This window comes from Curcuma longa, chromosome 14, assembly GCF_044706935.1.
Source record: "Curcuma longa cultivar G26 ecotype Majalengka, Jawa Barat chromosome 14, ITB_CL_G26_1.1, whole genome shotgun sequence".
NCBI lineage: Eukaryota > Viridiplantae > Streptophyta > Magnoliopsida > Zingiberales > Zingiberaceae > Curcuma > Curcuma longa.
This window is the reverse complement of record NC_133874.1, coordinates 8,179,983-8,301,878: the sequence shown is the minus strand read 5'-3', so window position 1 is coordinate 8,301,878 and position 121,896 is coordinate 8,179,983. Positions and strand designations below refer to the sequence as shown.

Sequence of the window (121,896 nt, the reverse complement as noted above, 5' to 3'; positions counted from 1 at the left end):
TGGTGGCTAATGGAAAACTTTCGTAAAAATGAATTAGTCACCTTTAGAATTAGTTGGATCAAAATTATACCTATTCACAGTTTGAATCTCAACTACAACACACTGTAGGATATTTCCCTCTAATAGGATGAAAAATCTAAAACATTGACTATTGGATACGGCATCGCATGTGCTTCTGAGTTTCTCTCGGTGGCTGATGAAAATTTTTCATAAGAATGAATCAGTCACCTTCAAAATTAGTTGGATAAGAATTATATCTTCTGCAATGTTCAAATCTCAACTATAACATACTGTAGCATATTTTCCTCTAATAGAATGAAAAATTTAGAACATTGATTGTTAGACACGGAATTGCATGTGCTTTTAGATTTATCTTAGTGGCTGATGAAAAACTTTCATAAAAATGAATCAGTGACCTTTAAAATTAATCAGATCAAAATTATACCTATTGAAAGAAAACTCTAAAAATAAAAAATTAAATGATATGAACATATACTTAGATATCTAATATATATCTCAATTAGACAATATGAGACCGTGACAAACATAAATATTAATCGAGGAAAAAATCAAAAAATATTATTTAACAATAATAAAACTATAATAATAAATTAAAGGATACCACAGAACAAATTGTTGGATCCAGTATAATATCCACAAATCTTTCTCTTACAATCAGAGGTTCATGACAACAGTCTCTTATTGTATTTTCTGAAACAAAAAAAAAACTTAAATAAACATACTATTGCCATCCAATGAAGGGAATACATGAATGGACGATGAATTTTATTTCAACAAGATGATGATAAAACTGAATAGTTCCTCCAAAATCAGAGCTTGAAGACGGCCGACCGTCGCAATAGTCGCGGCTCAATCGCGGAACTCCTCCATGAATGATTCATGAAATGCCCTCAGCCTGGAGATGATGTCTGGGATCTTATCTTCTTGTGGCAGGATTGTGCACCTTATATGCCATGTTCCAGGGACCTTTTCGAGATGGATAAAAGAAAATTCTACGTCTCAGGCTACCAACACTCCAAAGTGAAACATTCGCAAACAGAGTTAGAAGTAGACTCACCTGCCCGAATCCAGATCCAGGTACGACGACAATGCCAGTAGCATCAAGAAGGCGGCGAGCATAGAAAGCATCTGGTACTGCATTGACTGCTTTGGCAGCTTCAATTGCCTTGCTTGGTAGATGCAGACGAGGGAATAGATACATTGCACCCTCGGCCTTGTTGCATGTAACACCTTCTAAGCTGTTAAATGCATCCTCCAAGGCCTGCATGAAAAGAAAAAACTGAGAATTTTAATCGACAAGCACTGTATTACCACGCCGTAACTTTTCTGTGGATTGTTCTTGCTGAAGATACAATTTCTGTTTCTCTTAGATGCAAGTAAACTCAGCAAAAGGTTATGACTGAAGATCAGATAGGCAAAGATATATTAATACCTTTGCGCGTTGGGCTAATGATGAAAGAATCCCACTTTTTTCTGCATCGAAGGATTCATATGATTCATCTCCAACCTGCACACTCATCCAAGATTGGTTCTTGCTACGATAAATTGAACAATAGCAAGTCTTGGAAATGTAAAATTGAACAGAATGGTTCACCTTCGGAGGGTTCATGACAAGACTAGCGAGAATCTGGCCAGAGATATTAGAGCAGAGATTTACAGATGCCACCTTGTAAATTTGTTCTCTCACGTCGGCATTGAAACCAGTTACCTCCATGTATCCTCCTCGCTTTCCACATTCTCCATAGTAACCTGATGGAAGAAACAGCAAATCGTAAAGAATGTTCGCTTGGAAGTTGAATAGAGATTTTTGATACGGAATGCCACGCACCTTTAGAAACTGACTGAAATGACACTAAAGGAAGGTGTGCATCATCGTACCCCATGGATCTAGCAATTTTCTTGAAAGAGTTGAATTTCTTGTCATCGACATATATGTTTTCTTGATACACCTGCAGCATTTTGGCACTCTGGATTAGTATTCAGGATCGATAAACCAGAGGATTTAGTATCAATAAGCCTCCTGCCTCCTTTTCAGACATTTGTTCAACCTTTTTAAGCCAAAAAAACTAGTCATAATACATGAGTAATTCAAAAGATATTAGGTACTCGCCACACCTCATCTGCTAGAAGAACTAATCCTTCGTTCTTGCAAAAGTCAACTATGTCCTTTTGATTTTCCTCTGCAAGAACCTGAAAAGTACCATAGATCCAGAAAATAACATAACATGCAAGAAAAATCTTCTCATGGTAGCTTAAAAGATGAGAGTATTAAGTCCTTTTAGGTTTGTATAAATAACTCAGGGGAAAAGAAGACAAAGCATCTTAGTCAAGAATGTCATGACCACAAGTCATGTATTCCTTTTATGGCGCGCACATATGACTAGGGGAAAACAAAACAAAACATCTTAGACACGAATGTCAGGACAAGTCCAATCTGGTACGGCACAATCCAACTCAATGGGAGCAATGACTCCTTAACTTGCTAGACCTTAAACTACATGAGCAAATATTGGATTCTAGGTTAATGACAATAGACTCCTGTGACTCGAGTCACTCATCTAGGTCATATATACCAACACAAATAATACCCATTTCTATTAAGTTGGTGAGTCATGATATCCCTCAAGGCTCCAATGCCAATGCATAACCCAAATAAAAAACCAATGAGATCAAGTTCAATAGGCAGCTCTATCAATCCTTGGTAAGAGTTTCACTCCATAACTCGAGAGGCAAAATGTAGCAAAAATGAAAATACTTAAGTAGAAATGTCCAGGTCCAAAGCACTAACATAACTAGTCCATGAAATATAGTGTTATTCACATGGAACTTTGAGAAGGAAAGAAAAGCAAGAAGAATCATCTCAAACCAAGCACATGTAATAGGGAAAAAGAATTAAATTTTAAAGAAGATTCAGATCGAACAGGTATGAGGTAAGGAGAAATAATATAAGCAAAATAAAGATAATAAAGTAATGAAGAAACAGACCTGCCCAGTGGGATTGCCTGGATTTATCACTACTAGTGCCCTAACTGTGATGCCCTTGGATCGGGCATCTTCCAGTTGTTTCTTAAGCTCTGAAATCTCCAAGCCCCATCCTGTCGATTCATCAAGGTAATATGGAACCTAACCAAAACAGTTATCTTTTAGCAAGACAAATGAAACAAAGTAGCCATGTTTGCTTTGTAATACTTATAAACAATTTACATGTAGATGAGTAATAGTCATTTATACACCTCATTAACAATTAATTTCAAATATAAAGTAGAGTGCTTATTTATCTTATCTTGTCATATACAAGCAACATACAAGAGAGCCACCGTGAAGAGCAATAGAGGCAGAGTATAAAGGGTATTGAGGAATGGGGCAGAAAATGCCATCTTTCTCAGATCTGATTAACAACTGCATCATCATATGCACCTAAAATGAAAAGAAAAATTCAGCAATTATGATGACAAGGGCAGAATGAAAAAAAGTTGCAACTAAATACCGCAGGACTTGCTCCATCTGTTAGAAAGATATCATCTGGATTGGCAGGAAAACCATCACGTTCAGCAATTCCAGCAGCAATTGCATCTCTTAAGCCTTTGATACCCTGTAAAGCAGAGGAAAAAAAGACAAAGTCCTCTAAGTCTCCTTGGAGAATAGAGGCATAGAGTAGAGATTATTTTTGCAAGAAATTAGAACATGTTCCTACCTGACTATGGCTATATGCTCCTGTAGCCCTACCAGGGATTGCATCTAGGATTTTCCATGCTCTTTCTACTGCATCAGCACTGGAAATATAATACAAAGTATGCTACTAATAATTCAGCAAACATAATGTGCTTATTCAGAAATTATCTGTATAGTGATCATAATTGTAAGAAGTGTAAATAAGTAACAAGTAACATATACTAAACGAAAGTGTCTAAGAATCTAAATGTGCCTGACATAATGGGCATTCACTAACCTAGTAACCTTAACTGAGTTTCTTGTTCAATCCTACATATTAAATGAGAAAAATGTTTTAAAAAAATCCTAGAGTTGGATTTCAGAAATTGTGCTTTTCATGTTCCATATATTGGAACACTTTTTTTAACCTAGTGCAGATAGACATGCATTTCCCAATTATTAAAACTGGAGTTTTCCTTTTTAATACAAACACTGAGTGATGCTAAAAGAATAGCAATGTTATTGCAGTGAATTATTTCTAGGATATGATATTGCATTTAGAGAATGGAAAAAATGAAGGATGGATATCTAAGCATGGTTATCAAAATCATTGTAAATAGCAGTATAGGGTTAAATAGTAAAAGATATTGATTGTATTCAATCATCTGGATTAATAACAATAAAAATAATTTAATATATGACACTGCAATTGATGTTCAATCATAATAACAAGGATGTATATTATGTTCTTTTAGAGTTTAGATATAGCATTTGTCATACACATGATATATTATCATAATACCAGTTGTTATTTGATAAAATTACATCATAGAAATATTTAACAATACTAGATTATTGTTATGAATGCCTATATAATAGATTATTAATAAATAATAAATCATATAAACAATACAAAAACAATAAATAATGTGAAATATATCATAATATAAAGTTACTAAATAATCCTAGATTATCAATATTATTTAATAAAATAATACTATTATTTAATATGTCATATTATAAGATTTAATTGGGATCTCAGCCACAAGGGTATCTGAGACTATTTTAATCGAGAGATGTACTAATTCTCTCTCGATCAAGACTGAGAGATGGATAAGGTGATTTGCCAAAATGAGGTGGATCATGAGTGTTAATGTTCTGGTGGGATTAGAATGAGTGGGGAATGCATTGAACAAAATAGTTGTGCATAACAATGGCTATATCTACCTGAATAAGGCATGAGTTTCACTTTGGTCCAGAAGAGATGGATGGTCACATAGGGCAAGAACCTAAAAGAACACAATGATTAAAAACCTGGAAGACACCAAAGCTCACTGGATATTTGAAACAATTTGTATGAGAAGCCACCTCACGGAAAAATGTAACCGGCTGCTGGCCAAGAGACTGAGGATTTCCAATATTGCAGTACAGTATCTGCTCAGAACATTGGATGTCCACATCAATAGAGAGAAAAAATAAATTAACCTCACACGAACTAATTAGAAATAATTCAAACTAAATGGAAATAGAAACCATGTTTAGGGATAAAAAGAAAATAAAATGGCATACAAATAGTTTTGGCACACACCTCTTCAAATGGATGAGACCCTGGTTTACTTTGAAGCTCCTGCTGTAGCCGCTGGTATTGGGCAGAAATATTATGCGATTAATTCTTTTATATAAATTCTAAGATTAAGGAAAAGAATGTGCCTAATTGCCAATCAACTATTGGATCCTTGGAATGACGTAGTGATAGATAAAGCAATATCTTTTAAGTTGTCAATTTAGGTATGTCAATCATTTAGTAAAAGAGAAAGAAGCACCTGGGCATGACTAACAATCTCACCACGAACAGCATACTCACATTTTAGAACCTGAAGAAAAAGGATAACAAAGTATTAATGTATGCTACAGATTGTCATGCTGCCCTGTTAATTTTCTGCAAAATAAAATCATCTAGAAGGCAAAAGGTACAAGATAGTTTCTAGACTATTGGAATATATAAAAAACATGGCATGCATATATATACTACAATTAGAAAGACAACAATTTGTTAGACTGGTTCATCTTTTATAAAACGCAGGGTATTCAACAGAAAGGAGATAAGCAAATATTATTTTAAGAAGTTGCGAAAAATAACACAAGAGGTATGGAGATCTTTGTTTCATAATTACAGATCAAAACATAACAAATTTTCACACTGTTGAATAAAACAGAAGAATTCAAACAACATACTTAAGAAACAAGAATCAAAGTAGGCCGCCTTGCAAACAAAACCAAAAACAAAGGAGACAAAAATAAAAAGACCATTGATTGAACACAGAACAATAAAATAGCGAAGAGGGACCAAAAATACAAAACTTTAGCTGCCACATAACGAAAATTGATTCAAAAAGGCACCTTCATAAACCAAATCGACGAAAGGCCTAACCTTAGGGTTGATAGTATCGACAGTCACAGATCTTGCAGCGGAATCTATGGCGGCGGCGGCGGCAGCAGGTGACGAACTAAAAGGCGCGGATGGTGTCGCAGTCGACGAGAACAAGGACCCAAAGAGCAGCCTTTTCGCTCTATCCGCAGCGAATCGACGCATCGCACCTTCCTATCCTCGTACCGAAAAAGAAGCGCAATGGTTTCGGCAGATCCTTTTCAGATCAAGCAACGAGACAGCGAGAGATCTTAGCAGAGAACCACGACAAGTACAAACCTAATTTCTTTCCTTTTTTTAGAATATCTATATAATTATACTTTTCATAAAATATCCTTATAATTTCATTATTATCATTTTATTTTTTAAATCTTTTATAATAGTAAAATTATTAGATAGTAGGAGAAATAGTCGCCCTAAAACTACTAGGAAATTTTATCAAAAAAAAAATAAATGTAGAATAAAATTTTATTTAATATTTTCTCAAAAAAAATTTCATAAAAATACTTATATTCTTAAAATATTTTTTAAAAAAATAGTTCATATATAGATAAAATAAAAGAGGTTAGACCCTTCAAATGTACAATTAAAATACTAGCATCGTAGCTCAGACAGCACTAGTCTTTGAGCACACATATATGATCCATCACATAAGAAACTACATCAAACTTATAACACCACCAACATCTAGATAACATAGCCCCCACATGTCCACACATCACAACACTTACATGGTCATCTACGGGCCATATAAAGCACCACAATCAACAAAACCAATTTCATCTCAGGAACAGAGCCACCGGCTACTTGGATGCTATCGTGGCTTGAAATCTACAAATCGATATACATGGACATCGAAAATTCCAATCAAAATTTGGGATAATGTCTTGATAACGCTTTCGATTTTGTGTCTCCCATATATAGTATGTCAAGCTAAAGATACTGAGGTAGCACACCTTGATTTTCTGTCGCCCATTCTTGTAATATCGCCTAAGAACCTGTTGCATCTCCTCAAAAGAAGTAAAATTTTATCCAATACCGAATCAATGTTTGACCTTGCCCCATACCTCACAAACCTTGGGACATTCAAAAAATAAGTGGTGGTTGATTTCTTTATGAAGTTGGCATAACTCATACAACTTGTTAACAAATGTCCATTTGCTAACATCCACAAGATAAACCGATGTTTAGACATAACTTCTGGCCTCCACACCATCAGACTCCAAGCTACCTCCAAACCCCGTGGCATGAAAAAATGATAAACATTAGAAATCTCTTTTTCCAACCAACAAATCAATCTATCATAGCCATATTAACCCTCCTCGCACCATTCTTAAAATATTTTTTTTCTATAAATAAGTGTTCAACTTAATTATATATACATTTTTTATAAACTTATTCAAAAATTTTTAATTTATTAAAAATTATTTAAATATCATTAAAAATATAAAATTATTTTAGTTCCTATAATATTGTAGTTTTTAAATATATTTAAGTGATTTTAATTAGTGAGAGGTTTTTGATATAAAATTATTTTATATATAATATTTTTAAATTCAATTCATTTAGTTTTACTATGAAATAAAGTCTTCTCCTTTATTATATTATATATTTTATATTTAAATTTATTTTATTTTATCAAAAAAATATTCTCTTCTCATACATATTTATTATAATTTCATATCTCAATACTTATTGATAATAGTCCTATAATATTAAATATTATTTTTTATCTACTGAATATTTACTTTAACATCTTGGTCTTTATTATTCTCAAAATCAAATTATAAAAATAATAAATAAAATGTATAATAAATAAAAAAAATTTAAATAAAGGAAACACAAATAACACGCTACCAATTATACGTTATTTTCTATCTTTTATTTAAGTAATAGTCATTCTCGGATATGATTAAGTTAGTTACTGTGAAATAGATTTGTTGAAAAGGATAATAATCGAATTTTGATGAAGTCAAGATAATATGTTCCTCCCGTAGTAATTAATTATAATTAGCGGCTAAGACGATAAATTCCATCTCCTACTTAATTTTAAGTAACAATCCAATAAATATATAAAAAATAAAATACTATTTTTGACTTTATTTATTTTAAAGGGCGCCTTTTTTATTATTATTTTCGCCACTGTTCTTCCCTACTCCACATCGATATCACAAAACAAAAATCAATCGAACAAACACAACGATCTTCTTCTGCTCGCCGATTCATGGCTGCAAAAGGTTGCGTTGACGGATCAAGAGTTCAATCCCAGGCGCAGTGGCGCGCCACTCGCCGGAATCCACGTCGAGCCCTCTATGAAGTTCTCCACCGTGAACTTGAGCGCCCTGCTCCTGTTGATGACGTGCAATCCCGGCCACTTCACCCGGCCGGCGACGTCGGCCCCCGGCCCGGTGTTGCGGAACTCCGCGTAGTAGAGCGTGCTTAGCGCGAAGCTGCCGTTCCAGGGCAGGTACCCCTCCTTGTGGATGAACCCGTCGATCTGCGATTCCATGATGATCGTCTTCGAGAATTCCTTCCACGGGCGGCCGAGGTAGCTGCGGATCGCCGGCTGCGACGCGTCCGCCAGGCGTCGGTCAGCCAGGATTCGGCAGCGCTGGATGACGAATCCGGTGACCTGGCGTCGGTCGGCGCGCCCCTGCGCCGTCACGATGTTCTGCTGGTTCGCCAGCGGCCGGCGCACCACCAGGAGGCAGTTCTGGAACACCGCCGAGGCGTCGCCGAAGATGAAGTCGATCGTGCCGGCGATGACGCAGCCCCGGTAGAACTGCCGGTGCGCGTGCGCGTACAGCGTGTCCTGGTACCCCTCCATCCGGCAGTTCAGGAACACCGACTGGTCCGACACCACCCGCAGCGCCACCGCCTGGTGCTTCGCCGCCCCCGCCGTGTTCCTGAACGTCAATCCCACCGCCATAAACCTGTTTCCCCCCGCATCTGCATGACAAAAACCTCCGCTCAAACCAACGAAAAGCAAGCTATAGCAATCGATCGACCGATTGATTACAGAATGTGGCGGTCAGGAACGTCCTCGTGCCGTCGACGAAGTTCTTGCTGCCGGTGATGATCGTCGTCTTTGCTCCGTCGCCGTACATTGTCACATCCACCATCTTCTTCGTAACATTCACTTGTTCCTCGTATTCTCCTTCTTTAACGTAGATCACGTACCTGTTCATTACTGTGTCAGCATGCATCATGATATATACGATGCTCTGTTTTGCTCTGTTTCGATTACCTCCCTTCGTATTTCTCAGGCATATCAGCGAGCGCCTCGTTAATGGTGGTGAAGTTGCCGGTGCCGTCCTTGGCGACGGTGACATTGGGCGTGAGCTTGCCCCTCAGGTTCCTGAGCATCCGGCGGTGGTCTTTGGTGAACCAGAAAGGGTAGAATTTCTGGTCGTCGAGGAGGCGGCGGCGGCGGGAGGAGAGGTCGATGAGGGAGAGGAGACTGGAGGCCTTGCTGATGATGGCGAGGGCGTTGCTGGTGAGCTCCTTGGCCCCCTTCATGGCGGCGTTCATCCTGTCCTTGAGCTCGCCGTCGGGGAAGCCGTCGATGCAGGTCTGCTGGTAGGTGACGACGGCGCTGAGCCAGGTGCGCATGTCGTGCGATCGGGCGGGCAGGTTCTCGATGTCGTGGTCGATGATGCTCCGCAGCGTGGCGTTGATCTCGCCCTTGGAGTCCTCGTACATCTCCTGGCAGTCCTGATTCCGGCGATCATTTTTCAGCGACACGTTTAACAGGGGCATAGATGATCGGCGCTCCTACCTGCACGGCGCCGCGCACGCGGCTGTCGTTGCTGGCCAGCAGCCGCGAGTGGGCGAAGCCCTTGCTGACCTCGTCGAGCGCCACCGAGACGACCGCCTTCAGCACCACCTTCGGGTCCTGCGTGTCCTCCGGCACGGCCTTCGCCAGGCTCGCCTCGCACGCCTGCACGTAGTCCGTCGAGGAGCAGAGCGCGGTGACGGACTTCCCCGACGAGTGCAGCGCCTGCGGGTCTCCGTCGTTGCGGCCGTCCTCGTCCTTCACGTAGCTGGCGCTGACCACCACCCCCACCACCAGCAGCAGGAGGCAGGCCGAGGCGGCGAGCAGCACTATCTTGATGCGGTCGCTCTTCCGCCCCTCCGACAGCTGCTTGCTGTAGGTCGCCATGGTTGATTAAGCACCTTCTTCTCGAGATGGTTCGATCGGAATCTCTTCCAGCTTCTTCTTATTGAGGGCAAAACTGCGATCGGGGACGACGACCATCGCGGCCTTCTTCGATGCCTCAAAAGACTTCCTGCGATTGCTTGTTATAGAAATCGATAGCTCTCTGGAAATGGATGGTCAAGACGGTCAACGGACGTTACTATCGTTGGTTTTCTCTACGAAATGACTCTATTGCCCTTCTTTTGATGAGAATAGTCCCACCGGCGTAGGCCTATTTTGGGAATTTCGTAGGAGCTATTGTAATTTAAGGTATCGTTGACCGTTCGCCCATTTTAACTAAAGAATAAATTTCATAAATTTTTAGGGGTAAATTAATCAAACAATTTGAATAAGGAAATTATATAAAAAATAAAATTGTGGTCAAAATATATAAATTTGATAAAATGGTAGTAATAAAATAACAGAGACATTAATTAAAAAAAGAGTACCTTATATATAATTATTTAATTAATTTTTATTATAATCAAATCTTGTTCAGACATCTATGTTTATTATCGGATGTGACTATCCAATTTTATATTTTAAAAAAATAACTTTTAAAACTCTTTCAGATAATTTTAATCTTTTTATTAATGTTAGTTTCATGTTGACCAATTATAAAATCATAATTATTATATAAACTATAACTATTGTAGTTATAGTATCTACGAATCAAAACTACTATAATTATTATCATTGTAGTAGTTATGAAATCGTAATTATTATAATTATTATAATATTTATAAAATCTTAACTTTTACAACTATAAATTATGACTATTGTAATTGTATTCTTGATTGGTTCTTGATTGGTTCAAGATATAAGATATAGACGAGATAATAATAAAAATAATATTAAAAGATAATTATGTTATTTTAGAAGGATGAGTCTTTGATAAAAAAAAAAAAATGGAGTGTCTCTACTATTCAAATTTCAAAGGTATTAGGGCCTTTGTGTAATTTTTAATTAAAAAGTGGTTTTAATTTGAATTTTTCCAAATTTACCACTGTTTAATTGTTATGATTATCATTTTTTGTTAAATAAAATTGTAGAGTTGGAGGTTCATGGATTATAATTGTAATTATTTGTTAATTAAGTTAAATATTTATAAAATTATATAAATTTTTTATATTAAATTTGTTTATTTCATGGATGTGATAATTTTCAAATTATAAAAATAAAATTTATTTTAAAACATTTTTCTATAAAATTTCGGAACTTTTTTTCCCCAAAAAAGAATTAATTTATTTACTGTCGGCGAATCAATTGCGTTTTTACGGCTTTGCCCTTTTCCGGAAGGGTTTCTCTCAGAATCGCGAGCGACGACGGCGGCGGCGGCTTGCCCGAGCGTGACGGCGGCCAAATCATTCACAGCAAATCGCGGTACACGCTACGTACTAAATCTTTCTGTGCGCGCCAGGGACGCATTGCCTCCTCTGGATCCGTAGTTCAAGCGAGCAGACGTTTCTGCTGCTCGAAGCTGCCGAGACCGACTTGCGAGCACGGGTGAAAAAAGACCTAAAAAGCATTTTCCATAGTGCTTCGCTGCTGAAAATTTGTTTTTTCCGTATATTACAAGGTACGAAGACTTCTCAGACATCCCTTCGGCTTCAGTTTTCGTCTTTATGATTAATTAACTTCGAAAATTTGTTACATTTCGTCTAAATCATGCGGCAATGCACATAACTACCTTATTTTGGTAGAGACAGCAAGAAACTATGCAGTAAAATTTGTTGAATTGAATTGTGGTTGCTATTCGTTTTTTAATGTACTGAAATGTTGATTGAGCATACCAAAATGCTGGATGTGTGTGTTTAATAAGGTTCTGCTGGAACATTGTTCTGTCAGAGCAACGTGGACGCATCCACTAGTTTACAGTAACCGTTGTTGACAAACTGCACTATACATGGTTGCAGATTGAATGTAGTAGTATGATAGATATGCTGAAAATTTGAACCATTCTATCCAGCTACTATTTGGGTCGTATTTGCAATTGCTTGTGACAATATGCACTTACTTTTTCTAGATTGGATTCAGTTGTTTCTTAGTTTTACTTTGCTTTCTGTTTGATGCTTTCTTTGATTTTGGTTTATTTCTCCTTTTGATACATCAATACAGGAAGTTGTTTGTTTGAGATGGGTGAAGAGAAGAGCTTGACCAAACATCTGAAAAGGAAAGCAAAAAAGAACAAAAATCATAGAAAAGGCCACCTTGACCATTCTAAGAAAAGCTCATCAAGTCACAGAAGCAGAAAAAAGAACAAGGATCCAAAACAAAGAAGAGGCTCTAACGATGCACCTAAAGGTAGCAATACCGAAGAAGTGCCATTTAATGTCAAATCGAGAACCCCCATACTCAGGTTTGAGACTCCTTTTTTGCTCTTCTTTTATTAATGCTCATCTTAAGACAAGGATCAGCCCTGCATGTATGTTGTGTCTATGAAAAGTAATCATTTATATCATTGCATGGTTGTTTAATCTTGAGGATAGCTAATATCTGTTATAAACAATGGAGCCATCTTGGTAACTGGTGTGCAGGAAACCAATTGATCCAGAAACCACAAAGTACTTTGCAGAAGTTGCAAATTTGTTCCACAGTAATGAGATTGACCTAGAGGATCTGCCTACAATTTGCAATAATGCCCTGGAAGAAACTAGAGGGAAAGAAGTTGAGCTAGCAACAGACATGACTATAAGTCACACAATTCAAAATCTTCTTGAAGGCTGTGATATGGATAGACTATGTGGATTTCTTCGTAACAGTGCTAAAGGATTTGCGTCAATTGTGACGGATAAATTTGGATCGCATGTAGCTGAGACAGCTCTCAGGTCTCTGGTGAAGCATATGGATGAAGAAGGTTCATATGCTTATGCTGACGAGATGCTCTCTAAGCTATGCCAGGTAAATCTCAGGCATCATTCCACGATACGGTGTGTCCTTATGTTAACTAAATCCATCTTCGTGCAGGTGGTGATTCCTGATGTTGTAAGTGTGATGTGCAGTCGTTATGGGTCTCATGTTCTTCGGAGTCTTCTATGTCTTTGCAAGGGTGTGCCGCTAAACGCTTTGGAAGAATTTCATGTTGCAAAGCTGCAAGATAGTTTGGCCAAGCGGTTAAATAATAGGCCCATTCAATCTGGTGGAAACAATAGCCAGAACTCTCAATATGCATTTCCATCTATTTTCAAGTTTCTTGTTAGTGAAATGTTAAACCATGCAAAGGATGGGATGAAGACCCTGAGAGTCAATGAGTATAGCAGTTTTGTGTTGCAGGCATGCCACACCACTCTAAATTAGTATGAGTTCATAGCTGTTTGCCGGCCTCTATTTTTATATGTTTGTACATTTTTTGTCAGACTGTATTGAAGTTGTCGGTTGGGGATGATCAAGCTCTGTCTCATGCGATATCAGCTGTGCTTGGCTATGGTATAAAAGATATTGCAGAGGGAAGGATTGTAAGTAATTCACAGAAGGAAGAAATCATGGATTTGCTTGAAGATACTGCTTCCAGTCATCTGTTGGAAGTAAGTTTATCTTATTTAGGCTAGCTATCTGAGTCTGTTTGCTTATCCCAATCGCTCCAAGAATAACTCTTTTAAATGTTTTTTGCTACACAATTACTTTAACATCATATGAAAAGATAAATAAATTAGTTTTGCTAATGTCTGATTTATAGTCAGACTGAACATCATCCCAATCAATGCTTCTTTTTCGATCTTTCCTCCATCTGTTTGATTCTTGCTTGATTCTTGATGCAGTGTATGATTTCTCTTCTGAGATATGTTTCTGATACTTTGTTTCTGAAAACATTGCTGATGAGGCTCCTTGATCTGCAGGTCATAATTGAAGTGGCACCAGAAGCTCTGTACAATATGTTTCTCACTAAAGTATTCAAGGATTCACTATTTGTCATGTCATCGCATAAGTATGGGAACTTTGTTGTGCAAACGTTAGTGTCTTCGGCAAGAACCAAGGATCAGGTATTAAAAGTTACTAAGATGATTTTCTGTTTTTCTAACAATTTATTACTTATTAAGTTTCTCAGATATGACATATCAAAAGGGTTAGCTGTTAAATCTTCCATCCTATCCATTGTCTAAATAGGCTATTTGCTGCAATCTTGGTATATGCAGACAGCCAAACAAACCCCTTAGTTACATTGACCTATTCATGGTACCTCCCATGCCAATTGTACATCTAATATTAGTTGATAAATCTTCCATCCTGGCAGATATGAATAGACTATTTGCTGCAAACACTATTAGTGTTTGTATCTGCAAGCTACCAAATAACCACTTAGATGCATTAACCTATACATGTTTTCTCTCCTGTATCAATTGGATATCTACCATCATCATTACTATCTTTCTTATGTCTGAAAATTTTACTATAACTTTCTATGGAATATAAAATCAAGTAATAGACATGTTACCTGAGAACTAGGCCTTATTTTATTTCTTCAGATGGAGTTAATCTGGAAGGAACTTGGTTCAAAATTTAATGAACTACTCGAGCTTGGAAAGCCAGGAGTAGTTGCTTTAATGCTAGCTGCATCTGAGCGACTTCAAACCCATTTGCAGGAGGTTTTTCCTCACTTTTTATCATTTTTAAATTTCAGAGTACATACTTATAATCTCCAATATAGCATTTTTTTATCAGCGTTATTGGTTTTTTGTAATTGCTATATACAGTGTTGTCAAGCTCTTCGTGCGGCAGTAATTTTAGATTCAGAATCTCCAAGCTGCATTGTTCCACGGTTGCTGTTTCTTGAGAACTATTTCAAAGATAAATCCAGTTGGGAATGGCCTGCTGATAACAAAATGCATGTATTGGGTTGCATAATGTTACAAATCATTTTTAGACATCCAAAGGTACTATAAAGCTTCCATTCGATCCATCACTTTGCTTATACTGAGCCCAAGTCATCTAATTTGCTGCATCTTTCTAGAATAAGTTCCTTATTTTGTGTAATTTTCTTTTACAATATATATGGCAACGCCAGCAACCAATCCAGCCTTATGTCACAAGTCTGGCATCAATGGAGCCTATCCATATCTTTCAAACTGCAAAAGATTCTGGAGGAGGCCGTGTTATTGAGGCGTTTCTCTGTTCAGATGTTTCTCCAAAACTGAAGCACAAAGTTGTTACCAAGTAAGTCAGAGAGCATAAATAGAAGAAAAAACTATCTTCTTTTTGTGCATGCTGTTCCCTCTAATTCTTTTGACGATGGCCATTTGAGAATCTTGCAACATTGATAGGCAAGCAGTTATTTGATCTTACCTGATACAATAAACCTTTGTATCTCAACATTAATCAGGTAAAACCTTCTTGGTGATATGACTAAAAGGGCAATTTATCATAGAAGAACCTTATAGTGAGCTGCATGTATATTCCAACGAACATGCGAGTTCAATGTTTGTCTTTACGTCCAAAACTCCAGATAGAAGATATGCAAATGATTTTTTGTATTTCCTTTGTCGCAGAATAATCTTTTGTAAATGATGTGGTAAAAGTGATTCATTAGGCAAATAGCTTTTTCTATCATTTCATAGTTTTTTATACATTAAATTCATAAAGGTAAGAAATAATAAGTGAACATTATACAAAAGTTATCCAATGGCCAGTTGGAGCTGCGTGAAGATCACTATCTGGGCATGCTTTTTCAGTTCGAACTGTGAAATTCTTTAACATTTGTTTAATCATCAAACACGATTGCTGGCATTACTACATGTTGAAATGCATTTTGAAATTAAGCAACTGATTGAAGCTCAACAAGATATGCATACTCTCTAATTTTTGCCATCTTAAGAAGTCTAGTACTGATGCTTTTTTTTCCTTCATGCTATTACTGCTTCTGAAGACTGCGAGATCATTACGGGGAACTAGCAATGAGTTCTTCTGGTTCATTCACAGTTGAGAAGTGCTTCAGCTCTGGTAACATGACCTTGAAAGAAACTATTGCAGCAGAAATTCTGGCTGTGCGAGCTGAACTTTCTAAGACAAAGCATGGCCCATATTTGTTGAAGAAGCTTGATATTGATGGGTAAGTTCAATCTTATTGTTAGTATATATATATATTTTTGGCCGCCTTTTAAATAGCCGAAAGCTGTTATTGAAGTCCATTTATCAGAATTTTACCTTCCAAACTATCACAGTTAAGTTATCATGTATCAGAAAGTTAGCATCTATTACTTCCTGAAAAATGTGTTCATGTCGAAGTTTTGGCAGTAGCGAGTTTCCTTGTAAATTCCAAGCTAAACAAGCAATTCGGAACCCAGTGCCAGAGTGCTCATAATCTCATTATTATCCTCAGGGAATGTCTCCATTTCTGAGTTTCTTTTGCATATTTTCTGATTGAATCTGCTTCTTTCATCTCAAGTTATGAATCAATCTGCTTCTCTTTCTTTCCGGTTCTACATGAACTTTTGAGGGCTTATCTCGTATCGAAGTGAAGATGTTTTTTTGTAGATTTTTCTTGATTTCCTTTCTTTCATTTCAGATTTGCTAGCAGGCCTGAGCAGTGGAAGAAGAGACAAGAATCAAAAGAAAATGCCTACAAAGAGTTCCATGCCCTATTTGGCTCCAAGAGTGAGCCTGATGAGCAAAATAACAAAGCAGCTGCATTTGCGAAATCCTCCAAGAAGCAGCAACTCGAAAGGCACGGGAAGGTAGGCAGTGATGCCGGCAACGATACAACGAACTCGGTATCCGAATTCCCGGGCAAAGGAACGAGCCGCAAGCGCAGTTCAGAGGAGGTGCCTAGAGTAGAAGAGTTTGGCAGCAAGGCAGTTATGAGAAACGGAATTGGTAAGCGAAAATCTGTTGCAACTGATCTTGCTGACCTTGCTGCGAAATCGAGTTTGAGTGCAGAAGAAATTCAGCAGCTGTTCAAGCCATCAATGACAAACGATATCGCGAAATCGACTCTTCTGAAGAAGCAAAAGAGGTGAGGATGCAACTCCTAGGAAAGCTTTGTTGTGATCACCAACAACCATTTAGAACAGGGTTTACTTATTGAAGTGGCTTGAAGTAGATAGGCCCAAAAACTTGCTAGGACATGTTGTAAAAGCATGTTTATGATCAAAAAGGCAATTTTCTCCTCCTACTTGAGTTCACTTTGCTTTTTAATCTGATTAAATAGTTAGATAATCATGTATGGAATTATGTATGGAGATTTTTAAATTTGGATATGAAGGTGGATTTAATAAAATTTTATCATATCCAATATAAATACTCAGATTAAATTATATATATATATATATATTTATTATATATATTTTTTTCTATTTTTTTCTTTCCATGACCAATTAAAGAAAAACAAAAAAAATCTCATCTTCTCATTCTTAACTTTTTCTCCTTTAGTCTATAAATGATTATTATATTTTTATTAAATTATACATATTTTTTTGGATATAATATTGATTTTAATATGTGTTTATTGAATGATGATAGTTGGATGGAATAAAGAAAATTATTAATGTAAAAGATATTAGAATTAATAAACCCTAATCCTTAAGTATTTTCATCAATAAATTTAGTGTTTGATTTGATAAAAGTCATTTATATTTGTTTAATAATAAAAAAAGTTTGATACTCCATCCAATAGAATTTTTTTTAATGTTTTTTGGATACTTGAAAATAAATTAAACCAATAAGCATGATTATACATAATCTTAAATAAAATGAATTAGTACAAATGAAATTATAATTACTCTAACATACTTAAAATTATTAAATAATTATAGTTAAAATATTTCAAATTGATTAAAATTAATTTAATTTAATTAAAAATAATCTAATTTAATTAGTCTAACTTAATTAAAATTGATTAAATATTATCGAAGTAGTTTTGATCAAATTATTTAAAATTAATTACAAAATTTTTAAAATGACTTTAGTCGGTAAAATTATAATGAATTAAATATTGATATTCGGCTTAATAAAATTTTATTTATATTTGTTTAACATATAAAAGATCAATTAATAAATAATTAAATTAAATAAAATAAATAAATTTATCACATAGAATTATTAATCGTTTAAAAATATAAAAATTTTAAGTAATCAAATAGCATCTAATTAAACACATAGCTTAGTTGTATTTTAGGTGTTTACTATTTTAGATATAAAGGTTAGGGGTGTAAACGAGTTAAGCCGTTCGTGAATTATTCGGATTTCGATTTCACAAGCTCGAAAATATTATCAAATCAAGATCAAGATTAACTTTATTTAATTCATAAATTTATGACTCATATATATATATATATATATATATATATATATATATACGAGATTGCTATGCTACTCGACAATTCCGTGCGCGACTCCTTGATCCACCGCCGCTATCGTCGCGCCGTCCAGTCACCGTCTCGGTCGCGATCGATGCGCCACTCGCTGGCGCTGTGACTGGCGTCGGATTCCGGCCAAATAGTGGTCGGAATCCGACGAATTTAGCCGGAAACAGCTGCCCCCCATTGCGCGGCCACTGTCGATGTTGATCGGGCCGGATTCCGGCCGAATTGCGGTCAGAGACCGACTGAGGAAGGATCGACCGGTCCTTCCTCGGCCAGTCTCCCATCGCGATTCGATCGGAATCTAGCCCGATCGTCGTCGACAGTGGCTGCGTCGTTACTGACGCGGGTCCTTCCTCGGTCGATCTCTGACCGCGATTCGGTCGGAATCTGGTTTGATCGTCGTCGACAGTGACCGCACCGTTTCCGATCAAATCGCGGTCGGATTCTGACCAAATCACGATCGGAGATCGACTGAGGAAGGATCTACGTACGACCGTTTGAACTATAAATATATATATTAATGAGCCAAGTTTGAATCATGCTCATTTAACTTTTAAATAAATCATGTTTAATCCAAGTCGACCTAAGCTCGTTTAATTTATAAATGAGTCATTTTTGAATTGAACTTGATTCGTTCGTGAACTATTTAATTTCATTACAAACCAAGTTCGAAAGAATTAAAATACGAATCGAATCAAGCCCGAGTTTAAGAAAAATGAATCAAACTCGAGCTCGAACCTTTTTACTGTTCGATTCAATTACACCCTTGCGAAGGGTTAACAAAATAGGGACTACGGTCTCCTCGGTTGTCCTCGTCATGATACGGAAATCCGGCGACAAGCGGCAACAGCCGGCGATATGGCGGCGATGCCGCACTCTCCGCTCCCTGAAGCGAATGCACGCCCTCATGGTCGTCCGAGGTTTCCTCTCAGACGCCTCCTCCCTCCGCGAGCTGCTCTTCTCGTCGTCTGTGTCCGTCGCGGGCGCCGTGACCTACGCCCTCCAGTTGTTCGACCAGATCCCCCACCCAGACCTCTTCATGTGGAACACCGTCATACGCGGCGCTTCCCACTGGACGCCGTCGGCCGCCATATCCCTCTTCTCCCGGATGGAGAGGGCCGGCGTGAGGCCCGACAAGATCACTTTCCCTTTCCTACTCCGCGCCTGCACCAAGCTCTCCGAGGGCCTCCTGGGCTCCCAATTTCATGCCAAGATCACAAGATCCGGTCTCGAGTCTGATTCCTTCGTCAGGAACGCCCTGATCAACATGCACGCCAGTTGCGGAGACTTGGCGGCAGCGTCTGCGCTCTTCAATGGCCCTGCGCGACAGGACGTCGTCGCATGGTCCGCGATGATCGCAGGACACGCGAGAAGAGGTGAGCTGAGCATCGCAAGGCAGTTGTTTGAGCAGACGCCGTCCAAGGATTTGATCTCCTGCAATATCATGATCACTGCGTATGCTAAACAGGGGGAGATGGCTATGGCCCGGCAGTTGTTCGATCAAGTTCCTGTGAAGGATGTTGTGTCGTGGAATGCGATGATTGCCGGCTATGTGCACTGCAGTGAGCACAGGCGAGCACTGGAGGTGTTTGAACAAATGCACCTTGCTGGAGAGCAGCCTGATGAGGTTACCATGCTGAGCTTGCTGTCTGCCTGTGCTGATGCTGGTGTTATGGATGTCTGTAGGAGGATACATGGTTCCCTAATGGAAATGTGTTCCAGAGGCGGGTTTTCGATACGCCTCAGCAATGCTCTGATAGACATGTATGCAAAGTGTGGGAGCATTGAAAGAGCCATAGAGATATTCGCCGGCATGAGGGAAAAGGATCTGTCGACTTGGAACTCGATCATCGGAGGGCTAGCCGTGCATGGACATTTTCGAGATTCAATCAATCTATTCGAGAACATGATTGGAATGAAATTGAGACCAGATGAGATCACTTTTGTGGGTGTCTTGGTTGCTTGTAGTCATGGTGGGATGGTTGAAGAGGGAAAAAGATACTTCTATCTTATGCAGAATAAGTATGGGATCGAGCCAAATATTAAGCATTACGGTTGCATGGTAGACCTACTTGGGCGCGCGGGGTTACTGGAAGAAGCATTTGAATTTATAGATCATATGAAAATTGAGCCAAACCGAATAATATGGAGGGCACTGCTTGGATCTTGCAGGATTCATGGCAATGTCAGGTTGGCTGAGAAAGCTAATGAAGAATTGCTGAAGATGAGGAATCATGCTAGTGGTGACTATGTGTTGCTATCTAATGTTTATGCTTCGAGAGGAGAGTGGCGTCGAGCAGAGCAGGTGAGAAAGTTAATGGATGATAGAGGTGTTATCAAGGAGATTGGTTCTACTCTGTTAGATACTGATGGCAAAGAGATTGTTAATTTCATGCCGGAGAGGAAGCCTGGTTTAAGGATCAATGTGGCTACTTAGTCGATATTCACTTTGAAAAGAATGCTCAAGTAGTGCATGGATGATCTATACTATCAGACTGATATGTTTCAGAATACTGGTTCTCTTAGTCTCAGATATGGATTAAAAATCTGTTGTTGAAGTTTTCTGAATTGGCAAATAGACTGGATGTTGTCTGGTGTACCGGGAGCATAAACAACTTATGGGAACATGTAATGTATCTGCTACTTGCAATATGGATGATCATGGGATCTACCACAATGGAATTGTTAAGAAAACAAGAGGTAAGCTCTCAATTTCTTTAAATTTTTTGCAACTAAGTGAATAAATAGGAAAGAGAACAGGTAGATGTTGTGCTTATTTCTCAGATTTGCAGCATTAGAAGTTTCAAGTTTCAATTGTTTTCATAAGTGTTCAAAGTAGACAATATTGTTATTTACTTTTCTAGCAAAAATATAACATTTGCAAGGATGAAGAGGAAAAACAAATCTAAATCAGCATTGTATTCATCTAATTATGCAAGTGGACAGGATTAGTGTGTTCTCCCCTTGTTTATCGACCAATCCCTTCAAACATCCTCAAATTTTACTTTGACACTAGCATGAAAACCAGGATACGGTTCGTATCCACATATATTTTTCAGAACCTGGATTTATGAACCTTTGTTAGTTGTTTCCATGTAACATAGTTGCAAAAAAAGAACAGAATTCCGGTTATTACCTCTAGTAAAACGAAGAATGGAGCTGTCAGTAAGGTCTCCATAAGGTTGTCAAGGAGAGCTGGAGCTCTTTTCTGCTAGACACAAAAAAATATATTGGTCAGCTGTTTCTGATCCACAATTGTCTTGCTGCAAAAAAATGAAGTTCGAGATGGAGATAAGCTATGAGGGAGTACCTCAAAGAGTAGGTGACCTAAAATTAGTGCCGTCCAGCAAAGTAGTTGAGCCGCCAGAACAACCTGTTTTGTATATCAAACAAAAATGATTCTGAAATTGTGAAGGTTTTGTGCAGTTCCCTTAAAATTTGCTGTGCAAGTTAGTTCGCTAAACAATGAGTTTCAAATCATTTTGCAGAAACAAAAGCTCTTGAATACTCTAGTCAAAACAATCTAGTTACTTACCTTTCATTAGAATTGATGTTACCTTTCATAGATCTTGTAAAAGTTCTATGGCACAGCACCTTGATGATGCAGATTATACGAGTGAAAGCATAACGGTATTGGCATTTTGGATCTTGTTTTCTTTGACCTTATGGTTTTTTGGTATTTCATATCGAGTTGGTTCTCGAATCTGACAGATTGCTATTGTTTTGATAATCAGCTGTTGCTGTTGTGAGTAACTTATAAATACCATGCCAGCATATGAATATGGCAACTTCCTAGAAACAATGCCAAAGATATTGAGAAGTAATATTTGAAGAAATCATACATTGACTACCTTCCAGGCAAGAGAAAAGCCAAGCTGGCTCGCGAGGCAGCCGCTACCGATCCAGCAGAGGACGCAAAGAAGAGCAGCAAGGGATCCAGCTTTCCGGTCCATCGACACATAGAAAAGTCCAATCATCACCACAAAGACAAACCCAAGGTCGAGGAAGAAGATTGGAGTGGTGAAATGGAAGAGGATAAGAGAGGTGTAGAAGATCGGCCAAGCGAAGAGGCTGTGGATTACCACATTTGCTGGGTTGCTGTGGAATGCTTCATAGAATGCAAAATGTTTCTCCAAATCCAACAGATCTTTGGGCACCAGTGAGAAACAAGGCAGCCTCTGCCTTTGGCATTTAGACATTGTGATGATCATTACCGAAGAAAGAAACACAGAAAATTTCTGGAGCAAAGATCTATTGAACTCTACAGCAGGCTGAAATTACAGGTTTTGATCCCTTTTGTAGCCTTAGATGATGAGAATGAAGATTAAAATGGAAAATTTTGAGATGTGGCCCTGCTTTCTGATGTCTGTGGGTATGTTGAATCTGTTGGCTTTATTGTTTTCTGCACACTGTTTTCACAGCTTTGGTTTTTTATTGTTTCACATTAACATGTATTTATATATGTGTGTATTGTAATTTTTTTAACAAAATTTATTTTAGAGGTGAATGTTATGATAAATATTTAATTTTTAATGTTTTTAAAAATATAAAAACACAAATGAGACAACCTACTTTTTTAATAAAATATATTTGATAATGATTTAAATTTATCAAAAAAATCATTAGAGTTTTTATTGGACCATCTGTTTATCCTCTAATCATTACAAAAGAACATTTATGAATTAATCTTGCAAATTCTTTTTAGTTTGTATTCAATATCCAACTCTGCTATTGCATTTTGATGGTAGTTAGAAAGAACTTTTATATTGTTTATGACAATTTTATATTTTTCAATCTTTTTAGATTTGTCTTTCTAGACAACCATAACTCAAGGCCTGAGAAACATTGAAGTTGTGGGTAGGATTGAGTATTCGAATTGATTTTTTTTTAATTAATCAAATCAATCAAATTTTTAAATAAAAATCAAATAAACTTAACCGTTAAAATATCAATTGATTCTATTGAAAATCAAATTAATCAAAATAATTAAAATTTTCAAATATTATAAAAAATTTATTGATTAATTAAAAATTTATATATTACTTACTTAAAAATTTATCAATTAATTTTTTATTTTAATTAATTTAATTAAATTAAATAAGAAATTTTAAAATCAGAAATCAAATTAATCAATATAACTGATTTTTTAAAAAAAAATTAAAATTCTAAAATAATCAAATCAAATTTTTAAATTCAATCGATTCGATTGATTTGTTCAATTTAATCAAATTTTTACTCACCCCTAATGGTAGAAATTCATTCTTTAGCAATAACATTAAAAAATCTTTTCGCTTAATGAAAAATAATAGTGAATGACAAATGAAAGCTGTACGAGGTGAAAGTTGTTTCTATACCATCGGTTCTACTCCCGCGCAAACCTCCCACTTCCATTGCTAACTTACTTGTCTTTGTCACCTTCATGGCATCGTGTCTTCGCCCTCATCTTCACTAGTCCTTCCCCCTGCCAATGCCTCCGCCTCAACAGACATGGATGCCCTCCTACATGTGTTCATCAAGCACAGAAGTTTGATATCATATGGCGAAGTTCTTTGACAGAATCTCATTTGAATGTGTAGGAATGTAACAATATCAAATATGAAATAAGACAATTCTCTAACATGTAATTTTACACTACCAAATCAAAGGAGAAATTAGATGGTGTGTGAAATAAGTAGAGGTGTAGGAGATCACCTTTTCTGATTCTACCACAGACAATGCACTCCATGGATGCTCTCTGTCGGAACCGGCATCAATCATTCACAAAATCTGATATTTTTTCGCCCTGGAGAAAGGTCACAAATGAAATGAGACATTCCAGATTCTTCAGTTCCTTGGATATAGATGGTGAGCAGTGTAGAAAGAAGGCAAACTCACTTCTGGTTGTCTTCTTTTAACCTACAGATGACAATGGTTGTGAATTCCAAAATAGAGTTTGCACTTTTGGTTCTTCGGGTGGAGCGAAAGGCGAGTCCAGTTTCATCTCTTCAACCCAACCTAATTCACTAGGAAAAAAAAAAACAGAAGTAATTCAGATTTCCAGCCAAGTAGCGATAACTGAAGGACAAGCAGAAACAAATAGTTTGTGTGTGCCAGCATGAGGGAACAAACAGAAGTGATATGTGCATAATTCCATGAGAAGTCTTTTTATGTTACCAACAGGAATATCAATGGTGAATGAAAAGGATAGTTGCTTGCATCGTATACTAAAAAAATAAAAATCAATACCTAAGGAAGATTATACGTTCTGTGCCGATAACTAGAACCACCAGACATCCACACATGAATGGAGTGGATTTTATGGAAGAAGATTCCTACACTTTCTTGTACAGCAACACCAACTATGTATCATGTTTCAAAGACAGGAAGTCCAGAAACCTTGCACCTTAGATGCACCAATATTCTAGAATTGAATGAAAGAGTCTAGAATATCAAGCACCTTTTCTCTTGGAATTCTTTACAGGAAGTCGATTCCCAGAAAGTATACCAGCTAAAATATTCTTAGCATTATCATCGTCACTTTCTATATCCAAATTTCTTATAATGGACCAATGAGTCTCAAAATTAGGAGAGTGTCCAGCCAATTGCATTTCATTCAGAAGCTCTGATGCTTTGTCTAGGTTATCACTGAGACGGAAACTATTAAGAACACAGTTATACATGTTGAAAGTTGGAGGAAGACTGAATTGAAGCATACTTCTTAATATATTCCGTGCATCATCAGTCCTCCCATTCTCACAAAGACCATTCACTAGAGCATAACGAGATTCTTCACTTGGCAGAATGTTCTTATGCAGCATTTCAACAAAGAAATCAAGTGCTTGGTCAAAAGTTTTACAATGGCAAAATCTGAGAATTATTGAGTTATAACTTGTGTCACTCGGAATGTTGCCCTTTTTAAGCATCAGATTCAGCAGTTCAACTGCTTTCTTTATTCTACCGTGCAGACAAAAATGCCGAACCAAAGAATTGTAATCAATTTTCATGGGAATCAGACCCTTTTTATCTAATCTGTCCAAGATAAGTTCAGCTTCAGAAAGACTACCACATCTAAGAAGGGACCCAGCAAGTGCATTCTGGACTACTGAACCATGCTTCCATTTATTATGTTCCATCACTTTGCTCAATTCTAATGCTTTTCCAAGTTTGCCATCCTTGCATAAATAACACACGACTATTCTCATGCTCCGATTGCTGGGTCTCCAGCCTTTGGAAATCATTGTATTAAGTGCTTCAACTGATAACTGACCTTCTCCACATTTATGAAAACCATGCACAAGAAAATCATAAGTGTTTTTATCAGGACAAATGTCTTTGTCATCCATCTCGCTTAATAGCTGTTTCAACAAAAGAACTCTTACCCGTTTGAAAGAGATAAAATATCAAAATGTTATACAAGCACAGTTGTAGAGATGTGTCTTTATGCAGGATCAGATCCTTGAGTCGCATAGCACAATACACCAGTCCATTCAAGAGCATCTGCTTTACGAGACTCCGGTATCCTAAAATAGATAGGTTACCATGTACTCTTACCATGATACCAAGTATACCACGTGCTTCCCGTAAATTATTTGCCAAGCAATACATTCGCAAAAGTGCATTGAAAGCAGTATCATATGGAAATATTCCACCCAGAAGCATCTCTTGCAATTGAGATGAAGCAACATTCAGTTTTTTTGTTCTGCATAACTCACTCAGAAGAATGCTATAAGTAATAATAGCACTGTCAGGCTTCTTGGTCAGCAAAGATTGCTTAAGAGCAAACGCTTCCTCAATTCTGTCAAACTTAAGTAATACTTGTACAAAGTTCTGGTAAACATTTATAGATAAGGCCATGTTCTTGCTATGTAATATGTCCAACATTCCTATTGACTCAGAAAGATGCTTCTCCTTCAAGAAGCCCATACCTAGATATTGATAGGCTGTGGCATCCATGAGTGTATTTCTCTGAAAAAGTTCTTCCATCAACATACAACCAACACTCGTATAGCCTGTCATGCATAATTCCTTCAGAAGCCTGATAGATAAAAATGAAACCATTTCAGGATGGTTCTCAATTACCCTATCAAAAAGCTGTAGAACTTCTTCAATCAATCCCCATTTGCACAAAGAGTTGAAAAGAGGCTCAATGCTCATTGATTCTGGTGACCACAAGCATTTTTGAATAAGGTTGCAGCACTCTTTGAGTCCACCAATGTCCCTGTCTTTGCATAATCCAACAATGAGCATCATAAATGATTGACTCTCCACCATCACATCTATGTTATACATCCTCCTTAAAATAAACATTGCAGTGTCTACCATTCCATTTTTGCTGAGCATTTGCAGGAGCAAATTAAGAGTTTCACCATCAAGCTGTTCAAATAAGTCTGGCATATCATGAAGCAGACCAACAGCTTGTTTTAGTTGGTCTTGGTTAGCAGCAAGACATCTTAATAAATTGGCATAGGTAGAATATGAAAGGTTCTGTCCCCATTGGATTAATTCATCTTTTACTCTTAGTGCAATCTGTAAATCAACATTGTCATTTTTCCTCATTAAACAATAATCAAAATCTGAAATTACAGAGTCATCAAGGATCCTTTCCAAGGAAGTTTCATAATCCTCTATATCAGTATCTAAATATAATCCATTGCCAAGACAGTCAAAGAATTCAGATCGAGAAATTCCAACATTATTATCTCGCTTTACTTTGACATTCAAGTGATCAAGTCCTAGAAACATTAAGGCCTTAGAGAGTGTATCATCTAGGGGATCCAACGAAATCAAGCAGCGATTCTTCATATCGGATAGGACCTCTTTAACTTTGTCAAATTTTCTAAATTTACAATAGCCAGCCAACAAATATCTGAATGTCATATGATTTGGCATTATACCTCTTTCTAGCATGTCCTCAAAGATATCTTTAGCATGTCTATGCAATCCCTTCTTAAAGATCCCACTAATAAGGGCATTATAAATGTAGGTATTTGGTGCTAAACCTCTGGACAAGCATTCTGAGAGATAAACAAATCCATCCTTCAGCTTTCCGTTCCTACAACTATGATAAGCAAGGATACTAAAGGTAGTGGAATCTGGCTTGAAGCCAAAGTGTTCCATTCGTTGCATGAAGGACCATGATTGTTGTGCTCCCAGACCTAAGCACAATGAAGAAATTATTTTGTTGCAAACACAAATTTCAGGAACATGCCTCCACTCATCTAGAAAGGTTATCATATCTTCAAAATCCTTCTTTTTGCAGAGTCCTAAAGCAACTGATGAAAGAGCGAAATTGCTCATTGTGATACCCAAACTCCTCAGCTTCCTGAGCAAGGTTATGGCCTCAAGAATTTTGTTGCTATTTATCAGTCCATCAACAATGATATTCAGGATGCAGTCTTCAGAATATGATGCTAAACCAACCTCAACCATATCCCAATACACTTTTGTAGCCAACTCAATTTTCTTATGTTTTGTAAAAAGGCTTAAAAGAGCTTGATAAGTGGATGGCGATGGTATTATACCCCTTTCTCTGGCTTTATCGAACAGAGCCAATGACTTCTCTGATTTTCCATGTTCAGCATAGCCTTGAATTATGCTACTAAACAGTGGGGCAGAATTAAACCAAATCCCGTTAGATTCAGCTTCCAGAAGTAAGGATTCTGCATCTTCATATTTGTGAGCTCCCGTAAGAACATAAACCATGGCTTCATAAGACCTTGGAAGGTGATTAAAATCTGGAGTCTGTCTCTCAGCCCATCTGAACAAGTTCGACAAAAAATCAACCTTTCTCAAACTCAAATCACCGTCTCCAAAACCCAGAAGAATTTCAAGGAAATCTGCAGGTCTCAGTTCCGAAGCTCTCCAGAAACGGCGGGTGCTCTCAGGGGCCAGATCTCCATATACCTTGAGGATGTCTTGCAAAGACGATTCCTCCACAAAGGCGTCAGCTTTTTTCGCCCACAGGAAAGAACACCTAGAGAGAACCGATTTCCCGATACCGATATGCGATATCGGTCCCAATTCAACCTCACCACTGCCGCTCCTGACACTGTTCGCCGCATTTGGCGATGGAATCGGTCTAGGCTTTGAATCATAACAAGTTGAGAAGGGGTAGGAGAGCCAAACCTGGTGACGCTTCCTCAGTGGGCGACAACCATGACATCCGAGACGATCATGGGAATGGAAGACCGCGGGAGATCGAGGAAGAGGCAGAAGAGACGATTGTTCGAGTAAACGGCGGAAGAGAGATCGCGAGGGCTTTCCTCGCATCTTCCATGATCCTTCGCGAAGATCTGCAGGTTTGATTTAACCACAAGGCGAAAATTCAAGATGGTCCCCTAATTTCTTCATTATTACAACTTTATCCCGACCATTAACGTAATTACCTTATTTAATCAGTAAATAAAATAAATATAAGGTGAAAAAGGTCAATAGGACAATTTACTTTAAAATGTTCATATGATAAAACATGAAATATAAAGAAAAATAACGCAAAAATTAACTTTATTTTAACACGTGTGTTTAAAAATATATATTATAATAATAAATACAAACTCTCATTTCAATGAAAATATTTTATTTCTATTATATTACAGTCTTGAAGATAAAAATAGATGAGAAGTTAATTACAAAGTCATTATCTCGACTTCATCGAAATTCAATCCTTGTCTACTTTAACAAGTCTACTCCATCGCAACCAACTCAACTATGCTCCGGGACTTCAATTGTTTACTCAAGTATTTATAGTTTGAATCTTAATTATGATGCACTGATCTAGGACGTTGGCTACGTTTACTTTAATGATCAGTAAAAAATTTTCATGAGACCGAATTAATCATTAGTCAATTGGATAGTAAAAATTGAAATTTTTGAATAATTAACATGTAATTTGTTAATTAAAAAAAGTAGGATGTATGCTTTAAATATTTGGAAAACTTTAGGTGCAACACGAACAATGTATTACTCCGCAGTTAGCATTTTAAAATTATCTTTCCACCGGAAGAAATTAATTTGTAGTGTATCGTAGTTATAAATTGACTCATAAATGTATCGTAATGCTCTGTTTGGATAGGATGAGGATAATATTCATTAATGGAAGGAGAAGAGAAAATAAGGAAGGGGATGTAAAGTATTGTATGTTCTTCCATTTTGGAAGAAAGGAAAAGGTTTATTAACGTAACATATATAGAATGAGAATGAAAGTTAAATATATAAAATTAAAAAAATATTTTATTTTTTAAATTAGATAATGATTTATATTTTTATAATATTAATATTTATTTTATAAATATAAATTAATTATTTTTTAAATAAAAAATTGATTCTTTTATAGAAGAGTTCATCGTATTATTCGTTATTCTATTAAATGAACTAATAGATTATATTCATAAATTTAATTTATATATTTTAAGTGAACTATGTTTAGTGTGTGAGCTTCAACACATTGCTTTGAGAATGTATTACTCTACTGATTTATTTTATTTTATAAGTTTTTTATGAAACATCACAAATGTTATTGTGATAGTGATTTGAAGCGACAGATATATTCGCAAGTGGAGAATGATTAATTACGGATTTACTAAATAAAAAAAAATTATAGTTACCTAACAACGAGCAAAGATTTTGATGAAGAAGAAAAAAAACGAAAAGATAATGCTCAACGAAAGAAATTTAAAAATTTTAAATTAAATAAATTATTTAAAAATTAATATTTTAAAATAGAGATAAAATTGGAATAAATAATATTTAGAATTATCTTTCCTTTTTCACATCCCAAATTAAAGTGTAAGAAAATTTTTAGAAAAGTTAAAACTTATCCTTCCCTCCTCTATCCTTACTCCTTTTACTCTTCCTTTTCCTTTCCTCACTTGATCTCTTCCCAAACAAAGCATAAAGGCAAGCATCCTTTTACGCTTCCTTTTCCTTTCCTCACCTTACCTCCTCCCAAACAAAGCGTAAAGGCAAGCATAAGAACTTGTATAGGTAAAGTTTTGTAACCAACTAATAATTCTATATTTTCAAATGGAAAATAAACTTAGACCTGTATTCTTCACAAAGACACTTTTTTTGAATTTTTCAATAAAACTCAGCTTTCACAATCTGAAAACTCCAGCACATTGAACACATTGTGCAGAATTCGAAAGCAACATTAACTAATTAAATTTCAAAATCAAATAAATTGAACCAATATAAAATAAATCCAATTAATTAATATTAAATATATATTAAATTTTTTAATAAAAAAACTTAACCGATTTAATAAAAATAAAAATAATATTTTTATTATTTAATTTTAAAAAAATCAACTTAATTAATTTTCAAAATTCAAAATCGAAATTAAAATTTTGAATTAGTTCAGTTCTATCATCCTTATTATTTTAGTTGAATCGAAGTTTTGAGTGAATTATATTTTCTTTTTCTTTCCTATCGTTTAGACTTTTGTATACTCGGTTCGAACGAGAAGCAGAAGCAAAAAACCAACCAAGAGCAGGGGTAAAAATGAGCAATTCAGTTTTAAATAGAACCGTCAATTTAAATTGAATATGTTGGATTCATCCGCTCTATCATACAATTTAGGTAGATTGAATTAAAATTTTATTAATTCATTTTAAAATGAAGTTAAGATAGGATCGATCCGTTTAGGTCCATGGCCCATATGGATTGACCCATATGGATTGACCTCCATTGTGGATTAAGAAAATTTATTTTTTTCTTTAAAATTTAAAATTAAAATAGAAAATTCAATAGATTAATAGCATTGATCCTTCTAAATTGCAATCCAAACTTAAAAATTATAATTTGACCCTTCCAAAATATATTAAATTTAAAAATTTTAATATTTTTTATATTTTTTGAGAGGCACACGGATTGACATGCCTAATCCGCAATCCGTCTTAGATTGAATTGGAGATTTTTTAACTTGTCAAGTTAATTGGTGAGCTTGTCCCGTCCAATCATTTGATGGATTTTTGATGATGAGACACAAACGACTCTAATTTTAAATGAATACTTAATTTGAATTTCTCTATAATTCAAATAAATGAAGTAAAATAGTATTATGAAAAAAAAACATGATGATACAGTAGGAGCACCACAAATAATATAATATTTAATTTAAAAATCAATTTAATTAATTTTCAAAATTCAAACTCGAAATTAAAATTTCGAATCAGTTCAGTTCTATCATCCTTATTATTTCAATTGAATCGAGAAATTTTTAGTAAATTTCCTTTTTCTTTACCTATCTTTTTACACTTTTAGATCCTCGAACCGAACGAGAAACAAGAGAAAAAGGAAAAAAAAAAAAAAAAAAAAAAACCGAACCGCTCAGCAAAAACCTCGCTCCATAAACTTAACAAACTCCGAAAACCCGATCTTCCCATCCTCGTTCTCATCGTAGACTCGGATCATCTCTCTGCACGCCTCCAACTCCGCCCCTTCCGCAAACCCTAGCCTCCTGAGCACGCTCTGCAGCTCCGCCGCGTCGATGAACCCGTCGCCGTTCTCATCGAACACCAGGAAGGCCTGCTTCACCTCCTCCAAGCTCGGCTCCTTCTCCTCGAACAACCCGCAGAGTTGGTCGGCGCTGCACTCCATCGCGCTCGGACCTCCCCGACCTCGTTCCTGCAATCCGATAGCCGCCATGACGATCGCCATCTCTTCCCGCCCTATTCGATCTAGGTCGCCGCCGCGCTTCGCTGCTGTCGGAGAAGCGCTCGAAGGCCTCTTCTGCGATGAAGAGGAGAAGGAGAGGTTGTTGGTGAGGGATTCTAGCAAATAGTAGAGCATCTCCATTGATGATGATGCGACGATGATGATGATGGTTTGGCGAGAGAAGAGGAGGAGAAAGGGGAAGGCATTTGTAGGGGGAGTTGGGGGATGGAGGAAGGTGCGGAGGAGACGGCGAAGAGGAAGGTTCGTTGATGGTGTGAATTGGAGAGGAGTTGGAAGAGTCGCCATTAGAGGTAAGACTTTGGTAGTTGGTTGGATCGTGAGTTTGTGGGGAGAAGCAGAAGCTTCGTTGAAGGCGACTGAGGCTGCCTTCACGTCCACGTTCTCATGAGTTATTGTTTTTTATTTTTTATTTTTTATTTTTATTATTTTAGTTTGTATTCATTAATTTAGTCAACAACTTTGTCCCCTAAAGTTTTCATAGGTGCATCTTATTGACTAATCGTCGACCAGAATAATAATAATTCTATAAGGTAAGGTAGTTTTAATAATTTTTTTTGATAATATTAGTTCAAACTAAAATAAAGATAATATTTTTAACGTTAACTAAATAAATAAATGTTTAAATAATTTAAAAATCATAATGATGTAAAAAATGAAAATAACTTAATAATAATAATTCTTTAAAGTGTATGAAAAAGTTTTAAATAATTTCTTTGGTTTCAAATTGGGCTGTTACATGTTGTATATATCTGTAAGATCTTTAATTTGATATATTATATTTTATATTTTATGATTCAATTTGAATTAGAAGTTATGATGTCTTAAAATTTAATAGTCCCAAAAATATCTCAAGAACTCTAAAGTTATAATTTGTCAAAATTGAAAGTTATAATCTATCAAAATTTATAAAAAATGTTTTTTTATTTAATTGGATAATATTAATTCAAAATAAAGAGAATATTCTAACATCAATTAAATAAAATATTTAAATAGTTTGAAAATTATAACGGTGTAAAATATGAAAATAATTTTAATAAAAAGATTAAAATTCTTTAAAGTTTTTGCAAAGCTTTAAACTATATTTTTTTAGTTTAAAATTGAGTTGTTATGGTTATATTCGTAATAAATATTAAAAAGTGATAAATCTCAATTAGTCTCATTGACTATTCCTGAGGGTGATTGGTCCGGCCCATGGAAGTTTCCCACCAGCTACCAGGGTAAATCGGTAAGTGCACGCAGTGACTAGTCCAGATGTCCAGCATCTTTTGATTGCACTCCCTATTTAGAGAAAATTCTTACAAATACATCGTAGTTAAGGATCGAACCGTGGGTGCTTGGGTAACAATATAATCTGGATGTCCTATCGTGGTACCATGCCTCGGAGACTATTCTTAATAAACATAGATCTCTAAATGAGCTTCGATTTGATATATTATAAATCTCGTGATTGAATTCGAATTAAAAATTATGACCTTTCAAAATTTATAATCAAAATAATTCCAAAATATCGCATGATCCCCACGTCGTTAACCCTCCTAATGTACACAATAAAATAAAATAAATTTGGCCCTGAGACTTTGATCTAGCAGTCAGACGTTCTTACGCCCATTCAAGAATCTATGGTTCGATTCTCAACTATGGACGATCCTCTAGTGGGATGACAAATCTAGAATGTTGAGGCTGGTCTTGATAAGATAACAATCATGCACTTCTTGATTACCTTGATGTCAAATCTAGGATGTTGAGGACATTCTTGGTAAGATAACAATCATGCACTTCTCAATTACTTTGATGTCTGATGAAAAATTTTATGTACCAGATCAATCATCTCAGATTTAATCCGTTTAGAATCAAACATTAAAAAAAAAAAGATACAATTAAAAAGTATTTTAATATATGTTTCATTTCGAAAATACTTTTATTATATTGATATTATAGACTTAGTTAAAATTGTTATATATGATGAACGCTATCCTATCAAAATATATTTTATTAATTTAGTTAAAATTATTAATTAGGATACAACTGTTCCAAATTAAACTGAAAATCAAATATTAAATTAATTTACTTTAATATAATTTACATGTTATTATTGTATTTACTAATTTATCCAATGAATAAATATAATTCACTTTTCTTTTCAATGAGTCATGAAAAATGTGTGTTTTTAGCTCAAAATTATGATGGCCACGTAGTTTCTTTTCCTATGAATTCAACAAAGTTCCATCAAGTTTGTTCGTTTTCTCAATTTTCATTCCAAAGAAAGAATTTTGTGGTTAAAGCAGGGAAAGGGACAAGCATTTTCAGCCCCTAAAGATTCTCGTAGAAAAATGTGAGAAAATTTGAAGAATTTTAGTGGAAAAATTTGCCAAACTTTTTTTAATAAAAAAATAATTTAAATAGATTATTTTTTTTTAATTTTAAATATTTTTTATTTTAGTTTATATTATTATTTTTTATATATGAAAGTTGAATCGTAAAGATATAATTAAGGCGTTAAGATCCAATGTGATTTGATTTTTCTTTCAGATGTCATATTAATATAAATTTATATATAATCTAATGTCAAAAATGAATCTGATCTGAAAAATTAAATTATGATTAAGGGTTTTAGGATTTGAATCAAATCAGAATGAGATTGAAATTGATTCAGATTTTTTTTTCGAATGGATTCAAATAAGAGTTTTAGAGTATTTTAGACAATTTTACTCAAATTAGAAGATTTTAGAGTTTAATTTATTATTATTATTATTATATATTTTCAATTTTTATTTAATTATTTTATTAAATTGACAATTAAATTTTTTAAATTAATTTTTAATTCTTAAATTTTAATATTTAAATTTTTAAAATAGCAATAATTATCATATAATTTAGATGAGATTTATTATTATATATTTAAATTAAAATATTATTATTATTATTATATATTTTCAATTTTTATTTAATTATTTTATTAGAATTGATCAAGTTATTCGGATTTATAAATTTTTAAATTAATATTTTTAAAATATATTTATTTAATATATATAATTTTAAGAATTCCAAATTAAGAATTTTTTATAACATCCTTATTTCAATTCGATTCAATAGATTTAAATTAGTTTCCGAGCCAATAAACCGAGTCGGTCCGGTCTGCCTGGTTCGGTTTACAGCCATTTGGGTCACATTCGGGAAACGTTCGCTTCCTCCTCCGAGATCCCGTGCTCCTCCGCCCACGGCGGCGATATCTTCTGCGGATCAACCTCCGGCCATGGAATCTCTCCGACAGAGTCTCAACCCCAACAAGCTGCTCAAAGAAGAGTAAGAGTTTCTTTCTTCACGCCGTTCCCTTTTGATCTGAATGTATTCTTACCGGGTTGGCGTTCTCGACAGGTTCGTGAGCAATCTTACGGGATCTTCTATGCTGGAGGTCGTCGCTCTCTCCACGATAATTCCTGTAATGGACTTCCTCTTTCTGTAGCTCTCAAAGCTTAGGCACGGTGGACCATGTTTTGTTTGACCTTTAAATGTTTACTTGTTTTAAGGGTTTGGTAGTCCTTCGCCAATGGAGCAGCTTTGCCCGAGTTAATGGTGAATGTTTTCTAAATTTCTTTAGACAAAATCCATTCTTTGGCTCTAAAACGATCTGTGGTTCTCCTTTCTTTTGTTGTTTATCAAATGACAGATTCAACGCTTTAACGATGTTAACAATGTCTTGTCAGTGAAGATCAATGTTGAGTCTGCCACGTCAAAGAAGGATGGTGGTGTAGCTCCTCGCCATAGTGATTTTAGAAGCTATGCAGTTTCACTCAGTGTTGATTACTTGTGCATTGTTCTTCCCGTTCTTCTGATTCTAACGGTCCGTTGTCACTCTAAGAATAGTAGATATCATTGGAATCTGGTCCATATGATCTGTAATTGTGTTCTTGTGTGCCCCTTAGTTTTACCTATAGTTTGTTGTGCTTTGTCCCAATCAGACAATAAAATTAACTATGCATTTGACCTATTCATTCCAGATTCTTGCTGAATGGGTTCATATGTTCACATTGCTGCTAATAGGTGTCCTACTTCTCTGCATATCAGCTAAAGGGTAACTCATTCAAAATGTTACAATTCTCTATTCCTTCCATAACTTTGATTATTTAATATAGTGATATTGTATTCATTCCTTTTGTTACATGACCTTACCAATGATTATTGACCAAATGTGCTATGGTGTCAGTTCTTCATATATTCATCTTAAAGGAGGAGGAGGACAATTATCTTCTTTGCGGGCAACTATTACATCATATCGAGTATTGGTGGTATAGTGATCACTATAATTTAGTTAATTTAACTCATTTCTCTGTGGATCAACAATCTGAATTGTTCTTTTCTACATAGGTCATCATGACATGCTTGAGTATATTAGCTGTGGACTTTAAAATCTTCCCCCGGCGCTATGCAAAGACTGAAACATATGGTACTAGTATGGTAAGCTCAGCATGTGATTCATTAATTATAAGTCTGGTTAAATGGTTATGAATTGTAATGCTTTTCAAGAAACTTGAGAAAGCTATGCTCGTGCCTAATAAAGATAAAATTGTTTTCTGCATAAGAAAATGTTTTTTTTTTCATATTAAGTTTTGTGAATGTTTGTTTATTCTTAGGGTTGTTCTGGTGGTTTCTACGTTGAGATTTCCATTTTTAACCCTGGTAAACAATTAGGGTAGTGAATGATAGAAGTTAGACTCCATTCATAATTTTATATAATCTCATTAAACGATATGTTCTAATTTGAAAACGTTTGTTTTTTTATTTTGTATTGGGTCAGTATATATAGCAATTGCATTTCCTTTTCTGGTGCAAAATTGTTGATGTTGTTAACCCCTACTAATTATGACTGCTTTTGATTTTCAATAGATGGATCTGGGAGTTGGATCATTTGTCATGGTTAATGCATTAGTTTCAAGAAAAGCACGGAATTCTATCTCAGTGTAAGTAACTCTTTATTTCTTCAGTAATATAATGGATTTTTAGGAAAACTTATTAAGGTCTTTATGTTAATTATAGTTTGCAAATCTATTTACAGATACAATTTTACTGTTTTCTTATACTAAAAGGAATCAGCTTAGAATAAGGCTGGGACAAATGGCAATAAAGAAGGAATCTTTGATGGAAATGTCAATTTACAGTTTCCTTGTTTAATACTGCATATATAACAATAGTGTAGTTATACAATTACAACAAAGTTAATCTTCTCAATTAACATGGTTACCTAATGAAGAAACCCTGTCTTTGAAGAAGGACCTGTTTTTCTGTGTCTCGAAGTTGTAGTCTGAATGATGCAACCAAAGAAAATTAAAAGTTTATTTAGTTATTTTTAAAAATAAAACTGGTTCAGTAAATTAAAGGTGTTCATGGTCTAATAAATTTGACCACATATATACTGAAAATAATTTCTTGAGATGGCATAGGCATTTATGGTTTACCTTACAATTATTTTTGAAAATCCTATCCTATTGTTCAATATTCTCTCCATAGGAATTGGATGGCAACACTCAAGTCTACAAGCCCACTAATATTGCTAGGATTTGGACGACTCATTTCTACAACAGGTGTAGATTATCAGGTAGGGTCCCTTTAGTCACTTCTATACTTTATCAAAATTACTTCCATTGACATCTAACTTGAAATGATAGCCAATGTAATTTACATGTACTAGTGCTTATACTGACCTTTAGCAAAAGTAGCTGACATCTGCATTGCTCAAGTCCATTCTGTAATGTCAATATATAGTTCCTTCTCCAGTTCATGCCTGGGTGACATTTTGTTAGGGCTTACAGGATTAGTCATTAAGTTATCCTTGATGAAATTGTTGATTTTGCACAGGCCAGCAAGCCTTTTATGGCCTTGGTAGTTACTTTTGTTTCTGGATGCTGAAACAACATTTTTGGCTGATTACTTTACCTAAGTTTATCTGCCAAGAAGGCCATGACTCATTTGATTTGCTTGTTCTAAGCATCCATGTAATATGATAGACGATTGGAAGATGGCAAAAATAAAATGCATCACACTTAGATGTATCTGTGCTTTGAGATGAGTGGATAAGTTAGCTAGTGGTAAATTGAAAGTTTAACACTCTAGGCTGTAGATAGAATGTCTACAACTATTACTTGATTTTTGGTATTAAGCAACTGACCCAGTTACTTATACAGTCTCAAAAAAAAAAAAAGTATCATTGAGTAAGATTACATTTACCAGGAGATACCTCATGATATATGCGTTACCTCATTGTCCATTACATCAAAACTGTTCAAAATTCCTTTTATCTTATTTTGTTCTAGGATTAGCATTTAAATTATTTTATTCAGTTTTTCAAGAATTCTTGTAGCACTAGCTGAAGTGAAATGATGGCTGAAGATATGTGCTTATTTGGTTACTAAATCTGACAGAAATTTAGATAGACCGTGTAAAGGCCTTCAGTGTAGTATTGTGCATCATAGTTTACTGTATTTTCCAAATAAGAATTTGTGGCTTTGTGCCCTTTCGAACTTGGATAATTATTGTATATTATCATGAATTGTTTCCGGTCTTTCTTCTAAAGGACAGATCCACATGCATATTTGTTGCTCAATGGTTTAGAAAATTATTTATTCCTCCAGACTCCATATTTGCTTTAACAATTCCAATTCTCAGTGTGATATTGCACCCATACAACATAGCAGTCATACTTTGATATACTAAGTTAGCATTGCTGAAGCTATACAGCAACGTTATATTTTGAATTACTATCCATGATTTTGCTGTGGTTTATTTTCTTTTAAGGGTTATTACAGTTCTCTAACATGATGACTCCTCATATTATGCATAGGCACATGTGGGAGAATATGGTGTCCATTGGAACTTCTTTTTCACCCTCGCTGCAGTGTCTTTACTTTCATCATTATTTGACATTGATCCCAAGTACTGTGGGATAGTTGGTTTGCTAATTCTTGTAGGTACTTCTCTTATTAACATTTGATGGTAGGTCAAATGAGAGCCAAAACATTATCGTTAAATTCATTACAACTTCTGAATCAGTTATATTCTCTTGCCAGGGTACCAGGCATGCTTGTTATATGGGTTAAATGTATACTTGCTCTCAAATGAAAGGATGGCTGATATAGTCAGCCAAAATAAGGAAGGTCTATTCAGTATATTTGGTAATGAGTAACCTCATATACATTCTTCTTACACGCTGTTCTTGTTTTAATTAAATTTGTCTGTTATAAAAATATTTGATTTTTACTTTTAATGAAAAGGAGCTTCACGAATTCTTGTTTATTTACTTTGGAGTTCAATTTCTAGTTTTCTTAGTCTTCTGGAGATCCAGCAAACAGTTCAAACACATCAAAGACATTCCGGGATAAGTCATTTGCAATCAGGATCAGATAACTAATATGTTTATTGTTCAAAGTTTATAATCAACCTGTTGATGAGGAATGACTCATTCCAACTGACTGTAGCTGATTTTCATTTGATTTTTGAGTGGGAGAACATGGGTGGCAGTGTTGGTACCAATAAGAAAAATTAGAAAAAAATGAAAAATAACAAAATAACAAATATTTACTGAATAATACAAAAAAAGATATATATAATTTTTTAAAAAAAGTTATGCATCTACATTTCATTAAATTAATTAATTTTATATTTAAATTAAATATATTATTTAAAATATTAATTAAATAAAAATAATTAATTATTAACGAACTATTAATAATTAAATTGCCTCTGCCTTCGCCTCTCCACCTCTCTAGTGACTTCTTTGCATCTGCATTACACCAAAGGCTCACTTGAATTGCTCTCTTTTCAAATATTTAAAATCATAAATAAGGCTCCTTAATCTAGATCCATTCTTTCTATCACCAACACAATGATACCACACATAGTTCGGATTGTCTCCTTTCCATCTCTTCTTCTTGGAAAAGATTCTGAGTGTAAATTGAAAAAATGGGCCCAAATGTGTGATTTCACTCAAATTCAGCTGATTTTTCCCTTATCTCAATTGATTACCAACTGCTAATCACGAGTTTATCATTAATTTCACCTTGATTAATCTAGATTTCATTAATCTCAGAGGGCTGGCTGAGATTTCTTGCTTGGAATTGGATCAGCATTGACCGATCTGTATCCAACTCAGCTGATCCGCTGATTCTGCAAACCATGGGAGAAAAGTTGTCCAATTGATAAAGACAAAAAACCTTAATAATTTTCTCCAGATTCCATCCATCTGCCTGGCTTCTACAAAAAGTAATGCTGGCAAGAGTAACTCCATTCTGCAGCAAGTTCCCCACTTTGATATGAAACTTTATTTGTGTGTTTTTAGAGCTTGCAATCAATGTATGTGCATAACAGTTATAAAGAAAATAAACTTGTATCAATTAATCTGCTTTTTTACGTTTTGTTTAAACAAATTATCTACTTGATGATTGTTGATAGAACTATTAGTGAACTTGTCTTTGTCTGTGGATGATAATTATCTTTTTTTTTCTTCTAGGGTACTGGGGTATGTATCTGATTGGTGTGCATCTAGGCCGCTATATTCTTTTTGGAAATCATTCATCTAAAAAGGCTAGAAACATTCAAGCTGCAAGAGCTACTGTTTGGATCGTTTCTGTTTTGTTTTGGTAAATATTAACCAAGTTATCTACTGTACTTCAGTCAGTTGCTCACATTTTAAGCTCTTTGGTTCTGCATGCCAATCTCATGCCTTGTTTATTAATTTGAATAGGTTTTTAACTATCATTCTGGACAAATATGTGGAAAGAGTATCTCGGAGGATGGTAAACATTGTTTCTTCATCTTACAAAAGGCTTGAGGACAAATATTATAATGATAATTGCATAGTGCTGCTTTCTACAGACATGAGTTGGATGTTAGTGTGTTTAAAACAGGCCAGCTGGTCTTTGTTTCCAGGTTGATCCACATCAAAATATGGCTGGATTAGAAATTTTTCACTAATTGAACTGGAGCAAACTAGCTCATGTTCTCCATTTAACCAGATGAACCAACCGGTCTGATTTGGAAAAAGTGATGTTTGTTCAATGTTTAGTTGTTCTAGACTGAAGTACAAATATTGAGTTTGCTTCCTCTACACCTTATGCCAATATGTATATAGCTAATAATGCATCTTAAGTTTTGCTGATGTATTCTTTCTGTATTTTTATCATTGTATGCCAAGTGATTTACAAAGCTTCTTTTATGCAGTGCAACCTAGCGTATGTTACGCAGGTCATAGCTCAGAATTTTCAGGTACTAGTTTCACTTTCCACTTTGTTAAGGACTTTCCAGCATCTGAGATGTTTGAAGTTATTTATTAGTTAATCATTCTGCAAACAGTTAGAATAGAGCACCAATTCTCTGGTACCATTTGATAGAAAACAAATCATTATGAGAAAATAAGAGTACTTTTAAGGAGACAGAAAACCACATCCTGAGTATGTGGTTGATATGCAGCAAATCTTGCAGCTTCCTATCAAGTTTAGTAGTAACTGAGGTCACAGTCTAAAATGTTCTTCTATGCCACAATTTCAATCTCCAAATGAAATGTTGTGTTTTTGGTACCATACTTTACTGATTTGCAGCGCTTCAAAGTGCACTGAGATCAAGTCAGCCATGACCACCTGATTTGTTTATCTCTAAATATAAATCTAATATCAAATAGAAATTCAATTGAGTTAAAATCAAATATAACAAGTATATTTTAACTAATGATTATACCTTACTATCCAAAATGAGTGTTGTGCTTCGAATAAGTGTGTTGTGCGTCGAATAAGTGTATTGGTTCTTATAGCATAATAGTGAAATGAACCTTATAATTATCTAAGGATCAAACTAAATAATTCTCCATGGACATTTGGTATTGAATTAGTTTTTCCATGTGTTCATAATTTCATAAATATTAATGGGTTAACCACTAATAATTGAATTGGAAATAGCATGATTGGAATTGGAATAGTTACAAGTATGTGACATGAATGTATCTCTATTTCTCCTACTTCAGTATCACTCCTCTTTATTGCTGCTGGTGTTCCGATTGACGTTTCTCCTCTTCTTCTCTCCTCTCTTTTTATAGACTTTATCTCCCTCTCGTGAGTGGGATTGAATCGAAGGATGAGCCACTAGATGAGAATCTTTCTATTTCAGTTGGCTCTGAAGGGTACCATCTGACACTGCTCTATCTCAGTCATAACCACTGACATTGTGAAAGCACTAGCAATATAATTACATTCACCCATGCTACACAATTTTGTATTACCTAAAACCACAAGGCTATAAATCAACTTGTTGTTAGCAGGGTTATTGTTACTCATGCACTTTTGTGATGGGTGCTATGTTATTAGCTGGGCCTTAAAAGATGAATCTTTTTTCTTTTTTCTCAGGTCCTATCAATTCTCACACTATCAGACTTCATTCCCTACAAAAAGCCTTTAGCCATTGAAGAAGCATTTAACCAAAATCTTCTGGGTTCATTTCTTATGGTTAGTCATTTGTTGTTCATTTTTTTCTAACCTCAGTTGACATAGTTTTCAAATGGCATTCATTCTCTTGGCAGGCAAATGTCCTCACTGGTCTAGTAAACTTGTCTATGGATACCCTATCAGCTTCCCCTGTAACATCATTTACTGTCTTATTGGGTTACTCTTTTCTTTTATCTTTTGTTATTTCAATTCTTTGGTTCTGTGGCATCAAAATTAAATTTTGGTAGATGTTTTGTGTAAATATGTTGAAGAATAATAATGTATTGACTTCTGGAAGTTGACTTCAATTAAATGACTTGGTGTATTGTTAAATTGTTCAATGCCATTTATCTTGATTTCGGATTAAGCATTACATGTTACTAGTACTCATACTTGATTTGAGTCAAAAAAAGATTATTCTTATGTCTAAATTGTTCAAATTTATGCTCCTATTTTGATTATTATCAAAGAGGTGGTTCATCACCTCTAATATGCCCATTAAACGTCTTCTAAATACTGGTTAGATTTATATTATTCTCTTTGAGGTTGGATAGTTAAAAATATAATCATATTTTGTCAAAATCTTGTATTGTGCATGCATACAGAGCTTGAGGCAGTGATCACATGATACGTGGTGAGAGCTTTTCTTTAGTTTGGAATAAACAATGCACCTTAACCATTTATGAATATTGGCCCATTTACATGCAGGTGGCTGAGATGATACAGGACGATTTATGGACCAATCCACTGAAGTACTTCAACAATGTGTGCTGTTTTCTATTTGTCTTATTTCACATTATATCATTTGCGTCTAGGATAGGTTTTAAATGCCAACACTTGTTGACTACTAAAGCACCAGTATACTGTGACTATAGATGGTTCATATTTTTCAGTGTTATTTGTTATATCAATAGTAAAAAAGTCAACGAACTGCTTCTGAATTATATGTTCTAATATCATTATATCAACATGGCTATAATTTTTTTACTTTCTTTTCTCGTCAGGACTACATAAAAATTGACGAGGAGGAGGTACATCTGTGAACAGATGATTAGCACCTTTGATTATTTCTGCATCATGAGAGTGGAGACCTGGCTCGGACAGGACCATAGTTTCTCAATTCCTGGGTTGTTTCAACTTTGTTGGTTTCTAAGGAAACGTCCAGAACGAGCCATTTCTATTATCAGATAAGTCCATTATATACTGGTGTGCAACTTGGACATATTAACTTCTAAAATGTCTTGTTCCAGTCATTTTGCTGGCAAAAACTCAAAAAACTTGAGATGATACATGCTGGTTATATTGCCAATAGAACATGGGCATTAGAAAGTTTGCATTTATAACAAGTTTTGTTTTTTTGGCATTCAGTTGTATTTGGCTCAAAACAATTCGATCTCTATCTTGCATCATTAACCAATAATCACTATTCAAATCCTGGAATTAGGAAAATGGGTTATTACACTATCCATATTTCTAAAGACTACATATATAAAGTGTGTAATTTGATATGTAATGGATCTTGAGTAGACAAGGTGTTACCTTCATCTATCTTATATAAGATTCTGCTTCGTTACTCTCACTTGACTTTGATTTATTTGCCAGAAAGGAGCTGAGCTTGTTGATGAAGACGAGTTAGGAGGAGATGAAGATGGCGAAGGCTATGTAGTGCAACTTTGCATGAAGGGCCTTATCAACTGTGGCTGAACAAGAACAACCCTTTTAGCTGGCCTTAGAGTAGTATTAGGTCACTGCAGGTGCATGGTCAGTCAAGCATTTTGTTGAGGCAAGAATTTCATCCGCGTACACCTTTAATCTTAATGTAAGTTTATGTCCTAAAACATTTCTTCCTGGTTCATATGTGCACCAAAAATTGAATAAATATTATCATTTTCTCTTTTTTTAATCTTAATTTGTTTGTGATTTACTTCAACCATTATCTCTTTACTTAAGTTACAGCAGTATAGTATATATATTATGAAGTTGAGTCTATATTATAGAGAATGTTTGTATGGAAGTTTAAAACTTGTTTACTTCTCGTTCGTTCACTGTTAACTCGCCGACAGATGGTAACACGACATGATACCGAGTAAACAAATTGTGGAGAAATAAAGTGGTCACTCTCAGTTTCACTGCATAGGACACTTACTGATAATACATTTGCCCTCCATTTAATCTGCACTGTCTGGAGCAGTAGTCTCTGTTGTCTTGAGTAATTGTATTTGGGACCATCTCTTTGCTTTCTTCTAACACATCTGTGTGCTTGTGCTTGTTCTAAAATATTATCACTTGAGTTTGAATCCTCATGTTTTTTAGCTGTTGATCATGTGTTTATTCAGAAACAAAAACAAAAACAAAATGTTTGCTTGTCAAGGCCTCAATTAGTTAAACTGCAATTGCCGATTAGCATAGAGAGGAATCATTGGATCCTCCTCAGGCCAAAGTGACTAAATAAACAGTCAGTCCTCATGGCTTCTCTGACCTTGCTGTCCTTTGCAAGGAGCTCATGTGCCTAAATATTTTTCATTATATTTCACTGCAGCAACTCCTTTGTGTCCGAGGACTATTATTATTTTTTCGCTTACATTTTCGTAAATTTCTCACAGGTAAGAGCGTTTCGACGCCTAAAAGATGTTGTGGAGTTGTGCATCTTCTCTTATACAAGGTGTTTATAATATCCATTTGCTCAATTTTTCGTATACTTTTCTGTTGATATTGTATGTGCTTGATTATCTTCGTGTACGTACGCTTGTGTCGAACGACGTACAAATATGTGGTTTGAGACGATATATTTCGTGTAGTTCGAGTTATTTTGCAAACATATGCTAATGGATTGACCCCACTTTGCAGACAAGTCAAGAGTGGCACAGCATGGCGTATTCCTGGATGAGATTCTCTTCTATTCCGACATCACTATGCATATAAACTCCATCTCTTGCATTTTTTTTTCCTACCTGCACTTTTTTAGCTTCCTTAGTAGGTTCTCCTCTCTATAAATCCACAGCTCACATTGCCTCTGAGTTGATCATCCAACAAAAGTTTCTTTGGTTCGAATCATAGTAGTCGGTTTTGTCTATCATGTCAAGCAGGAGGTCTCGACCGATGCAGAGTAGGAGCATCACCGACCGACAATTTGATGATCTTGTGTCGAAACTGCAGTCTGTCCTCCCTGAAGCGCATCTCCAAAGCAATGACAAGGTGAAGTTTGATGTGCACTTTTGGTTAGTAGTGAAATAGTCGAGTAGAATTTTGAACTTTGGGGGTTGTAGGTTTTCGCGGGCAAGTCATTGTGAGATACATGCTACTACATAAGAAGCTTACACCGAGAGGTCGATGATTTGAGTGAGAGGCTATCGGAGTTGCTCACGACGACGGATATAAGCCCGGCGCAAGCCACCATTATTAGGAGCTTAATTGTGTGATTGGGTAAAATGAGACGAGGAAATGTTAACCGATGAATGGTTCGGTTTGCCTAATTACAAGTTGGAAGTGGAATTCGATGAATAACTCTAGTTTTCTTGCTAGATTAAGTATCATTTGTTCGAGTCTATTTATGATAATGTACGACGAGTGTGTTCAAAGAAAATTACTATCCTAATTATCCATTTTTTTAGAAAGGAAAAAAATTAGTATGAGTGAGGTCTTTGGTTGAATATATATATCCTGCGCTCTTACATTTCTTGAGCATTAATTTTTTTTTTCATATTAATTTTTTTTATTTTAAATTTTTTTATAATTAATATTATAATTTAATCATTAAAATTTAAAAATAAAATCTTGAATGATTTAATAATAAACATAATTATTTTATAAAATTTAAATTTTAGAAGTTGTGATTTAAGATTTAGTATATATAAAAAAATAATTTTATCTTAGGATTTAAATTTTAGAGTTTATAATTTAAAATTTAATATAAAAAAATAAAAATAAAAATAAAAAAATAAAATACGAATGTACTTATGAATAATATCTGATGTTGACTTAACATTCTTCGTGTATATATGAGGAGTGATATCTTACGTGTCTTAAAATACGTGACCGTGTACGATATCAAAATTGAAGCGTCAAAAAGAATTTTGAGCGTCTGAAATAGTAAATAATAATATTTTATATTTTATATTTTTTATTTTTTCACTAAGTGTGTTGGATTATTATCCTGTACTTCTTCTCCGATACACCTCATAAGCAATTAAATTTATTTCATTTTAAATTTTTTGTGTTTAATATTATAACCTAACCGCAAAATCATAAAAGAAAAAAAAAAACTTAAATGGTTTAATCGTAAGAAAAAAATAAATAATAATTTTTATTTTAAAATTTATTTGTATTTAATACTCTAACTCAATTCTTAAATTTTAAATAATTTAACCGTAAATTTAAAAATAAAAATATAAAATATAAAATGATACTATTTGGTGCCAGGAAGTTTTTCGAGCGTTCCAATTTTGATGTCGCACATGATCGAGTGTTTAAGATTAATTTCTTAAACAAGATTAATTCCCCCTTTTATATATATATATATATATATATAATTTCTTAAACAAGATTAATTTCCCCTTAATTACATCAGCAGACACGCAGCGCCCGCGAAAACGTGGCCGACTCGCGTCACTTACCGCTCACCGGTTTAACGCGTTTCCTCATTTCGTCATTACTGGTTCTGTGTAGTTGATGGTCGGTCACCGCCCACTGCGAATCTTCCGATCTCTTTTCGGCTCGGCTCGGCTCGGCTGGCTGGCCTCCAAAGCGCCGCTCCTGAGTTCAAATTGCCGTCCCGGAGCCGGAGCCGGAGCCGAGCCATCAGCCACATCGAGCCTCATTCCATAACTATCTAATTGTTTAAGTTTTAACAGCTAATTAATAACTATAATCCCGCGTTACGAGCTGTTTATAAATAACCAGAGCAGAGCAGAGCAGGCAGCGAAGAACACAAAACGATCTGATCGCTCCAATCCGATGCATTCCTCTCTCGATCGGAGGTCCGACGGCTGCGCCTCCGTCGGCTGCTTCGTCTTCCTCCGGCGGCCGTCCTCCCTCTCTCGCTTCGGCTACCGCCCGCTCCCCCGGGCGGCGGGGTTCTCCGACGGGGAGGACGACTCCGGGTCGGCGGTGCGGGTGGTGGTGGGGAAGGAGCGGCGGGTCTTCCTGGTGGAGCCCTTCGTCCTCGAGACGGACCCGCTCAGGGTTCTGATGGCGACGGCGGCGGCGAGGGAGGGGCGGCGGCGGCGGCGGAAAGGCGCCGTCTTTGTCGACGTCGACCACATCCTCTTCGAGCATCTGGTCTGGTTGGTGCACAACGAGTGCTCCTCCGCCGCCGCCACCGCCGCCGCCTCGTCGGCTTTGATTCAGCTCAACTTGGAGGAAATCATTGAGTTCTATTCGCAGGAGAATTGAGGCGACTCGATGTGATGTTCTTATTTTATTATGTGAATTGTCAGAATTAATGATTAAGATGAAAATATAAGTTTTGAAATTATTGAAGAATGTTTTTTGATAATTATACGTTGACAAATTTATTTTCAAATCATTACAAGGATATATCCCTTTGATTTTTTTAATCAAAACATGTCTCATCTCACTATTTTACCATATATATTTGTTTCAAATATCCTCTAATATTATTCAATATGATTAATCTAAATCTTAAACTCTAATTTTTGAATTAGTAGGATGCATTGTAGTAGTTATTATTCTGTATCTACTACAATACATTTGACATACTTAATGTTTAAAAATATTCACATTGCAACAATTATAATTTCATAAATGTTACAATATGGGTTCAAATTCATCTACCATTTACGTTGTAGCAATATATAAAATTATAATTGTTATAATTATTATAGCAATTACGAAATCGTAATTATAATGCAGATTTAACTTATTCACATAATATTCACATTATGATAATTATAAAATCATAACTGCTACAACGTAAATAATTTTGAATGTTAAATATATCAAATATATTGTAACAGCTACAGTTGTAACATGTCTTAAAATCATAAAAATAGATGAGAGATAATAATATAGAATAAAAAGTTAGAAGATATTTTTGTAAATGTACATGACAAAAAAGTGAGATGGACGATATTTTGATAAAAAATCAAATTGAAACACCCCTATGATTTATAAACAAAGGTCATTCTTTCAATTTTTGCCCATTATATATATTAAAAAAAAAAGTAAATTCCATGAAAAAATTATTTTTTTCTTAAATAAAAAAGTAAATTTATTCAGATTTCTAAAAATTTTAACAACAATTTAGTAATCTCCAATGATAAAAAGGTGAGATGGACTCCTTTTAAAATTTCACCTAATATTACATATTATATCACATTAGATAATCCATCAAAATTCATTTGTGTTTTATAATTTATTTTGATGGTCAATCGGTCACTTAAAATTAATCAATTGCTAATTGAGTTTGATAAAAAAAACTTTAGTTTGATATTAAATTCATCAAGATTTATTTGTGTTTTTTGTTCAATCAAGATTTATTTGTCACATTTTTAATTTATTTTGATGATAGAATTGTCTTGGTACTTTTTCACTTTCAAACATTATATTCTTAAAATTGCTAATTGAGTTCTATATACAAGACTAGTGTATTTATTTTCTTAATAAAAAAAAAGTTTAGTTTGACATTAAATTTGATGCGTTTTAAAAAGATGATTAAATTGAAACCTTCGAATTATTTACTAAAGTTTAATAAATTAGATTTTAGGTGAATCGATCAAACCGAGCCGACTTCGATCAACCATACGCGGGCTCGTACAGTGTCGGCGCCGCGAGCCGACTTCGATCGCCATTAACGCGGTGTGCTTCGAGCACTCACCTCGAGGTCGACCAGCCTCGCTCCACCTCCTCCCCTTTTCTTCTTCCTCCTCTTCCTCTCCGCTCTGCCTCCTATAAATCTTCCTCCGTCGATCGAGCTCTTTTGAAGTAGGGTTCTTCCGCCACCAGCCATGGCCGATTCCAAGGAGGTGACCGGCGCCGCCATCAACCGCCCTCTCTCTCTCTCTCTCTGTCAGCTATCTTCTCTTCGACTGATGGTTCCTCTTTTGCTCGGCAGGAGAATCACAGCACGGGCGGGTGGATGTCGGTGCCGGCGTTCGGGGAGTGGGACACCAAGAACGGCGTGCCCGACTACTCCCTCGACTTCTCCAAGATCCGCGAGATGCGCAAGCACAACAAGAACCCCTCCCGCGCCAGCCTCGGCAACGAGCAGGAGCTCCGCAAGCTCGCCGACAAGGGATCCGAGGGCGACGATCGCCGCCGTCGCGATCCCGAATCGGATCTCCACCGACCCAGCCGCCACCGCCACGGTGACGGCTCCCCTACCGTACGCGCTGCTTTTCTCCAACTTCTTCTTCTTCTTCCACTGATTTCTGCATCCATTTCACTTCTGTTTGCTCTCTTCTGATTTCCACTAAACCTAGAAACCTGGGATTTTTGTTTGAGAAAGTGAGATGATAACAGTGACCGATCGATTGCAGCAAGGATAAGTTTCTGAAACAATTTCTACAATGAAAAATTTTTGAATTCCATTTAACCTAGAAAAGGGGATTTTGTTTGAGAAAGTGAGACAGTAATAGAGGGTTGTAGATTGCAACTTAGTTTGTGAAACAACTTCCAAATAAGAGAGTTTTTGAGCAATTTCTTGGCCAAGGAAAAGAAAATGAGGAATCTTATGAGATGAAATTGCTAGGGTTCTATCATGAGAGTGCTAAGGTCTTGGCCAAGAGATTGAGATGGTGGTCCCTAGGGCAATGGTGCCGCGGTAGGACATCCAAATTGTCACCCAGACACCTACGGTTCGATCCCCAACTACGACGTATTTGTAAAAAAAATTTTCCAAATGGAGAACGCAATCAAAGGATGCTAGGCGTCTGGATTGGCCGCTGCGTGCACTTTCTGATTTATCCTGGTGGCCGGTGAAAAATTTTCGTAAGACCGGACCGGTCACCCTAAAGATAGTCAATGGGGTTATTGAGATTTACTAATTGATTGAATTTATTATTTTTTTAGAGAAGTGGACAAGCAGTTATATTGATAGGGTGGCAATGGAACCCACTGAAATCGTGTTTCTTTGTGATTGATCTTGTGCTGTAGGGAAGTAGGGACAAGTAGTTAAAGACAACTGGCCATTGCCCCGGGGATGGTGGCAGGCCGGACTGCATTTATTCGTTGATAGAGATTGATCAGAAAGTGAATTGATCATCACAATATTTGGATTTAATCAAGATTTTACTGACCCCTAAATGAGTCTTCAAAATTGTGAGGTTGATCTACTAAGATGCAAGAAAACTTGATGTTCTCAGGTGATGCGTCAGTATTAGTAAAGCTTACTAATAAGTAATTCCGTTGACTTTTAATTTGATACATTTATATTTCGAGACAAACTGGTGAAAAAAAAATATTATAAGATCAAATCTCCACACACTTTGGAATGTGCTAAATTATGCCAAGTGTCGATATGACAAGTCAAAAATCCAAATTTAGATATAGAAATGATAGTTTAAGTCCGCCTACACTAACAAAACCTCGACTCCTTGGGAGAGGAAACAAAAATAGTCTATTCAATGTCTTCTTCTTCTTCTTATTTTCTAGTTTTTAATTGTTCAATTTGGTGTCTGCAGAGGAGGAAGAAATTCATGAGGTACTTCCAGTGTTGTATAGGTGCATGAGTGGGACTTGTGGCTGCATGCTACTGCACAGGACCAAGTTCTCTAGTTTGAATGCTAATGGTGTTCTTTGCAAGTTCTCTAACAAAAAAAATCTTGTAAAATAAATTGTATGTTACTGAAATTCTGACTGTCGACTCTTCAATTCTTAACTCCTTATCATGGAACTTGGTAAGCATGCAGTTTTCTCTTTGTCGATAATTGAAATGACAAAGAAAACAGGATTGACAAAAGTGCATCCTTAAATAATTTGCTCCTGTGTAAGTAATTCAAATCCATACTTAAAAACAACTCCCAACAGAAATACAGCTTACCATATTTGATCCTATGCAAAGATGGTGTCTAACTCGAGTCAACCTCTTCTAACTCATCTACAGTTTCTTGATGATCTGAACCACATCTTCGTCCTCAAGTTCATGTTCCTGTAGCATAAAGTGAGCTTCACGACTGAGTATCATCGTCGCAGTTTAAAGTACCCTCAATAAAATAGATCATTACCTTGCCGACTCTTTGTGGTTTATGCTTCACACTCGAACCCCAAACCAATGCACTGCATATTTCGATCAGTGCAAGTAAATGAACGAGGTCATCTTGGAAGCATGAAGAGAAGAAATAGAGTGGCACAACTTAAGGCAAGATGACTTACTATTTGAATTGCTTCAGCATGTCTTTATGAATCCTATTACAAAAATCTTCTATGGTTCTCCTCTTGGAAGAAAGGATCACAGGGTCCTCATAATCCGGATTCAAGCCCTTTGGCTTTGTGTAGATCCGAACAAGATCGAGATACTCCCATATCTTTTCTAGAAGGCCATCGAGGTTCCACTCTAGGTGAGCACTGTTTTGCGGTTACACGATACAATCAGTCATTTGAAGAACATCTTTCTATAAGAATCCTCTTAAAACTCGACCAACCATGTTGAGGATTTAATATAGGGAACAAAAGGAAATGAAAGATGAGTTGATACCTGACCGGACAGTAGTGTGGAAGCTTGTCTAGGATTTCTAATTCTTCAATCGTTATCTGGTCTATCTTGTTTAGGACATAGATGCATGGAATGTAAACTCTGCTGCCTTCGATTACATCAATTAGATCATCTGCTGTAGCATCGTATCTCAGGGAAATGTCCGCATTATGTATCTTGTACTCGCTACAAATTGCCTTAACTGTTTCAAGGTCCAACTGTGTATTTGTAACTGTGGAGGTGAAGTTGATGCCACCTTTGTCTTTCTTTCGGAATGTTAGATTAGGGGGTTCCTTATTTAACCTGTCATTTGATGAAAGTATTAGGGCTATGCCTTTGCAATCAGTGAATTGTAACAACAGAATCAGTTTGGAGTTTACTCAAAATATTGATATAAATGTAACGATAATTGCTACTTTGTAATGACTACTAACAGTATTTAAAACATGTAAATCATGCACTTTTATGCATCGATAACAACTCAAACCAAATCCTTGAATGAAATGTCCACACAAAACTTCACTGCACATGCATATCAAGTTGCATATTGAATCGCAATCTATCTTTGTCATTGCAAGCTATATCGAAAAATCCACTAAATGTCAGCTTGAGCTTTTGGCAAAGAATAATTCAGTTGAATCAGCAATATGTCCAGAGAGATGGTGCAGAGTAGCAGTTTGTTCAAGGGCACATGAACTATCTCTGACATGTATGCCCTTAAATTGGGTGCCGATGTAAGGTTATGACCTCTAAGATCGATCCTCGAGGATCACAACATACATGATCACTAGAAATCCATTAACCAACAAACACCATCAATAGCGAGAGTAAACCACATAAAGGCGAGAAACAAAAAAAACAGAATCTTATGTAAAATAGGACCTAAAGCTCAAACTTTTAGTAAGGAAAATGCTATACCAACAGATGAAACAGTGGCCATTGATCTAGATCCAGAAAGGTTCTTACCTTTGCCAAACTCATCAGATTATATGATACTATAAGCATGCTTTGAATTCTCAACAGTAATATGAAAAAGACAGGCTATATTGGAAGGAATTCCATGATATCTACTTGCTTCAAGAAAAGAACTTTCAAGATTAGTTTTCGGGGATTCGGATCTACATGATCACTAGAAACACACTAACCAACAAGGCCACCAATAAAGAGAAAAGACACAAGTGATAAAAAAAAACCAGAATCCTATGCAAAATAGGAACTAAAGCTCAAAACTAAGAATGTTATACCAACAGAAGAAATGTTGGCCATTAACTTATATCGAAAAAGGTTCTCAATTTTGTCAAAAGCATCAGTCTGAATGTTTGAGCTTTAACTAATATCAGAAGAAATTCCTTGATATCTGCTTGCTTCAGAAAAGAACTTTCGCCATCCTTCAGTTTTTTTTTATTAAGCCTCAGGGCATCATTCTGACATAGATGCCCTGATGCCTCCTAAGCACTGTTGCAACATGGCTATTTGTTGTTTCAAGAATGATCTTTTGACGTATATTTGAACAGTCCTTGGGGACCCAATGGAGTACCAATGGCAACTCACTAGAGAATCAGGAAAAGATAAAGCACTAGCAAAGCTACATACCTTACAAGCAATTGATATCACCTCGAACTTTCTAATTTTAACACAGCAATACTAGTAAAAGAATAAATAAACTCATCTCCTACTTTACCTTATGCCAAATCCCTCAAGTTCCTTCTCAATAAGGCGCTTATGAGTTATTGGTTTGATAGCATCAAGAACAATCAAGATGCAATTGCATGTCCTAGCTGTACTGATAACCTGAGAAGTATTTGTTCACAATTAATGGATTTGGTATAGAACATGGAGGATGGAGTGAAGGAGATAACAATCTTTAGGATGACATAACCATGCAAAAGCGTGAAAATTCTTCTTCTGAGTCTATTTTCTTCAGAATGTCAAATTCTTTCAACAAAAGGCACCATGTTAACTGTGCAAACCTACTACATACCTGCCTTCCTCTACCCTTTCCATCCTTTGCACCCTCAATGATCCCTGGTAGATCCAGTAACTAGAAATTCAAGATGTTAGAATGAGTCTATCTTACAAGAACAAAAGATAGTGAGCTTCATTGACTAGAAAAAAAAAACAGGAAGATGAAATGCAATGCAAGATGGGTTTTACCAATATGTGGCATAGAACAAACAGGAACACGACCTCGCGTAGAGGAAATCTCTCACAGTGAACTAAAAAGTAGAAATCTTATTACAAAAGTTAATATTGTTGCTGTCCATGTGGTTTTGAGGGGATTACTTTTTTCTTATGTACAGCTAAAAGATCTATGATTTGCTTCTCATATATAAGAATTTCATCCTCCATATGAACTGACAAACTTCTTTCGTGTATCTAAAGACCATCTAAATAATCCTCCAATACAGCCTTAAGAATTTTGAGTTGCTGAAATCCCTCCTTTGTCTTCGCAGATGGCATACACATGGCTCAAGTTTTGTCGGGTCTTCAAAACTACCCATTAGTACTGCTCACTCAGTTCTGTAAAGTAAAGCTGTTTCATGGATTTTTTTTTCATAAATATCCTTTTTTCCAATCTTTAATACCAACATGTCCTGATTGCTTTGTGGAACCTAGTAAGGCTGAAAGTGGAAGATTTTAGTTGGCAACAGTGCATGAGGACACTGAGGAATTGACTGATACACAAGGTCAAATGCAGTTACCAACCAGAATATTTCAGTTTCCGCATTAGCAGAACTGACAACTGAGTGAACTTTAATAATGGGTAGATCTGAAGATCGAGTAGCCTGAGTTATGTGTGGCATCTGCGACAATAAAGGAGGGATTCAGAAACAAAGTCTTAAGGTTGTATTGGAGCATTATTTAGATGTTCTTCAGATACAACAAGAAGTTTGCAAACTCATATGAAAGACAACATTCCTATATATGAGAAGCAAATCATAGATCTTTCAATTGATGAGATTCAAAACCACACGCACAACAGCATCAACTTTCAATCCATAAAATTTATCTTTTCTTTTGTGTTTGAGATTTTCTCCATTTGAGGTCATGTTTCTGTTCATGCTATGTCAATATGTTTTATGGCATGTATATTGAACTAAATTCTCCAAGTAAATAAAAGCAGCAAATTGACTTGAATCACTATCTTAATAAGAGAAAAATAAAAGGTAAATTCCAGGTCTATTATTTATGACTTTGGGACAAGAGGTATTTCATATCCCAGAACAGTCATGATTCTAAAATTGCACAATATATGGCTGTTCGGAAAACAGAAGATAACTAGGAACTATTACATAGACACTGTTTATGATAACACAGCTGAAGTGCAGTGTCTATTGGTTAAATCTGGGACATCAGAAGCAGTAAGGTGCAAGACTTCTTTATGGAGAAGAATAGCAGGATGATCTAGGAGGGTTAGCAGCAGGGTGTTTCAATTGCTGCAATTAGATGAACAACTTTAGAGTATTTCAACTAAGCAATGCTCAGGCCTCAAGACAGTCGGGCAGGAATGGATTTTGTTAATGAAGCAATTATAGCAATTTTATGATTTCAAACTTTTTTGTAAAACCTCATGAACTTTATCAATCCTAACCTAGTTCAGGTTAGAGTGTGCATTTGGTGGACTAGGGCGATTACTGGGGTCAATAAAGGGACCGCAATCCTGTGTTTTATTCATTTTTGGTCTTCTAACTATAGAATTTATTTGTCACCTTTGAACATCACACCATTGAACCAATTTTATCTAATTTTATCAAATGTTTATCTGATAGCCCTTGGATATTAGTATTTTTAACTAAAACACGAAAAAAATGACTTTCAAAATAAATCATAATCACCAAAACATTGCAAACAATCTGGAATTTATGCAATACTTCAAACATGGCAAGCAAGTTCAGTCAATGCCAACAGAAGCAATTTGGAATTCCTTACTTCAACTTGATGGGCATAATTAAAAAAGAAAATCACAGATAATTCAGGTAGCAAAGAACATCCATCAAAATTAGCAGGATGAACTTTGGGTCACTGTCAACACGAACGTATGCAATCTCAGGCTTTCAGAATGCACCCAATCTTCAGAGTGGCCAACGCACAAGAATTGCCAAGAACAACAATAAATGGCCAAGCAAAATTAGTGGCATGATGGGCTAATAGGTTAACTAAATTATATCATAAACCCAATATAATGAGAGATAACTGCATCCCAACATGCTTGAACAGTAATAAGAGCTTAATGAGTTACCTGAATTTTAGCACCTCTATATATGATGACACCAGGAATACAGGTTAAAGTTGTAAACTCATATGAAGCAACCTGTTACATCAACAACGTTTGGAGTTGTAAAAAGACACATTTCGCTGGACTTGACAAATAAAAAACCAATAGGTGTTGTTTTCTAGAGAAAAAAAAACTTAAACAAAACAAATTTAGCACATAGAAAACATGTTATCCTTCAGAATACATAATACAGCATCAGCTCAAATAACAACAAGAGGCAATTTTGAGCAAACTATTTGGGATCGGTTACATGGATGTATCCAACATCCTATCATTGACTGAATCAACCAAATAGGATGGATTAAAATATGGGATCACGTATCTCTAAAATTAGCACGGATCCAGTCAAGCCCAATTGGCTGACCAATACAGACCGCATTGACTAAAATGGCCAAAAAAAGAGGAATCTTAAAGTAGCATAACTATACATCTGCTAGACTCAATTTTATGAAAGATTGTAGAGAAGTTAAGATGAAAACATATAGAAACAAGAAATATTCAGGTCTTGATTATGGCAGTGCCAATTGCAGAGCCATCATTTTAACTAACAAATCAAATAATTGCAACATGAACAAGGAGTAAGGACATAGAATAGTATTAACCTTTGAGATGAACTGAAAGAGAAGGAAACTGATACGAACAACAATGAACAAAAGAAACAGGTGTAAACACATACAAAGAATAAAAGTGGTATACCTCTGAGAAAGTGCCAGTTAATTTATTTAACAGTGTCGATTTTCCAACAGAAGGAAATCCCACTAGACCAACCCGTGCATCTCCACTTTTAGTAACATCAAAGCCTTCACCAGCACCACCACCACCTTTGGAAGGAGGAGCCAAGAGCTCTCGTCGTAGCTTTGCAAGTTTTGCCTTCACATAAATAACAATCAACAAATGCATACAGGAAAATAAAAGACAAAAGGAAACAGTCACATGCTCTGAAAGAAAATGAGTCATGCTGCCAATAAAATGAAGCCATATAAATACAAAAACTATTGTACGAATGGTACTGCAGGTAATAAAAAGTTCTCATTTTCCTTTCTCTTGCATGAGCACAAGATTGTTTATCACTGATGATTACCTACTCAGCTAGGATGACTGGATAATGATGCACCTAGGTGATTCCAATTCCCTAGAGGAAACATTTTAAAATGCTGGATGAGGAGCAGTGCAACTTAATGGATGCTAGGTGGCCCAACGAAGCATTTATTCTTGTTTCCGTTATCCTTCTTCAGATAATACAAATCATGGAATAAGGCAACAATTCTTCCCGCTAAATGAACATGAACGGTTGTTTTTCTTATGCAAGGATATATGTCTAGATGCAATACCTTAACTTCAACCAACTGAACCACTGAGCATAGAGCATCTTAAATAAATGCTAACTCCATGCTCTAAAGCAATGCAGCAACTTGTTCTAAATCTAGAAGAGCAAAAAACACTCACCACCATAACCAACACATCATCTTATCCTCCCAGCTAAAAACAATCAAATATGGCTTAATAGTTATGAACTATTAGGAGATAGATCCACTTCTCTTAAGGAAAATGGTTCTTCTACATCAAAGGATAATAAACATTAAAGATAGTTAGGCAAAGAAATCTATAAGACAAAGAATTCTTATCAGAAGGAACTCATTGTTGGAAGAGTTCCTTGATCTTAGACGATGTCAGTCTCTTAAGTAAGTCCAGCTCATGGCGGTATATATTCAAGACAGAACTATCAAGTTCATGAAGAACCTATTAGGCCAGTGTTCTAGAGCCTACATGACCAATTGAATAGACCTGATATGATACACTAAAGCAGCAAAAAAAAAGGTAAATAAGTATCGACCATGTTCACATAAGCAAGAAACCATAATCCAACATTGAATCACAGTAAACAAATAGAATCAACATCCCATCAGCTAAACTTATGATCAAGACTGTAGATCATAAACAATCAGCATGTCAACCTGCTTACCATAAGAAAAAAAATATCTTTACTAAGAACATCAAGTTCAACAGCATGTATCACGCACAAATAACCAAGACAAATCCTTGACGAGTACTTACAGTTCCTTTCTATGAAAGAGAAAATTTTTATATGTATAAATATAGAATCCTACTCCCTGATAATTATAACTAACAGCTAGAAGTTGTGCATAAGCAACTTCAAGCAGACCCTTCAGCAGGCCGAGATGGTGTGCTGTTGCCTTATTCTTCTGCGTCCGTGCCATCTACAACACAAAATAGAATTGACACCATTAGCATCTTAACTGTAGGGCAAATGATTAAAAAAGTAAAACTGCTCACTGAAATCTATCCATAATAGAAACCAGAACTGCAATGCACCACTAATCTTCTAAATAACCATCACTAAATCCATACGTGCAATCAGTTCCAAATTTTTCAAGGAAAAATGAACGCCATCAAGCAAAATAACAAATGCCCAAGTAAACGCGAGCAGCCCCATAGTGGCCAAATCAGAGACGATCACGACCACTCCGAACTCCGCGAGCAACTCAACTCAACTCGCCCAAGGGAAACTAAGGCTGATCGGGCACCCATACGAAGGTCGAGAAATATCCCAGGATTGATTCGCAGAGGGGATCGAACAAGATGGAGAGAGGATTATTGAAGACTATGAGATCAGGTTACCTCGTCTTCGATGTCCTTGATCTTTTGCATGACGGTAGCCATTGCTGCTCGCCGATCTGGCCAACGAGCTCGCCTTCACCCTCCCCCGGCGAAGGGTCTAGAGGCTTCGGAAGCGGCGGCGGAGCCGTAAAGAAAGAGGAGAGGATCAGAGGGATGGGAGAATTATTATTGAATTTTAAATTACTATATAAATATAAAAGTTACGCTAAGCCTTATATAAATTGGATTTCTAAAATAAATTTAATTGGAAGAATTTTGAAATTTTTGAAAAATTAAAATGGAGGATAATAAGAGACGGATAAAAAATTTTAAAAAAAATTAAAAGCATTTTAAAAAATATATTAAAAGCCCACCCTAACATAGTGAATATTATTTACATATAATATTAATTTAGTAGATAAGACGTGAAAAATAAATATTAAATTTGAATTTTGATGTAAAATGTTAGAAGTAAAAGATTTTAAATTTTTAGAATAATAATAGAATAGATAAAATTAAAATTTAGTAATATTAATATAATAAGATAATTATTTAGATAAGAGATGATGAGTTATTTATAATCTAGAATTGTAAGTATTTAATTTTTGTTTTTTTGCACAATGGTATGAAAGAGTTGAGAGAGACATTTCACTAAATATAAATAGAATGATTGAAATCAAGAAAATATTAGATTTTTTATAATCTTAAAAATATTTATAAATCTTAAAGTGAAAGTCTATAAAGTAGTAGTTAGATTTATTATATTATATAAAATTAAATGTTAAACTATGACTCAAATATATTAGTATTATATAAAGAATGTTAAATTATTAATTATAAAAAATGAAATAAAAAAATATGAAGTAGAAGATGAAAAAGAAAAAGATAAAGTGAATGCACGGCATATTACAAAAGAAAGAAATATAAACATTAGAGAAAAAAATCATGATTACACCAGTAAAAATTTCGGAGTGATACAAATATAAATTTAAATAATTAATAAATATTTTAATTAGATAAGGTAAAATTATGATAATCTATATAAATAAGAAAGAGAAAAATAAAAAAACTTCATAATAAAATTTTATTTAAATATAAATAATAATATAGTAGAGAATAAAATCTAATAATATAAAATGATTCATGTAACTGATTTAATCTATTAGGATAAAATTTGATAGTTATTTATTATTATATTAAAAGTCCATCTAATATATTTTTATTTTAAAAATATCTTGTATTATGATTGTTATAACAAGTATAGTTATAATAGCTATAATATAAACACCCATGATTATAACCACTATAATATATTAAAGAAAATTATTTTATTTTTCTAGATATGAGGTACGCAAAATACTTTTTATTAATTTGATAAAATCGTTTCAATTTAATTAAAATTATTTTAATAATATTGATTTCATAGTTAATTATATATTATTAGCAACTATTGACATAATTATTGCAATAATATCAAAATAATTTTGATAGTAATTTTTATCAACTTGATAAAAAATATTTTAATATAACTATTTTAATTAAATAATAATTATATATATATATATATTAATCGCTAAAACAATATTTTTTAAAAATAGGATGTTGCAACGTTAGGGGGCATGTTGGTAAAAAAATAATAATAAGGGCGCCTTTTCGGTAAATAAAAAGAAATTAAATAATACGTTTTTTAAAAATTTTTCCAATTTTCCGGCCTTTTTCCATAATTGAAATGCTTAAATCTGAATGATTATTGCGTTGGCCTACACGTGTTGTTTCCTTGGCGGCCCATTAAATTAGGCCCTTTTCGGCCCATAATTATCGCTCTACCTCAGCCCGAAAAGATGACCGTTGTGGTTCGGATTCCCTAATGGGCTCGATGAAAGAGGCGGAGAACGGGGCGGCGGCGGCAGCGCCGGCGGCCAACGGCGGCGCCGCTCCTCCAACGTCCGAAGGGGAAAAGAACCCACAGAAGAGGGGGAGGTCGGCGATGTCCACAGGGACGCCGCTCGAGGTGGGCACGCGGGTGATGTGCCGGTGGCGGGATCAGAAACCCCACCCCGTCAAGGTCATCGAGCGTCGGAAGATCCCGTCCGGAGGTCCCAATGACTACGAGTACTATGTTCATTACACCGAGTGTATGTTCGTCGCTCCCCGCTTTTAGATTTGTTTCCATATTGGCGTTGGGTTGGGTCTAGGGTTATGACCAACATTAGGGTTTGTGCTCGGCTTAGTCTTTGTAGTAAAGTTGAGTTTTTCTGAAGTGGGAATGTGGCAAAACAAGATTTATTCCAGTGCTTTGACATATTTGTCAAGTGTGAGCGTTAGTGCTTACATTTGTGGCGTTTCGATTTTGATATGCAATGGAGGCCTTTGAACGCAAATATTTACATATTATAGCATACTTCAGTTTAAGCTATCGAGCACATGCAATCCGTTATATGTGGAGAGGTGCTTTCAGGTAAAGTTTAGTTTTGAAGAAGTTATGAAGTGGTAAGGTTGTTGGGTTTTTATAGCAGTGCTTAGACATATCTGTTAGGTATGAGCGTTAGTGCTTAAATCTCGGATGTTTCAATTCTCATACGCAATGGAGATCTTTTGAACGCAAGTATTTACATATTCCAGCAGACTTTTTGGTAGCTTCCTTCAATTTAAGCTATAGAGCAAATGCAATCTATTGTATATGGAATTTCCCACTCTGTTTAAAGGAAAGATGATCAGAAATGTGTCAACTTTCTCTAGTTATTTCATCTCAGAGTTCAAAAAATGTGGATGCACCATGAAAAAGAAATCTTTTTGGAAAAATTAACATTCTCTGTATATTGGTTAAGTCTCTTTTCTCTAGCTGTGCCTGTGAGAGTTCTTTATTTTTAGTCAAGTGCTTTTCCATGTTTTAAATTAAACACATAGGTTGTTGGATTTTATCATACTTAGTCTAACTTGGATAATTGCATTAGTCCTTAGAAAAGATGAGAAACCTTATCCTCAAGAATTTGTTGACCTTGTTTGGCATTGAGTTCTCGGACTTGGATTGATTGATCATGTGAATGATGGTTGAATATTGAAAGTTGAATTGGGAATCACTTGAAGAAGTTTGGTGGCCATCAAATATTCAAATTGGATGGACTTAAAAATTTGTCATTTTAAGAGATTTTAAGTTTATTTCATGCATTATGATTTTATGATAAACATATCTAGGGACAAATTTAATTTGTAGGTTATTTTAAAATTAGATTATGCTTTTTGGATATAGTTTTTGGTTTCAACGTGAATCTCATGTGATCAGCACTTCATTGTAACATTTTCTCTACAAGCATCATCTGTGATATCCTCAGATGTCAGTATCCTAGTTTCTATGAATAACTAACTTGCTGATTACCTTGCCTGTTTACTTTTTCTTTGTGTGTGTGTGCAAATAACTAATGCCCTTTTGAGGTATTTCTTTTTCTAGTTAATAGGAGACTTGATGAATGGGTTAAACTCGAGCAACTTGATCTTGATACTGTGGAGGCTGATGTCGATGAGAAGGTGGAAGACAAGGTACTTCTCATAGTTTACTTTGCAGATGAGTATACACCATAGGTTTTTATTTTCTTGGATTTAATATTGAGTTGGGAGAGGATTGTGTATCAAATAAATTCAATCTTGAAGTTTGTGTATATATTGCTAATCCAGCATGCACATCTAATAGTTATTTATGAATTGTGTTCAAAGAGGTTTTTCAACTTCCCTACACAATCCTTTTCAGGTAACAAGTTTGAAAATGACTCGACATCAGAAAAGAAAGATTGATGAAACACATGTTGAGGTATTCCTAAATCCTTTTAGTTACATTCTGGTCCAACTGCACTTTTCTACTACTCCAAAATCCTTTTAATTACATTCTGGTTAAATTGCACTATTCTACTCATTAAAAACTACACTGAAAATTTTGGCAGTTCTGAAATCTTTACATGATCATCTTGTTGCATGTTCTTGCTAGTTTTCTTTTTCCATTTTGTGGGTGTGGACAATCACATACCGGCGCTATGGATATACTAAGGTCAAATTCGGTATTCTGCAATGTGGAACTCACAATATAGCAATACATTAACAGTCAATTTTCTTTCTTTCTTGTAATTTGTCTTGTCATTATGACTTCAAATTTCTATAAGATTTAAATATCAAATTGCTTTCAATTTTATTAGATATGAGTTTTCTTGTTGTATGATATGTGTGAGAGAAAAAAAAAATGCTGATTATGTCAAATATATCAAAACAGAAAAAAGTACCACTTTTGACCTATTGGACACTAGGATAATGGATCTAACTGAAGTCTCCTTCACTTTTGTTAATTTTTCATTTGCTCAGCATGGTCACGAGGAGCTTGATGCTGCTAGTTTACGAGAACACGAGGAGTTCACAAAAGTGAAAAACATTGCAAAAATAGAACTTGGCAGATATGAGATTGATACATGGTATTTTTCTCCTTTTCCACCAGAGTATAGTGACTCTCCAAAACTGTATTTTTGTGAGTTCTGCCTCAATTTCATGAAACGCAAAGAGCAGCTTCAAAGGCATATGGTGAGCTACATCTGACCTTCTGATTGGTCCTTCTATTAAACTTAGTTATGTGCACTGTTTACATATGAGCCATTGAAGTACATGTTTGCCCTCTTTTATAGTTTTTCCCTACAATTATTGTTACATTGGAAATATTACAAATTAAAATGCTGGCCTTTTTTTTCACTACTATGTGTCGTTTGGGATGCCTAGCTTGAATGGAACATTTTGTTCCTACCTGATGCTGAAAAGTTATTGCATGTGATTTTCTATGTTTCTGTTAATTGGTGTATTTCTTATCAGTAAACTAGTTGATAAGTTTTCTGGACTGTGTGTGCATAATTGTGATCATAAATTTATAGATAAAAAATAATATTGACAAGGATAGATGTTCTCTTGGCCTGTGTATTTCAACTGGTATACCTATATTTTTTTGGCCTAAAACTTTTGTATTCTATAAGTTTTATCAAGTTGAGTAGGTTTTTTTATTCTATGCTTTCAGTCTGTTTCTGCAAAAGGATTCAAAAGTTGTTTAGTTTGCCAAATAAGTGCCGGTATCAAACTATCCTAAAACTAAAAGGATTACTGAAATCTGCTAGTGCATATTTCTCTACGGAAGGCAGAACACTTGTGGTTTAGACGGTTTGTATGTGAGGTTTGCCTAACAGATGTGAAGTAAATAAGGTATAAAAAGGCCACAAGAGGCATTTGTGTGCACATAATACATATGATTGATCCTACTTGGTTTACTTTGTAGTAGTAGAGAGTAGATTTAGTTTAGCCATTTTGGTAAGTTTTGCATGGACTCATCTATGTAGCTCATTCACTGGAGTTGACAAATTCTTTAGAATTTGTTAACTGTTCACCTACACAAATAATTTGGCTAATAAGAAGACTAGTAAAATAATTGGTGACTAATTGATTGTTTGTATTAATTTACTCTTAATGTTGTCTGAGTTATTCTCTTTTACTCTTGATTTTTTTTTCCCTATTTTTGGCGTTCGGTGTCATACTATAATGGAATCAAAGTTTCATGAAAAAGAGAGATGAATTTAATTTTGTGTTAATGAGGGGGGGGGGGGGGGGGGGGGGAGGTGTAATCGCTTGCCTACAGCAGAACAGAAGAGTCCCATGTAACGTACATTATCTTAAGCATAACAAATGCAGACTGTTAGCAAGGTGGTCTTTGTTACAGGGATTGTTATGATACTCTTTCGGCTTTGATGGTGCATGAATAAACATAAACTAATGGATAAATATTTATAATCCAAAATTTTTTTTGTCATAAAATATCTCCACTAAGCTGTTTCTAGTGCGTATTTGAAGTTAGATAATCTTTTTCTTGTTGCTTGTTCAACCAATAATGAATGCTTGATTATGTTTGCTTTCAGTCTATCTGGCAATGTGACTAGTGAGATCTTCTAAAGTTTATGCCAGTGTGCAACCATGAGCCAGCTTTTTGACTTGCAAAAGCATTATTATTCTCCCTGGTTCTCACACACACACACTTCTGTTGTCTTATCTGTATATGTATGTGTATATACATTTTCCTTTTATCTGTTCTGATATTTCTTTGCTTTCTCAACATGCTCTCTTATACTTTGTAGAGAAAATGTGACCTTAAGCACCCTCCTGGTGATGAGATATACAGAAGTGGCACCCTTTCTATGTTTGAGGTGAGCTTCATATTCTCATTCCTTATCTGAGTTATTTCCTTCAGACTAGTCTAAAATACATGCTCTCTCTCTCTCTCTCTCTCTCTGTACTTCTGATGAGAAATTTTAAGAGCATGACAAGCTAGTTAAAGTTATGCAGCTTTTTATAGTTGCTGGGTTAACTGAGATCTATGGTTTTAATGGATCTACAAAATGTCCTAAAGCTTTGTGTGGCTCCCATTCTATGGTTCTTCCTTTTTGCTTATGCCATCACCACTCCCTTTGGCACTATCTATTAAAACACAACCAATTTTCTCATAGAATTCAGTTGAATCATTTTCCGGAAATTTTTACTTGTTCACTTGACTTTGTCTTTGTTGGTTGCCATTGTTTGTGAACTATATTTTATTGCTCTAATAGAAGCTTTCCCACAGGTTGATGGCAAGAAGAACAAGGTTTATGGGCAGAATCTTTGTTATTTGGCTAAATTGTTTCTTGATCACAAGACCCTTTATTATGATGTTGATCTATTTCTATTTTATATTCTTTGTGAATGTGATGATCGAGGATGCCACATGGTTGGTTATTTCTCAAAGGTAAAACCTTGATATTTTTAGCCCTCATGCCCTTCTTACAAATCTCACTGCTTTTTTGGACATGAAATGAGCTGTCTTGTGTCATTGGATTTCCTAATTCATCAGCTTGCATGATTTTATTTATTTTTTATCTAATATTGTTTTCTTAGTTTCTAACTCAGATTCTTGATTACTCTATCAGAATTATCAACACCATGGGAATAGAATATTATCCATCTTACAGTTTCCTGGTCCTGTTTGTGTTTTCTTTTCTTGTTTTATTGCTGATATTATGCATTGAGGTTTAATTTTTTAATGCAATTATATTTCTTCTCTTTATTCAGTTTTTGGTTACAAGTCAACTTTGATTTTGATCTTTTATTCTCTTCTGTTTAAGCCATGGACAATGAGTTACAATTTGAAGTATTTAGCTAACTTTCCACAGACATTCCTTGTGGCTACTTCCATTTAACTTGAGCTGGCTTATGTCATCCCCTTTGTATGTGACTTTTTTTTAGCTGGAGTCCTGTTCCATGCCATGTTTGAATAAAGTTTTGGAATCGTCAGAGAATGATCTCCATCTCTAGTTATTTTTCTAACCAGTTAATTAGTCAATATTTTATTATAAATTGTCTTTGAATACCAAGTTGCTCCTAGAAATTGATTAGCTTACAACTGTCACAAGCCGATCAGCTAATGCCCTTAAAACATACTCAATAGTTAGCACTCAGCCACATTCTAAGTCATCATTGTAATTAGAATTAGGCAAATTCCCGAATAGAAGAACTCCAGCTGTTGTTGTACATAATCATGCCCATAAAACAATAGTGGTTTTCATGAGGCACCTTCCAATGCGATGTTGAGGACTTGAGGATCACATGAGAGAGTTGGTGTTCAGCTTCTCCCTCTACAATTAATATTCCAGGTGGATAATTTTGTTGACTCCTTGATAAAAGAATTCATGTAAAATATATATTCTGCTTTTTCTTCCTTCTTACTGCAGTGAAATTCTCCTCTGTTTATTCCATGTCTGATCCAGCATCGACTATACTTTCTTTTTATTGTTATGCAGGAAAAGCATTCAGAGGAGTCTTACAATTTAGCATGCATTCTCACTCTTCCTCCTTATCAGAGGAAAGGATATGGGAAATTTCTAATTGCTTTCTGTAATCTTCTTACCTTATCATCTGAGTTGGTTTGCGTTACCTGTTCATAACGTTGTACAGTGTACTAGCAGTGTCGGCTGACACATTCATGTGAATCTTTGATTTTATTGTTCAAAACTATTCTCTTTCTGTACTGATTCCACTACTCGAGTCATTAAGCATCCTTAAGGTCCCATGGAAAGCACAGCTTGCTATGATAGTTTTCTGTAGAAAAAGCATGACTGCCATTCAGAAGATGATGCCATTTATTTCGGTTGCATGCTAGTTTTTCTTTAACAAGGGTTCTCTATATCGATAGTTAAATTTATTCAAGTTATTGGTAGCGCAATTGACATGCTGTTTGCTTTGTTGGTTATTTTATGTTTCTTTCTCAAGTTTTAGATAATCAGGAGCACTTGGTTCATTCAAGACTAGATGATTATTTAGACAGACTATTCAGCATAGATAATATGTAATAACACTTCTATGGAACCTCAGTCTTAACAAATCTAGTTTGGTTTAATGTTTGTCGTTTATTTTTTGCCTGTGCTGCGTGTTTTAGTTATTGCTATATTTTTCGATATCAATCATGACTTTCCTAATCAAAGTTTGTTGAACTTGAGCAGCCTATGAACTTTCAAAAAAGGAGGGTAAAGTTGGAACCCCAGAGAGACCTTTGTCCGATCTTGGCCTGTTAAGTTATAGAGGGTACTGGACTAGAGTTCTTCTGGACATATTGAAAAAGCACAAGGGCAACATCTCCATCAAGGTAATCGTCGCTGCACGACTGTTTTCCTCTCGCGTAAACGTTATTCTCTAACTTTGTACACAGTTTTCGTCTCGCATTTTCGTTATTCGGCTGTGTCACAAATGAATCAGTTTGAGCAAACTCTATGTAGTTGCTATGAACTGAACTGATGAGTGAACCAACTTTTTATGAAAACAAGGAAATTGTATCATCTAACCAGGATAATTCTAACATGTGTGATCACCGCAATGTTTTCTCGTCGCCTGATCGGTTACTTTCAGGGCACAGCTGATCATGTCTGAACTGTCTAGCTAATATAACTTAGCTTGATTTGTCAACAGGAACTCAGCGACATGACCGCGATAAAACCTGATGACATTCTAAGCACTTTGCAAACACTTGACTTGATACAATACAGGAAGGGCCAGCATGTTATCTGCGCCGACCCGAAGGTCTTGGACCGTCACCTGAAGGCTGCCGGCCGAGGAGGTTTGGAGGTGGATGCTGGTAAATTGATCTGGACTCCTTACAAAGAACAAGGTTAGTGTTAGGTTAGTGTTGTATGTAACATCAGGAGTTGTAGATTCTGTTAGCACCAAAGATTGCTTATGGTGTGTGTGTATATCTCTCAGAACTAACTTAACCTGTTTGTCTTTTCTCTACTTAAATTTAGAATTTTTAGTAAAAAAAAATCAGAAAAAAAATTTTTCATTGTTGAAGGTTCATTTATTTTTGAAATGTCCCTTACCGTTTTAAAATCCTCAATATATTTTAGGACAAAAGTCAAAAGGGCGGGCCTTTATTTTCAGGGAGCGTTCTATTTTGATTTTTTTTTTTTTATCAAAAAGATATTTATTTGTTATTGTTATTTTTCATCTTAAATCTTGAATTAGTAATGCGTTGCAACATTTATGATTTTATAATTATTATTAGAGATGTAAATGAATGTTTGTGAACAAATTTGATGTTTGGCTTGGTAAAATTTTTATTATATATATACAAGATTAATTAAATGAATAAGTTTGAATAATTTGTTAAACGAAATGAATAAGTTTAAATACATATATTTAGGTTATTAATATTCGTGAATAATATTTATGAATAATTTTTATTAATATATTAAATAAATAATTTTTTTAAAAATAAATAAATAAGTAATCAATTAAATAAATTTAAAATATAAAATTAAAATTTTGAATTTAGAATTTGATAATATCTAAATGAATTAAATTCAAGTTAAGTTTGAATTAGTTCAGAAAAAAAAATTAAATCAAATTTAAATAATTATTTTGACCATTTTTTAAATTTGGATCAGTTCAATTATCTTATTAAATAAATGTGAACATTGGTCGGGGTCCCATGGGGGCCACTTTTACAGTCTGTTTGGATCGGGTGAGGGACGGTTCATTAATGGAAGGGGAAGGAAGGGGAAGGGAGGGAAAGGGAAGGGAAGGGAGGAGAAGATCAGTAACCTTGTTTGGGAAGAAAGGAAGGTTAAAAGGAAAGGATTTGAAAGTTAAAAAAATAAAAAGTCAAAAATATCCTTTCTCTTCTTCCCCGACATCTCGCCAGATTCGACGAGCAGGCGGAGAGGGGGCAGCCGAGCCCCCGCCCGGGCGGCCCCTCCCAACGCCTGCAGAGGCGGCGATCGGCACGCGACCACCGGGCGCAGTGGCCGGCCGGTGGAGAGAAGAAGAGGGAGGAAGGGGGCGCTTCACGTTCCCACACCCAGCTCCGCCACATCTCCGAGGCGGGTGCTACTTCGCCGGAGCCGATGGGATCGGAGGGCGGAGAGGGGGGCGGAGTGGGCGGCGGACGACGCCGGTCGCCGACGATGTGGCTGATGGCAGCGAAGTAGGCGTCCTTCTGGAGGACCGGCGCCGGAGGGGCGAACGAGTGGAGGCAGCAGCGGCGGAGGAGCGACGCAGCGGGTGAGCGGAGCATCGGCGAGAGCGGGAGTGGACGCGTCCCCTTCCTTCGCAGTGGGTAAAATTGGAAATAATATGAGTTCCCCTTCCTTACACCCCGATTTGGGGTGTAAGGAATTCTGGCTATTCACGAGCATGGAAGGGGAACACTTCCCCTTCTTTCCCCTTCCCCTCCTTACCTCACCTCATCCCAAACAGGGGTAAAATTTTTTTTTCCCCTTCCTTACCTTTCCCTCCCTTTCCCTCACCTCCTCCCAAACAGAGCGTTATGTGTTTCCTCGCCGACCCTCGTCTGCTGTCCCTTTCCACGAACTTGCTGACTATTTTTAACCAACAGTCAAACGCGTTGACTTCTTAATTGCTTTCCTGTTCCCGATCACAGGATCTAATCTCATTACAGTATCTGCAACGCAGAAGAGTTATAACACTTAAAAAAATATTAAAAAATCATGTGGGATCTACCTCAGCCACATTAACGCGTTCAGAACTTTGAACGCATTCCTGTTGTCACTCCTCCACGTCAGATGGATTCATATGATCACTCCTCCAGCTCAGATGGTGAGAGAATAAAAAGATATTTATTAACGCACGTTGAAGATGCTCTTAGATATTTTTTGAAAAGCCCACTCCCATATGATAAGCTAGAGCGGCCGCGCAACCAACGGTCAGACAGCCACATAGCTAGGCCGCACAATCACAGTCTTGTGGCTAGACAATCAAGTCGAGCAACTAAGGCGGTCACACGGCAGCTCGCTAGGTGGCTAAGCCAACCGTGCAACAAAATCAACTGCGTGGCCAGGCTAGGTCGAGCTGTCATGGCTGCATAGGGGCCAAATCAAATGGCGAAGAATTTTTTTTTTTTTATATTTTATTAATTTTTTAGTAAGAAAGATATTTTAAAAAAGAAATAGGCTCTTTGAAAAATATAAAAATCGTTGAAGCCAACAAAAAATGATATGACTTCCTCATTGGATGATGGTTCTTTGAGCAAAAATCAAAACGGCCAATAATTATAATTGCTATAATATAATATATAAAAAAAATAATTTTAATTTGATCAAAATTATTATACATAAAAGCATTAAAATAAAATATTTTAATATATATAATAATTATAATTAAAGAGCAGGCTTGTTCTTTTCATAGGAGCCGTCGGAAGTGCCTTGTCTGTGGAAAACAGAAACCGTAGATCTTTTGACCACTCACTCACAACCATCCATTCCTGTCCTTTTCCTATTTAGAAAGACAGATTGAAAGGAACACGAGAGATTCATAAGATTGCTGAGCTCATCTGATTCAGTAAGCACTTGCTAACAGAGCTGAGCTGATCTTTTCCACTTTCTTTTCTGGTGGTGTTGGTTTCAGTCAAATTATTCCACTCTTTAAGCAGTGTAGTTCACTGATCAAATCTTGAATGAAGCTGGATTGTGATCTATGTTCAGAATTGCCATGATGAACTCAGTTAGGTCGACGAGCAAAGGCCCCTAGCTATAAAATGGTCTCCTAGCAACACACTTCTATGAACAATTGATCATCATGTATCAGAAAGAGGAGGACAATTGAGCCAACTTTGTTTGTGTTTACAGGTAGAAATGGGTGATGCAGAGAACAAGGAGATGATGGAGATGGGCAACCACCTTTCCGGCTCGCCGGTGCACAAGGTTGGATTCCCTCCGAGAAGGAACTTTGCCAGAGGTTTCACCGACGGCCTGAAAGAGACCTTCTTTGCAGATGATCCATTAAGGCCTTACAAGGATCAGCCGCGGTCGAAGAAGCTCTTGTTGGGACTTAGATTTCTGTTTCCGGTCCTCGAATGGGGAAGGGACTATGAGTTGAGCAAGTTCAAAGGGGACATTGTTGCCGGACTCACAATTGCAAGTCTCTGCATCCCTCAGGTATTTAGGCATCCATCCTCATGGTCGAGGTAGTTAATTCGGTTAGGCTACTGATTGGGGGTTTCTGAAATTTAGGATATTGGGTACGCGAAACTCGCAAACATGGAGCCAAAATATGGACTGTGTAAGCTGAATTCAAATGTATCATGATCATGTTGATGGTTCCTCGGTCCTCAATTCGATAACTTTGCCAATTGATTTGTTGTAGATTCGAGTTTTGTTCCACCTCTAGTTTATGCAGTGATGGGCAGCTCAAGGGACATTGCTATTGGACCAGTAGCAGTTGTGTCACTCTTACTCGGGACCCTTCTTCGCGTAGAAGTCGATCCCGTAAACGATAGAGAGGAGTATCGAAGGCTAGCATTCACTGCAACCTTCTTCGCCGGTGTCACTCAGGCAGCTCTGGGATTCTTAAGGTATCATTTGATTGACATGTTACAAAATTTGCTTTTGTTAGTTAGTACTAACTATAAGGGAACTTAAGATGCTTCAAATGGATGTTTCAGATTAGGCTTCTTGATCGAGTTCCTTTCGCATGCTACGATTGTTGGATTCATGGGCGGTGCGGCGGTTACGATAGCCCTTCAGCAGCTCAAAGGATTTCTAGGCATAGACAAGTTCAGCCAGCAGACTGACATAGTTTCAGTTATGAAGTCTGTGTTTCACTCAGCTAGCCATGGGGTGGGTAAAGTTACTAATTCTCTTATACTTTGGGCTAGATTCGATCGAACTTGTTGCTCGAATTGTCGGTCATTTTGCAGTGGAATTGGCAGACAATTCTGATAGGCTCATCCTTCTTGGCTCTCCTTCTCGCGGCTCGATACATTGTATGAACAACTTCTTGTTGCTCGGCCTGAGTAAGATTTGGTTTTCGCTCGGTAGTGATATATAAAACAAACTCAAACTCATTGTAGGGAAAGAAGAACAAGAACCTTTTCTGGATTCCTGCAATTGCACCATTAGTTTCAGTTGTTTTGGCAACCTCTTTCGTCTACATCACTCGTGCCGATGAGCACGGTGTGAAAATCGTAAGTCGTTGTTAGATCATGATTCTCCGATTCGATAATTCTTCGGTTATTTCTATACTTAAAGAATCATTGAACTAAAAGGTGAGAAAAATAGACAAAGGGATCAACCCACCCTCAGTTCATCTGATACATTTCACTGGTCCATTTGCCGCGAAAGGACTAAGAATTGGGATGGTAGCAGGAGTAGTAGCTTTGACAGTAAGTATCGAAAGAACACCATTTCATTCGTCTATTCGTCTATCGGTTTAATGGGTTTCTGAATTTATCAGGAAGCGGTCGCAATCGGTAGAACATTTGCTGCAATGAAGGATTACCAATTGGATGGAAACAAGGAAATGGTGGCACTAGGGACCATGAACATGGTTGGGTCCATGACATCTTGCTATGTGTCTACTGGTATAGGATCAAACACATCTAGTATCGTAACGAAGGACCGCCAAATTCAAAATCAACACAACTTTTCGATCATTTTTCGCAGGTTCCTTTTCGCGTTCGGCAGTGAATTTCATGGCGGGCTGCCAAACATCGGTTTCGAATGTGGTTATGTCACTAGTAGTGATGCTAACCTTGATGATCCTCACACCTCTCTTTAAGTACACTCCGAATGCCATCCTCTCCGCCATCATCATCTCGGCCGTGATAGGTTTGATCGATTATGAAGCCGCATTTCTCATTTGGAAGGTCGACAAATTCGACTTCATAGCATGCCTTGGAGCTTTCTTCGGGGTAGTCTTCATTTCAGTTGAGATAGGCCTCTTAGTCGCGGTAACAATCTACATATGGATCTCCAATTCTCCACTTCCAAAGAGGTTTCTTTGTTGAACTATGTTTATGTTTGTTGTTAGATCTCAATTTCGCTCGCAAAGATCCTTCTTCAAGTGACACGGCCAAGGACTGCTTTGTTAGGCTATATTCCGGGAACGAGTATATACCGAAATATCGAACAATATCCCGAGGCAACAAGGGTTCCCGGAGCTCTCATTGTGAGAGTTGATTCTGCTATTTACTTCACAAACTCAAATTATGCCAAAGAAAGGTACTTCATTTTAATTTTTTTTTCCCCTCCAATTTTGATGCTCTCTTTGAGTTTTGATGTCGAACTGCAGGATCCTTAGATGGTTGAGAGACGAAGAGGAGCAACTAAAAGAAAACCGTCTACCGAAAATCAATCTACTGATTGTCGACATGTCACGTAATGAGCCACACATCTTTAAATTTTTTTCAGTTGGTTGGATCATCGACTATATCAATAATTCTCATTGATACTTACTACAGCTGTGACGGATATCGACACTAGTGGTATTCATGCCTTCAAAGAGTTGCATAGAAGCCTCCGAAAGCACCAAGTTCAGGTTATGAAAACTCAAACAAACAATGTTTAGTGGTAGCTAAAATATCAAAAACTCAAAGTCTTACTGAATATAGTGTTTGTTCTTCAGCTTGTTCTTGCGAATCCCGGGCCGGTGGTGATTGAGAAGCTCAAATTGGCCAAGTTCATCGAGTTGATAGGGCAGAACAAGATATTCCTCACGGTCGGAGAAGCGGTGATGGCTTGTGCACCAAACACCATCGAAGAGGCATGAATTCGCACGGCTACTAGCACGAGCTTGATGCAATTGTAGTTTGTTAAAAAGACTTATTGAGCTAAGTTGGAGCCTCTACTGGGTTCAACTTAAACGATCTCTATCAAAAGACTTATTAAAGTACGAATACGGGTGCAAATGAACTGAATCGAATTGAATAATATGAAAATATTGATATTTGAATTTGAGTTTGAAAAATATGTTATTTTTAAATTCGAGCTTGAGTTCGATTCAAACTATTCTAACCTTGATTTGAGCATAATCAAATAATAATTCAAAATGATTTAAATTCAAATTCAATTCAAATTATTCAGACCTTAATTTAAACATATTTAAATTAAAATTATGTAATTCAATTCGACTCATGACTAATCAAATAAAATATTATGAATTTAAATTTAATTTAAAAAATTTATTAAACATGTTCAAGTTCAGCTCGAATATGAATTAAATATTTTTCAAATCTGCTTGAAAAGCTCGTTCAAAAAATTATAAGTTTCCATTCGAGGAGGGCATAACCGCGGGGATAAACTCACACGAACTAGTTAAGAATTTTTTTTATTAGTATTTTTTTTCATAATAGATTATAAAGGAGATTCTTACCCAATAAATTAATTGAAAAGTCTAACAAAAATAATACTAACAAAAAAAAAACAAAAATCTAAAAGCCACAATAATGGCCTTATGGTTGTCTTACGTTTGTGGGATCAAATTTTGACTCAATTTGCAACAAAATAATGGATAAAAAAATACTTTTTTATTACGTGAACCAGAATTAATAGGGGAAAAGACTAATTTATATCATTTTCTTATATTTTTATTATTATATGTTCTAAGATGATAAATCCAAGGAAGAGGGATGATATGCTTCGTGACACTTCGTGCGCGTGCAATCCGTGTGTGATACCCACGAACCCTCGTCCTCATCGTGTCGTCCGGCTACCGCCAGCCATCGCCTCGGGCGCGATCAACGCGTCACTCATCGGCGCATTGTCCGGCGTCGGATTTCGACTGGTAGCGATTGAAATCTGGCGAATTCGGCCGGAATTCACGAAATCACGCGGTCGGTAGTGGCGCGGCCACTGTCGGCCGCGATCGGGGCTGATTCTGGCCGAATCGCGATCGAAATCCAACGGAGGATAGGTCGACGTCGCACACTGATCCTTCCTCAGCCAATCTCCGACTGTGATTTGGCTGGAATTCGGGCCGATCGCGGTCGGCCCGACCACTATTCGATCGAAATCCGATGTCGGACGGTGCGTCGGTGAGTGGCACGTCGATCGCGTCCGAGACGGTGATTGGAGGTAGTCGGATGGCTTGATAAGGACAGCGGTAGTGGCGGTGAGTCGCGAGTATCGCGCAGGAGTCGTCCAGTATTAATTAGTTGTCCGTGGGATAAATTTTAATCTTATTTTAATTTTTTGAAATATATCGTATATTTAAAATTAAAAGTAGGAAAGAAAGAAAGAAAGTATGAATTCGAATGGCTTTTGCTACCGTAACCTTCCTTACCACTAATATTTATTCCTTCTAGCCATTTCACTTGAAAATAATAAATTCTAATGATACTTAAAAAAAAAAAAAGGTTTCTATGGTTATTTCTTAAACGGCGAGGTCCTCTCTATACACCGGAGTTTTTTCTTTCATTTAATCAAATGGTATTGTGAACTTGTATAGTTCACACTCTTTGGCTCTACCCATTAATTAATAGCTCTTCTTTTCACAACAAAAGATTGTTTGATTTAAGTTATCCTACATTATCTTAATTATGTAATTATTAGATAATCATATAATTAAAGTTATTGAGAATAAAATATACTCTATGTTATTTGATTCAATCTCATATGATACGATAAAAATTTATTTGGTTGGAGATTTTAATGTATATCCTAGTTATACATTTACTGTATTATTCTTGATTTAATTCTAAACATTTTTATGATTAAATTTTTTTAATATTTAATTATTTTTTAATAAAATAAAATAAGATTATAAATTAAACATTGACATATATATTAATTGTTTTCTAAAACCTGGTTATTAGAAAAATCGGGAGCTTATAGAAGATCGATGTCGTTCATGTCCATGTCACCTTTTAATTGAACCATGAGACCATGACAAAGAAATGATCAAGGAGAAGCATGGCCGTTCCGCACCGCTTCCCCCGGCCCTGCTCGAACTCGCACAGGTAGATGGCGCAGTAAATCGGGAAACGCATATAGCCGCCGTAGCTGGGATCGAACCGTGGATCCCTGGATCACAACTCGGATGTCCTACCGTTGCACCATTATTCCGGGGACTTGATATTTGATATAAGTTTAAGGATATATTTGTCTTAAATGATAAATATTGAATGGTATATTTGAGATAAATTTATTATTAACTTTGCTATAGTCTAACTGGAAGCTTTTTACTTGATTTTCTTTGTCGAGACAAATAAAAGAAGCAACTAACAATTTACACTTGAAAGTAGATGGGTTCTTTATTTATTTTTCTGCTCTTCACAATTGACCGCTCCTAGGTTTATCCATACACTCTCTATATTTGTTTAGGCTAATAGGTAAAAGAAACCACTCCCATTAGTTAAATCAATCTGTTGCCTTCTCATGTTTAATTGCAAACTTCTTTAATTGGTTGATCATGATTGACAAGTTCAAAATCTCCTTTTAGTACATAATTGAATTCACCTTGTGTTTTAATCTCACCTTTTTTTTCCTGTATTTTATCGTTGTACTTCATTCAGAAATTCAAATATCCACTGCTACAATTTGACTATTGGATACAACAAGCTCTAGTGTTCTTTGTTTCTCTGCATTCTTGGGGTTGTTTGTCCATATCTAGATGTCAGTTTTTGGGGTAGTTTACTCAAGTCATCTTTCCGGGGGACTAGGAATTTTTATTTAAGCCATGCTCATCTCTAGGAATTTTTTTTCATGTTTGGGTTGAGTTTGATGTACTGATATACACTGGGTATAGACTCAACATGTCTAGGCTGATGTGTGATGATTCATTTGAATACATCGTCAAGGTTGATGCTAGTAAACTGCATGGAGAGATTTTGATGAGGTTCAAAAATGAGATGGCCACTGGTTTTGGTGTTCTTAGAGAGTGGATTTGTTTGTTATGCAGAGAAATTTTGTACCCATTTTTCCGGCCATGCCTATAAGTTGATCCACTCTACATTTCCAAATCTTAAGTGAATCTAGAGGTTTAGTAAACAAGGAATGAAACATAATATCAGAGCCAAAGCAAAAAAAATTCCTTCTAAAATATGAAGAATGATCATGAACACACTGAGTCAGATCCATACATGTTATCGAGCAAGTCTTCCTCGTTCCCAAAGTGGATTTGTGAAATTATATGCAAAAGTGATATGAAGAATGTTGATGTCCTACTTCTTCCCTGAATTGAAGAAAATGAATTGTATCACCTTGTTTTATGTATCAGTCTGATTGTAAAATGCTTGTCAGGTTGCTTGTGCCAGAAAACCTCATGAGGAATATTAAACGGTAGAAACTTTCAAGAACTTGTTTACTAGCAAGGAGTAGATAATATGAACTACAGTTGCCATCCATTCTTTTGTTTTTTTTCTTTCTATTTTGTTTGTTGTTCTCCAGTCAACAGTGGAGAGAACACACTAAATACACATTACACACGCTACAAGTCAAAAGATAAACGCATCTACTGGTTTTGGGAGGTAAACCACATATGCTTTTGATCCTCAGTTCATATTTCTTGGATTTAGGAAAATGTTTCTGAAATGAAATGAATCAATTTCAAGTCTTTATGCTCAGTTGATCCTTGGCTCCCCAAACTGAAGGTGCAAAAGGTTAACCTTCGCTTTGATCGTTTGTAGATCGTTGAAGACATGTCGGATGAGCAAGGAGGAGTGCTTCTGCATTTCTGGACAGCAGTAAGATACCTGCCTGCTGATGGATTTCCTGGCTTGTTTTCCAAATTGTCCATATGCAAATCATCAAGATCCCAAGGATCTCTACCAACATCACAAACATGGGCAATCTTGGGGCTGTACAGAAGTGTCCCTGCTGAAGTTTGTTGGTAGTAAGGTGCCAAACATGCATTAGAACTCAGTTATCTACGTAGTAGAAAGATTCCTGTCTCTAATTAGAGCCCGGACATCTTGGTTCTCAGGGCATTCTTAAACTGTCAGTTACTTTTGAGTAGATTTGGTGTTCCATTGGCTTGTGCCAGCTTTTTATTGGATTCTATTTATTGCTGCTTGGTAACACAAATCTTCACCCCTTTTCTTATTTTTAACTGTATCCAATGTTGTATCGGAGATCAGTTGATTTTGTGTTAGTTTCCGTTTAGGTATACATTTACTAGTTTTTCTCTTTTAGGTAAACTTTCAGGAGAATGAACTAAGTCAATGATGTGCAATAGATCAATTCTTCCCTTTCTCTTCTTCCTTTTTTCTTCGTTTCTTCTTCTGCTTCCTCTTCACGCTGCCACAGGTCGACACTGGGCAAAACTGATTCGATCTGTAAACAAAACTGATTAAAAAACTGGTATTTTGAACCATGACCAAAGGAACCCAAAAAAAGAACAGTTTGTTTCTATCAAGGTAGATCGATTACATCTATTGTTACAAAATTCTAAATAATACACAGCATCCGATGCCCCATTAGATCAATTAACACAGCTAGAGAAAGAAAGATTTCTCCGGTGACTGAGTGAAGGACAATATGCCTTCCCCGAACAACTGAAACAGTGAAGATAGGAGGCTTCCTGCATCAAGATCCTCCTTCCAAGCTTGGGCCAGAAACGCCGATCACTTGGGTGCTCCGCTGCCACCCTTCTCTCTTCTACTGCCAATTGCATCAATCGCTACCTGACCTGAGGCAGAAGATTGTCCTGTACTAGCACCAGATGGCGGTGGCGAGCAGTGCACGCGGCGACCAGGGGCGCGGTGGCGAGCAGAGCACGGGGCGCGGCGGCGAGCAGAGGGCGCGGTGGCGAGCAGAGCACGAAGCTAAAATCCCACGGCGCCCAAAATTTTCTCCCCATTCCCAAATTGGCCCGCCCGATTCCTTGCTGCCGAAACCCAAAATCTCCACTGCCCTCCACGCCGATCCCAAATCCTCCCTGCCGATCCTTCGCCCTCGTCGCCGCCCGCGATCCTTCGCCCCCGCCGCGAGAAGACCTTTCCGTTTGCCTCTCTGCGGAGAAGATGATTCGTGTGGCCCTAAAACCCCACGCTCGCCTCTCTGCTGTGTCGTTGTCGAGTTTGGCCTTTCGAAACCAAAACAAATCCCTAAACCCACCTCCGATCCCGCTGCTACCCAAAATCGTGCAACCCAGAAGCGAAGAAATCGAGCAGCCTCTCCGTAAACCCTAAACCATTCCCGATCTCGCCGAGGGTTTACGGAGGAGAGGCGCGATTTCTTCGCTTTTGGGCGGCGGTCCTAACCTCGGCGCGGCAATAGAGAGGAAGAAGAGGAGAAAGCGGATCGGCAGGGGTGGGCGAGGCGATGGGTGGATCGGCGACTACGGGACTCCTTCCCGTTGGAGGTGGCGGAGAAGATGATCCGTGTGGCGCTGCGGTGCGTGGAGGCGGAATCGGCGGCGCGACCAAAGATGACATGGGCGGCGCAGGGTCGGCGAAGGAAGGTATGGAGTCACTTCGGTGGCTTGTGAGGCGAGTGAAGCCCTTCGAGCACGGTGGATTGGACATCTTCTCGGTGGAGAGATGCCGATGTGCTTGTTTTACTACTAGGCACTGGTGGAACTACGAGAAGACTCTCAGAAGGTAAAGGTCTGTGTATTTCTTCTTGCTTGAATAATCCTCTCTAGGTTCTAGAGTAGTTACGGTGAGTCCCCGGGGTAATGGTACAACGGTAGGATATCTGGGTTGTAACTTAGGGACCCGCGGTTCGATCCTCAGCTATGGCGTATTTGCAGGAATTTTTCTCCAAATGGGGAACGCAATCAAAGGATGCTGGGCATCTGGATTGGCCACCGTATGCACTTTCTGATTTACCCTGGTGGTCGGTGGGAAACTTCCGTGGGACCGGACCGACCACCCCTAGAGATGTGGCTAATGAGATTATCATTTTTTAGAATAGTTATGGTGGATTTTAGTCTACATAGAATTATAATGTTAAAAGAAATTTACTATGTCGTGTATGCCTTTTATTTTCTTATAATTCAAGGCTGGGATGATCTATCTACCATTTATCAATTTATTTGTTTTTTTTCTTGAAAACAAAGGGATCGACACCTTATAAATCGATCTATTTACTTATTTAGTTCAAGGTTTCATAGTTAAATGATAATTTTATTCAAGATCAAAATGGAGTATTTATCTAATTATCATATCACGTTTAAGTTACAAGGCTGGTTTTTGTTTGTCTACTGGCTATAAAGTCCCATTTTCACATCTAGTTCATCTTCCTTTTGTATACAAACTGGATTGGAAAGGTAGAACAAAGGATTGATGATAGAACTGACATTTAGTATACACATCAATCTCCTCTCGCTTTAAATTTTCGTGAATAAAAGAATACTAAAATAGCATCTATTAGATCTTTCCTGAGATTGTTAATCATGAATACTCGACTGTTATTTCACTTACCTACCTACTCTTCTTGTTTAGTGGTTGCTATTTCCAAAAAGGGAGTGTTGTAAGGATGGAAATGAATGTTGACGATGCATATCGGAGATCAATACAGACATGTTTGAATGGATTCATAAAGAAATTGATAGGAGCAAGTCTCATGTTATCTTTCGCACTTATGCTCCTGTTCATTTCAGGTTTGTTCAGATCTTCTATTTTCGTTATTATTATTATTTGTTTATTTAAAAATTTTTCATCCTAGGATCAGTTTCCTATTTCAATCCTCTTATGTGTCGTACCACATAACAATCAATGAAAAACTAGATTAGGGTGCTAATTATACTCATTGTATTTATTATATACAACAATTATCTACTTAGAAGGGGAGCCTTGACGCAACGGTAAGGTTGTTGCCATGTGACCTAGAGGTCACGGGTTCAAATCCTGGAAACAGCCTCTTGCCAAAGGCAAGGTAAGGCTGCGTACAATGGATCCTTTCCCCGGACCCCGCAAGGCGGTGACTGGAAAATGGAGGGAATTGCCATTCAGAAACATTTCCTGATCTAGTTTCACCTATGATCCCAGAAGCAGCATGGGCACATTTGTTGGAACCATTCAAAATCTTTCTGTATTTTATTACGGCCCAGCGAATGTATGCCTCAAGATGAAATGAGTCTCTGTTGGTGTGGGTGAATTTCAGTTTCATTTAGCAGATGAAAAGAGTAAAATCATGCAATCAAAACTAGAAATGGATGAGCTAATGCTTTTACCTGCAACGCCAAAGCATTTAGTTTAGTGTTGGCAGAGCAGAATGTTGGAACTATATGACACTAATCTTCTGAACAAATTTAACCAGAGATCTACAAGTTTTGACTTTTTTTCAATAAGATCTCAACATTCCTATACTTTGTATCCATGCCTTAAAGCATTCCTCAAGGAGGAACCACTAGGCTTTGAAGATAATGTGATCAGACAGAAGGCATGTAAATATTGTCAGTTGGTTTGTTCTAGCATCATGGTTGACTGCTCAGCTTAATGTCATCTTTGCATCACTTTTTTTTTCTCCAAAAAAACAATTGTTTTCGAATCTAATCGACTTGTGCTTACTAAATCATAAGCATCAGTAAGTTTAAATTTGTCATATATGCATTTGTAGATGTTCTTGCAAAATACTAATCTTTAGTATGTTTTGATAATAAAGCATCCTTACGCGCATCAGTAAGAATAAACTCTTTTATAACAGATATTTGCCCAAGTTGGAAGAAGCATCAGCAAGCTACCAAAAAGTTAGATCTCTGGAGGTTGCCTCAAGTTCTCGTCATTGATTTAAAAAGTTCTAATGTACCAGATAAACGAAAAACAAGCTCGAGACATTGGTAGAATTCCCTATTCACGATTTGGATTTGACACCAAAACAAAAGCAAAGCAAATATCCAACAACTGTTTTCCCCCTCATGACACAAGGAATTGGGAAAGGAAGCCAGTGTTTTGTAAACCAAAACACCCAATTTTAATTTGATTCATTCAAAACAGGGTATACAATCTTCTAGTTATCACAAATACTATGGTACAAGGGATGGCCAGTTCACTGGAAATTATCTTTTCATTCTTCCTTTCTTTACTAAACTGATTTCAATCCTTTGAAACCATTACCTCCTTTTTCCACATAATCCAACAAAATGCCTTATCACACGGGTTGACAAGGATGATGAATGACACATAACAATGAAATTAGGAAAACATAACTATCGTTCCAACATGCAACAACATCAACCTAATTTTCTACTAGTGTTAAATTAATGAATCAATCTCGATGATGGCTTGGAGTTGTTTTTCAACACGTGAATCAGAAACCAAAATCAGAGTATGCTTGTCGAATGGTCGAACAGTCATCGTTGTGTGAGCAAGTCGTGAATGATAGGCTGGGATGATCTGTTCAATAAACTGAGAGATCATTTTGACCCCCTAGGGCATAGACTAGCTGTGCTTGAGTTTTTTCTTCATTTTCCTTTGTCTTTCATGCTTTTCTTCTTCTTCAATTAGGCGAAGCTGCTCTTCATCTTCCTTCTTCAAAAGAAGTATATATATATATATATATATATATATATATATATATATATATATATATATATATATATATATATATATATATATATATATATACCAACAACATTCACGATAGAAATTTTTGGACGCTTTAATTAATTATGGGTGTATGGAGTATGGATCGATTTTGGACATCTGAAATTTAAGTACTTACAGAAAGTGTTAGGTTGTTATCCCATATTTTTTATTCTGCACACTCAGTGAACAAATAAATTATTTTCATTTTAAAATTTTTTATATTTAATATTATAATCTAATCCTTAAAATCTAATGGTAAAATTCTAAATAGCTTAATCGTAAGTAAAAAAAATTAAAAAAATTATAAAATGATACTGTTCCTATTTTGAGTGCTCATGCTGATATGTTGTGCAACTACTTTGTACAAAAAGTGTTAGGTTGTTATCCTATATTTCTTATTTCGCACACTGAGCAAGTAAATTTTTTTGTTTTAAAAATTTTTTATGTTTAATATTATAATCCGATCCTTAAAATCTAATAGTAAAATTTTAAATAGCTTAATCGTAAATAAAAAAATAAAAAAAAATTATAAAACAAATACTGTTCTTATTTGAGTACCCATGCTGATATGTTGTGCGACTAATTTGTGTTCGATTGCCACCATGGTAGGTGCTAATCAGTATTTTTTATTTTTTATTTTTATCTTTGTTGTCAGGGAACTATCGTCTTTCGTCAAAAGCCTCCATCCCTATATGTGAGATGCGTCTTACCGCGATGTCGTCCTTCGTCAAGAGCCACCGTCCATTGCACTTGTCAAAAAATAAATTGGACCTAATTTGATTGTCACTAACCTCATTGAGAATCATAGTCATCCATTGCACTTGGCAAAAAATAAATTGGACCTAATTTGATTGTCACTAAGCTCATTGAAAATCATAGTCATCCATTCTTGACTCTTTCAAAGATGTATTTGCTACATTCACATCTTAATATTTCAATAGTAAAAAAAAATATTAATTCAAAATAAATTGGCTATATATTAACATAACTTGCAACGAAATCTAGTATTTTAGTTCTTTTAGAACACTACATGTCGTACGTGGATCTCGAACCCCTTTTCTTCTGCAAAAAGGTGGATCCGCCACCTTACCGGCCCCACACGATCGGCCCCACGACCATATGTGAGGAGGTAAATCGAGAAAGTGCAGTTGGTTACGACGCAGGAGGGTATTGTCTGGCTTCGCCAGAATTCGAACAATTGCCCTCTTCTACAAGTCTGCTGCGACGTAACCAACTCACCTATGTCCCGGGGACTCGAACCCCTAACACATAGTCATATGCAGACGACCACATAGTATTGAAAAAAGATTAATTAATTGTATCAAAAAGATGAATGAATATATATATAGAGAGAGAGAGAAAAGATCAACTACGCGACAGGTAAAAAGGCGACCCCTGCGCGACACCTGCAACCCACGCCCACTGCCGCCGCCATCGCTGCGCCGTCCGACCACCCTCGGCCACCGGACCGGACGCGATCGACGCGCCTCTCACCGGCGCGTCGACCGATGCCGGATTCCGGCCGGTTGTGGTCGGAATCCGACGAATTTGGTTGGAAACCGACAATTTCGATGCTGAGCCATTTCCGGCCGAATCACGGTCGGTTTCCGACCAAATCGCGGCTGGAAACTGGCGCAGCCACTGGCCGTCGCGATTCCGGCCGAATTGCGCCGGATTTGGGCCACAATCTGGCTGGAATCCGACATCGGTCGACGCGCTGGCGAGTGGCGCGTCGATCAGGTCTGGTCCGACGGCTGTCGGTCCTTCCTCGGCCGATCTCTGGTCGGAATTTGACCGGATTCCTGTCGCGATTTGATCGGAATCCGTCGCTTAGGACTTGCGGCAGATTCCGACCAAATTCGCTGTCGTCCGACCATCGATGGCTGCCGGACCGACGTCGGTCGACGCGCTGGCGAGTGACGCGTCGATCAGGCCCGGTCCGACGGCTGGAGGTGGCCAAACGGCGAATCGGGAGCGGCGGCAGTGGGTGTGGGTGGGAGAAGTCGCGGACAGGATCGCGTGGGCACGGCGCGCAACAGAGAATTCCTATATATATATTCATCCAGACTACTCTCAAAATTGATCTTCAAATAAATTTAAGAGTCAATTTATCACCGACGGTCACAGGACTAAAAAATGAAAAAATAATAATAATAATAATTTCAATTAATCTTTAAAGGTGACCGGTTCGATCCCATAAAAGTTTTTCACTGACCACTAGAGTAAATCGAGAAGCACACGCAGCGGCCAACTCAGACAACCAACATCCTTTGATTGCGCTCTCCATTTGAAAGAAAATTTTTACAAATACATTGTAGCTGGGGATCGAATCGTGGATATCTGGATGATAATCTAGATGTCCGACATCATTATTTCGGAGAAAAATAATAATAATAATAATAATAATAATAATAATAATAATAATGGTCGTACAGACGGTGGAAAAAAATAATTAAGCAAGTTGCATGCCCCATCGCATTGAAGAAAAAACAAAGAAAGAAAAAGACAAAGGAAAGGAAAAAAACTAAAGCAAGATAGACTCCCCTTCCCCCTTGCTTTCCAGAGAAAACTCCGATTCCTCCTTCTGTGACACAAGATTGCCGCTGGAAACGACGACTTCTCCTAGTTCTATCATTCATCGTCTACTGCTCTACTTCTCCAGCAAAAAATGGCCGGTCTCATTTCAGGCATCACTTCACTCTACCCTTGTCTCAAGGATTGCTGCTTCCAATCTTGCAACTACATCGTGTCATTCGAGGGAGCCATCTCCTCCTTGGCCTCAGAGCTCGCCCAACTCAAGAGCAAACGCGAGGATATCAAGAGGCAAATCGAGGCAGCCGAAAGGGATGGGCTCAATCCAAAGCGAGAAGTCCTCGTCTGGCTTGAATCCGTCGAAGCCCTCGCTTCGGATGTTGAAACCATAAACGCCTCGTACCGCCGGATGTTCAAGTGTCTCTGCAACTTTCCGGTCAATGTGTGCTCCAGCTACCCCCTCAGAAGCAAAGCTGAGGCGGCGCTTACGACGGCGGCCGACCTAAAGGAGAAGGCCGGAGAGTTCGCCGGCGTGGCTGACGACCTGGACGTCGATCGCGTTCTCCAGATGCCGAATCCTAAAACTGTCGGCATGGATACAGCGCTGGAGGAACTGCAAGGCCATGCAAGAGATGACGACGTCAGCATCATTGGGATCCACGGCATGGGCGGCGTCGGCAAGACGGCACTTTTAAGGAGATTCAACAATGATTTCGCAGAAAAGGAACTGGATGTCGTCATCTACCTCGAGTTATCGACGGGGTACAAAGTGGAGGAGCTCCAGAAGTTCCTCTTCGATCGATTGAAACTCACATGGAAAGACGAGGCGCCGCAGAGGAACAGAGCCGGCCGCCTTTTCCGCGTTCTGAGCAAGATGAGATTTTTACTGTTGCTGGATAACGTATGGGAGCCCTTGAACTGCCAGATCGTGGGAATTCCACTTCCCCAGCCTCCGTCCAAAAGCAAAATCGTGTTCGCCACTCGCATGGAGGAGGTCTGCGGCCACATGGGCGCAGAGAAGACGATCAAACTGGAATGTTTATCGGAGGAGGAGGCTTGGGATCTCTTCAGATTCAACGCAAAGCTGGAGCTTGCCAGCACCGACATACGGATACTGGATCTGGCGAGAGCTTTGGCCCGACAGTGCGCCGGCTTGCCGGCAGCGCTCATCACCGTGGCGCGAGCAATGGCGAGCAAAACGACGATCGCGGAGTGGAGGCATGTGCTGGTCATCATGAAGGAGGCTCCGTTTCAGCTTACAGGAATGGAGGAGCATGTCTATCATCCTCTCAAACTCTCCTACGACCGTCTGAGCAACACATTGCGAACGTGCGCGTCCAACTTCGCTCTGCTGCAGGCAGGAACTGAGCTGAGCAAATTCTACGTTAGCGAGCTCTTGATCGGCGAAGGTTTCCTCGACGACTTCGAGAGGTTGTCAGATAGTGTAGACAAAGCAACATATCTGCTCGGAATGCTACTCGCGGCGTCTCTGATACAAAGAGTCGACGACGTTTACTTCAAAATTCACCCTATGGTTCGCTCCATGATACTGTGGATGGAATGCGATTGCGGGAAGAAGGAGAGCAAATGGCTGATAGGAGATCAACATGGTCTTACAGAAGCACCTGGAGCCGAGAAGTGGAGAGTCGCTGAGAGGATATCTTTGGGCTGGAACAACATAGCTCTTCTTCCCGACGAGCCTCAGTGCCCTGACTTGATCTACTTGCATCTCCGAAACAATCATCCTCTCAAGAACATACCCAATGAGTTTTTCTCCCACATGCCTTGTCTCAGAGTCCTGGATCTTCGGTACACTTCCATAGAAGAGCTTCCACCGGGGATTGGCAATCTTTCCCAGCTCCAATTGCTTGAATTATCCGGCACTAGGATTGCGTCTCTGCCGAGGGAGATTCAAGGTCTGGTGAATCTCAGATATTTTGCGTTGTCATCAATTACACATTTGAGAAGCATTCCTGGCGCAGTCATTCCTTGTCTTCACCAACTGCAATGGCTGGATATGTGCAACAGTTACAGTCGGTGGAGGGTGATGGGAGCCCTGCAATTGGACGGAGAGGGGATACTTCTCGACGAGGTAGAAAGCTTGAAGAAATTGAAGGTTCTTGGCATCACCATGAGCTCCGTAACTGCTCTTCGAAGATTCTGCCAGTCGCAAAGGCTTGCAGCCGCTGTGCATTGGCTCCAGATCGAAGGCTGCGGAGGCTTGGCGAGTCTCGACATTCCATCTACTTACTGTCTTGGAGAAAACATGGAGAACATGGTACAAATCCGACTCCATGCCATGACTGATCTTGAAGAGGTAATCATTGGTGGTGATCTTAATGTGCGCAATGCTCTGTCGCGCCTTGCATACCTTAATCTCTTGGCTCTCCCAAAATCTAAGATTATCTGGAAGAGCAGGTGTTTAGAGAATCTACTTGAGCTAGAAATTATAGATTGCAATGCAATTGATCGGCTAATGAAGTTGGAAGACAACACAACTAATTCTACAGAGATTATTACAATCTTCCCTGTCCTAAGAAAAATTGTGCTTCGAAACCTACCGGAGTTGGAGAGTTTGAGTGACGGAGATCGAATAATAACATTTCCTTCCCTGAAGACCATGGAAGTGAGGAATTGTCCCAAGCTAAAGAAGCTGACATTGGTTGCTGAAAAGCTGACAGAGATCAAATGTGACAGAGAATGGCGGGATGAGCTAGATTGGTCAGATGAAAGAACATTGTCCTTCCAGAAACTCTTTAAGGGAGCGGATCGAAGAATCATTGTCTAGATTGGTGAGTTTTTTGCTGGTTGCAGTGCGCTCTTTTGAGAGAACTATATCTGCATGACTAATAGAATCTAGTAACACTTGCTAATAGAATCTTTCATATTCTCTGAATCACACTAGTTTTCTTCATCAATTTGTATGAATCTATCAAATATTGGATCAATTGGATCTGTCACTGACATAATAGATGAAGTAGCATTTCTGTAATAATGTCAAGTCCTTTCTTTAGTTGTCTTCTCTATGATTAAACATGCAAGCAGTATAATGTAGCAGCTGCAATCTTTTATAATGACTTACAATCAATGTGTTATCCCTAAAAATGCCATAATTGGACTCTAGTTTTTTAATTTTAATGTGCAATTTTTTTTAGCATAAATATGTTTATGCAGTTCATCGTGCAGTATGTGGAGGTGATGTCTAACTTTTGATCATTGCAGTTCTCTCTCGAAGTTGTTGAAGACGGCCCCTTTGTTATCGCTTTGAAGTACTTTTGGTTTTGTTGGTTAATTTGTGTGTGCTGGGGATCGGAAGATAACCTGCAGAGTTCAGATACAGGCAGGCTATTTTAATTTCTAGAAAGTTATGGGAATAAACTTTGCACTGATGGAGTGGCTTCTATGATGCTGGGGATTCCGAAAACTCGAGCAGTGCATGGAAGTTTCTTGTATTCCGATTCTCTTTCGAGCTTCTAGATCAGCTCAATTAGTAGATCTATGTGGTTTCAGTTTTTGCAGTTTAACATTGTGAAATGAAAGCCTATTTGTATCCGACTGTTCTTCACACTGAGTGAAACGTGCATGTTTCCTTCATTTTGCCATGGTTTCTGCAGTTAATTTTTCTCTAGCAGCTGAAGAGTTTTTCGACAAGTGCCACAAATGGCATGATGATGGGATCAATCTACTGGCAGAAAGGAAAGCTCCAACCCGGCCCACGAAGTCCTGAAAATTACGTTCTTGAGCTCGTCAATCGACTTGGAATTCCAAATGTTATATGTCGATCGATCCTCGTTTACCTTCCATACTTGTAGTGAGAATTCATACTGAAGTCCGTCGCCGGAGACATGGGAAAAGGCGGCTCCGAGGGCTATATATCTCGCTGCTCGTGTGGACAAATTAAAGCCTGGGCAAAGGAGGTTAAAGCAGCCTGTCTCCCTTCCCTGAGTCGATCGGCCTGTGCGATTGAAGAAAGAAGATAGATAGGATCAGTGTGGAGATGGAAGCTAGAAGAAAATCATACTGTCCAGTAGATGAAAAATCTCGTCGTCTTGTCACCAAAAACACTGGGGTTGACCAGCTGGTAGATCAGAGGGCAAAAGGATTACTAGCTAGCTACTGGTGTCAAATATTGTATACAGAATACCGTATATCTAGATCAAGAACATGCACTGACCATCCAGCCAAGTTCAATGGACTCTGAGTTGTTATACCCTCCTTGCCTCAGCCAAATTTGGCAAGTGGTCACTCTGAAAATTTTGAAGAAATAGCAAACACAATTAGATTACATCAAAGTCTTTAAGGTTTTCGATCCGTACAAATAATGAAAAACCTGAATGGTCTTTCTTCACTGCAGGTTTAATTTGTTGATAAGTTTTAGCTTTTCCTCCGCTAACAGTTCCTCCTTTTCGAGGAGAGTTTTAGATCCCCTGCCCATCACTTGTACGACGAAACAGAGGAAGAGGAAGGTTGACAGATAAAGGCCATCATTGTACTGTGAAAGTCAAGTGCCTAGCTCGATCTTCAGTGGATTTAAGCAGTGCAATGCCCACATTGCTTGGATGATTCAACAAAGAACAAAAAAAGATTGCTCGTAGGAGTGTGAGCCCCGTTATGTTAACCCGGTTCCTGGGCCAAGTGAATTACTGTAAGAGAACGGTCAAGATCTGCCGATCTGATCTCAATCAAGGCTCCACGTAGGTCTCGGCCTTACCCGGAATGGGTGTTGAGATCAGATCCAACAGTCCGCATGAAAGCAGACGCATCGCTGCGTTGAGGGACCCGGGGACTTTCCTGGATCCTCAAATCCCATCACTTCATCCTACGAGCAGCGATGACGTTGTAACTCATATCTTACTTACGTAGCATTAGGAAATTTGAAAGTTAAGATGTGGGACTAAATAACACGTAGGTTTCATCCGTTTGTTTACGCACTCTCCTCGAGACTCCAAAGCACCCAAAACAACTAATATTAAAATCAAACAAATCCAATTAATAAAAAATTAATTAATTTGATTAAAAACTTTAATGATTTAATACAAATTTAAAAATCTTACTAATTTAAAATTTTCATTATTTAATTAAAATTAATTTAATCGATTTTTAAAATTCAAAATCAAACTAAATCAATTTAAATGAAATAATTATTTCATATAAATTGAAAGTTTAACAACAACAATCCTACGTTAATTGGTTCAAGTTATCATACATAATTTTAGTTACATGATTATTAGATAATCACATAATTAAAATTATAAGGAATAGAATATAATTTATGTTGTTTGATTCAATCTTAGATGATGCAACAAAAACTTATTTGGTTAGAGATTTTAATGTATACCTTACTTTTACATTTACTGTATTATCCTTAATTTAATTCTAACGAACACTGCGGATTGACAGCGGCTAACACCCAAGCTGTCATCAAGGAGGAGGTCGTCGAGGCCGACTGCGTTGAAGGCGTCCGAGACTAGGCGGCACAGGTAGCCCAATAGGAGGGCGAGGCAAAGTCCGAAGGAGGAGCAGCTCAAAGTAGCCGTGAGAGAGTCGGGAGAAGAAATGTGAGAGAGTCGGCTAGGTTTTAGAATCGCGATTTGCAAATGTCGCGAGAGAGTCAAGAGTCGGCTAAAATGGATTTAGGACGGTTTGATATTTGATATAAGTTTAAGGGTATTTTTGTCTTAAATGATAAATATTGAAGGGTATATTTGAGATAAATTTATTATTAACCTCGGAATTGTGAAAAACTTTACCCTGCCAAGATAATCAGATTCCGATGTTATAACCTATTTTGCTAACGTGGCAGTAATATTGTATTACTCAGAAATCGTTAATAACCTGAACCAAACAATGTTATCCTTGATAACTTTAGACAGATAATCAAGGTTATCAAAGATAACCTTCAACTAAATACCCCCTCAGGATTTCCCCTGACGCTTTGGGATGCTATCAATCTTAACGATGATCCTATATATATTATATATATATATATAGAGAGAGAGAGAAATGATCTGCTGGACGCCTATTTCGTGGGCGTCGACAGATCCGTCGCTCATCACAGATCGCGTGCAGATTGGGCCGTCAAAATCTGGGAATGCACAGTGTTCCACCTGCGATTCACCGCCGTTGTCGCGCCGCCGTCGGGCCACCGCCGGCCGCCGGGCCGGGTGCGATCGATGTCCCGCTTGTCGGCGGGTCGGATTCCGATCGGATTGTGGTCGGAATCGGGCGCGATTTAGCCAGAATCGCGGCTGGTAGTGGCCGCGCGCAATTCCGACCAAATTGTGTCGGATTCCGGCCACAATCCGACTGGAATCCGATGTCGGCCGATGCGCCGGCGAGTGGCGCGTCGATCACGCTCGGCTTGGTGGCCAACGGTGATCGGACGGCGCGCTGAGGGCGGCGACAGTGGTGATGGGTCAGGGATGGCGCTCACGCGTCGCCTACGAAATAGGCGCCCAGCAGATCAAATTCGTGTATATATATATATATTGTACATCTTAAAATATGCGATCGTGCACGATATCAAAATCGGAGCATCCGAAAAATTTTTGAGCATACGAAAATAGTAAATAATAATATTTTTTATTTTTTAAACTTATAATTAAGCCATTTAAGATTTTTATACTCCAAGCAGACCCACTAGCCGTTGAACACACACATATGAGTCATCACACAAGAAATTACATCAAATCCATGACACCATAGCCTTACATGTCTACACATCACAACACTTGCATGCTCATCTACGACCCATACAAAGTACCATAGACCATAAAATCAATCTCATCTCAGGAACAGAGCCACGACAGTTTTGATGCTACTGCGGTTTGAGATCTACAAACCGATACATATGGACCTATCCAATCAAAATCCAGGATAATGCCATGATAACATGTTCGATTTCGTACCTCCCATTATAGTATATCAAACTAGAGATGCCGAGGTAACACACCTTGATTTTCCGTCGTCCATTCTTGTAATGTCGTCCAAGAACCTACTGCATCTCCTCAAAAGACATAAATTTTGCCCAATACCGAGTCAATGCTTGACCTTGCCCTATACCTCACAAACCTTGAGACATTAAAAAAATAAGTGGTGATTGATTTCTTCATAAAATTAACATAACTCACACAACTTATTATGTTCATATTCCACGCGATTCTAGATCTTTAAGTGCCCATTTTCTAACCTCCCCAACAAAAAAAAAGAATCATTTTTCAAAATATATATATTTTTATTACGTGAAACAGAATTATCAAGAAAAAGATTAATTTTTATCATTTTCTTATATTTTTATTATTATATGTTCTAATAGAACATTATATAGCTGTAGACATCTCTTTTTTTTTGTCATATTGTAATAAATATAAGATGGTAAATAAAAGGAATAAGTTGTCGGTGGGATAAATTTTAATCTTATTTTAAATTTTGAAATATATCGTATATTTAAAAAGCAAGTGATATACTAGTGTGTATTTTATAAAATATAAAAATAGATATAATATTTAAAATTATAAAGTAGGAAAGAAAGAAATAAATAAATATAAAAATCAAACACTCAATTTTTTCATAATCAAAACAAAGTCTTATGTCAGTGTGTATATATAGTCGTCTTTGGTAGCGTGATTAAATTGATTACTATCAGACAAATTTATTGTAATAAATAAAAATAAAATCTTGATGAAACTGAAATAATAACATCTTTCATAGTAGTTAATTAGAATTTTTTGATTTATTTTTTTTATAGATAATTATGAGACGGATATACTCTAATGGATTATATCTTTTATATATATATATATATATATATATATATATATATATATATATTCCAATTATTCCATTCCTGAGCAACTCATAGACATTGGTTATTAATTTTTATTTTTTATGTAAAAATTGAAAATCAAATTTAGATAAAATATCATCTTTAAATCTTTAAATCTTAAATTTTACCATAAAATAGGATTAATTTATGACATGTCTATTGATTAATTTTTTCACAAATAATCATAGAATCATGTGAAATTGCTGTTCATCTTTTACTAAGTGAAGTGTGCCCATTGATTATCTATAAATATATAATATATATATTATACTATGTTACACCACAATATATGTATTTTATTCATTTTTTTATTAGATGAGATGTGGAAGATAAAAAGTATAGGATAATATTTCTATATATATATATATTTTGTAAATAATTCTATTTACAATAATTTTGATCAAAATTAATTTACATAGTAATAATTTTAATCATCATTATTTTATTTATTATAGTTTTAATTAAAATTATTATCCATCAGTTTTAATTAAAATTATTAAGAATAATTTTAAATGTATTATTTAAATAAATTATAAAAACTAGAATATTTTTCTTATCTTATATGAGTGTGAGTGGATCGAATGAGTTCAAGTAGAATTGAAATAAAAATATTATTAAATTTTTTTAATTCAACTCGAATCTAAAATCGATTTCGCAATTTAAATCCAAATTAGAACTTATATAAACAGCCTAATCAGAAAAAAATATTAATATTTTTTCGATAATTTTTTATTTTTATTTTAATATTTTATTATTGTTATATTAATAAAATATTTTAATTTTTAAAATAAATTTAATTTAATTTAATTCTTAAAAAAAAATCTTCTATATTATTTGAGTGGATTCGGATTCAAAAAATCTCAATCTTAATTTGATTTTTTTAAAAAAAAATTAAATCGGATCGGGTTGATGGGTCGGATCACTTTTCGACGCCCTTAATTCTTCTGGCATAACTCCCCCATTTTTCCAAGCTGTGGTCCAGCTCCCTCCCCTGAATTCCACCTCCACCCGCCCACCACCACCGCCGCCACCTCCCCTCATCATTCCGACAGCTCACTCACCTTCCATCTCCAAGATCCTTTCGTCTTCCCCATTCCACACTGCACTTCTCCTTCCTTTCCGATCAAATCTCTCCTCCAGTCGCAACCTCTCCACACAAAAAAAATGGCATTTTCCCTCCCCCACCTCCTCCTCCTCCTCCTCTGCTTCACCGCCGGCGTTCGCGTCAGCCAAGCTTCTCCTCCCCTCTCCGCCCCGTCGCCCTCCCCCGACTGCTTCTCCGAGGTCTTCGACAACCTCATCGACTGCCTCCCCTTCGTCCAAAACGGCAGCACCGTTGCCAAGCCGGCGGCCCAGTGCTGCTCCGGCCTCAGAAAGGTGGTCGAGGAGGCCCCCGCCTGCCTCTGCAGCCTCTCCAGCCAAGGCCAAGGCCAAGCTCAAAGCTTCGGTGTCAACGTCACCAAGGCTCTCACCCTGCCCTCCGCCTGCGGCGTCTCCACCCCTTCAGCTTCCAACTGCAACAGTATGATCTTCTCCCATACTCAAAACTCGTCCTTTTCCCCCATTTTTGCCGCTTTCTCCTCCTCGTCCTCCTCGTTCATGTTGAGAGAGTTGTGTTCGGGTTTTGCTTTGCAGTTTCCATTGCCGGTGCTCCTGCTGCTGCTCCTGGTGCTTCTTCTGGTAAGTTACAATGCTGGAGACCATATTTTACAGAAAATTTCCATTAATTATCCCCCATTTTTTCCGCTTTCTCCTCCTCCTCCTCCTCCTTCTTGTTCATGTTGAGAGAGTTGTGTTTTGGGTTTTGCTTTGCAGGTTCCATTGCTGGTGCGCCTGGTGCTGCTCCTGGTAAGTTACAATGCTTGAGATCATATTTCACAGCAAATTTCCATTAATTTCCCTCCATTTTTGCCGCTTTCTCCTCCTCGTTGTTCATGTTGAGAGAGTTGTGTTTTGGGTTTTGCTTTGCAGGTTCCATTTCCGGTGCTCCTGCTGGTGCTCCAGGTATGTTACTCAGTTGCAATGCCTGAGATCAGAAAATTTTGTTTCTTGGAATTGTGTGAGTGATAGATAGCTAATCACCGAGAAGTAGAGTAATTGGAGTAGCCAGTGTATTTGAAACCAGACTTGTGCAGACTGATTAAGTGGTTTGATCTCAAGCCACTGGTGCAGACTTGTGCACTGAGTCGAACCCTGAACACTTACTCCGGTTGGCTGTTTCTTTGGTCGAACCATGCATGAAACGGTTAAACCGATTGAATTGGTTACCTATATGCCAAGGACTATGGGTTAGGAGGCTTTGTCATGGAGTAGTGAATGGCTTGTTGGGTCTTCTCCTTGATGAAGGGGCAAAGGGCATGTACCTGCCCTACAAAATAAGGTGTTTTATTATTTATTTTTGATGGAAAAGTAAATGTAGATATAAAAGTGGCAAAGTGTACAGAGTTGGCCAAGGATAGCTACTCATGTTTGATGAAGTATCAGATCTCAATAGATGTCTAAAGACGGATAGACATGTACTTGTATCTTTCTAAAAATCAGCTTCACATTGAAATTCACATCCTCAAACATGCACTGTCCATACATAGTGGATCATGGATGACATGAAAGGTGTCGAGCCTTCACTAAGCTATTGGTCCCTTAGTAGTGTTGCTTGAAGACTCTGAGCATTCACTGGTATGTAGACATCTCATGATCTATGTGCAACCACCATCTAATCCTACTCAGCTAATCGGCTAAGATCTGAAGAAAACATGCTCCTGTGTCTCCACCACCAATCTGCAGAAGGTGCACCACCGGTCTTCAAGGTACTCCTGCCTGTCTCTAGTGGGTAGCATTCTGTGTGTCAGTATCCATAGGGTGAATGTATGGCTCGGTTGCAGATAGCTCTTCTAGATAGTGCTTGCCCCCATGACTTCCTTGTGCCCACATCCCTGAAGTGGTCGTAAGCTTTTTACACTCCCCCTTTCCTTGGTTGAACCATGATGCCAACTTCTGTCTTGCAGCTTCTGAGGTGCCAGCTTTAGCCAAAATGTTGTCCCTAATCTGCAGTAGCTTCTTGATCAACAGAGAGTCCATGTACTTAGTTTGTTATTCTCATATATCCACATGCTTGAGGTAAGTGTGATGAACCCACCCAATCCATAGCGTGTCCTGCTTCTCCTGAATTCGCCATAGAACCTTGGCCAGCAATGCAAGATTCCATGCTTTCAAGTTCTTGAATCCTAGACCTCCCTCCTCCTTAGGTTTGCACAACTCTGCCCATGCTATTGGAGAGTGCTTGGTTGTCCACATGAAACCCTTGCAGAGGCTATAGATATGGTCGATGACACCACACGGCAGCGACATAATGGACATCCAAAAGCACTCTACCCCCTGCAGCATTGGGGTGATAAGTTGTGTTTTCTCTGCATATGATAGGGTGTTCTTTGGCCAGGATTTAATTTTCTTGATCAAAGAATCCATGAGTGGGTTGTAATCTGTTATCCTTAAGCTTTGCTGAGGTCAGGGGGATCTCCAAGTATCTGAAAGACATGCTGCCTTTCTGAAAGCCCGCGATGGTTAGAATCTGCCTTTTTGTCTGCTCATCCACTTTCGCCACGTAGATGCTGGATTTTACTGGATTTGCATGAAGGCTAGCCATTTCTCCAAACTATGTCAAGCACGCATGTGGCCAAGATGGTGACTGAAGGTATATCTCCTCTGGCTAGCAGTAACAAATCATCTGCATAAGCTAAGTAGGCAATTTTGAGATGCTCATATTTTGGATGGAAGTGAAAAATCAGACCGCATGGTGTGTTGTTGCAGTAGTCGTGTCATTTACTCCGTGCAAATGCCAAAGATAACTGGTCCCCTTGCCTAAGACCTCTGGCTCCTCGAAAATACCCATACATGCCACCATTAATTGTCAAGGGAAATGATGTAGTAGTGATGCACTTTCTGATCCATGAAATGTATATCTCTAGGAATTGCAACCAATGAGAACATCCTGAAGGAAATCACAGCGTATAGAGTCAAAAATCTTCTGGAGGTCCACCTTCAAAATGCATCTTGGGGATAATCTCTTCCTATTGTAGTTCCTCAGTAGCTCTTGAGCTAAGTGGATGTTATCCATTGTGGGTGAAGGAGGTGGTCTGCTACATCTGCCAAATGTGTTGCTAGTAGCTTAGAGATCACTTTGTAGTAGACAGTGCCATACGAGATTGGCTTATAATCATTTATTTTGCTTGCGTGGGTTGATTTTGGCACCAGGGAAATGAGGGTGTGATTCCATTGCTTGAGCATCCTCCCACTGGTAAAAAAACTCTAATACAGAAGCAATAAAAGCAACCTTGATGGAGCCTTTTTGATTTCCTCCTCTGTTAGAATTTTGATAAGGTTGGATTGTTGCTCAGTTGTGAGGAGCCTCCCATACTGCATACAAGACATCTGGATTGGGGTTCTTTCGATTGGCACACCAAGTGAAACTGGAAATGATCTGTGAACTCCTTCACTACTCAAGGAAGAGCAATGGTTCTTTCAATTGGCATGCTGCAGGTAGAAGAGATATTCAACCTCAGCAAACCTAGCGGCTACTCTCCGCAATTCTTTGTTTTCTCCCTCCATTTGACCTCCTGTTAGCCAAACCTCCTGCAAGTTCTCCAATTGGCACTTTTATCACATTATCACTAATGTGATGGAAATGTTGTTTATTGAGTTGCTTTAGATCTCTCTTCAACAGATTGAGCTTTAGTTTAAGTCTGCACTGTGCTGTGCCCCTTTGGTCCAGCTCACTTGCTCACTCCCAACCTCGATCCACCAGCCGATAAAGTCTTCATGAGTAGTCCACTTGTTGTAAAATTTGAAAGGTTGGAGCTTGGAACTCAGCCATGCTTAGCGGAATTGCAATAAGTTAACCTTCAAAGTGCCAACTATGAAACCTTTGAAGTGCCAACTATGAAGACTTCCTTAATAGTCGTGGGAGCTAGTTTTGATGTAATCTTGGTTGTTCGCATGAAGGTTCCCCTAGCGGCTACAAGACAACTATGATCATCATTCACAAGTTATAGACCGAGATCAAATTAGTTGGAACCTTCCAAGGTCAGGGTTCTTCATACGATTTTCGCATGCCTACATAATTGTGTAACCAAATGTAGATAAAGCCAATCATCGGACTTATGAATGAAGAATTCGGAGTTCCTACTCTGATTGAAAATGTCTAAACTAGATTGATCAGTCAATTGTATCGAGATACTCTCCTTAGGCCATCAAACTGTTTCATGAACTGAAAACTCGGTATATCAAAATTGTGCTGAAGTTAACAAAGTAGATGTTTACTAGGGCTTGATTTCAGTGTTTGTTCCTTGTATTGATCATTTGGTCCACAGATAGCAACTTAACCTTCACTAAAAGCTATCTAGAAAACAGTTGAAGAGTTCCTTTCTCATGCTGCAGGTCTGTCCCCTTCGTGCGGTGCGCCTTCCTCGGTGTCTGGAGTCGAGTTCCTCAGCGGTTTCGCGGTGGCTCTGTGGTTGTACTACCAGTCTCACTGATTTGCATCATGCTCTTCGCGGTGCTATCCCTGTGGCTTTTGTTCCTATGGCTGTTATGCTACTTCTGTGCTTAGTTTGAGTTTATTTAGCTGAGTGGATCCATTTGGTTCTTGTTGGTTCGCAAGTTATTCGGTTTATCGATAAATCTTTATCTTCGCCGTTTCATTTTTGCTTGCGTTTGGGTAGGTTGATCAATTCCAATAGATCGGTGAGACCATTCGAGTAAGTCGAAACATTTGCGGTGTGTGTAGGGTTTTGCCTTCCTTTGTAAAATCTTAAACTACTGAAGTTGAGTATGTGTGGTGAACGGGTTTAAAGAATGCTCTAGTGCAACTCTAGAGCTGAGAGGTCGATGAAAATATGCACACAATTGAAGAAGAGGGCTGAGCGCGAGGACGGTGAGGTCGATCATAGTGCTACGATCCTAGAGCTAAGAGGAGTGATTCGGTCCGAGATCAAGGAGGAGAGAGCTACTCGTGAGAATGTTGGTGATGGGTCGATGGTCTCCAACACTAAACACCCAAGATCGTGTGTCCTTTGTAAAACTGAAAGAGAACTAGAATGGGGCTAAGGCGGACTTTCCACGCTTCTCATGTTCTCTAAATGCTCCCCTATGAAGCTTTTTTATGTATTTAAACTCTTAGTATCATAAATAAGATCGGCAATTTTCAATTTAGAACTCAAGAGGTTACTACATTTATTTTCAAAGGTGATAAAATCATCAAGACCGTAATAATAAACAATGCCGAGTTGATATTTTTACTCATACGAACCTCTCGCGATCAATCGAATTCTACCAATTTAAGATTTTTTATCGAAAAATTTGCTAGTGGCTAATCATTGATCTAAACATATTTTCACAACTATTTCATAACACCCAACAATATTACCTTCCTCCCACTGCACTAACCGTAACAGTTAGCGTTGCAAGAACACAACCAATCGCATCCTGCCACGTAGCTTCCTCAACTTAGCCCTAGATCTATCGTACGGCCTCCAACCGAATAAGAAATTGATAAGCCTCCAATTAACGGAGCGGCTTCTCCACCAATGGAGATCCACCACGCGTCCTGGACACCGGCACCGGCCAGTAGCTTCCCCGACAGCTGCCGGTTAAGTCTCCATTCGAGGAGTGCATAGCCATACGGATAAATTAATTGAAAAGTCTAACAAAAAATAATTCTAACAAAAAAATATAAAATTTTAAATGCCATAATAATACCCTCCTACATGGGACCAAACTTTCTCAATTTGTAACAAAATAATAGGTTAAAAAATATTTTTTTATTATATAAACTAGAAGGTAGACTGTCTATTTCCGAAATTAATGAAGAAAAAAACTCTTTTATATCATTTTCTTATATTTTTATTATTACATGTTCTAATAGAACATTATCTCTTTTTTCATATTGTAATAAATAAAGATGTTAAATAAAAGGAATAAGTTGTCTTTGTATATATATCCATCCGTAAGCACTTATGCTGTCTGAAGCATTTACATTGACGTCCTCTGAAACATTGGAAAACGTTTTCATCCGTGGAAACTTACAAGAAACGGCCAGTTTCTTGTCGTTACCTCGGGTGGAGAACCAGACAACGCTCTGCCGCCTCGACCTCTCTGACGAGTTCTTTGGTGGCGTGGGAGACGCGTGCGTCCGCGGCGACCTCGACCGCAGCCGGTGCTGCCCTGTCCTCGCTACCTGGCTCTTCGTCGCGCACGCCCGCTTCGCCCTCGCGCTTCCCCCTGCAGCGGACGAGTGGGAGGACAGACCGATGGTGCCCGACGACGGCCAGAAGTGCACAGAGTCACTGCAGAAAGCGCTAGAGCGGCGTAACATCCGCCTCCTGCAACCCAACTCCAGCTGCGACATCGTGCTCTGCTTCTATGGCATTCGCCTCCATCAGATCGCCTCGCTCCACTGCCTCGCCGCCTTCTTCGACGTTTTCAAAATCTAGAAACTTCAACTATTGTCATTTCCCATTTCCGTTTCCACGTTTCCCGTTTCTTGTCTACTAAGTTTCCAGACAGCATAGGTGGGCACTTATATTCGGTGTTAATTTTTTTTAAGGTTTAAGATTATGATTTAGGATTTAATATTTAGGTTAAAGGGAGTGGAAATTGAAGGTAATAAAATTATATATAATTTTAGTATATTATTTTAGATTTTCACGCAAGCCTTTAATTTAGATTGGACTTATCGTATTATCTACTTCGTCAAATAATTTAAATAGATTAAATTGAAATTTTATCAATCAATTTAAAAATGATCTAAAGTCAATTATGCAGACTATAAATTCGGTGAGTTAATTCGTGGTAGGCTGGAGTTGACTAATCCGTGGTAGAGCTCTAGTTGACTCAGTTGAGAAGAAAAAAATTTAAAATTCAAAATTAAAATAAAAAATTCAATGTCGATTTAATCCACAATCTAAATTTAAAAATTTTAATATATTTTATATTTATTTTATTTTTTGATAGGCTTGTAGGCTTGAACCATCTAACCTGCAATTCATTTTAGGTTGGATTGGATTGAAAATTTTTCAATCTGTCAGGATGGCAAATTATTCCGCTTAACTAAATGATGAATTTTTAACGGACCAATCCGCTCCGACTTGGACCAGCTCGGCCTGCCAAGCTGTGGTCCAACTCCCTCCCCTAAATTCTCTCTATTAGTCCATGTCCACCAGCTCAGCACCACTGCCACCGCCAAAGGCATAGCCAAGTAAGGACGGAGGAGTGTGACTATTCCCTCTATTTTTTTTTTAAAAAAAATTTAATATTATATATAATATATATTTTTAAAAAATTAATATTAATTAATTAAAATTAAAATATATCTAATTCATATTTCTCTCTTTATTTTTTTCAAAATTATTTCAAATCCTCATCGTTATTTTAACCGATCAATTCACCACCGTTCATCATCCAAAAATTAAAATTAATCATATATTTAAAAAAACTCTCAACTTAAGTTATCCATTGTATCATTTTTATTAAGAAATATCATGATTTAAAATGAGTCCATCAGTCCTCTTCTTTAGTCGGAGTTGCATGACATATTTTTTGTCATCATCGTTAGTTCTTGTGATCGAAAATCATGGTTCGTGGAAACTTATATTTCATTTTAATATCTAGCGGTAGTGCGCGGTGAGTGAAAATAAAACATAGCTCATTTTTCTATTGTTAATTCAATTTTTAAGTATTTAGGATCGAAAATTTTAAATTTTATTTAATTATTTGAGTTGTATTCTGGTCTTATATAAGTGTTGAAGAAAAAATATTCAAAGGATGGATGAATCGATATTTTAATTAAAATTAAAAGTTAAAGTTAAAATTTTTAATTTTAAATTTATTTCTAATTCTTTAAATTAGAAATTTAAATTTTTTTGATTGTGAAAATCAATCAATACTAGTATTTAAAATTTTTAAAATTTTCAATTTATATATTTTATTTTTAAGTATTTTTAAATTTTTAAAATTGAATAATTTAATTTTGAAAGCCCGGATACATTATAATTATAATTATAATTATGAAATATAATTTTTAAATATAATTATGTGTAATTATAAATTATGTAAAATTTTAAAATAAAAAAAAAGTAATTTTAATTCGCCCCTGGCGCCTATCATTATTCCGACAGCTCACCTCATCTCCAAGATCCTTTCGTCTTCCCTATTCCACACTGCACTTCTCCTTCCTTTCCGATCAAATCTCTCCTCCAATCGCAACCTCTCCACACAAAAATGGCATTTTCCCTCCCCCACCTCCTCCTCCTCCTCCTCCTCCTCTGCTTCACCGCCGGCGTTCGCGTCAGCCAAGCTACTCCTCCCCTCTCCGCCCCGTCGCCCTCCCCCGACTGCTCCTCCGAGCTCTTCAACCTCATCGACTGCCTCCCCTTCGTCCAAAACGGCAGCACCGTTTCCAAGCCGGCGTCCCAGTGCTGCTCCGGCCTCAGAAAGGTGGTCGAGGAGGCCCCCGCCTGCCTCTGCAGCCTCTCCAGCCAAGGCCAAGCCCAAGCTCAAGCTCAAAGCTTGGGTGTCAACGTCACCAAGGCCCGCACCCTGCCCTCCGCCTGCGGCGTCTCTTCCAACTGCGACTGTATGTTCTTCTCCCATACTCAAAACTCCTCCTTTTCCCCCATTTTTGCCCCTTTCTCCTTCTTCTTCTTCTTCTTCTCCTTGTTCATGTTGTTTTGGGTTTTTCTTTGCAGATTCCGGTGCTCCTGCTGCTGCTGCCGCTGCTCCAGGTATGTTTCTCAGTTACAATGCTAGCTCGAGATCATATTTTACAGCAAATTTCCATTATTTTTTCCTCCTGAGATCGAGCAGAAAAACTTGTTTCTTGGAATTGTGTGAGTGATAGACAGCTAATCACTGAGAAGTAGAGTAATTGGAGTAGCCAGTGTATTTGAAACCAGACTTGTGCAGACTGGTTGTAGTTAAGTGGTTCGATCTTGAGCCACTGGTGCAGACTTGTGCACTGAGTCGAACCCGAACACTTACTCCGGTCGGCTGTTTGTTCGGTCCGGTCGAACCATGCCGATGATTTGGCTAGCCTTTATGCCAAGGAATATGGGGTAGGAGCAATGAATGGCTTGTTGGGTCTTCTCCTTGATGAAGGGGCAAAGGGCATATGCCTTCCCTACAAAATAAGGTGTTTCTATTTTATTTTATTAATGGAAAGATAAATGTAGATATAAAAGATTCAAAGTGTACAATGTTGGCGAAAGATAGTTATTCGTATCAAATTTGAGTAGATATCCAAGGATCGATAGATATGTACTTGTATTAAACATAAGTTCCACATCAAAATTCACACTCTCAAATATGCTTCAGTTTCTTGTTATCCATACATAGTAGATCATGGATGACATGATAAGGTGTCGAGCTTTCACAAAGCTACTGGTCCCGTGGTAGTGTTGCCGGTAGATGGACATCTCATGATCCATGTGCAACCACCATCTAATCTGTCATACGAAGAAAACATGCTCCTGTGTCTCCGCCACCGATCTACAAAAGATACATTTTCTGTCCTCAAGGCACTCTTGCATGTCTCTAATGGGCAACTTCATGTGTGTCATTATCTATAGGGTGAATATATGGCGTATACTCGCGGGATCTAGTTTTGATGTAATCTTGGTTGTTCGCATGAAGGTTCCCCTAGCGGCTACAAGATCCAACTATGATTTAGTCTGCATCATTCACAAGCTATAGACCGAGATTAAATTAGTTGAATCCTTCCAAAGTTAGGTTTTGTGCCGGTATAGAGGGTCTTCATATGATTTTCGCATGAAGACTCCTTGGCATTTCAAGCTATGAATGTAGAGGTATAGTGTGCTAAACTGGCCTACATAATTGTGTAACCAAATGTAGATAAAGCCAATCATCGGACTCCTATGAACGAAGAATTCGGAGTTCGGGCTCCTCTAATCGAAAATGTCTAAGCTAGATCAGTCGGTCCTTAGTCCATCAACCCATTTCATGAACTGAAAACTCGGTATATCAAAATTGTGCTCAAGTTAACAAAGTAGATGTTTACTAGGGCTTGATTTCAGTGTTTGTTCCTTGTATTGATCATTTGGTCCACAGAGAGCAATTTAACCTTCACTAAAAGCTATTGAGAAAACACTTGAAGAGTTCCTTTCTCATCCTGCAGGTCAGTCCCCTTCGTGCGGTGCGCCTTCCTCGGTGTCTGGAGTCGAGTTCCTCAGCGGTTTCGTCGTGGCTCTGTGGTTGTACTACCAGTATCACTGATTTGCATCATGCTCTTCGCGGTGCTATCCCTGTGGCTTTTGTTCCTATGGCTGTTATGCTACTTCTGTGCTTAGTTTGAGTTTATTTAACCGAGTGGATCCTTTTGGTTCTTGTTGGTTTGCAAGTTATTCGCTTTGTCGATAAATCTTTTATCTTCGCCGTTTCATTTTTGCCAGCTTTTGGGTAGGTTGATCGAATTCCAATAGATCGGTCAGACTGTTCAAGTAAGTCAAGTGAAACATTTGCAATGCGTCTAGGGATTTTGTCTTCCTTTGTAAAATCTTAGACTACTACTGAAGTTGAGTATATATGTGCACGCTCGATTTCTAGCATTAGTGAAGGCTGAGAGGTCGATGAAAATATGAACGCAATTGAAGTAGAAGGCTGAGCACGAGGACGGTGAGGTTAATCATAGTGCTACGATCCTAGAGCTATGGGGAGGATAGTGAGGAAGATCTCAACAAGATTAAGTAGTTCTTGTGCTCGATAGGAATGCGTAGATGAGGACTTTGCGGGAGTTGGTAACGCCTAAGACACGTGCAAATGATCGGTAATTTTCAATTTAGAACTCAAGAGGTTACTAAATTAGTTTTCGGAGATGTTAGAATCATCAAGACCATAATAATAACCGTTGTATAAATTTTAAAATTTTTTATCGAAAATTTTACTAGTGGCTAACCATTGATCCAAACATCCGATAACACCCAACAATATTACCTTCCTCCAACTGCACTAACCGCAACAGTTACTCGTTGCAAGAACACAACCAATCACATCCCGCCACGTAGCTCCCTCAACTTAGCCCTAGATCTCATCCTACGGCCTCCGACAGAATAAGAAATTGATAAGCCTCGAATTAACCGAACGGCTTCTCTAGCAATGGGGATCCACCACGTGTCCTGGGCACCGCCACCAGTCAGTAGCTCCCCCGACAGATGCCGGTGTCTTCTAGGTCGAAGGGTACGTGTCGCCCGTGGATTCGTCGACGCGGAAGAACCGCGGCCTATATAATAGCTACCTGCAACCTTCCATTTCATCACCAAGAAAAAGCACCAAGAGCAGCAGAAACCCTCGATCCACACCATCGGTGAGCTGAGAGATCCCTTGGCGGAGTGAAAAAAGGGAGAAAAATTTGTTCTTTGATCTGATTTCTTCTTCAGCGAGTTCGAATCTCTATTCTTTCTTCACTTTTTTCAGATCCGATTTCAGTTTCAAAGGGGTTACTCCCTCTGATTGATTCTGATCTTGCTTTGTTCTTGATTTTCGATCGAAGGAGGTCGCCCTTTTTAGCGAGACCTTGTTCTTGATCTCTTTCTTTCTACGATCTGCATCCTTTTTTAGGTTTTCTTTTCCAGATTTGATTGTTAGAAGGCATGGCGACCGCCATGGATTTGTACAGTGGTGTGCCAGTGTTCTCTTCGTCAGATCCTTTGAGGGAAGCGCTTGAGCCTTTTATTAAAGCTGCTTCCTCTACCTCTCTCGATCCGATCTGCTTCTTTTCTTCTTCTTCTTCTTCTTCCTCGGATTTCGACTACTCCAATCTGCCTGTAAACCCTAGCTTTGATCTGTGCCTGCCACTGGGATCTGGTGCCGAGATGTTTGCCCAGCAGTGGTTGAATCAGAGCGGCAGATCGAGCTCGATCGGGCTCAACTATCTCTCCCCTGCGCAAATCCATCAGATCCAAGCTCAGTTCCAGCAGCAGCAGCTCCGATCGGGGTCCGCCGAGCTCCGGACCCAGAGGAACACGAACCCCCTCGCCCCTAAGCCGCAGCCCATGAAGCGCGCCGGGTCGCCGCCGAAGCCCACGAAGCTCTTCCGCGGCGTCCGCCAGCGGCACTGGGGCAAGTGGGTGGCGGAGATCCGCCTCCCGCGCAACCGCACCCGCCTCTGGCTCGGGACCTTCGACACCGCCGAAGAGGCCGCCCTGGCTTACGACAAGGCCGCCTTCAAGCTCCGCGGTGACGGTGCGCGCCTCAACTTCCCCGAGCTCCGCCGCGACGGCGCACACTGGGGCCCGCCGCTGCACCCCTCTGTGGACAGCAAGCTCCAGTCCATCAGCGACACCGTCGGTTGCTCTCCAAAGCAGCGCACGTCCCCGCCGGTCGCGGCCGCCAGCGATCGGAGCTTGGAGGAGGACAAATCCGACAGCTCCGAGGAAGAGTCCCCTCCTCCTCCTCCCCCTCCTCTTCCTCCTCGGCCGAATCAGCCATACAGCAGCTGGACTTCACCGAGGCGCCATGGGACGAATCCGAGAGCTTCGTCCTGCGGAAGTACCCCTCATGGGAGATCGACTGGGACTCCATCCTCTCCTCCGACTAGCAGTTCCTGCAAATGGTGTTTTAGACATTTGCACGGCCATTGCAGCTAGTCTTCAAGCTCCATCCATTGCCACAGTTCTGATGCTGTAGATAGTAGTAGAACCTCTTGGTTTGCTGCATTTTTTCAGGCAATACCATCAAGTTCTGGTTTTTTCTGTGTGTAGTCCTCATCATCTGTAGATTTCTAGCTGAAAAATCTCTGTATTTTGATCCATATCTATGTGCATATTATTGAAAAGCTTTAGTTTGTCACAAAATTGGAGTCTCCTTGCTGAAGATTTCTGATGATATGTTCTGAAATGGCTCCAAAGCTTCTGATACTTGTTCTATTTGAGTTGGGAAGTTCACAGTTGGAACAAGAAGATGAAGAAAGGAGGCTTTTTGGAAAGAAGCCTTGAAGTAGTAGCTTTAATTCAACTCCTCAATCAAATGTTGTGTTTGTTTATGAGTGAGGGAGATCGAATGAAGAAGAAGTAAATTCTTGGTGTTCTATGTTGTTGCCCCTCGTTCGTCCTTCGCGATCGCCCTAAGTGTGAATTGTCGCCAAGTTCTTGTGCGAAAGGGAGTCAATAGCTTGAGGATGAACTTCTTAGATGCAAGACTAAAGGATGAACTTTCAAGACTAGTTCCTACTTCATTGGTTGGAAGTTTTGTTTAGTCGATAATTCACTCGATATACCTTCTTGTAAACGCGTAGTCCTTATCGTAACCTAAGCTCTCCTTTGTTTTTTCGCGGTCGGCGGAAGTGCACTAGGATCCAACTTTGATGAGCCACGCTTGTGAGTTCAAAAAGGATTGCTAGCACTTTTAAAGGAAGCATGGGCCAAGTCTTGATTACAATAATTCCAAGTAGGAAGCTTCATGGATTCTTCCTCCATGCTCATCCTTTGTTTGAACAAGTCATATTGTTATTATATGACAGGTGAGGAGGTGTCTATTAGGTTTGCAATTTTATAAACACAACAAATCGAATCGATCGGTTGAACCAACTAGGCGGAAAATTGAAAGTCAGTTTAGTTCGATTGATTGGTAGATTGAAGGATGGATAGTGATGCACATGTTCTATCTATTAGCCTTTGAGAAAAGTTGAAAGGTTGTTAAGATTGTGTAATTTGAAATAAATGAATATAGAGGGAGACCGGTGAGCAAGTCGGTAGCTATTTTGAAGTCACAAGGGTAGACGCGAAAGAGACTAAAGTGCATCTAATCTCATTTAAAGTGTGTGGTAAAGTACTCAGGGGAACAAATAAGAAATAGGGATGAATATTTTAAAAGTCAGCTTCTAAGTGTGCATAAATTGTGCTCTATATTTACTCGATAGATGAATTTTGAAACCTAAACATTTGAATTATAAAAAAACAATAGTAGAGCTCGCATTTTGTAAGCGATTTTTGTCTCTTCCTCCTATGATTTGTGTCTATCGGTCCGATGATAAGTTTTTCGATTGAAGTTTTGACGTTGGTGGATAAATTTTCTCTTGTCTAACATCGAATGCTAAGATATGTATGTTCTATAATTCCTTCGATTGGAGATCTAAAATCAAAGATGAAACTTATCCTTTCAAACATAGTTTGACTTTTTATACTCATGAAATATAATGTTTTGGATAAGATAGCTGGCAATAGCTTTCGAAAGTATTAATTACTCTCACAGCAATGCACTAGTCAACAAGAGATCAAGTTGGCATTAAGTCAACGAGCAATATAATTGAGGTTAAATGGAGCTCAGTGCAATCAAAGTCAACGCATAAGGAAGTTGATAATTTATTTAACCCTAAGCACTTTGACATCATAGTCATCATTGTTATCATATATGTTTCTTGGTAGGTACATAATGGCATCATGGAAGGCACTAATTAACAAGCTTTATGAGAGATCTCTTAGACAAGCATTTCATCTACTTTAAATAAATTAGATTTGGAAGAAGAAAAAAAAATCACCACTGTAAGAAGGTCTTAATTCATGTAACAAGAATGTTTAAAACTCACTCCCTCGACACTTCCGGCATGGTGCAGCAGCAAGACATCCAATAAACATGGGCATGTTTACTTTGCCGTAGTGGCCGTGATGGGAACACTTAAACATGGGCACGAGGAGGAGGAGGACCTTGCACAGCCTCTTGTAGATTTTTCACAGCTTTATCATAGTTCACAAAACCAATGAACCAGAATTCGTGATTGTCGATCAAAACAACTTGGACATACTTCTCCCCTGGCTTTTCTCTGCTCGCACAAGGACTAGCTGATCTCAATTGATGTAGAGGAATCACTACCTGCATCAATCATAAGTCATCAATCATCTAATAATTTTACACAGCCATCTTAACATTGTTCTTCTAAAGCATATATGGAATATGGTACCCTACAGTTTAACCATGTTTTATTTATTTTTGGTAGTATAAACTATTAGAAAATAAGAGTGAATGAGATATCTTTCAGTGTCATGCTGGAGAATCAAATTTCTGATGAACTCTACGTTTAGGTTGTTTCTTAACTACTGCACACATGTTAAACGAGTTGAGAGCAAAAAATAAAATAAAGACAGATTCTTCTAGGATCTTTATTGCTACATCTATACACTAACAACTTAATTATATGGTCACTAGTTTTATGGCTAATGTCAGAGGTTCACTGAAACAAACGTCATCCTTGACTTGGCTTAAACTCTATACTCAACTTGATCTACCTTGATGCAGTTATTTGACACCATTGAGCAAATTCCTTTAAACATATGGTTCAAACAAATATTCAAAACTTTGAAGGTCGATTGCACCAACAATTATTACTTGTGTGTGTTGTTATATTTGTATGCATGAGATGTTCCATGTTATATCTATTAAACATTTATCAAAATGGTAATGATTGGCTCAATCTCTTAGTTTGCTTGACTTAGGACACTATACATTAATTGAAGGCTTGATACAAGGGAAAGCTTTTTGGTCCTATGGTGTGACAGTTTGTAGATATCTAAGTTGAGATGAAATGGCCCTAGATTCCAAGAAAAGGAGAAAAGGAGAAGATTATTTGATGGGTTTTGATGGTTGACAAAAATGTTTAAGTAAAGAATTTGTATTCGATATGTTAGTCAAGTGTGCAAATTGATGGATTATTTGAATCAAGTTTTTCTAGTTTACTCATGCATATCTCATATTCTATAGGATGAAACTTCATTTTTTTGAGACAAACAACCATAAGAATATCAAAAAGAGTAAGATCAGAATTAGTCTGGTGAATTCGAACCCAAATTAAAGAGAATATTTAGCGATTCATGTGTGCATGAACCATATCTGCATTATTCGTAATGAACTATACAGCTGCTGTTAAACACGATTAAATGGAAAATTTCAAGCTAAATCATATGGATTTAGACTATAACAAAGTTAGATATAATACAATAACAACAATAATAACCATATCTTATCTCACTGTATCATCATTTATATTTAAATAAATTTTATTCTATTTTATTATTATTAACTAAGTTTTTTTATCTCTCTTTTCCTTATAGAATATGTGCATTTGTCATACTTTTGCATCATCTAACCAAATATTTATTGGTCATATAAATAATAAAGCGGGAGGAAAATAAAGGCTCCACGTGGCATAAGACTTGGTGGTCAACATAAACTTAGAATAGCATAAAAGTCAAGGCGAACCAATTAGGGTCAACATCAACTTGAGCACGGTCAAAGACAGTTTGACTAGTAAGGTCAAGTCAAATTTCATCTCGACTAAAGGATCAAAGTCAGAACGATATCAGTTACAAGAGAGACGTCGGTTACACGAGTGACAGAAGACACGTCTATCACGTCATCAACAATAATGGCGTCATAAAAGGGGCGTGTTAGTTATAGAAGCAGGTAATAATGGCACCGTCGGTAATAATAAGATGCGACAACTACAGAAAAGAAAGGCACAACTGTTGCAACAAAATGCTCATTAAGATTCCTATGCGCCTTCTCCTTCCCTATCCTATATTTGGCAAGAGAAGAAGGTTGAACATTATATTCTACTATCACTCTTTTACTTTCTATTTCATATTCTGCTTTCTTCTATTTCATATTCTTTATCACCCCTTCTCATCTCTTGTTAATCCCTCTTAGAGAAGCCAACATCGTTCATGAGATTCCTTGTCCATAAGGCTCTCAAGTTTGTTTGGAACACAGGAGAAGAAAAAAACACTATAAAACAAACAGGCATAAATGGACTAATGTGGTGCTTAATTCCTCAAGATGACTGTAATTTCAAAGTTAACAAGGGAAATTTTTAACGAATATCAGTGCAGAACATGGACAATAGACAGAGCAAAAAAGGAAAATAGAAGAGTGAGTTGTGAAGTACCTTGTAATATGACCACTGAGTCTGATCTCCAACTTTGTAAGAAAGAGGATTATCACTGCAGAATGCAAGCTTAGCAGTAGAGAGGTACAAAACCCCCATTACGGGGCCAGATGATGTCGATAAATAGCATGCATATGACTTCTTGAGTTTCTCCCCTGGAAGTGTCTCAAAAGTCTGATGAAATATCTTTTCATAGCCTCCTTCACTGATGACTTTAGTTGTCTGAGCAAGCCTGCCCATGGCTGCATCAGCAATGCTCGGGCCAGTTTTCACTGATCAAGAAGGATTATTAGATCCAACAAAGGCAAGCAAAAGCAGGCGTAGTAATTGTCAGAGAAAGGATGACGATCGCTGGACATCTTAAACTTATCGATGAAGAATCCCTTGCCAAAAGACTAGATTTTTAACCTTCTCAAAAGATCAACTTTCAGATCTCAGGAAAAAGACAAGTCTATCTATTACTTACAATGCTGCCAAAAGTTCCCGGCCAAATCCTCTGTCTTCTTCGCTGTTTCATTGACCCTCTTCCCGAATTTATCGAGCACATCGCGCATCGTATCCCTCTTACCTATTATTCGCCAATTTGATAAATCCGATGAAACGATCGAAAGAGAAAGGATACGCAAAAAACATTGACGGGAAAGAGAAGCAGCGATCCGTTTGATTTCGAAATGGAAATCGGAAAAATCGAACATACTCTTGGAGGCTGGGGCGGGGGATGGGACGATATAAGGGTTGGACTCGGGCGGCATGGTGGTGGCTGTGACGGAGGCCGGCGCAACGTCCTCCGGGGTGAGCTTCGGATAGGGAGCGTAGCCGGCGGAGTGCGCTGCCTCACTCTGCTTCTTGTCGCCGTGGCCGACGGTGGGATTCATCGTCGACGACGAGAGTTGAATAGCTTCGCTTCGCGAGATCTGATCGGGATCGCCGGAGTAGATCCACGACGAATTGTGAGGAATGAAACATTTATATTATAAAAAAATATTTTTAATATCTATTTTAATATCCTAAATTAGCTACTTATTAATAGAGATAAAATATTTTCATAATAAAAAATTTAAAACATATTAAATGTAATTAAAGAAATTTGATAGTGATTATCAGATGCGTATTTAATATGTAAAAAATAAAGATATTAAATTTACTATTAAATTATAATTTTACTAAAAAGAAGATATTCAAATAATAGCAATTTCAATAATATTTTTAAACATATAAATTTTATTATAAATTCATAAATTAGTTAAATCATTTATAAATAAAATAATATTAAGGTGAGTAATACATCAATTAAATTAAATTAATTTGTCGAATCAAAGTTTAATTCTTTTAATTTAAAATTTTATTTTTTTTAATGTTGATTTTTAAATGTTGGATTAGATTTCGATTTTAAATTTTATAAATCAGTTAAACTAATTAAATTAAAAACATCAATCGATTGATTATAACTTATATAATTGAATGCTACTTTCTAAACAATCAGTCTGATTCAACTTCAATATCAATACATTAATTGATGATATCACCATTGATCAATAAAATAATTAATTAATTCGATAATTAATTGAATTAATTAATTTTATATTAGTTCAATTTGTTATAGATTTGATTTGTAAAATTTTAATCAATTTCGATTTAGTCATTCAATTTTTAATGGATTGTTCATTCCTAATTAATATAAGTCGGCTAAAGCAACTCAAATAATTACATAATAAATAATAAATTTATGACCAATCTAAAAAGAAATAAAATCAAACAATAAATTTAATTCAATATTTAAATTTTAATTGAATAGTTAAAAAATCAATTTTATTTAAGTTTGAAATTTATATATATATAGAAGAGATTAGATTGCGACCATGCTAGGAAAAGTCATGACTAACGGCCATAATTTTGTGGTCGTTTGATGCATAGCTTGTAAAATCACAATCCTACTATCCAGAAGTAGAAATCGATTTTGAATCGTGTAGAATTAAATTTTGTAATAGAATCGGAAGCAGGATTGATATAATTATCAAAATAAAATTGGAGCAAAATCAATAAAAAATTAAAAGGTCATAATTTTTATTTAATTGAATTACCTACATATAATATATCAAATCAAAATTTATTTAAAGATCTATAATTACGTACAAAATTTACCCTTAACCGGTTAATTTCAAATTCAAAAAATATCATTTAAAATCTTTTTAAGGCCCAAAATATTTTAATATTTTTATTTTTTATTTATCAGTTAGGGTTATGATTTTCAGATTATTTAAATAGCTATTTAATTATTTTTAAATTAATTTTTTATAAATAATATTATATCATTTTTCCCAAAATGATACATTTTTTAATGTCTATTATCTAATATTCTGCAGAATCAATGAGTAGATTTGTTGGCCTTTAAAAATTTAACATTGAATCTGTCATTCCAACGGTTAAACATGATCAACTTTACGATCATCTATGAGAAGATAAATTAAAAAACTACAATTGATCAAGACGGATTAATATTATCTCAACTTCACGGAAATTCAAACTCTTGTCCTCTTCTGCAACTCTCTTCCGTCATAATCAACTCAACTATATCTCAAATATCCTACATAAAATCATGATTCTACAAATTATGATATGACCCAATAAATCACAACTTAGATTTGATCATGATTTCACAATTGGAAGGCCACAATAAGTAGCTACAATTTTGCCACCTAGCTGCGACTAACAACAATAGTTGATCGTCGTGATCACCAATCATACCCTAACCATATTTGTATAGATTGCAATTTCATAAATATGGCAATCGACATATGCAATTCGCAACTGTGATCAATCATAACGCTGCCTTTCCTTTAGGTGTCTGGTGTCCAAAATTCGCTGACTAATTCTAGAGGTAAATTGTCCTTCCCTGATATCCATCGAGCACATTCAAAAATACAATAGTAATACGTCGACAATCAACCCCCACAATCACATCATACTTGTAAAGTCGTCCAATGTTAAACTGAGTACTCTGTCTGTGAAGATAAACTCCCAATCTTTTCCACACGTAGATGCTTCAACGAGGCCGCCAAACATAAATTTTCCACCAATTCAATATCAACGAGTGCTCCAGCAGAAGATCAAACTGTGACCTTAGTTGACATCAAACCCCTTTATACCTTCCGCTCAACCAGCAAGAAGTTTTCAAAAAAAAAACTTATATTTTATATATATAAGGTAATTTAAAAAATAAATAAGATGTTTTAATAAATATAAAAGTTAGGTGTGATTTTATCATCCTTATCTAGTCATCAACCAATCAACCAAAGTTGGAACCATCATAACCAAGTGCCTTTTTCTTTTTCTAAGTTGGAAAAGTTAGCATCGCAACCATCATCATAGTACCATCCTTGTGAAGTCGATCCAAATTCCATCGAGACAAAATTGTACTCATTTGGCCATTGAATCAGAAAGCCAACTAGACAAAAGACTTTGAAGGACAAACACTGGTGCTACTTTGCCAGGTCAGGTCAGGTCAGGTCTTTGAAAAACATGGATTTAGGACACTGGTCTGGTAGCTGCATGGGTCCAGTCCTGCCTCCCATTTAAGACAGAGGTTTGGAGATTTCTTCAGACTCAATCAAGTGTGACAAAAGAGACAGGCATGAATCATGAAACAACTGTGGCTGATAATGAAATGCTGGAACTGGAATCAATAAAGATGGTTTAGCATGTTCAATGTACCTATGGAATAAATAATATCTATAGTAGAAGCAATTAAAACACAATTTAAGATTTTTAGAAGAGGTTGGCATTGGTCTATTGCCTTTACCTTGGCCTCCACTAAGGCTCTCCTCATGCCACCTTTGAGAATTCCCATGCACGTCATTCTTCCTATACTTTGAGGACGGACTGATTCAGTGATTCCAAGAAAGGAAGCATAGAAAAAGATCAAAAGAGGATCGACAGGAGTGTTGCTAGGGAGCATCTTTTAAGCTTTCTTTAATCCTCTCTTTTTCTTTAATTTTTATTCTTCTTCTCTCCCTCCCTTCCACCCAATCCTCCATCAGATCTCCAGCACCAAATGCCTGTCAGTCCCTCTCAGGGGACCTACCACAGAGGCCTCCCTCCCTCCTTCCCTCAAGCCATGGAAAGCGCAAATCTTGTTTCCATAGTACTGAAAGGGACCACATCCACTAAAACTGGTTGAGATTTCGACACAGCTCCAACCTCAATACAAAGCATTTATTCTCAGGCAGCACTGTCCCAAGTTCCCAACCTGATCAAAGCAAGCAAATTACCAGCTTCCTTCCTCCACAGGCCAAAGACAAGTCAACTGATGGATGGCGGTGAAGAAGGGCAGACAGAGACAAAAGGGATTTGATAATAGCCTGAACCCACCCCCGAGAAAAAGGGGCAGAAGAAATCTTCTGCGCAGGACAACTCGGATCATCTCGGCCTTGTCTGTCCTCATCATCCTCCACCTGCTCATCTATTTCTACTTTATTCGGGTGCAGTAGTAGTACACTGGTACTGCAGCAGCAATACTACTAGGTCACTGGGGAGATATAAGATAAAGATAAAGGTCCCTTCTTTGTCCTCGTCGACCAAGCCAAACCCTAAAGCAACAGAACTTTCAAGGCAGTGTAACAACAAATTTGTTTTTGTTTTGATGCATAAGTTAGATGAACCATGAGTGCAATGCGATTCCACCTTTCACCATTTCAACCGAAGATAATAAAATATGCATTGTGCATGAGTAGTTTGCGAGCAGGATAAGGATTGGAATGGCTTGTGAACGAACAAATCTTGAAAGAAACATGAAATTAAATACTGACCTAGCGTGCGAATCTCCCTTGGTTGGAGCAATTATGGTGCTGCAGGTCCGTCATCTCTGCTTCACCGCCACGCCCCCCACCACCGATTTGCCTTTCTTCTCCATGGCAATAATGGCGGTTGCAAGCTGCAAGTTTTCCCGCCCGCTGAGCCCCTGATTGAGTTTTCAACTCATTCGATTAGGTAAATCAAACAGAAAGAAGAAAAAAATATCAATTTTGGGGCTTTTTCGATAGGGAGGTTGATATTACATCAAAATGTTGAAAGAACATTACAGAATTCACAATATGGGTGGGTCGACAAAAAGGGAGATGGCAGAGGAAAGAGGAAGCAAAAGAACAGATGCGGGAAGGAACTGCCAGAACACCAAAATAAAGAAACCAGCAATGGCAGCAACCGCAGCAGCGCGCAAGCGGATCATCGGCAAACAAAGGCTTCGAGGAAATTGTTCACGGTGGTGCCGCAGACCGGACAGTCGACGGCGCTGGATGCGCAGTCTTTGCAGAGGCACAGGTGGCGACACGGCAGCGAGATTATACAGACGTCCCTCACGCCGCACGTCTTGCACAATTTCGCACTCCCGGCGTCGGCTGCAGGCGCCGCGGCGGTGCAGTCGTCTTCGTAGCAGCAGGAATGCGCGTCGTCCGCCGGGAACATGACGTTACAATTGTTAAGGTCGCCGTGGTGCAGAGTTTGTTCCAGGCTCGATTGGAGGTTCCTCACGATGACTTCGTTGTTCTTGGCCATGTTGAACCAGAACTGGTTTTCCTCGGTTATCTGTCGCACCTTCTCCTCTAACTCTTCATTCCGGTGCTTAACGCTCAGCAACTCGGCTTCCTTCTCCATCAACCGCTTTGCCGCCTGCTGCCGTAACACCGACTGAACAGTTCTCGAATGTCTATCGAGCATCTCCACCAATTCGTTCTGCATCCTCTCGTTCTGCAATAGTCCCAAGTTAATCATTAACATTCAGAAACCGCAATCATCGAACACAAAAAAACACTAGCAGATCAAAGTACCTGAAAGCAAAGGAATGCCTTAATTTCCTGATTCTGTTGAAACAGAACAGCAACGAGATCGCGAGCAGAAGACGAGACAGGCGGCAAAGGTAAAGCATGGCGCCCACTCGTTGACGTTGTGCCGAACTTCGGCAATCGACTATGGGGAAGAATCCCGGGAACTGCAGTAGCCGCACCAGGAAAAGGAAAAACCGGCGAAGTTGCCACGTGATCTCTGCCCGACAAAACGAGAGATTTCGCCGGCTCCAAATTTCCACCAACCGAGACATTGCAGCCGAGATCGCTCCGCCATTCGCCCAACATCGTTTGGTCGATCCAGATTTCTCTCAGCGATTGCTGCTGCTTTCCTGCATCGTCTAAAACCTAGACACCATCACTGATTGCACAACCCCAACAATTCGACCACAGCAAGCGCTCACTCACCGATGCCAAGAATCCCCCCGCGTCGCAGAAGATTTCCAGGGTCTTGTTGCGACATCTGGAGCTCATCCACCCCCCTAAACGAACCAAAAAAGGATTCATCAGAAATCAGATCCACACAGCGCCACAAACCCCAGATCGAGGCCCAACAGAACTCCAAAGAAAGCGCTCCACGAGGAACAGATCCATTCAAAGCCAAAACCAATGAAGAAACACCGATCACTCACCGATTCCCAAAATCGGAGGAGAAGCCCACGGCGTGCACCGCCATCGCCTCCCGATCCGAAACCCTCCGCTCTTCGTCCCAAGCAACAGAGCGCACTAGCTGGCGTGACGCTTCAGCCGCTCCCCCTCTCTCCGCCCTCCTATTTATAGACCGCGAAACGAACCGAGAAAGGAGGCTGCCACGTAGGACTGATAAGACAAAAAAAGAAGTCTCTCGTCGTGGGTTGATTTTTTTTCTTTTTTCTTTTTTTCTTTTTTTTTCCTTTATTAGGCCGGTTTAATTGGGTCAAGTAAAGCAAATCCGTAAACCGCAATTTGCATGGTTTTGCCATTTCCGTGGCGGTCTACTTTTTATAGAGTTAACCGCGGGAACCAACGGTCAACATCGGCGAATTATGCAGACCAGCCCCTATAAGTCTATCCATGCAGGAACTTACACTCTAGCACTCGTATTTCAAAATATCCAGTTTTCAAGTGGATAATGAATTATCGACAAAAAAAAAGTATTCTTTATTTAAAAAAAATAAAAGAGCCTCTCTATTTTATATTTTTTTATCAAAAATATCCTTATTCATAGCAACGAAAAAATTTTTATCAATTTAATTCATATTCTTTAAATTTGATCACATCACTTTAAAAACAATAAAAATTTAGTAACGGTTCCGATCAATACATTGTGGATGATTCAAATGTTGGTTCAAGGCTTCCCTGACATACACGCTCCTATGATATTATGAAAAAAAAGAAGAGGCATACAAGATAATCAAAAGAGTTAAATGGCACTGGAAATGGGGTTTCCGGGAGCCTCCAACGTTCAAGTTAGGATTCAATATGCGAAAGGAGTTTCAAGACTTGAGGAAATTAGGGTAGATATATGTGTATACCTGTGCTCATGGCCATGAGCTACCTTTTTATAGCAGCTGTTTTCCATTCCGAAGAATTAGCAACCGTTTGAGAAATATTCTAATATACCTATTCTGCCTTGAAAAGATTCTCTCCATTTATACATATTCAAGGAGGTGTTTCTATCTCCTCGGAGGAATCGGTTCTGCGTCCCTCAATTTAGGCAGAACTATCATATTTTCAAATAAATATCATGTGCCAAATATTAACCCGAGATGTCGGAAGCAAGTCCAAACCAAGTCATGAGGTTGGCGCTTGATGCAAGGGTGTGCTGAGATCAAGTCATGAGGTCAATACATGTTGTGGAATGCGTGCTGAGACCAAGTCATGATGTTGGCACGTAAAGCGGGAGACATGTTGAGACCGGAATGGGAGGTCGACAATGCTTAAGGAAATATACTGAAACCCAGATAGGAGGTTGGCACATGCTTAAGGAAGCAAGTTAAGTCTGAAATGAGAGGTTGGGGTTTTCTAAATTAACGAATGCTTATTTTTACTCTTTTTTCCTTACATCTCATTATATTCGACATCTACGTAATCGTCAAATATCCTTGCTGGATCATTAACTATTGGCAATTACACTATACTATTAGAGCAGTCAATTTTAAAATAATTTTAATATATTTTAATGAAGCTTAAGGAATTTTGATTAAAATATTAATAAATAGAAGTATTTTATATATAGTATTTTTAATTAAATTAAACTAATTTATTTTTAGATATTATATTGATTATTTCAGAATTCCTGATGGACAATATTAAAATAAAAGAATATTTTTGAATATGTGTTAATATGTTATTTTATTTAAAAGTACAAAATTATATTTATATAATAATTTTAATAACCAGGAGATCCTTTGATTTATGAGAATTGCGTAGAGTCTGTTTACTTATGGTCTAATTGGACAAGGATGGAGACACGTGTTAATTTACTTGTACTTTAGTCGGGGTGCATCCGACGATCAAGATTGAGATAAGGTAGATGACAAGTCACTAAATTTAAAATTTTATGATAATTAAAAAAAATTAAAATTGTATGATTAAATATTATTTAATAATTAAAAAAATATATTTTTAAAATATTTATATATAAATAAATTAATAATTATATATAGATAATAGACATCGTAAATGATATTATATTTTTTTATAAAATTTAAATTAATTAATAATTTAACTATATTCAGTAGTACTAAATAATATTTATATTTTCATATTATAAAATGAAAGATATTTGTACTTCTAGAATATTCACTTGGTTCATAAAATCAAATATCATACACATGGTTTGTAAAACTATGATCCTAAAGTACTAAATTGATCTAAGATCAGATTTTGTAGTGGGATCGGAATAGGATCGTTAGGATCTTATAAGATAGATGGGATTGTTACGATTCTATGATTATACAATTCTACACTTTGAAAGGTCATAATTTTTAACTAGGATTGAATTACAAAATGCACAATATATAAAATAGAAGTTCGTTCTGAGATCTATATTTATTATCGGGTGATAATCCTTAACCGCCAAATTTTAAACTAAAAAATTATCGTTTAAAGCTTTTTCAAAGGATCCGGATATTTTTTGACATTGTATTAGGGTTATTTTCCTTTTTTGCATCATTAGAGTTTTGAGACTATTTAAAATATTTATTTAGTTGATGTTTGACAATTTTGATCATCACGGATATTTTTCTTTCATTCCTTCCTCCAAAATTATGAGTTTTGGATATTTATTTTTTAGCGTTCAACGGAATCAATATCCGATCCTGATATCAAATCAATTCTGTGTAATCACGATCCTACAAATTATGATCATAAAAAATCAATTAGTAGGTCCAACACCAATCAACCATTCAACACAAAAATAATCTATGTAAATACACATTCAATCAAGATGACAATTTAAAGACCAACAAACTAACTCCCAATAAAAAAATACTTAGAATTGTTTGTAACATAGGATCATACCAATTCTATCGCAAGCGATCCCAACAATTCTGCTCCAACTTCAACCCAAAAGACAATTCCAAACGATCCAAAAGTGATTTGATACTTTCAGATCGTAGGATCTCAGGAAAGATTGATGTGTACGTAATTTTATCCGACAATGTAAGAGATTATTTTCGTGATTTAAATCCGTAATCATCAGATGATTCACAGGAGGAGGATGAAAGCTCACAGCTAAATGATTGATGGGCCGTGAACATATGACTAGGGCGAGCTAACAGGCTCCTAATTGATGGGGCCCATGGCCGACGGTGGAGCTTTACATGCGGGGAGAGAATGATGTTCTAGAAGAGGATATGTGTTAGAAGAAAATTTTAGAAGGTATGAAGAAGAAAATATGTATCAAAGAATCCACGATTGAAATAATCAGGAATCCAAATAACTCAGAAAGAATTACAAAGATTTAAATTTATTTATTTATTTAATTTTGATATGTCGTGTCCTGGAACATAACTGAGTTGGTTACACATAAATATTATAATTATATAACAATTATGATCATAAAATTGTTGTACTAGATAATAATTATAATATATATCTATTATAAAATAATATGATTAATATTGATTAAATTGATATACCAATAATGATTATGAAATCTTTAAATAAAATAATTTTTTTTAGGTCGATATCAAATGCAACATAACACCAAGGGCCGATTGATCAACTTTATAATATCCTCCCTCCATCATGTTCAATTGCAGTACGGCGATACATATTAGACGATAATCAAATCCTAAATCCTAAATCCGCACAAATAACAAACACAAGCAGAGTGGCACCAAGGGCAGAGCGGCAGATAAGCCCAGGTGACGGAGGCAGCAGGGGGCTCAGAACACCTACAGTTTTCAAATGCGTTATCGCTCACCGTGGCGAGGGGGCTCAGAAGGTGCACGATCTTTTGTCTCTGAGAAAAGGGCAAAATACAGCGCGCGCAGAGCACCACCCCCATCGCTCGATCCGCTGCGTCGAACAGGAGCCGAGAGGGTCGCCAACAGTGGCAGCGGCCTCAGCGAGCCATCAACGCGTGCGTCGCTGCGCTCTTTGACTGGAGACGAGTAGCGGCGGTGGTACTTTGTTTCGTAAATGGCCGCGCTCACCGCGTCGCTGTCGCTGTGCGTTGCGTTTTCGCCGGAACATCGCACAAGGAGACAATTCAGTTTGATGGA

At 37.4% G+C, this 121,896-nt stretch overlaps 19 protein-coding genes and 2 pseudogenes across 23 annotated transcripts; 12 read left to right on the top strand and 9 right to left on the bottom strand.

Moving 5' to 3' along the window:
• Positions 1 to 619: 619 nt before the first annotated feature.
• On the bottom strand, positions 620 to 6,346 carry LOC141845098 (alanine aminotransferase 2). The gene is made up of 15 exons (XM_074733143.1): positions 6,104 to 6,346; positions 5,496 to 5,546; positions 5,261 to 5,311; positions 5,041 to 5,106; positions 4,900 to 4,961; positions 3,716 to 3,794; positions 3,509 to 3,613; positions 3,328 to 3,438; positions 3,007 to 3,144; positions 2,137 to 2,211; positions 1,850 to 1,970; positions 1,616 to 1,770; positions 1,454 to 1,528; positions 1,079 to 1,282; positions 620 to 987 (listed from the first exon to the last, which is right to left on the bottom strand). Exons 1-15 carry the CDS (start codon positions 6,263 to 6,265, stop codon positions 871 to 873), a joined length of 1,572 nt encoding a protein of 523 aa, XP_074589244.1. The 5' UTR covers positions 6,266 to 6,346; the 3' UTR covers positions 620 to 870.
• Positions 6,347 to 8,351: 2,005 nt separating this feature from the next.
• LOC141844850 (putative pectinesterase/pectinesterase inhibitor 13) lies at positions 8,352 to 11,898 on the bottom strand. The gene is made up of 6 exons (XM_074732830.1): positions 11,697 to 11,898; positions 10,277 to 10,389; positions 9,879 to 10,241; positions 9,348 to 9,814; positions 9,120 to 9,280; positions 8,352 to 9,049 (listed from the first exon to the last, which is right to left on the bottom strand). Exons 1-6 carry the CDS (start codon positions 11,896 to 11,898, stop codon positions 8,352 to 8,354), a joined length of 2,004 nt encoding a protein of 667 aa, XP_074588931.1.
• Positions 11,625 to 17,399, top strand: LOC141845097 (pumilio homolog 23). Its single transcript, XM_074733141.1, has 11 exons — positions 11,625 to 11,877; positions 12,417 to 12,657; positions 12,836 to 13,199; positions 13,266 to 13,571; positions 13,655 to 13,822; positions 14,135 to 14,278; positions 14,762 to 14,881; positions 14,990 to 15,169; positions 15,301 to 15,449; positions 16,159 to 16,341; positions 16,798 to 17,399. Exons 2-11 carry the CDS (start codon positions 12,434 to 12,436, stop codon positions 17,246 to 17,248), a joined length of 2,289 nt encoding a protein of 762 aa, XP_074589242.1. The 5' UTR covers positions 11,625 to 11,877; positions 12,417 to 12,433; the 3' UTR covers positions 17,249 to 17,399.
• A 2,004-nt stretch (positions 17,400 to 19,403) lies between these two features.
• LOC141845491 (pentatricopeptide repeat-containing protein At5g15300) lies at positions 19,404 to 22,919 on the top strand. 2 transcript variants are annotated; one of them, XM_074733548.1, is made up of 2 exons: positions 19,404 to 21,292; positions 22,451 to 22,919. In XM_074733548.1, the coding sequence occupies exon 1, from the start codon at positions 19,410 to 19,412 to the stop codon at positions 21,027 to 21,029; it is 1,620 nt and encodes a 539-aa protein (XP_074589649.1). In that variant the 5' UTR covers positions 19,404 to 19,409; the 3' UTR covers positions 21,030 to 21,292; positions 22,451 to 22,919. The 2 variants fall into 2 exon arrangements, with proteins under 2 accessions (XP_074589649.1, XP_074589648.1); XM_074733547.1 differs by having other exon boundaries at positions 22,327 to 22,919.
• On the bottom strand, positions 21,417 to 22,791 carry LOC141844849 (2-hydroxy-palmitic acid dioxygenase MPO1-like). The gene is made up of 4 exons (XM_074732829.1): positions 22,444 to 22,791; positions 21,903 to 21,965; positions 21,729 to 21,800; positions 21,417 to 21,654 (listed from the first exon to the last, which is right to left on the bottom strand). The coding sequence occupies exons 1-4, from the start codon at positions 22,789 to 22,791 to the stop codon at positions 21,577 to 21,579; spliced, it is 561 nt and encodes a 186-aa protein (XP_074588930.1). The 3' UTR covers positions 21,417 to 21,576.
• Positions 22,920 to 23,846: 927 nt separating the features above from the next.
• On the bottom strand, positions 23,847 to 28,840 carry LOC141845190 (pentatricopeptide repeat-containing protein At5g15280, mitochondrial). The gene is given in 5 exon segments (XM_074733246.1): positions 23,847 to 24,091; positions 24,284 to 24,374; positions 24,467 to 24,594; positions 24,818 to 25,941; positions 25,943 to 28,840. Coding segments are annotated over 2 exon segments (3,819 nt in total). The 3' UTR covers positions 23,847 to 24,091; positions 24,284 to 24,374; positions 24,467 to 24,594; positions 24,818 to 25,020.
• Positions 28,841 to 31,709: 2,869 nt separating this feature from the next.
• Positions 31,710 to 32,545, bottom strand: LOC141845492 (putative calcium-binding protein CML45). Its single transcript, XM_074733549.1, has one exon. It carries the CDS (start codon positions 32,528 to 32,530, stop codon positions 31,898 to 31,900), a length of 633 nt encoding a protein of 210 aa, XP_074589650.1. The 5' UTR covers positions 32,531 to 32,545; the 3' UTR covers positions 31,710 to 31,897.
• A 2,844-nt stretch (positions 32,546 to 35,389) lies between these two features.
• Positions 35,390 to 42,970, top strand: LOC141845290 (uncharacterized protein At4g17910). Its single transcript, XM_074733352.1, has 16 exons — positions 35,390 to 35,548; positions 35,621 to 35,684; positions 35,773 to 35,818; positions 35,950 to 36,086; positions 36,244 to 36,317; positions 36,450 to 36,531; positions 36,611 to 36,700; positions 37,130 to 37,203; positions 37,751 to 37,838; positions 39,081 to 39,207; positions 39,307 to 39,411; positions 40,746 to 40,875; positions 40,980 to 41,031; positions 41,456 to 41,500; positions 42,631 to 42,729; positions 42,804 to 42,970. The coding sequence occupies exons 1-16, from the start codon at positions 35,499 to 35,501 to the stop codon at positions 42,954 to 42,956; spliced, it is 1,416 nt and encodes a 471-aa protein (XP_074589453.1). The 5' UTR covers positions 35,390 to 35,498; the 3' UTR covers positions 42,957 to 42,970.
• Positions 42,971 to 45,783: 2,813 nt separating this feature from the next.
• On the top strand, positions 45,784 to 46,127 carry LOC141845291 (transcription factor ILI6-like; annotated as a pseudogene).
• Positions 46,128 to 47,633: 1,506 nt separating this feature from the next.
• On the top strand, positions 47,634 to 48,202 carry LOC141845550 (uncharacterized). Its single transcript, XM_074733608.1, has one exon. It carries the CDS (start codon positions 47,662 to 47,664, stop codon positions 48,097 to 48,099), a length of 438 nt encoding a protein of 145 aa, XP_074589709.1. The 5' UTR covers positions 47,634 to 47,661; the 3' UTR covers positions 48,100 to 48,202.
• Positions 48,203 to 49,480: 1,278 nt separating this feature from the next.
• LOC141845166 (uncharacterized) lies at positions 49,481 to 55,494 on the top strand. 3 transcript variants are annotated; one of them, XM_074733219.1, is made up of 3 exons: positions 49,481 to 49,691; positions 49,781 to 50,050; positions 54,811 to 55,494. In XM_074733219.1, exons 1-3 carry the CDS (start codon positions 49,674 to 49,676, stop codon positions 54,859 to 54,861), a joined length of 339 nt encoding a protein of 112 aa, XP_074589320.1. In that variant the 5' UTR covers positions 49,481 to 49,673; the 3' UTR covers positions 54,862 to 55,494. The 3 variants fall into 3 exon arrangements, with proteins under 3 accessions (XP_074589320.1, XP_074589321.1, XP_074589319.1); XM_074733220.1 differs by lacking the exon at positions 54,811 to 55,494 and adding an exon at positions 51,348 to 51,537; XM_074733218.1 differs by lacking the exon at positions 54,811 to 55,494 and having other exon boundaries at positions 49,781 to 50,543.
• On the bottom strand, positions 51,742 to 59,414 carry LOC141845165 (developmentally-regulated G-protein 3-like). Its single transcript, XM_074733216.1, has 10 exons — positions 59,274 to 59,414; positions 58,804 to 58,852; positions 57,330 to 57,508; positions 56,598 to 56,669; positions 54,339 to 54,398; positions 54,039 to 54,148; positions 52,361 to 52,660; positions 52,039 to 52,230; positions 51,891 to 51,942; positions 51,742 to 51,814 (listed from the first exon to the last, which is right to left on the bottom strand). The coding sequence occupies exons 1-10, from the start codon at positions 59,313 to 59,315 to the stop codon at positions 51,764 to 51,766; spliced, it is 1,107 nt and encodes a 368-aa protein (XP_074589317.1). The 5' UTR covers positions 59,316 to 59,414; the 3' UTR covers positions 51,742 to 51,763.
• Positions 59,415 to 61,119: 1,705 nt separating this feature from the next.
• Positions 61,120 to 68,597, top strand: LOC141845051 (putative MYST-like histone acetyltransferase 1). The gene is made up of 9 exons (XM_074733070.1): positions 61,120 to 61,387; positions 62,701 to 62,789; positions 62,998 to 63,057; positions 63,600 to 63,812; positions 65,399 to 65,467; positions 65,881 to 66,042; positions 67,094 to 67,187; positions 67,793 to 67,935; positions 68,256 to 68,597. Exons 1-9 carry the CDS (start codon positions 61,120 to 61,122, stop codon positions 68,457 to 68,459), a joined length of 1,302 nt encoding a protein of 433 aa, XP_074589171.1. The 3' UTR covers positions 68,460 to 68,597.
• Positions 68,598 to 71,426: 2,829 nt separating this feature from the next.
• On the top strand, positions 71,427 to 74,536 carry LOC141844985 (sulfate transporter 1.2-like). Its single transcript, XM_074732978.1, has 13 exons — positions 71,427 to 71,737; positions 71,813 to 71,861; positions 71,946 to 72,153; positions 72,244 to 72,418; positions 72,499 to 72,564; positions 72,652 to 72,765; positions 72,847 to 72,963; positions 73,035 to 73,161; positions 73,244 to 73,530; positions 73,611 to 73,801; positions 73,872 to 73,957; positions 74,041 to 74,117; positions 74,205 to 74,536. Exons 1-13 carry the CDS (start codon positions 71,435 to 71,437, stop codon positions 74,346 to 74,348), a joined length of 1,944 nt encoding a protein of 647 aa, XP_074589079.1. The 5' UTR covers positions 71,427 to 71,434; the 3' UTR covers positions 74,349 to 74,536.
• An 11,181-nt stretch (positions 74,537 to 85,717) lies between these two features.
• Positions 85,718 to 89,133, top strand: LOC141845257 (disease resistance protein RPS2-like). The gene is made up of 2 exons (XM_074733321.1): positions 85,718 to 88,373; positions 88,804 to 89,133. The coding sequence occupies exon 1, from the start codon at positions 85,718 to 85,720 to the stop codon at positions 88,367 to 88,369; it is 2,652 nt and encodes an 883-aa protein (XP_074589422.1). The 3' UTR covers positions 88,370 to 88,373; positions 88,804 to 89,133.
• A 5,335-nt stretch (positions 89,134 to 94,468) lies between these two features.
• LOC141845544 (non-specific lipid transfer protein GPI-anchored 11-like) lies at positions 94,469 to 99,048 on the top strand. The gene is made up of 5 exons (XM_074733603.1): positions 94,469 to 94,928; positions 95,042 to 95,086; positions 95,222 to 95,254; positions 95,378 to 95,410; positions 98,840 to 99,048. Exons 1-5 carry the CDS (start codon positions 94,571 to 94,573, stop codon positions 98,935 to 98,937), a joined length of 567 nt encoding a protein of 188 aa, XP_074589704.1. The 5' UTR covers positions 94,469 to 94,570; the 3' UTR covers positions 98,938 to 99,048.
• Positions 99,049 to 102,589: 3,541 nt separating this feature from the next.
• Positions 102,590 to 104,843, top strand: LOC141845632 (non-specific lipid transfer protein GPI-anchored 11-like). The gene is made up of 3 exons (XM_074733694.1): positions 102,590 to 103,034; positions 103,147 to 103,182; positions 104,592 to 104,843. Exons 1-3 carry the CDS (start codon positions 102,680 to 102,682, stop codon positions 104,687 to 104,689), a joined length of 489 nt encoding a protein of 162 aa, XP_074589795.1. The 5' UTR covers positions 102,590 to 102,679; the 3' UTR covers positions 104,690 to 104,843.
• Positions 104,844 to 105,740: 897 nt separating this feature from the next.
• LOC141845548 (ethylene-responsive transcription factor ERF060-like) lies at positions 105,741 to 107,284 on the top strand. Its single transcript, XM_074733606.1, is given in 2 exon segments — positions 105,741 to 106,852; positions 106,855 to 107,284. Coding segments are annotated over 2 exon segments (945 nt in total). The 5' UTR covers positions 105,741 to 106,062; the 3' UTR covers positions 107,010 to 107,284.
• A 1,505-nt stretch (positions 107,285 to 108,789) lies between these two features.
• On the bottom strand, positions 108,790 to 112,260 carry LOC141845108 (GEM-like protein 1). The gene is made up of 4 exons (XM_074733154.1): positions 112,045 to 112,260; positions 111,814 to 111,915; positions 111,348 to 111,619; positions 108,790 to 109,279 (listed from the first exon to the last, which is right to left on the bottom strand). The coding sequence occupies exons 1-4, from the start codon at positions 112,220 to 112,222 to the stop codon at positions 109,085 to 109,087; spliced, it is 747 nt and encodes a 248-aa protein (XP_074589255.1). The 5' UTR covers positions 112,223 to 112,260; the 3' UTR covers positions 108,790 to 109,084.
• A 4,091-nt stretch (positions 112,261 to 116,351) lies between these two features.
• Positions 116,352 to 117,905, bottom strand: LOC141845552 (BOI-related E3 ubiquitin-protein ligase 1-like). 2 transcript variants are annotated; one of them, XM_074733611.1, is made up of 4 exons: positions 117,817 to 117,905; positions 117,593 to 117,666; positions 117,170 to 117,525; positions 116,352 to 117,089 (listed from the first exon to the last, which is right to left on the bottom strand). In XM_074733611.1, the coding sequence occupies exons 1-4, from the start codon at positions 117,858 to 117,860 to the stop codon at positions 116,568 to 116,570; spliced, it is 996 nt and encodes a 331-aa protein (XP_074589712.1). In that variant the 5' UTR covers positions 117,861 to 117,905; the 3' UTR covers positions 116,352 to 116,567. The 2 variants fall into 2 exon arrangements, with proteins under 2 accessions (XP_074589712.1, XP_074589713.1); XM_074733612.1 differs by having other exon boundaries at positions 117,170 to 117,516.
• Positions 117,906 to 121,878: 3,973 nt separating this feature from the next.
• The window catches only part of LOC141845481 (uncharacterized), a 1,253-nt pseudogene continuing 1,235 nt past the window's right edge, over positions 121,879 to 121,896 (bottom strand).

What these genes read in the sequence shown, in the direction of transcription:
- LOC141845097 (XM_074733141.1), top strand. Translation starts at nt 12,434, where the DNA reads ATGGGTGAAGAGAAGAGCTTGACCAAACATCTGAAAAGGAAAGCAAAA. An exon ending in CTTCCAGTCATCTGTTGGAA is followed by an intron (nt 13,823 to 14,134) that starts GTAAGTTTATCT and finishes CTTGATCTGCAG; the next exon opens with GTCATAATTGAAGTGGCACC. An exon ending in AAGCACAAAGTTGTTACCAA is followed by an intron (nt 15,450 to 16,158) that starts GTAAGTCAGAGA and finishes CTGCTTCTGAAG; the next exon opens with ACTGCGAGATCATTACGGGG.
- LOC141845051 (XM_074733070.1), top strand. Translation starts at nt 61,120, where the DNA reads ATGGGCTCGATGAAAGAGGCGGAGAACGGGGCGGCGGCGGCAGCGCCG. An exon ending in TGGTTGGTTATTTCTCAAAG is followed by an intron (nt 66,043 to 67,093) that starts GTAAAACCTTGA and finishes ATTGTTATGCAG; the next exon opens with GAAAAGCATTCAGAGGAGTC. An exon ending in GAAATTTCTAATTGCTTTCT is followed by an intron (nt 67,188 to 67,792) that starts GTAATCTTCTTA and finishes GAACTTGAGCAG; the next exon opens with CCTATGAACTTTCAAAAAAG.
- LOC141845492 (XM_074733549.1), bottom strand. Translation starts at nt 32,530, where the DNA reads ATGGCGACTCTTCCAACTCCTCTCCAATTCACACCATCAACGAACCTT.
- LOC141845550 (XM_074733608.1), top strand. Translation starts at nt 47,662, where the DNA reads ATGCATTCCTCTCTCGATCGGAGGTCCGACGGCTGCGCCTCCGTCGGC.
- LOC141844849 (XM_074732829.1), bottom strand. Translation starts at nt 22,791, where the DNA reads ATGTCTAAATGCCAAAGGCAGAGGCTGCCTTGTTTCTCACTGGTGCCC. An exon ending in GCTTTTCTCTTGCCTGGAAG is followed by an intron (nt 21,966 to 22,443) that starts GTAGTCAATGTA and finishes TATACAAAACAG; the next exon opens with GTTGTTCTGGCGGCTCAACT. An exon ending in CATTCTTCGTTTTACTAGAG is followed by an intron (nt 21,655 to 21,728) that starts GTAATAACCGGA and finishes TCATAAATCCAG; the next exon opens with GTTCTGAAAAATATATGTGG.
- LOC141845098 (XM_074733143.1), bottom strand. Translation starts at nt 6,265, where the DNA reads ATGCGTCGATTCGCTGCGGATAGAGCGAAAAGGCTGCTCTTTGGGTCC. An exon ending in GGTCTCATCCATTTGAAGAG is followed by an intron (nt 5,107 to 5,260) that starts GTGTGTGCCAAA and finishes TGTTCTGAGCAG; the next exon opens with ATACTGTACTGCAATATTGG. An exon ending in CAGATGGAGCAAGTCCTGCG is followed by an intron (nt 3,439 to 3,508) that starts GTATTTAGTTGC and finishes TTTTCATTTTAG; the next exon opens with GTGCATATGATGATGCAGTT.
- LOC141845632 (XM_074733694.1), top strand. Translation starts at nt 102,680, where the DNA reads ATGGCATTTTCCCTCCCCCACCTCCTCCTCCTCCTCCTCCTCCTCTGC. An exon ending in CGTCTCTTCCAACTGCGACT is followed by an intron (nt 103,035 to 103,146) that starts GTATGTTCTTCT and finishes TTTTCTTTGCAG; the next exon opens with ATTCCGGTGCTCCTGCTGCT. An exon ending in TGCTGCTGCCGCTGCTCCAG is followed by an intron (nt 103,183 to 104,591) that starts GTATGTTTCTCA and finishes CTCATCCTGCAG; the next exon opens with GTCAGTCCCCTTCGTGCGGT.
- LOC141845257 (XM_074733321.1), top strand. Translation starts at nt 85,718, where the DNA reads ATGGCCGGTCTCATTTCAGGCATCACTTCACTCTACCCTTGTCTCAAG.
- LOC141845544 (XM_074733603.1), top strand. Translation starts at nt 94,571, where the DNA reads ATGGCATTTTCCCTCCCCCACCTCCTCCTCCTCCTCCTCTGCTTCACC. An exon ending in TTCAGCTTCCAACTGCAACA is followed by an intron (nt 94,929 to 95,041) that starts GTATGATCTTCT and finishes TTTGCTTTGCAG; the next exon opens with TTTCCATTGCCGGTGCTCCT. An exon ending in TGCTCCTGGTGCTTCTTCTG is followed by an intron (nt 95,087 to 95,221) that starts GTAAGTTACAAT and finishes TTTGCTTTGCAG; the next exon opens with GTTCCATTGCTGGTGCGCCT.
- LOC141845108 (XM_074733154.1), bottom strand. Translation starts at nt 112,222, where the DNA reads ATGAATCCCACCGTCGGCCACGGCGACAAGAAGCAGAGTGAGGCAGCG. An exon ending in CCCCGCCCCAGCCTCCAAGA is followed by an intron (nt 111,916 to 112,044) that starts GTATGTTCGATT and finishes GGCGAATAATAG; the next exon opens with GTAAGAGGGATACGATGCGC. An exon ending in CTCAGTGGTCATATTACAAG is followed by an intron (nt 109,280 to 111,347) that starts GTACTTCACAAC and finishes TGATTGATGCAG; the next exon opens with GTAGTGATTCCTCTACATCA.
- LOC141844850 (XM_074732830.1), bottom strand. Translation starts at nt 11,898, where the DNA reads ATGTCTGAGAAGTCTTCGTACCTTGTAATATACGGAAAAAACAAATTT. An exon ending in GGCGCGCACAGAAAGATTTA is followed by an intron (nt 10,390 to 11,696) that starts GTACGTAGCGTG and finishes AAGCAATCGCAG; the next exon opens with GAAGTCTTTTGAGGCATCGA. An exon ending in CCTGAGAAATACGAAGGGAG is followed by an intron (nt 9,281 to 9,347) that starts GTAATCGAAACA and finishes AGTAATGAACAG; the next exon opens with GTACGTGATCTACGTTAAAG.
- LOC141845552 (XM_074733611.1), bottom strand. Translation starts at nt 117,860, where the DNA reads ATGGCGGTGCACGCCGTGGGCTTCTCCTCCGATTTTGGGAATCG. An exon ending in TCCTCCGATTTTGGGAATCG is followed by an intron (nt 117,667 to 117,816) that starts GTGAGTGATCGG and finishes TGGTTCGTTTAG; the next exon opens with GGGGGTGGATGAGCTCCAGA. An exon ending in CGGGGGGATTCTTGGCATCG is followed by an intron (nt 117,526 to 117,592) that starts GTGAGTGAGCGC and finishes TCTAGGTTTTAG; the next exon opens with ACGATGCAGGAAAGCAGCAG.
- LOC141845491 (XM_074733548.1), top strand. Translation starts at nt 19,410, where the DNA reads ATGATACGGAAATCCGGCGACAAGCGGCAACAGCCGGCGATATGGCGG.
- LOC141845165 (XM_074733216.1), bottom strand. Translation starts at nt 59,315, where the DNA reads ATGGCTACCGTCATGCAAAAGATCAAGGACATCGAAGACGAG. An exon ending in TAACTGGCACTTTCTCAGAG is followed by an intron (nt 56,670 to 57,329) that starts GTATACCACTTT and finishes TTGATGTAACAG; the next exon opens with GTTGCTTCATATGAGTTTAC. An exon ending in GAAAGGGTAGAGGAAGGCAG is followed by an intron (nt 54,149 to 54,338) that starts GTATGTAGTAGG and finishes AATACTTCTCAG; the next exon opens with GTTATCAGTACAGCTAGGAC.
- LOC141845290 (XM_074733352.1), top strand. Translation starts at nt 35,499, where the DNA reads ATGGAATCTCTCCGACAGAGTCTCAACCCCAACAAGCTGCTCAAAGAA. An exon ending in CTCTCTCCACGATAATTCCT is followed by an intron (nt 35,685 to 35,772) that starts GTAATGGACTTC and finishes ACTTGTTTTAAG; the next exon opens with GGTTTGGTAGTCCTTCGCCA. An exon ending in AGGTCTATTCAGTATATTTG is followed by an intron (nt 39,412 to 40,745) that starts GTAATGAGTAAC and finishes TTTTTCTTCTAG; the next exon opens with GGTACTGGGGTATGTATCTG.
- LOC141844985 (XM_074732978.1), top strand. Translation starts at nt 71,435, where the DNA reads ATGGGTGATGCAGAGAACAAGGAGATGATGGAGATGGGCAACCACCTT. An exon ending in GGAGCCAAAATATGGACTGT is followed by an intron (nt 71,862 to 71,945) that starts GTAAGCTGAATT and finishes GATTTGTTGTAG; the next exon opens with ATTCGAGTTTTGTTCCACCT. An exon ending in ATCTTGCTATGTGTCTACTG is followed by an intron (nt 73,162 to 73,243) that starts GTATAGGATCAA and finishes CATTTTTCGCAG; the next exon opens with GTTCCTTTTCGCGTTCGGCA.